Raw genomic sequence first — 143,206 nt, 5'->3', positions numbered from 1 at the left:
TCCATCCATCCATCCATCCCATAAGCTGTGAGTGTGGCCCCTCCAGGAGCTGCAATTGCAGCAGAAGAGCCCCAGCAGCTTCAGGCAGTCTTCCCTTCTCTGCCCCTCCAAGTAATTCCACTGGTGCCTCAAGGAAATTCCTCTCGGCTGCCTGCAGGCTGCCAGCTCTGTCCTGGTGGCAAAGCCGGGCACTCTGGCAGTGGAACACGGGAGGACGCTGCCTTATACTGCCCCAGAGCATTGTGATGCTGCGTTGGCGGGTGGGGCCCTATGACACGGGGGGGGGGGGGGGGGGGGGGTGACGGGGGTGACGGGGCCCCGCCCCCCAGCCCTGCTCACTGCAGCTCTGCTGCTGCCCCTTCAGCCAGCATGCCTTGGAGAAAGGCCTTTGGGCTGCTGTCCCTGAGGCCGGGCCTAGGCCCAGGGGGCTCTCCCTGCCCATGGTGGCCACAGACTGGGCACCGCTGCGGGCTGTCCCTGTAAATTAATCGCTGTCTTCAGACTGTATCATTGAAGGATTTTATACCGTGTACGGTCATTTGCCTGTGGTGATCCCAGAGGTGAAAGAAAGGGCTTTTGGTTCCCTCTGGGTGAACTCTGCAGAAGCACAGAGAACATACAGGAGTTCCTCACCATTCCTTATCAACACAGCAAGTGGCATTTGCTACTGTGCTGCTTATGGTGAGGTATTTTCTTGGAAAGAAGGATTTAAGAAATCTCTTCTGCGTTTCTTACACAGGGTGTTCAGATACTTGTTTGTGTTTAGTTATCATTCATGTGTCTAGTTTGGGGGGTTACCTCTTGCATTACAACTTGAATGCAACCCTTCACTGACTGCTGTCTACTTCCATGTTCTTGGTAGCTCAATGAAGCGCTTTGATCCCAATTCGGTTTAAAGCGCACGGACTGAGCAGCTTTTCCCCGCAACACTCAGGAAAAACAAGTAACTGACTCAGTTGTGTGGAAGAGTTTTAAAACCCTCAGCTAAGTATCACATAAAGGTACTGTATGAAGGGCCGAGATTTTGAGAGTGGCAACAAATCCCCCCAGCACATCTGGGCAAATCCTTGAAATGCAGAATGACCGCTGGTCACTCTCCCATAGGCTTGTTTCCTGAGTGGTCTCCTGGGGGGGACTGGCCTCCCTTGGGACTGCAGACAGCCCCTCAGACCTACGTCAGAGCTTGTCATGCAGAACTATATGCATAACATAGCGGAGCTCTTCTGTTCCATTCCATTCCATTCCATTCCATTCCATTCCATTCCATTCCATTCCCTGCACTCCCAACGAGTTGTATAATGATGAGACCGTTATTTACCTGAAATGGCAGGGGGGTTTCAGCACCAAAAACGCTTTCAAAGACACAAGTCAGAAAGGATACAGGTGGAAAGAGTATTTTAACTATTTAGGTGTAAAATTAAGGAAAATAATAAAAGAGTAAAATCAATGCATTTCTAAATACAAATAAAATAACATAAAGACCCCAATAAAATAATGAATAAATAAAAGGAAACGAAAGTTATTTATTTAAACAAAGTTCTTTATTTCAGGTTAGGCTAGCTTAGCTTAGTTAATTTTAATCTAGCTTAGTTTAGGTTCTATTTTCTTTTGATAAATCTGTCAGAGCAGTGCTGTGGTGGTGTGAGAGCAGTGCAAGAAGCCAGCCAGAATGGGCCGGAGAAGACCTGACAGGGGGTGGTGCTCAGTGCTACAGAGGACAGCAGCAAGTCCCGGGGCCACAGTGGGGCCACCCTGGGAGTGCAGAAGGCTGCCTCCCCCCGGATGCGGGGCACGAGGGCCAGCTGCGTGGAGCACGAGCCGCTGCCTTTGGGCTACAGGAGCCCAAAGGAGCCCCATGAAGGGGCTGTGCTCGGCTGCGGAGGAAGGCAAAAAACCCCGGGGACACTTGCTAGTCCACCCTGGGGAGAAAAAAGCCCTTCCCCCCCCAGCTGCAGGACACGAGGGCCACCTTCGTGGAGCATGAGCACCAGGCCATAACCCAGAGCACCAGGACCAGAGGAGCCCTGCCAAGGGGTCATGCTCAGTGCTCAGAGGAAGGCAAAAAACCCCCGGGGACCAGTGCCAATCTGCCCCGGGGGAAAATTCCTTCCTGACCCCAGCGCTGGCGATCGGCTACTCCCTGAGCATGTGAGCAAGACCGGCTCCTGGTCCACGGGCTGCTTATGCCTCTAAGGGGACAAGGGGACACTGGCACTGCCTTTTCTGCCTCCACCTGGAGCCATCTCAGGGGCTTCCAAGAAGAGCAAAATGCTGCTGGCCTGATCAACCCTAGGGACAAGAACCCTTCCCGTGCCTGGCAGCGGGAGCTGCAAAGCACCGGGTGAGGCCACTGGCCCATCTGTGCATCCTGTTTCCTATGGCTACTGCCGCTATCTCCCCAGAATCTGATGAGGACGGCAAGCCCCCCGAGGACTGAAGCAGGACTTCCATCCATCCATCCATCCATCCATCCATCCATCCATCCATCCATCCCATAAGCTGTGAGTGTGGCCCCTCCAGGAGCTGCAATTGCAGCAGAAGAGCCCCAGCAGCTTCAGGCAGTCTTCCCTTCTCTGCCCCTCCAAGTAATTCCACTGGTGCCTCAAGGAAATTCCTCTCGGCTGCCTGCAGGCTGCCAGCTCTGTCCTGGTGGCAAAGCCGGGCACTCTGGCAGTGGAACACGGGAGGACGCTGCCTTATACTGCCCCAGAGCATTGTGATGCTGCGTTGGCGGGTGGGGCCCTATGACACGGGGGGGGGGGGGGGGGGGGGGTGACGGGGGTGACGGGGCCCCGCCCCCCAGCCCTGCTCACTGCAGCTCTGCTGCTGCCCCTTCAGCCAGCATGCCTTGGAGAAAGGCCTTTGGGCTGCTGTCCCTGAGGCCGGGCCTAGGCCCAGGGGGCTCTCCCTGCCCATGGTGGCCACAGACTGGGCACCGCTGCGGGCTGTCCCTGTAAATTAATCGCTGTCTTCAGACTGTATCATTGAAGGATTTTATACCGTGTACGGTCATTTGCCTGTGGTGATCCCAGAGGTGAAAGAAAGGGCTTTTGGTTCCCTCTGGGTGAACTCTGCAGAAGCACAGAGAACATACAGGAGTTCCTCACCATTCCTTATGTGAAATATACAGGGATGATTCGTGTCAGGAATTTAGGCGTCCTTGTCGCCTTTGCACTTTGTGTGAAACCAGCCCTCCTTTGTGACCGTGATTATCATAAGTGCTCCTGTCAATAAGGAGAAACAAAGGGGATAATCTCCCCTAATCAATTGCTCTGTGTTTCAAAGGGGGCTTCCGTTTAACGGTTTGACTGGCCTAAGGGGGTTAAATAATCAGGAGATACATTTCGTTACAGGATACTGCAAACTTGGGCACTAGGCAAATAACCATATAAGATATAGAACAAAATGTTAAGCTTGTAAGCATTTTTCTGTCAATACATTACTAAGTAAATTCAGCAACGTCTTCACCGGAAAAAGACCCCAGCAAACAAGAAAAGAACAAATGAAAGGGGCCACGTCGACATTCGGGTAAAGAAGAAAACAAGTTTGGCTAAAACCCAAATCTGAGAAGTATAAGAGACTGTACTCCAAAGATCCGGTTGTGCGTTGCTGGTGGAGCGGAGACTCCCCTGCGCACCCAGCGCTGTTTTACTTATTGTCTCTTTTAAATTTCTAATCAATTGTAAATAAAATCGATTGGGACAAAACCCGGTTTGCAGTAAATCTTTGTAACACTTATCAACACAGCAAGTGGCATTTGCTACTGTGCTGCTTATGGTGAGGTATTTTCTTGGAAAGAAGGATTTAAGAAATCTCTTCTGCGTTTCTTACACAGGGTGTTCAGATACTTGTTTGTGTTTAGTTATCATTCATGTGTCTAGTTTGGGGGGTTACCTCTTGCATTACAACTTGAATGCAACCCTTCACTGTCTGCTGTCTACTTCCATGTTCTTGGTAGCTCAATGAAGCGCTTTGATCCCAATTCGGTTTAAAGCGCACGGACTGAGCAGCTTTTCCCCGCAACACTCAGGAAAAACAAGTAACTGACTCAGTTGTGTGGAAGAGTTTTAAAACCCTCAGCTAAGTATCACATAAAGGTACTGTATGAAGGGCCGAGATTTTGAGAGTGGCAACAAATCCCCCCAGCACATCTGGGCAAATCCTTGAAATGCAGAATGACCGCTGGTCACTCTCCCATAGGCTTGTTTCCTGAGTGGTCTCCTGGGGGGGACTGGCCTCCCTTGGGACTGCAGACAGCCCCTCAGACCTACGTCAGAGCTTGTCATGCAGAACTATATGCATAACATAGCGGAGCTCTTCTGTTCCATTCCATTCCATTCCATTCCATTCCATTCCATTCCATTCCCTGCACTCCCAACGAGTTGTATAATGATGAGACCGTTATTTACCTGAAATGGCAGGGGGGTTTCAGCACCAAAAACGCTTTCAAAGACACAAGTCAGAAAGGATACAGGTGGAAAGAGTATTTTAACTATTTAGGTGTAAAATTAAGGAAAATAATAAAAGAGTAAAATCAATGCATTTCTAAATACAAATAAAATAACATAAAGACCCCAATAAAATAATGAATAAATAAAAGGAAACGAAAGTTATTTATTTAAACAAAGTTCTTTATTTCAGGTTAGGCTAGCTTAGCTTAGTTAATTTTAATCTAGCTTAGTTTAGGTTCTATTTTCTTTTGATAAATCTGTCAGAGCAGTGCTGTGGTGGTGTGAGAGCAGTGCAAGAAGCCAGCCAGAATGGGCCGGAGAAGACCTGACAGGGGGTGGTGCTCAGTGCTACAGAGGACAGCAGCAAGTCCCGGGGCCACAGTGGGGCCACCCTGGGAGTGCAGAAGGCTGCCTCCCCCCGGATGCGGGGCACGAGGGCCAGCTGCGTGGAGCACGAGCCGCTGCCTTTGGGCTACAGGAGCCCAAAGGAGCCCCATGAAGGGGCTGTGCTCGGCTGCGGAGGAAGGCAAAAAACCCCGGGGACACTTGCTAGTCCACCCTGGGGAGAAAAAAGCCCTTCCCCCCCCAGCTGCAGGACACGAGGGCCACCTTCGTGGAGCATGAGCACCAGGCCATAACCCAGAGCACCAGGACCAGAGGAGCCCTGCCAAGGGGTCATGCTCAGTGCTCAGAGGAAGGCAAAAAACCCCCGGGGACCAGTGCCAATCTGCCCCGGGGGAAAATTCCTTCCTGACCCCAGCGCTGGCGATCGGCTACTCCCTGAGCATGTGAGCAAGACCGGCTCCTGGTCCACGGGCTGCTTATGCCTCTAAGGGGACAAGGGGACACTGGCACTGCCTTTTCTGCCTCCACCTGGAGCCATCTCAGGGGCTTCCAAGAAGAGCAAAATGCTGCTGGCCTGATCAACCCTAGGGACAAGAACCCTTCCCGTGCCTGGCAGCGGGAGCTGCAAAGCACCGGGTGAGGCCACTGGCCCATCTGTGCATCCTGTTTCCTATGGCTACTGCCGCTATCTCCCCAGAATCTGATGAGGACGGCAAGCCCCCCGAGGACTGAAGCAGGACATCCATCCATCCATCCATCCATCCATCCATCCATCCATCCATCCCATAAGCTGTGAGTGTGGCCCCTCCAGGAGCTGCAATTGCAGCAGAAGAGCCCCAGCAGCTTCAGGCAGTCTTCCCTTCTCTGCCCCTCCAAGTAATTCCACTGGTGCCTCAAGGAAATTCCTCTCGGCTGCCTGCAGGCTGCCAGCTCTGTCCTGGTGGCAAAGCCGGGCACTCTGGCAGTGGAACACGGGAGGACGCTGCCTTATACTGCCCCAGAGCATTGTGATGCTGCGTTGGCGGGTGGGGCCCTATGACACGGGGGGGGGGGGGGGGGGGTGGGGTGACGGGGGTGACGGGGCCCCGCCCCCCAGCCCTGCTCACTGCAGCTCTGCTGCTGCCCCTTCAGCCAGCATGCCTTGGAGAAAGGCCTTTGGGCTGCTGTCCCTGAGGCCGGGCCTAGGCCCAGGGGGCTCTCCCTGCCCATGGTGGCCACAGACTGGGCACCGCTGCGGGCTGTCCCTGTAAATTAATCGCTGTCTTCAGACTGTATCATTGAAGGATTTTATACCGTGTACGGTCATTTGCCTGTGGTGATCCCAGAGGTGAAAGAAAGGGCTTTTGGTTCCCTCTGGGTGAACTCTGCAGAAGCACAGAGAACATACAGGAGTTCCTCACCATTCCTTATCAACACAGCAAGTGGCATTTGCTACTGTGCTGCTTATGGTGAGGTATTTTCTTGGAAAGAAGGATTTAAGAAATCTCTTCTGCGTTTCTTACACAGGGTGTTCAGATACTTGTTTGTGTTTAGTTATCATTCATGTGTCTAGTTTGGGGGGTTACCTCTTGCATTACAACTTGAATGCAACCCTTCACTGACTGCTGTCTACTTCCATGTTCTTGGTAGCTCAATGAAGCGCTTTGATCCCAATTCGGTTTAAAGCGCACGGACTGAGCAGCTTTTCCCCGCAACACTCAGGAAAAACAAGTAACTGACTCAGTTGTGTGGAAGAGTTTTAAAACCCTCAGCTAAGTATCACATAAAGGTACTGTATGAAGGGCCGAGATTTTGAGAGTGGCAACAAATCCCCCCAGCACATCTGGGCAAATCCTTGAAATGCAGAATGACCGCTGGTCACTCTCCCATAGGCTTGTTTCCTGAGTGGTCTCCTGGGGGGGACTGGCCTCCCTTGGGACTGCAGACAGCCCCTCAGACCTACGTCAGAGCTTGTCATGCAGAACTATATGCATAACATAGCGGAGCTCTTCTGTTCCATTCCATTCCATTCCATTCCATTCCATTCCATTCCATTCCATTCCATCCCTGCACTCCCAACGAGTTGTATAATGATGAGACCGTTATTTACCTGAAATGGCAGGGGGGTTTCAGCACCAAAAACGCTTTCAAAGACACAAGTCAGAAAGGATACAGGTGGAAAGAGTATTTTAACTATTTAGGTGTAAAATTAAGGAAAATAATAAAAGAGTAAAATCAATGCATTTCTAAATACAAATAAAATAACATAAAGACCCCAATAAAATAATGAATAAATAAAAGGAAACGAAAGTTATTTATTTAAACAAAGTTCTTTATTTCAGGTTAGGCTAGCTTAGCTTAGTTAATTTTAATCTAGCTTAGTTTAGGTTCTATTTTCTTTTGATAAATCTGTCAGAGCAGTGCTGTGGTGGTGTGAGAGCAGTGCAAGAAGCCAGCCAGAATGGGCCGGAGAAGACCTGACAGGGGGTGGTGCTCAGTGCTACAGAGGACAGCAGCAAGTCCCGGGGCCACAGTGGGGCCACCCTGGGAGTGCAGAAGGCTGCCTCCCCCCGGATGCGGGGCACGAGGGCCAGCTGCGTGGAGCACGAGCCGCTGCCTTTGGGCTACAGGAGCCCAAAGGAGCCCCATGAAGGGGCTGTGCTCGGCTGCGGAGGAAGGCAAAAAACCCCGGGGACACTTGCTAGTCCACCCTGGGGAGAAAAAAGCCCTTCCCCCCCCAGCTGCAGGACACGAGGGCCACCTTCGTGGAGCATGAGCACCAGGCCATAACCCAGAGCACCAGGACCAGAGGAGCCCTGCCAAGGGGTCATGCTCAGTGCTCAGAGGAAGGCAAAAAACCCCCGGGGACCAGTGCCAATCTGCCCCGGGGGAAAATTCCTTCCTGACCCCAGCGCTGGCGATCGGCTACTCCCTGAGCATGTGAGCAAGACCGGCTCCTGGTCCACGGGCTGCTTATGCCTCTAAGGGGACAAGGGGACACTGGCACTGCCTTTTCTGCCTCCACCTGGAGCCATCTCAGGGGCTTCCAAGAAGAGCAAAATGCTGCTGGCCTGATCAACCCTAGGGACAAGAACCCTTCCCGTGCCTGGCAGCGGGAGCTGCAAAGCACCGGGTGAGGCCACTGGCCCATCTGTGCATCCTGTTTCCTATGGCTACTGCCGCTATCTCCCCAGAATCTGATGAGGACGGCAAGCCCCCCGAGGACTGAAGCAGGACTTCCATCCATCCATCCATCCATCCATCCATCCATCCATCCATCCCATAAGCTGTGAGTGTGGCCCCTCCAGGAGCTGCAATTGCAGCAGAAGAGCCCCAGCAGCTTCAGGCAGTCTTCCCTTCTCTGCCCCTCCAAGTAATTCCACTGGTGCCTCAAGGAAATTCCTCTCGGCTGCCTGCAGGCTGCCAGCTCTGTCCTGGTGGCAAAGCCGGGCACTCTGGCAGTGGAACACGGGAGGACGCTGCCTTATACTGCCCCAGAGCATTGTGATGCTGCGTTGGCGGGTGGGGCCCTATGACACGGGGGGGGGGGGGGGGGGGGTGACGGGGGTGACGGGGCCCCGCCCCCCAGCCCTGCTCACTGCAGCTCTGCTGCTGCCCCTTCAGCCAGCATGCCTTGGAGAAAGGCCTTTGGGCTGCTGTCCCTGAGGCCGGGCCTAGGCCCAGGGGGCTCTCCCTGCCCATGGTGGCCACAGACTGGGCACCGCTGCGGGCTGTCCCTGTAAATTAATCGCTGTCTTCAGACTGTATCATTGAAGGATTTTATACCGTGTACGGTCATTTGCCTGTGGTGATCCCAGAGGTGAAAGAAAGGGCTTTTGGTTCCCTCTGGGTGAACTCTGCAGAAGCACAGAGAACATACAGGAGTTCCTCACCATTCCTTATCAACACAGCAAGTGGCATTTGCTACTGTGCTGCTTATGGTGAGGTATTTTCTTGGAAAGAAGGATTTAAGAAATCTCTTCTGCGTTTCTTACACAGGGTGTTCAGATACTTGTTTGTGTTTAGTTATCATTCATGTGTCTAGTTTGGGGGGTTACCTCTTGCATTACAACTTGAATGCAACCCTTCACTGACTGCTGTCTACTTCCATGTTCTTGGTAGCTCAATGAAGCGCTTTGATCCCAATTCGGTTTAAAGCGCACGGACTGAGCAGCTTTTCCCCGCAACACTCAGGAAAAACAAGTAACTGACTCAGTTGTGTGGAAGAGTTTTAAAACCCTCAGCTAAGTATCACATAAAGGTACTGTATGAAGGGCCGAGATTTTGAGAGTGGCAACAAATCCCCCCAGCACATCTGGGCAAATCCTTGAAATGCAGAATGACCGCTGGTCACTCTCCCATAGGCTTGTTTCCTGAGTGGTCTCCTGGGGGGGACTGGCCTCCCTTGGGACTGCAGACAGCCCCTCAGACCTACGTCAGAGCTTGTCATGCAGAACTATATGCATAACATAGCGGAGCTCTTCTGTCCATTCCATTCCATTCCATTCCATTCCATTCCATTTCCATTCCCTGCACTCCCAACGAGTTGTATAATGATGAGACCGTTATTTACCTGAAATGGCAGGGGGGTTTCAGCACCAAAAACGCTTTCAAAGACACAAGTCAGAAAGGATACAGGTGGAAAGAGTATTTTAACTATTTAGGTGTAAAATTAAGGAAAATAATAAAAGAGTAAAATCAATGCATTTCTAAATACAAATAAAATAACATAAAGACCCCAATAAAATAATGAATAAATAAAAGGAAACGAAAGTTATTTATTTAAACAAAGTTCTTTATTTCAGGTTAGGCTAGCTTAGCTTAGTTAATTTTAATCTAGCTTAGTTTAGGTTCTATTTTCTTTTGATAAATCTGTCAGAGCAGTGCTGTGGTGGTGTGAGAGCAGTGCAAGAAGCCAGCCAGAATGGGCCGGAGAAGACCTGACAGGGGGTGGTGCTCAGTGCTACAGAGGACAGCAGCAAGTCCCGGGGCCACAGTGGGGCCACCCTGGGAGTGCAGAAGGCTGCCTCCCCCCGGATGCGGGGCACGAGGGCCAGCTGCGTGGAGCACGAGCCGCTGCCTTTGGGCTACAGGAGCCCAAAGGAGCCCCATGAAGGGGCTGTGCTCGGCTGCGGAGGAAGGCAAAAAACCCCGGGGACACTTGCTAGTCCACCCTGGGGAGAAAAAAGCCCTTCCCCCCCCAGCTGCAGGACACGAGGGCCACCTTCGTGGAGCATGAGCACCAGGCCATAACCCAGAGCACCAGGACCAGAGGAGCCCTGCCAAGGGGTCATGCTCAGTGCTCAGAGGAAGGCAAAAAACCCCGGGGACCAGTGCCAATCTGCCCCGGGGGAAAATTCCTTCCTGACCCCAGCGCTGGCGATCGGCTACTCCCTGAGCATGTGAGCAAGACCGGCTCCTGGTCCACGGGCTGCTTATGCCTCTAAGGGGACAAGGGGACACTGGCACTGCCTTTTCTGCCTCCACCTGGAGCCATCTCAGGGGCTTCCAAGAAGAGCAAAATGCTGCTGGCCTGATCAACCCTAGGGACAAGAACCCTTCCCGTGCCTGGCAGCGGGAGCTGCAAAGCACCGGGTGAGGCCACTGGCCCATCTGTGCATCCTGTTTCCTATGGCTACTGCCGCTATCTCCCCAGAATCTGATGAGGACGGCAAGCCCCCCGAGGACTGAAGCAGGACTTCCATCCATCCATCCATCCATCCATCCATCCATCCATCCATCCATCCCATAAGCTGTGAGTGTGGCCCCTCCAGGAGCTGCAATTGCAGCAGAAGAGCCCCAGCAGCTTCAGGCAGTCTTCCCTTCTCTGCCCCTCCAAGTAATTCCACTGGTGCCTCAAGGAAATTCCTCTCGGCTGCCTGCAGGCTGCCAGCTCTGTCCTGGTGGCAAAGCCGGGCACTCTGGCAGTGGAACACGGGAGGACGCTGCCTTATACTGCCCCAGAGCATTGTGATGCTGCGTTGGCGGGTGGGGCCCTATGACACGGGGGGGGGGGGGGGGGGGGGTGACGGGGGTGACGGGGCCCCGCCCCCCAGCCCTGCTCACTGCAGCTCTGCTGCTGCCCCTTCAGCCAGCATGCCGTGGAGAAAGGCCTTTGGGCTGCTGTCCCTGAGGCCGGGCCTAGGCCCAGGGGGCTCTCCCTGCCCATGGTGGCCACAGACTGGGCACCGCTGCGGGCTGTCCCTGTAAATTAATCGCTGTCTTCAGACTGTATCATTGAAGGATTTTATACCGTGTACGGTCATTTGCCTGTGGTGATCCCAGAGGTGAAAGAAAGGGCTTTTGGTTCCCTCTGGGTGAACTCTGCAGAAGCACAGAGAACATACAGGAGTTCCTCACCATTCCTTATCAACACAGCAAGTGGCATTTGCTACTGTGCTGCTTATGGTGAGGTATTTTCTTGGAAAGAAGGATTTAAGAAATCTCTTCTGCGTTTCTTACACAGGGTGTTCAGATACTTGTTTGTGTTTAGTTATCATTCATGTGTCTAGTTTGGGGGGTTACCTCTTGCATTACAACTTGAATGCAACCCTTCACTGACTGCTGTCTACTTCCATGTTCTTGGTAGCTCAATGAAGCGCTTTGATCCCAATTCGGTTTAAAGCGCACGGACTGAGCAGCTTTTCCCCGCAACACTCAGGAAAAACAAGTAACTGACTCAGTTGTGTGGAAGAGTTTTAAAACCCTCAGCTAAGTATCACATAAAGGTACTGTATGAAGGGCCGAGATTTTGAGAGTGGCAACAAATCCCCCCAGCACATCTGGGCAAATCCTTGAAATGCAGAATGACCGCTGGTCACTCTCCCATAGGCTTGTTTCCTGAGTGGTCTCCTGGGGGGGACTGGCCTCCCTTGGGACTGCAGACAGCCCCTCAGACCTACGTCAGAGCTTGTCATGCAGAACTATATGCATAACATAGCGGAGCTCTTCTGTTCCATTCCATTCCATTCCATTCCATTCCATTCCATTCCATTCCCTGCACTCCCAACGAGTTGTATAATGATGAGACCGTTATTTACCTGAAATGGCAGGGGGGTTTCAGCACCAAAAACGCTTTCAAAGACACAAGTCAGAAAGGATACAGGTGGAAAGAGTATTTTAACTATTTAGGTGTAAAATTAAGGAAAATAATAAAAGAGTAAAATCAATGCATTTCTAAATACAAATAAAATAACATAAAGACCCCAATAAAATAATGAATAAATAAAAGGAAACGAAAGTTATTTATTTAAACAAAGTTCTTTATTTCAGGTTAGGCTAGCTTAGCTTAGTTAATTTTAATCTAGCTTAGTTTAGGTTCTATTTTCTTTTGATAAATCTGTCAGAGCAGTGCTGTGGTGGTGTGAGAGCAGTGCAAGAAGCCAGCCAGAATGGGCCGGAGAAGACCTGACAGGGGGTGGTGCTCAGTGCTACAGAGGACAGCAGCAAGTCCCGGGGCCACAGTGGGGCCACCCTGGGAGTGCAGAAGGCTGCCTCCCCCCGGATGCGGGGCACGAGGGCCAGCTGCGTGGAGCACGAGCCGCTGCCTTTGGGCTACAGGAGCCCAAAGGAGCCCCATGAAGGGGCTGTGCTCGGCTGCGGAGGAAGGCAAAAAACCCCGGGGACACTTGCTAGTCCACCCTGGGGAGAAAAAAGCCCTTCCCCCCCCAGCTGCAGGACACGAGGGCCACCTTCGTGGAGCATGAGCACCAGGCCATAACCCAGAGCACCAGGACCAGAGGAGCCCTGCCAAGGGGTCATGCTCAGTGCTCAGAGGAAGGCAAAAAACCCCCGGGGACCAGTGCCAATCTGCCCCGGGGGAAAATTCCTTCCTGACCCCAGCGCTGGCGATCGGCTACTCCCTGAGCATGTGAGCAAGACCGGCTCCTGGTCCACGGGCTGCTTATGCCTCTAAGGGGACAAGGGGACACTGGCACTGCCTTTTCTGCCTCCACCTGGAGCCATCTCAGGGGCTTCCAAGAAGAGCAAAATGCTGCTGGCCTGATCAACCCTAGGGACAAGAACCCTTCCCGTGCCTGGCAGCGGGAGCTGCAAAGCACCGGGTGAGGCCACTGGCCCATCTGTGCATCCTGTTTCCTATGGCTACTGCCGCTATCTCCCCAGAATCTGATGAGGACGGCAAGCCCCCCGAGGACTGAAGCAGGACTTCCATCCATCCATCCATCCATCCATCCATCCATCCATCCATCCATCCCATAAGCTGTGAGTGTGGCCCCTCCAGGAGCTGCAATTGCAGCAGAAGAGCCCCAGCAGCTTCAGGCAGTCTTCCCTTCTCTGCCCCTCCAAGTAATTCCACTGGTGCCTCAAGGAAATTCCTCTCGGCTGCCTGCAGGCTGCCAGCTCTGTCCTGGTGGCAAAGCCGGGCACTCTGGCAGTGGAACACGGGAGGACGCTGCCTTATACTGCCCCAGAGCATTGTGATGCTGCGTTGGCGGGTGGGGCCCTATGACACGGGGGGGGGGGGGGGGGGTGGGGTGACGGGGGTGACGGGGCCCCGCCCCCCAGCCCTGCTCACTGCAGCTCTGCTGCTGCCCCTTCAGCCAGCATGCCTTGGAGAAAGGCCTTTGGGCTGCTGTCCCTGAGGCCGGGCCTAGGCCCAGGGGGCTCTCCCTGCCCATGGTGGCCACAGACTGGGCACCGCTGCGGGCTGTCCCTGTAAATTAATCGCTGTCTTCAGACTGTATCATTGAAGGATTTTATACCGTGTACGGTCATTTGCCTGTGGTGATCCCAGAGGTGAAAGAAAGGGCTTTTGGTTCCCTCTGGGTGAACTCTGCAGAAGCACAGAGAACATACAGGAGTTCCTCACCATTCCTTATCAACACAGCAAGTGGCATTTGCTACTGTGCTGCTTATGGTGAGGTATTTTCTTGGAAAGAAGGATTTAAGAAATCTCTTCTGCGTTTCTTACACAGGGTGTTCAGATACTTGTTTGTGTTTAGTTATCATTCATGTGTCTAGTTTGGGGGGTTACCTCTTGCATTACAACTTGAATGCAACCCTTCACTGACTGCTGTCTACTTCCATGTTCTTGGTAGCTCAATGAAGCGCTTTGATCCCAATTCGGTTTAAAGCGCACGGACTGAGCAGCTTTTCCCCGCAACACTCAGGAAAAACAAGTAACTGACTCAGTTGTGTGGAAGAGTTTTAAAACCCTCAGCTAAGTATCACATAAAGGTACTGTATGAAGGGCCGAGATTTTGAGAGTGGCAACAAATCCCCCCAGCACATCTGGGCAAATCCTTGAAATGCAGAATGACCGCTGGTCACTCTCCCATAGGCTTGTTTCCTGAGTGGTCTCCTGGGGGGGACTGGCCTCCCTTGGGACTGCAGACAGCCCCTCAGACCTACGTCAGAGCTTGTCATGCAGAACTATATGCATAACATAGCGGAGCTCTTCTGTTCCATTCCATTCCATTCCATTCCATTCCTTTCCATTCCATTCCATTCCATTCCCTGCACTCCCAACGAGTTGTATAATGATGAGACCGTTATTTACCTGAAATGGCAGGGGGGTTTCAGCACCAAAAACGCTTTCAAAGACACAAGTCAGAAAGGATACAGGTGGAAAGAGTATTTTAACTATTTAGGTGTAAAATTAAGGAAAATAATAAAAGAGTAAAATCAATGCATTTCTAAATACAAATAAAATAACATAAAGACCCCAATAAAATAATGAATAAATAAAAGGAAACGAAAGTTATTTATTTAAACAAAGTTCTTTATTTCAGGTTAGGCTAGCTTAGCTTAGTTAATTTTAATCTAGCTTAGTTTAGGTTCTATTTTCTTTTGATAAATCTGTCAGAGCAGTGCTGTGGTGGTGTGAGAGCAGTGCAAGAAGCCAGCCAGAATGGGCCGGAGAAGACCTGACAGGGGGTGGTGCTCAGTGCTACAGAGGACAGCAGCAAGTCCCGGGGCCACAGTGGGGCCACCCTGGGAGTGCAGAAGGCTGCCTCCCCCCGGATGCGGGGCACGAGGGCCAGCTGCGTGGAGCACGAGCCGCTGCCTTTGGGCTACAGGAGCCCAAAGGAGCCCCATGAAGGGGCTGTGCTCGGCTGCGGAGGAAGGCAAAAAACCCCGGGGACACTTGCTAGTCCACCCTGGGGAGAAAAAAGCCCTTCCCCCCCCAGCTGCAGGACACGAGGGCCACCTTCGTGGAGCATGAGCACCAGGCCATAACCCAGAGCACCAGGACCAGAGGAGCCCTGCCAAGGGGTCATGCTCAGTGCTCAGAGGAAGGCAAAAAACCCCCGGGGACCAGTGCCAATCTGCCCCGGGGGAAAATTCCTTCCTGACCCCAGCGCTGGCGATCGGCTACTCCCTGAGCATGTGAGCAAGACCGGCTCCTGGTCCACGGGCTGCTTATGCCTCTAAGGGGACAAGGGGACACTGGCACTGCCTTTTCTGCCTCCACCTGGAGCCATCTCAGGGGCTTCCAAGAAGAGCAAAATGCTGCTGGCCTGATCAACCCTAGGGACAAGAACCCTTCCCGTGCCTGGCAGCGGGAGCTGCAAAGCACCGGGTGAGGCCACTGGCCCATCTGTGCATCCTGTTTCCTATGGCTACTGCCGCTATCTCCCCAGAATCTGATGAGGACGGCAAGCCCCCCGAGGACTGAAGCAGGACTTCCATCCATCCATCCATCCATCCATCCATCCATCCATCCATCCATCCCATAAGCTGTGAGTGTGGCCCCTCCAGGAGCTGCAATTGCAGCAGAAGAGCCCCAGCAGCTTCAGGCAGTCTTCCCTTCTCTGCCCCTCCAAGTAATTCCACTGGTGCCTCAAGGAAATTCCTCTCGGCTGCCTGCAGGCTGCCAGCTCTGTCCTGGTGGCAAAGCCGGGCACTCTGGCAGTGGAACACGGGAGGACGCTGCCTTATACTGCCCCAGAGCATTGTGATGCTGCGTTGGCGGGTGGGGCCCTATGACACGGGGGGGGGGGGGGGGGGGGGGTGACGGGGGTGACGGGGCCCCGCCCCCCAGCCCTGCTCACTGCAGCTCTGCTGCTGCCCCTTCAGCCAGCATGCCTTGGAGAAAGGCCTTTGGGCTGCTGTCCCTGAGGCCGGGCCTAGGCCCAGGGGGCTCTCCCTGCCCATGGTGGCCACAGACTGGGCACCGCTGCGGGCTGTCCCTGTAAATTAATCGCTGTCTTCAGACTGTATCATTGAAGGATTTTATACCGTGTACGGTCATTTGCCTGTGGTGATCCCAGAGGTGAAAGAAAGGGCTTTTGGTTCCCTCTGGGTGAACTCTGCAGAAGCACAGAGAACATACAGGAGTTCCTCACCATTCCTTATCAACACAGCAAGTGGCATTTGCTACTGTGCTGCTTATGGTGAGGTATTTTCTTGGAAAGAAGGATTTAAGAAATCTCTTCTGCGTTTCTTACACAGGGTGTTCAGATACTTGTTTGTGTTTAGTTATCATTCATGTGTCTAGTTTGGGGGGTTACCTCTTGCATTACAACTTGAATGCAACCCTTCACTGACTGCTGTCTACTTCCATGTTCTTGGTAGCTCAATGAAGCGCTTTGATCCCAATTCGGTTTAAAGCGCACGGACTGAGCAGCTTTTCCCCGCAACACTCAGGAAAAACAAGTAACTGACTCAGTTGTGTGGAAGAGTTTTAAAACCCTCAGCTAAGTATCACATAAAGGTACTGTATGAAGGGCCGAGATTTTGAGAGTGGCAACAAATCCCCCCAGCACATCTGGGCAAATCCTTGAAATGCAGAATGACCGCTGGTCACTCTCCCATAGGCTTGTTTCCTGAGTGGTCTCCTGGGGGGGACTGGCCTCCCTTGGGACTGCAGACAGCCCCTCAGACCTACGTCAGAGCTTGTCATGCAGAACTATATGCATAACATAGCGGAGCTCTTCCATTCCATTCCATTCCATTCCATTCCATTCCATTCCATTCCATTCCCTGCACTCCCAACGAGTTGTATAATGATGAGACCGTTATTTACCTGAAATGGCAGGGGGGTTTCAGCACCAAAAACGCTTTCAAAGACACAAGTCAGAAAGGATACAGGTGGAAAGAGTATTTTAACTATTTAGGTGTAAAATTAAGGAAAATAATAAAAGAGTAAAATCAATGCATTTCTAAATACAAATAAAATAACATAAAGACCCCAATAAAATAATGAATAAATAAAAGGAAACGAAAGTTATTTATTTAAACAAAGTTCTTTATTTCAGGTTAGGCTAGCTTAGCTTAGTTAATTTTAATCTAGCTTAGTTTAGGTTCTATTTTCTTTTGATAAATCTGTCAGAGCAGTGCTGTGGTGGTGTGAGAGCAGTGCAAGAAGCCAGCCAGAATGGGCCGGAGAAGACCTGACAGGGGGTGGTGCTCAGTGCTACAGAGGACAGCAGCAAGTCCCGGGGCCACAGTGGGGCCACCCTGGGAGTGCAGAAGGCTGCCTCCCCCCGGATGCGGGGCACGAGGGCCAGCTGCGTGGAGCACGAGCCGCTGCCTTTGGGCTACAGGAGCCCAAAGGAGCCCCATGAAGGGGCTGTGCTCGGCTGCGGAGGAAGGCAAAAAACCCCGGGGACACTTGCTAGTCCACCCTGGGGAGAAAAAAGCCCTTCCCCCCCCAGCTGCAGGACACGAGGGCCACCTTCGTGGAGCATGAGCACCAGGCCATAACCCAGAGCACCAGGACCAGAGGAGCCCTGCCAAGGGGTCATGCTCAGTGCTCAGAGGAAGGCAAAAAACCCCCGGGGACCAGTGCCAATCTGCCCCGGGGGAAAATTCCTTCCTGACCCCAGCGCTGGCGATCGGCTACTCCCTGAGCATGTGAGCAAGACCGGCTCCTGGTCCACGGGCTGCTTATGCCTCTAAGGGGACAAGGGGACACTGGCACTGCCTTTTCTGCCTCCACCTGGAGCCATCTCAGGGGCTTCCAAGAAGAGCAAAATGCTGCTGGCCTGATCAACCCTAGGGACAAGAACCCTTCCCGTGCCTGGCAGCGGGAGCTGCAAAGCACCGGGTGAGGCCACTGGCCCATCTGTGCATCCTGTTTCCTATGGCTACTGCCGCTATCTCCCCAGAATCTGATGAGGACGGCAAGCCCCCCGAGGACTGAAGCAGGACTTCCATCCATCCATCCATCCATCCATCCATCCATCCATCCATCCCATAAGCTGTGAGTGTGGCCCCTCCAGGAGCTGCAATTGCAGCAGAAGAGCCCCAGCAGCTTCAGGCAGTCTTCCCTTCTCTGCCCCTCCAAGTAATTCCACTGGTGCCTCAAGGAAATTCCTCTCGGCTGCCTGCAGGCTGCCAGCTCTGTCCTGGTGGCAAAGCCGGGCACTCTGGCAGTGGAACACGGGAGGACGCTGCCTTATACTGCCCCAGAGCATTGTGATGCTGCGTTGGCGGGTGGGGCCCTATGACACGGGGGGGGGGGGGGGGGGGTGACGGGGGTGACGGGGCCCCGCCCCCCAGCCCTGCTCACTGCAGCTCTGCTGCTGCCCCTTCAGCCAGCATGGCTTGGAGAAAGGCCTTTGGGCTGCTGTCCCTGAGGCCGGGCCTAGGCCCAGGGGGCTCTCCCTGCCCATGGTGGCCACAGACTGGGCACCGCTGCGGGCTGTCCCTGTAAATTAATCGCTGTCTTCAGACTGTATCATTGAAGGATTTTATACCGTGTACGGTCATTTGCCTGTGGTGATCCCAGAGGTGAAAGAAAGGGCTTTTGGTTCCCTCTGGGTGAACTCTGCAGAAGCACAGAGAACATACAGGAGTTCCTCACCATTCCTTATCAACACAGCAAGTGGCATTTGCTACTGTGCTGCTTATGGTGAGGTATTTTCTTGGAAAGAAGGATTTAAGAAATCTCTTCTGCGTTTCTTACACAGGGTGTTCAGATACTTGTTTGTGTTTAGTTATCATTCATGTGTCTAGTTTGGGGGGTTACCTCTTGCATTACAACTTGAATGCAACCCTTCACTGACTGCTGTCTACTTCCATGTTCTTGGTAGCTCAATGAAGCGCTTTGATCCCAATTCGGTTTAAAGCGCACGGACTGAGCAGCTTTTCCCCGCAACACTCAGGAAAAACAAGTAACTGACTCAGTTGTGTGGAAGAGTTTTAAAACCCTCAGCTAAGTATCACATAAAGGTACTGTATGAAGGGCCGAGATTTTGAGAGTGGCAACAAATCCCCCCAGCACATCTGGGCAAATCCTTGAAATGCAGAATGACCGCTGGTCACTCTCCCATAGGCTTGTTTCCTGAGTGGTCTCCTGGGGGGGACTGGCCTCCCTTGGGACTGCAGACAGCCCCTCAGACCTACGTCAGAGCTTGTCATGCAGAACTATATGCATAACATAGCGGAGCTCTTCTGTTCCATTCCATTCCATTCCATTCCATTCCATTCCATTCCATTCCATTCCATTCCCTGCACTCCCAACGAGTTGTATAATGATGAGACCGTTATTTACCTGAAATGGCAGGGGGGTTTCAGCACCAAAAACGCTTTCAAAGACACAAGTCAGAAAGGATACAGGTGGAAAGAGTATTTTAACTATTTAGGTGTAAAATTAAGGAAAATAATAAAAGAGTAAAATCAATGCATTTCTAAATACAAATAAAATAACATAAAGACCCCAATAAAATAATGAATAAATAAAAGGAAACGAAAGTTATTTATTTAAACAAAGTTCTTTATTTCAGGTTAGGCTAGCTTAGCTTAGTTAATTTTAATCTAGCTTAGTTTAGGTTCTATTTTCTTTTGATAAATCTGTCAGAGCAGTGCTGTGGTGGTGTGAGAGCAGTGCAAGAAGCCAGCCAGAATGGGCCGGAGAAGACCTGACAGGGGGTGGTGCTCAGTGCTACAGAGGACAGCAGCAAGTCCCGGGGCCACAGTGGGGCCACCCTGGGAGTGCAGAAGGCTGCCTCCCCCCGGATGCGGGGCACGAGGGCCAGCTGCGTGGAGCACGAGCCGCTGCCTTTGGGCTACAGGAGCCCAAAGGAGCCCCATGAAGGGGCTGTGCTCGGCTGCGGAGGAAGGCAAAAAACCCCGGGGACACTTGCTAGTCCACCCTGGGGAGAAAAAAGCCCTTCCCCCCCCAGCTGCAGGACACGAGGGCCACCTTCGTGGAGCATGAGCACCAGGCCATAACCCAGAGCACCAGGACCAGAGGAGCCCTGCCAAGGGGTCATGCTCAGTGCTCAGAGGAAGGCAAAAAACCCCCGGGGACCAGTGCCAATCTGCCCCGGGGGAAAATTCCTTCCTGACCCCAGCGCTGGCGATCGGCTACTCCCTGAGCATGTGAGCAAGACCGGCTCCTGGTCCACGGGCTGCTTATGCCTCTAAGGGGACAAGGGGACACTGGCACTGCCTTTTCTGCCTCCACCTGGAGCCATCTCAGGGGCTTCCAAGAAGAGCAAAATGCTGCTGGCCTGATCAACCCTAGGGACAAGAACCCTTCCCGTGCCTGGCAGCGGGAGCTGCAAAGCACCGGGTGAGGCCACTGGCCCATCTGTGCATCCTGTTTCCTATGGCTACTGCCGCTATCTCCCCAGAATCTGATGAGGACGGCAAGCCCCCCGAGGACTGAAGCAGGACTTCCATCCATCCATCCATCCATCCATCCATCCATCCATCCATCCATCCCATAAGCTGTGAGTGTGGCCCCTCCAGGAGCTGCAATTGCAGCAGAAGAGCCCCAGCAGCTTCAGGCAGTCTTCCCTTCTCTGCCCCTCCAAGTAATTCCACTGGTGCCTCAAGGAAATTCCTCTCGGCTGCCTGCAGGCTGCCAGCTCTGTCCTGGTGGCAAAGCCGGGCACTCTGGCAGTGGAACACGGGAGGACGCTGCCTTATACTGCCCCAGAGCATTGTGATGCTGCGTTGGCGGGTGGGGCCCTATGACACGGGGGGGGGGGGGGGGGGGTGACGGGGGTGACGGGGCCCCGCCCCCCAGCCCTGCTCACTGCAGCTCTGCTGCTGCCCCTTCAGCCAGCATGCCTTGGAGAAAGGCCTTTGGGCTGCTGTCCCTGAGGCCGGGCCTAGGCCCAGGGGGCTCTCCCTGCCCATGGTGGCCACAGACTGGGCACCGCTGCGGGCTGTCCCTGTAAATTAATCGCTGTCTTCAGACTGTATCATTGAAGGATTTTATACCGTGTACGGTCATTTGCCTGTGGTGATCCCAGAGGTGAAAGAAAGGGCTTTTGGTTCCCTCTGGGTGAACTCTGCAGAAGCACAGAGAACATACAGGAGTTCCTCACCATTCCTTATCAACACAGCAAGTGGCATTTGCTACTGTGCTGCTTATGGTGAGGTATTTTCTTGGAAAGAAGGATTTAAGAAATCTCTTCTGCGTTTCTTACACAGGGTGTTCAGATACTTGTTTGTGTTTAGTTATCATTCATGTGTCTAGTTTGGGGGGTTACCTCTTGCATTACAACTTGAATGCAACCCTTCACTGACTGCTGTCTACTTCCATGTTCTTGGTAGCTCAATGAAGCGCTTTGATCCCAATTCGGTTTAAAGCGCACGGACTGAGCAGCTTTTCCCCGCAACACTCAGGAAAAACAAGTAACTGACTCAGTTGTGTGGAAGAGTTTTAAAACCCTCAGCTAAGTATCACATAAAGGTACTGTATGAAGGGCCGAGATTTTGAGAGTGGCAACAAATCCCCCCAGCACATCTGGGCAAATCCTTGAAATGCAGAATGACCGCTGGTCACTCTCCCATAGGCTTGTTTCCTGAGTGGTCTCCTGGGGGGGACTGGCCTCCCTTGGGACTGCAGACAGCCCCTCAGACCTACGTCAGAGCTTGTCATGCAGAACTATATGCATAACATAGCGGAGCTCTTCTGTTCCATTCCATTCCATTCCATTCCATTCCATTCCATTCCATTCCATTCCCTGCACTCCCAACGAGTTGTATAATGATGAGACCGTTATTTACCTGAAATGGCAGGGGGGTTTCAGCACCAAAAACGCTTTCAAAGACACAAGTCAGAAAGGATACAGGTGGAAAGAGTATTTTAACTATTTAGGTGTAAAATTAAGGAAAATAATAAAAGAGTAAAATCAATGCATTTCTAAATACAAATAAAATAACATAAAGACCCCAATAAAATAATGAATAAATAAAAGGAAACGAAAGTTATTTATTTAAACAAAGTTCTTTATTTCAGGTTAGGCTAGCTTAGCTTAGTTAATTTTAATCTAGCTTAGTTTAGGTTCTATTTTCTTTTGATAAATCTGTCAGAGCAGTGCTGTGGTGGTGTGAGAGCAGTGCAAGAAGCCAGCCAGAATGGGCCGGAGAAGACCTGACAGGGGGTGGTGCTCAGTGCTACAGAGGACAGCAGCAAGTCCCGGGGCCACAGTGGGGCCACCCTGGGAGTGCAGAAGGCTGCCTCCCCCCGGATGCGGGGCACGAGGGCCAGCTGCGTGGAGCACGAGCCGCTGCCTTTGGGCTACAGGAGCCCAAAGGAGCCCCATGAAGGGGCTGTGCTCGGCTGCGGAGGAAGGCAAAAAACCCCGGGGACACTTGCTAGTCCACCCTGGGGAGAAAAAAGCCCTTCCCCCCCCAGCTGCAGGACACGAGGGCCACCTTCGTGGAGCATGAGCACCAGGCCATAACCCAGAGCACCAGGACCAGAGGAGCCCTGCCAAGGGGTCATGCTCAGTGCTCAGAGGAAGGCAAAAAACCCCCGGGGACCAGTGCCAATCTGCCCCGGGGGAAAATTCCTTCCTGACCCCAGCGCTGGCGATCGGCTACTCCCTGAGCATGTGAGCAAGACCGGCTCCTGGTCCACGGGCTGCTTATGCCTCTAAGGGGACAAGGGGACACTGGCACTGCCTTTTCTGCCTCCACCTGGAGCCATCTCAGGGGCTTCCAAGAAGAGCAAAATGCTGCTGGCCTGATCAACCCTAGGGACAAGAACCCTTCCCGTGCCTGGCAGCGGGAGCTGCAAAGCACCGGGTGAGGCCACTGGCCCATCTGTGCATCCTGTTTCCTATGGCTACTGCCGCTATCTCCCCAGAATCTGATGAGGACGGCAAGCCCCCCGAGGACTGAAGCAGGACTTCCATCCATCCATCCATCCATCCATCCATCCATCCATCCATCCATCCCATAAGCTGTGAGTGTGGCCCCTCCAGGAGCTGCAATTGCAGCAGAAGAGCCCCAGCAGCTTCAGGCAGTCTTCCCTTCTCTGCCCCTCCAAGTAATTCCACTGGTGCCTCAAGGAAATTCCTCTCGGCTGCCTGCAGGCTGCCAGCTCTGTCCTGGTGGCAAAGCCGGGCACTCTGGCAGTGGAACACGGGAGGACGCTGCCTTATACTGCCCCAGAGCATTGTGATGCTGCGTTGGCGGGTGGGGCCCTATGACACGGGGGGGGGGGGGGGGGGGGTGACGGGGGTGACGGGGCCCCGCCCCCCAGCCCTGCTCACTGCAGCTCTGCTGCTGCCCCTTCAGCCAGCATGCCTTGGAGAAAGGCCTTTGGGCTGCTGTCCCTGAGGCCGGGCCTAGGCCCAGGGGGCTCTCCCTGCCCATGGTGGCCACAGACTGGGCACCGCTGCGGGCTGTCCCTGTAAATTAATCGCTGTCTTCAGACTGTATCATTGAAGGATTTTATACCGTGTACGGTCATTTGCCTGTGGTGATCCCAGAGGTGAAAGAAAGGGCTTTTGGTTCCCTCTGGGTGAACTCTGCAGAAGCACAGAGAACATACAGGAGTTCCTCACCATTCCTTATCAACACAGCAAGTGGCATTTGCTACTGTGCTGCTTATGGTGAGGTATTTTCTTGGAAAGAAGGATTTAAGAAATCTCTTCTGCGTTTCTTACACAGGGTGTTCAGATACTTGTTTGTGTTTAGTTATCATTCATGTGTCTAGTTTGGGGGGTTACCTCTTGCATTACAACTTGAATGCAACCCTTCACTGACTGCTGTCTACTTCCATGTTCTTGGTAGCTCAATGAAGCGCTTTGATCCCAATTCGGTTTAAAGCGCACGGACTGAGCAGCTTTTCCCCGCAACACTCAGGAAAAACAAGTAACTGACTCAGTTGTGTGGAAGAGTTTTAAAACCCTCAGCTAAGTATCACATAAAGGTACTGTATGAAGGGCCGAGATTTTGAGAGTGGCAACAAATCCCCCCAGCACATCTGGGCAAATCCTTGAAATGCAGAATGACCGCTGGTCACTCTCCCATAGGCTTGTTTCCTGAGTGGTCTCCTGGGGGGGACTGGCCTCCCTTGGGACTGCAGACAGCCCCTCAGACCTACGTCAGAGCTTGTCATGCAGAACTATATGCATAACATAGCGGAGCTCTTCTGTTCCATTCCATTCCATTCCATTTCCATTCCATTCCATTCCATTCCCTGCACTCCCAACGAGTTGTATAATGATGAGACCGTTATTTACCTGAAATGGCAGGGGGGTTTCAGCACCAAAAACGCTTTCAAAGACACAAGTCAGAAAGGATACAGGTGGAAAGAGTATTTTAACTATTTAGGTGTAAAATTAAGGAAAATAATAAAAGAGTAAAATCAATGCATTTCTAAATACAAATAAAATAACATAAAGACCCCAATAAAATAATGAATAAATAAAAGGAAACGAAAGTTATTTATTTAAACAAAGTTCTTTATTTCAGGTTAGGCTAGCTTAGCTTAGTTAATTTTAATCTAGCTTAGTTTAGGTTCTATTTTCTTTTGATAAATCTGTCAGAGCAGTGCTGTGGTGGTGTGAGAGCAGTGCAAGAAGCCAGCCAGAATGGGCCGGAGAAGACCTGACAGGGGGTGGTGCTCAGTGCTACAGAGGACAGCAGCAAGTCCCGGGGCCACAGTGGGGCCACCCTGGGAGTGCAGAAGGCTGCCTCCCCCCGGATGCGGGGCACGAGGGCCAGCTGCGTGGAGCACGAGCCGCTGCCTTTGGGCTACAGGAGCCCAAAGGAGCCCCATGAAGGGGCTGTGCTCGGCTGCGGAGGAAGGCAAAAAACCCCGGGGACACTTGCTAGTCCACCCTGGGGAGAAAAAAGCCCTTCCCCCCCCAGCTGCAGGACACGAGGGCCACCTTCGTGGAGCATGAGCACCAGGCCATAACCCAGAGCACCAGGACCAGAGGAGCCCTGCCAAGGGGTCATGCTCAGTGCTCAGAGGAAGGCAAAAAACCCCCGGGGACCAGTGCCAATCTGCCCCGGGGGAAAATTCCTTCCTGACCCCAGCGCTGGCGATCGGCTACTCCCTGAGCATGTGAGCAAGACCGGCTCCTGGTCCACGGGCTGCTTATGCCTCTAAGGGGACAAGGGGACACTGGCACTGCCTTTTCTGCCTCCACCTGGAGCCATCTCAGGGGCTTCCAAGAAGAGCAAAATGCTGCTGGCCTGATCAACCCTAGGGACAAGAACCCTTCCCGTGCCTGGCAGCGGGAGCTGCAAAGCACCGGGTGAGGCCACTGGCCCATCTGTGCATCCTGTTTCCTATGGCTACTGCCGCTATCTCCCCAGAATCTGATGAGGACGGCAAGCCCCCCGAGGACTGAAGCAGGACTTCCATCCATCCATCCATCCATCCATCCATCCATCCATCCATCCCATAAGCTGTGAGTGTGGCCCCTCCAGGAGCTGCAATTGCAGCAGAAGAGCCCCAGCAGCTTCAGGCAGTCTTCCCTTCTCTGCCCCTCCAAGTAATTCCACTGGTGCCTCAAGGAAATTCCTCTCGGCTGCCTGCAGGCTGCCAGCTCTGTCCTGGTGGCAAAGCCGGGCACTCTGGCAGTGGAACACGGGAGGACGCTGCCTTATACTGCCCCAGAGCATTGTGATGCTGCGTTGGCGGGTGGGGCCCTATGACACGGGGGGGGGGGGGGGGGGGGGGTGACGGGGGTGACGGGGCCCCGCCCCCCAGCCCTGCTCACTGCAGCTCTGCTGCTGCCCCTTCAGCCAGCATGCCTTGGAGAAAGGCCTTTGGGCTGCTGTCCCTGAGGCCGGGCCTAGGCCCAGGGGGCTCTCCCTGCCCATGGTGGCCACAGACTGGGCACCGCTGCGGGCTGTCCCTGTAAATTAATCGCTGTCTTCAGACTGTATCATTGAAGGATTTTATACCGTGTACGGTCATTTGCCTGTGGTGATCCCAGAGGTGAAAGAAAGGGCTTTTGGTTCCCTCTGGGTGAACTCTGCAGAAGCACAGAGAACATACAGGAGTTCCTCACCATTCCTTATCAACACAGCAAGTGGCATTTGCTACTGTGCTGCTTATGGTGAGGTATTTTCTTGGAAAGAAGGATTTAAGAAATCTCTTCTGCGTTTCTTACACAGGGTGTTCAGATACTTGTTTGTGTTTAGTTATCATTCATGTGTCTAGTTTGGGGGGTTACCTCTTGCATTACAACTTGAATGCAACCCTTCACTGACTGCTGTCTACTTCCATGTTCTTGGTAGCTCAATGAAGCGCTTTGATCCCAATTCGGTTTAAAGCGCACGGACTGAGCAGCTTTTCCCCGCAACACTCAGGAAAAACAAGTAACTGACTCAGTTGTGTGGAAGAGTTTTAAAACCCTCAGCTAAGTATCACATAAAGGTACTGTATGAAGGGCCGAGATTTTGAGAGTGGCAACAAATCCCCCCAGCACATCTGGGCAAATCCTTGAAATGCAGAATGACCGCTGGTCACTCTCCCATAGGCTTGTTTCCTGAGTGGTCTCCTGGGGGGGACTGGCCTCCCTTGGGACTGCAGACAGCCCCTCAGACCTACGTCAGAGCTTGTCATGCAGAACTATATGCATAACATAGCGGAGCTCTTCTGTTCCATTCCATTCCATTCCATTCCATTCCATTTCCATTCCATTCCCTGCACTCCCAACGAGTTGTATAATGATGAGACCGTTATTTACCTGAAATGGCAGGGGGGTTTCAGCACCAAAAACGCTTTCAAAGACACAAGTCAGAAAGGATACAGGTGGAAAGAGTATTTTAACTATTTAGGTGTAAAATTAAGGAAAATAATAAAAGAGTAAAATCAATGCATTTCTAAATACAAATAAAATAACATAAAGACCCCAATAAAATAATGAATAAATAAAAGGAAACGAAAGTTATTTATTTAAACAAAGTTCTTTATTTCAGGTTAGGCTAGCTTAGCTTAGTTAATTTTAATCTAGCTTAGTTTAGGTTCTATTTTCTTTTGATAAATCTGTCAGAGCAGTGCTGTGGTGGTGTGAGAGCAGTGCAAGAAGCCAGCCAGAATGGGCCGGAGAAGACCTGACAGGGGGTGGTGCTCAGTGCTACAGAGGACAGCAGCAAGTCCCGGGGCCACAGTGGGGCCACCCTGGGAGTGCAGAAGGCTGCCTCCCCCCGGATGCGGGGCACGAGGGCCAGCTGCGTGGAGCACGAGCCGCTGCCTTTGGGCTACAGGAGCCCAAAGGAGCCCCATGAAGGGGCTGTGCTCGGCTGCGGAGGAAGGCAAAAAACCCCGGGGACACTTGCTAGTCCACCCTGGGGAGAAAAAAGCCCTTCCCCCCCCAGCTGCAGGACACGAGGGCCACCTTCGTGGAGCATGAGCACCAGGCCATAACCCAGAGCACCAGGACCAGAGGAGCCCTGCCAAGGGGTCATGCTCAGTGCTCAGAGGAAGGCAAAAAACCCCCGGGGACCAGTGCCAATCTGCCCCGGGGGAAAATTCCTTCCTGACCCCAGCGCTGGCGATCGGCTACTCCCTGAGCATGTGAGCAAGACCGGCTCCTGGTCCACGGGCTGCTTATGCCTCTAAGGGGACAAGGGGACACTGGCACTGCCTTTTCTGCCTCCACCTGGAGCCATCTCAGGGGCTTCCAAGAAGAGCAAAATGCTGCTGGCCTGATCAACCCTAGGGACAAGAACCCTTCCCGTGCCTGGCAGCGGGAGCTGCAAAGCACCGGGTGAGGCCACTGGCCCATCTGTGCATCCTGTTTCCTATGGCTACTGCCGCTATCTCCCCAGAATCTGATGAGGACGGCAAGCCCCCCGAGGACTGAAGCAGGACTTCCATCCATCCATCCATCCATCCATCCATCCATCCATCCCATAAGCTGTGAGTGTGGCCCCTCCAGGAGCTGCAATTGCAGCAGAAGAGCCCCAGCAGCTTCAGGCAGTCTTCCCTTCTCTGCCCCTCCAAGTAATTCCACTGGTGCCTCAAGGAAATTCCTCTCGGCTGCCTGCAGGCTGCCAGCTCTGTCCTGGTGGCAAAGCCGGGCACTCTGGCAGTGGAACACGGGAGGACGCTGCCTTATACTGCCCCAGAGCATTGTGATGCTGCGTTGGCGGGTGGGGCCCTATGACACGGGGGGGGGGGGGGGGGGGGGGTGACGGGGGTGACGGGGCCCCGCCCCCCAGCCCTGCTCACTGCAGCTCTGCTGCTGCCCCTTCAGCCAGCATGCCTTGGAGAAAGGCCTTTGGGCTGCTGTCCCTGAGGCCGGGCCTAGGCCCAGGGGGCTCTCCCTGCCCATGGTGGCCACAGACTGGGCACCGCTGCGGGCTGTCCCTGTAAATTAATCGCTGTCTTCAGACTGTATCATTGAAGGATTTTATACCGTGTACGGTCATTTGCCTGTGGTGATCCCAGAGGTGAAAGAAAGGGCTTTTGGTTCCCTCTGGGTGAACTCTGCAGAAGCACAGAGAACATACAGGAGTTCCTCACCATTCCTTATGTGAAATATACAGGGATGATTCGTGTCAGGAATTTAGGCGTCCTTGTCGCCTTTGCACTTTGTGTGAAACCAGCCCTCCTTTGTGACCGTGATTATCATAAGTGCTCCTGTCAATAAGGAGAAACAAAGGGGATAATCTCCCCTAATCAATTGCTCTGTGTTTCAAAGGGGGCTTCCGTTTAACGGTTTGACTGGCCTAAGGGGGTTAAATAATCAGGAGATACATTTCGTTACAGGATACTGCAAACTTGGGCACTAGGCAAATAACCATATAAGATATAGAACAAAATGTTAAGCTTGTAAGCATTTTTCTGTCAATACATTACTAAGTAAATTCAGCAACGTCTTCACCGGAAAAAGACCCCAGCAAACAAGAAAAGAACAAAGGAAGGGGCCACGTCGACATTCGGGTAAAGAAGACAACAAGATTGGCTAAAACCCAAATCTGAGAAGTATAAGAGACTGTACTCCAAAGATCCCGGTTGTGCGTTGCTGGTGGAGCGGAGACTCCCCTGCGCACCCAGCGCTGTTTTACTTATTGTCTCTTTTAAATTTCTAATCAATTGTAAATAAAATCGATTGGGACAAAACCCGGTTTGCAGTAAATCTTTGTAACACTTATCAACACAGCAAGTGGCATTTGCTACTGTGCTGCTTATGGTGAGGTATTTTCTTGGAAAGAAGGATTTAAGAAATCTCTTCTGCGTTTCTTACACAGGGTGTTCAGATACTTGTTTGTGTTTAGTTATCATTCATGTGTCTAGTTTGGGGGGTTACCTCTTGCATTACAACTTGAATGCAACCCTTCACTGACTGCTGTCTACTTCCATGTTCTTGGTAGCTCAATGAAGCGCTTTGATCCCAATTCGGTTTAAAGCGCACGGACTGAGCAGCTTTTCCCCGCAACACTCAGGAAAAACAAGTAACTGACTCAGTTGTGTGGAAGAGTTTTAAAACCCTCAGCTAAGTATCACATAAAGGTACTGTATGAAGGGCCGAGATTTTGAGAGTGGCAACAAATCCCCCCAGCACATCTGGGCAAATCCTTGAAATGCAGAATGACCGCTGGTCGCTCTCCCATAGGCTTGTTTCCTGAGTGGTCTCCTGGGGGGGACTGGCCTCCCTTGGGACTGCAGACAGCCCCTCAGACCTACGTCAGAGCTTGTCATGCAGAACTATATGCATAACATAGCGGAGCTCTTCTGTTCCATTCCATTCCATTCCATTCCATTCCATTCCATTCCCTGCACTCCCAACGAGTTGTATAATGATGAGACCGTTATTTACCTGAAATGGCAGGGGGGTTTCAGCACCAAAAACGCTTTCAAAGACACAAGTCAGAAAGGATACAGGTGGAAAGAGTATTTTAACTATTTAGGTGTAAAATTAAGGAAAATAATAAAAGAGTAAAATCAATGCATTTCTAAATACAAATAAAATAACATAAAGACCCCAATAAAATAATGAATAAATAAAAGGAAACGAAAGTTATTTATTTAAACAAAGTTCTTTATTTCAGGTTAGGCTAGCTTAGCTTAGTTAATTTTAATCTAGCTTAGTTTAGGTTCTATTTTCTTTTGATAAATCTGTCAGAGCAGTGCTGTGGTGGTGTGAGAGCAGTGCAAGAAGCCAGCCAGAATGGGCCGGAGAAGACCTGACAGGGGGTGGTGCTCAGTGCTACAGAGGACAGCAGCAAGTCCCGGGGCCACAGTGGGGCCACCCTGGGAGTGCAGAAGGCTGCCTCCCCCCGGATGCGGGGCACGAGGGCCAGCTGCGTGGAGCACGAGCCGCTGCCTTTGGGCTACAGGAGCCCAAAGGAGCCCCATGAAGGGGCTGTGCTCGGCTGCGGAGGAAGGCAAAAAACCCCGGGGACACTTGCTAGTCCACCCTGGGGAGAAAAAAGCCCTTCCCCCCCCAGCTGCAGGACACGAGGGCCACCTTCGTGGAGCATGAGCACCAGGCCATAACCCAGAGCACCAGGACCAGAGGAGCCCTGCCAAGGGGTCATGCTCAGTGCTCAGAGGAAGGCAAAAAACCCCCGGGGACCAGTGCCAATCTGCCCCGGGGGAAAATTCCTTCCTGACCCCAGCGCTGGCGATCGGCTACTCCCTGAGCATGTGAGCAAGACCGGCTCCTGGTCCACGGGCTGCTTATGCCTCTAAGGGGACAAGGGGACACTGGCACTGCCTTTTCTGCCTCCACCTGGAGCCATCTCAGGGGCTTCCAAGAAGAGCAAAATGCTGCTGGCCTGATCAACCCTAGGGACAAGAACCCTTCCCGTGCCTGGCAGCGGGAGCTGCAAAGCACCGGGTGAGGCCACTGGCCCATCTGTGCATCCTGTTTCCTATGGCTACTGCCGCTATCTCCCCAGAATCTGATGAGGACGGCAAGCCCCCCGAGGACTGAAGCAGGACTTCCATCCATCCATCCATCCATCCATCCATCCATCCATCCCATAAGCTGTGAGTGTGGCCCCTCCAGGAGCTGCAATTGCAGCAGAAGAGCCCCAGCAGCTTCAGGCAGTCTTCCCTTCTCTGCCCCTCCAAGTAATTCCACTGGTGCCTCAAGGAAATTCCTCTCGGCTGCCTGCAGGCTGCCAGCTCTGTCCTGGTGGCAAAGCCGGGCACTCTGGCAGTGGAACACGGGAGGACGCTGCCTTATACTGCCCCAGAGCATTGTGATGCTGCGTTGGCGGGTGGGGCCCTATGACACGGGGGGGGGGGGGGGGGGGGGTGACGGGGGTGACGGGGCCCCGCCCCCCAGCCCTGCTCACTGCAGCTCTGCTGCTGCCCCTTCAGCCAGCATGCCTTGGAGAAAGGCCTTTGGGCTGCTGTCCCTGAGGCCGGGCCTAGGCCCAGGGGGCTCTCCCTGCCCATGGTGGCCACAGACTGGGCACCGCTGCGGGCTGTCCCTGTAAATTAATCGCTGTCTTCAGACTGTATCATTGAAGGATTTTATACCGTGTACGGTCATTTGCCTGTGGTGATCCCAGAGGTGAAAGAAAGGGCTTTTGGTTCCCTCTGGGTGAACTCTGCAGAAGCACAGAGAACATACAGGAGTTCCTCACCATTCCTTATGTGAAATATACAGGGATGATTCGTGTCAGGAATTTAGGCGTCCTTGTCGCCTTTGCACTTTGTGTGAAACCAGCCCTCCTTTGTGACCGTGATTATCATAAGTGCTCCTGTCAATAAGGAGAAACAAAGGGGATAATCTCCCCTAATCAATTGCTCTGTGTTTCAAAGGGGGCTTCCGTTTAACGGTTTGACTGGCCTAAGGGGGTTAAATAATCAGGAGATACATTTCGTTACAGGATACTGCAAACTTGGGCACTAGGCAAATAACCATATAAGATATAGAACAAAATGTTAAGCTTGTAAGCATTTTTCTGTCAATACATTACTAAGTAAATTCAGCAACGTCTTCACCGGAAAAAGACCCCAGCAAACAAGAAAAGAACAAAGGAAAGGGGCCACGTCGACATTCGGGTAAAGAAGACAACAAGATTGGCTAAAACCCAAATCTGAGAAGTATAAGAGACTGTACTCCAAAGATCCCGGTTGTGCGTTGCTGGTGGAGCGGAGACTCCCCTGCGCACCCAGCGCTGTTTTACTTATTGTCTCTTTTAAATTTCTAATCAATTGTAAATAAAATCGATTGGGACAAACCCGGTTTGCAGTAAATCTTTGTAACACTTATCAACACAGCAAGTGGCATTTGCTACTGTGCTGCTTATGGTGAGGTATTTTCTTGGAAAGAAGGATTTAAGAAATCTCTTCTGCGTTTCTTACACAGGGTGTTCAGATACTTGTTTGTGTTTAGTTATCATTCATGTGTCTAGTTTGGGGGGTTACCTCTTGCATTACAACTTGAATGCAACCCTTCACTGACTGCTGTCTACTTCCATGTTCTTGGTAGCTCAATGAAGCGCTTTGATCCCAATTCGGTTTAAAGCGCACGGACTGAGCAGCTTTTCCCCGCAACACTCAGGAAAAACAAGTAACTGACTCAGTTGTGTGGAAGAGTTTTAAAACCCTCAGCTAAGTATCACATAAAGGTACTGTATGAAGGGCCGAGATTTTGAGAGTGGCAACAAATCCCCCCAGCACATCTGGGCAAATCCTTGAAATGCAGAATGACCGCTGGTCGCTCTCCCATAGGCTTGTTTCCTGAGTGGTCTCCTGGGGGGGACTGGCCTCCCTTGGGACTGCAGACAGCCCCTCAGACCTACGTCAGAGCTTGTCATGCAGAACTATATGCATAACATAGCGGAGCTCTTCTGTTCCATTCCATTCCATTCCATTCCATTCCATTCCATTCCATTCCATTCCCTGCACTCCCAACGAGTTGTATAATGATGAGACCGTTATTTACCTGAAATGGCAGGGGGGTTTCAGCACCAAAAACGCTTTCAAAGACACAAGTCAGAAAGGATACAGGTGGAAAGAGTATTTTAACTATTTAGGTGTAAAATTAAGGAAAATAATAAAAGAGTAAAATCAATGCATTTCTAAATACAAATAAAATAACATAAAGACCCCAATAAAATAATGAATAAATAAAAGGAAACGAAAGTTATTTATTTAAACAAAGTTCTTTATTTCAGGTTAGGCTAGCTTAGCTTAGTTAATTTTAATCTAGCTTAGTTTAGGTTCTATTTTCTTTTGATAAATCTGTCAGAGCAGTGCTGTGGTGGTGTGAGAGCAGTGCAAGAAGCCAGCCAGAATGGGCCGGAGAAGACCTGACAGGGGGTGGTGCTCAGTGCTACAGAGGACAGCAGCAAGTCCCGGGGCCACAGTGGGGCCACCCTGGGAGTGCAGAAGGCTGCCTCCCCCCGGATGCGGGGCACGAGGGCCAGCTGCGTGGAGCACGAGCCGCTGCCTTTGGGCTACAGGAGCCCAAAGGAGCCCCATGAAGGGGCTGTGCTCGGCTGCGGAGGAAGGCAAAAAACCCCGGGGACACTTGCTAGTCCACCCTGGGGAGAAAAAAGCCCTTCCCCCCCCAGCTGCAGGACACGAGGGCCACCTTCGTGGAGCATGAGCACCAGGCCATAACCCAGAGCACCAGGACCAGAGGAGCCCTGCCAAGGGGTCATGCTCAGTGCTCAGAGGAAGGCAAAAAACCCCCGGGGACCAGTGCCAATCTGCCCCGGGGGAAAATTCCTTCCTGACCCCAGCGCTGGCGATCGGCTACTCCCTGAGCATGTGAGCAAGACCGGCTCCTGGTCCACGGGCTGCTTATGCCTCTAAGGGGACAAGGGGACACTGGCACTGCCTTTTCTGCCTCCACCTGGAGCCATCTCAGGGGCTTCCAAGAAGAGCAAAATGCTGCTGGCCTGATCAACCCTAGGGACAAGAACCCTTCCCGTGCCTGGCAGCGGGAGCTGCAAAGCACCGGGTGAGGCCACTGGCCCATCTGTGCATCCTGTTTCCTATGGCTACTGCCGCTATCTCCCCAGAATCTGATGAGGACGGCAAGCCCCCCGAGGACTGAAGCAGGACTTCCATCCATCCATCCATCCATCCATCCATCCATCCATCCCATAAGCTGTGAGTGTGGCCCCTCCAGGAGCTGCAATTGCAGCAGAAGAGCCCCAGCAGCTTCAGGCAGTCTTCCCTTCTCTGCCCCTCCAAGTAATTCCACTGGTGCCTCAAGGAAATTCCTCTCGGCTGCCTGCAGGCTGCCAGCTCTGTCCTGGTGGCAAAGCCGGGCACTCTGGCAGTGGAACACGGGAGGACGCTGCCTTATACTGCCCCAGAGCATTGTGATGCTGCGTTGGCGGGTGGGGCCCTATGACACGGGGGGGGGGGGGGGGGGGGGGTGACGGGGGTGACGGGGCCCCGCCCCCCAGCCCTGCTCACTGCAGCTCTGCTGCTGCCCCTTCAGCCAGCATGCCTTGGAGAAAGGCCTTTGGGCTGCTGTCCCTGAGGCCGGGCCTAGGCCCAGGGGGCTCTCCCTGCCCATGGTGGCCACAGACTGGGCACCGCTGCGGGCTGTCCCTGTAAATTAATCGCTGTCTTCAGACTGTATCATTGAAGGATTTTATACCGTGTACGGTCATTTGCCTGTGGTGATCCCAGAGGTGAAAGAAAGGGCTTTTGGTTCCCTCTGGGTGAACTCTGCAGAAGCACAGAGAACATACAGGAGTTCCTCACCATTCCTTATGTGAAATATACAGGGATGATTCGTGTCAGGAATTTAGGCGTCCTTGTCGCCTTTGCACTTTGTGTGAAACCAGCCCTCCTTTGTGACCGTGATTATCATAAGTGCTCCTGTCAATAAGGAGAAACAAAGGGGATAATCTCCCCTAATCAATTGCTCTGTGTTTCAAAGGGGGCTTCCGTTTAACGGTTTGACTGGCCTAAGGGGGTTAAATAATCAGGAGATACATTTCGTTACAGGATACTGCAAACTTGGGCACTAGGCAAATAACCATATAAGATATAGAACAAAATGTTAAGCTTGTAAGCATTTTTCTGTCAATACATTACTAAGTAAATTCAGCAACGTCTTCACCGGAAAAAGACCCCAGCAAACAAGAAAAGAACAAAGGAAAGGGGCCACGTCGACATTCGGGTAAAGAAGACAACAAGATTGGCTAAAACCCAAATCTGAGAAGTATAAGAGACTGTACTCCAAAGATCCCGGTTGTGCGTTGCTGGTGGAGCGGAGACTCCCCTGCGCACCCAGCGCTGTTTTACTTATTGTCTCTTTTAAATTTCTAATCAATTGTAAATAAAATCGATTGGGACAAAACCCGGTTTGCAGTAAATCTTTGTAACACTTATCAACACAGCAAGTGGCATTTGCTACTGTGCTGCTTATGGTGAGGTATTTTCTTGGAAAGAAGGATTTAAGAAATCTCTTCTGCGTTTCTTACACAGGGTGTTCAGATACTTGTTTGTGTTTAGTTATCATTCATGTGTCTAGTTTGGGGGGTTACCTCTTGCATTACAACTTGAATGCAACCCTTCACTGACTGCTGTCTACTTCCATGTTCTTGGTAGCTCAATGAAGCGCTTTGATCCCAATTCGGTTTAAAGCGCACGGACTGAGCAGCTTTTCCCCGCAACACTCAGGAAAAACAAGTAACTGACTCAGTTGTGTGGAAGAGTTTTAAAACCCTCAGCTAAGTATCACATAAAGGTACTGTATGAAGGGCCGAGATTTTGAGAGTGGCAACAAATCCCCCCAGCACATCTGGGCAAATCCTTGAAATGCAGAATGACCGCTGGTCGCTCTCCCATAGGCTTGTTTCCTGAGTGGTCTCCTGGGGGGGACTGGCCTCCCTTGGGACTGCAGACAGCCCCTCAGACCTACGTCAGAGCTTGTCATGCAGAACTATATGCATAACATAGCGGAGCTCTTCTGTTCCATTCCATTCCATTCCATTCCATTCCATTCCATTCCCTGCACTCCCAACGAGTTGTATAATGATGAGACCGTTATTTACCTGAAATGGCAGGGGGGTTTCAGCACCAAAAACGCTTTCAAAGACACAAGTCAGAAAGGATACAGGTGGAAAGAGTATTTTAACTATTTAGGTGTAAAATTAAGGAAAATAATAAAAGAGTAAAATCAATGCATTTCTAAATACAAATAAAATAACATAAAGACCCCAATAAAATAATGAATAAATAAAAGGAAACGAAAGTTATTTATTTAAACAAAGTTCTTTATTTCAGGTTAGGCTAGCTTAGCTTAGTTAATTTTAATCTAGCTTAGTTTAGGTTCTATTTTCTTTTGATAAATCTGTCAGAGCAGTGCTGTGGTGGTGTGAGAGCAGTGCAAGAAGCCAGCCAGAATGGGCCGGAGAAGACCTGACAGGGGGTGGTGCTCAGTGCTACAGAGGACAGCAGCAAGTCCCGGGGCCACAGTGGGGCCACCCTGGGAGTGCAGAAGGCTGCCTCCCCCCGGATGCGGGGCACGAGGGCCAGCTGCGTGGAGCACGAGCCGCTGCCTTTGGGCTACAGGAGCCCAAAGGAGCCCCATGAAGGGGCTGTGCTCGGCTGCGGAGGAAGGCAAAAAACCCCGGGGACACTTGCTAGTCCACCCTGGGGAGAAAAAAGCCCTTCCCCCCCCAGCTGCAGGACACGAGGGCCACCTTCGTGGAGCATGAGCACCAGGCCATAACCCAGAGCACCAGGACCAGAGGAGCCCTGCCAAGGGGTCATGCTCAGTGCTCAGAGGAAGGCAAAAAACCCCCGGGGACCAGTGCCAATCTGCCCCGGGGGAAAATTCCTTCCTGACCCCAGCGCTGGCGATCGGCTACTCCCTGAGCATGTGAGCAAGACCGGCTCCTGGTCCACGGGCTGCTTATGCCTCTAAGGGGACAAGGGGACACTGGCACTGCCTTTTCTGCCTCCACCTGGAGCCATCTCAGGGGCTTCCAAGAAGAGCAAAATGCTGCTGGCCTGATCAACCCTAGGGACAAGAACCCTTCCCGTGCCTGGCAGCGGGAGCTGCAAAGCACCGGGTGAGGCCACTGGCCCATCTGTGCATCCTGTTTCCTATGGCTACTGCCGCTATCTCCCCAGAATCTGATGAGGACGGCAAGCCCCCCGAGGACTGAAGCAGGACTTCCATCCATCCATCCATCCATCCATCCATCCATCCATCCCATAAGCTGTGAGTGTGGCCCCTCCAGGAGCTGCAATTGCAGCAGAAGAGCCCCAGCAGCTTCAGGCAGTCTTCCCTTCTCTGCCCCTCCAAGTAATTCCACTGGTGCCTCAAGGAAATTCCTCTCGGCTGCCTGCAGGCTGCCAGCTCTGTCCTGGTGGCAAAGCCGGGCACTCTGGCAGTGGAACACGGGAGGACGCTGCCTTATACTGCCCCAGAGCATTGTGATGCTGCGTTGGCGGGTGGGGCCCTATGACACGGGGGGGGGGGGGGGGGGTGACGGGGGTGACGGGGCCCCGCCCCCCAGCCCTGCTCACTGCAGCTCTGCTGCTGCCCCTTCAGCCAGCATGCCTTGGAGAAAGGCCTTTGGGCTGCTGTCCCTGAGGCCGGGCCTAGGCCCAGGGGGCTCTCCCTGCCCATGGTGGCCACAGACTGGGCACCGCTGCGGGCTGTCCCTGTAAATTAATCGCTGTCTTCAGACTGTATCATTGAAGGATTTTATACCGTGTACGGTCATTTGCCTGTGGTGATCCCAGAGGTGAAAGAAAGGGCTTTTGGTTCCCTCTGGGTGAACTCTGCAGAAGCACAGAGAACATACAGGAGTTCCTCACCATTCCTTATGTGAAATATACAGGGATGATTCGTGTCAGGAATTTAGGCGTCCTTGTCGCCTTTGCACTTTGTGTGAAACCAGCCCTCCTTTGTGACCGTGATTATCATAAGTGCTCCTGTCAATAAGGAGAAACAAAGGGGATAATCTCCCCTAATCAATTGCTCTGTGTTTCAAAGGGGGCTTCCGTTTAACGGTTTGACTGGCCTAAGGGGGTTAAATAATCAGGAGATACATTTCGTTACAGGATACTGCAAACTTGGGCACTAGGCAAATAACCATATAAGATATAGAACAAAATGTTAAGCTTGTAAGCATTTTTCTGTCAATACATTACTAAGTAAATTCAGCAACGTCTTCACCGGAAAAAGACCCCAGCAAACAAGAAAAGAACAAAGGAAAGGGGCCACGTCGACATTCGGGTAAAGAAGACAACAAGATTGGCTAAAACCCAAATCTGAGAAGTATAAGAGACTGTACTCCAAAGATCCCGGTTGTGCGTTGCTGGTGGAGCGGAGACTCCCCTGCGCACCCAGCGCTGTTTTACTTATTGTCTCTTTTAAATTTCTAATCAATTGTAAATAAAATCGATTGGGACAAAACCCGGTTTGCAGTAAATCTTTGTAACACTTATCAACACAGCAAGTGGCATTTGCTACTGTGCTGCTTATGGTGAGGTATTTTCTTGGAAAGAAGGATTTAAGAAATCTCTTCTGCGTTTCTTACACAGGGTGTTCAGATACTTGTTTGTGTTTAGTTATCATTCATGTGTCTAGTTTGGGGGGTTACCTCTTGCATTACAACTTGAATGCAACCCTTCACTGACTGCTGTCTACTTCCATGTTCTTGGTAGCTCAATGAAGCGCTTTGATCCCAATTCGGTTTAAAGCGCACGGACTGAGCAGCTTTTCCCCGCAACACTCAGGAAAAACAAGTAACTGACTCAGTTGTGTGGAAGAGTTTTAAAACCCTCAGCTAAGTATCACATAAAGGTACTGTATGAAGGGCCGAGATTTTGAGAGTGGCAACAAATCCCCCCAGCACATCTGGGCAAATCCTTGAAATGCAGAATGACCGCTGGTCGCTCTCCCATAGGCTTGTTTCCTGAGTGGTCTCCTGGGGGGGACTGGCCTCCCTTGGGACTGCAGACAGCCCCTCAGACCTACGTCAGAGCTTGTCATGCAGAACTATATGCATAACATAGCGGAGCTCTTCTGTTCCATTCCATTCCATTCCATTCCATTCCATTCCATTCCCTGCACTCCCAACGAGTTGTATAATGATGAGACCGTTATTTACCTGAAATGGCAGGGGGGTTTCAGCACCAAAAACGCTTTCAAAGACACAAGTCAGAAAGGATACAGGTGGAAAGAGTATTTTAACTATTTAGGTGTAAAATTAAGGAAAATAATAAAAGAGTAAAATCAATGCATTTCTAAATACAAATAAAATAACATAAAGACCCCAATAAAATAATGAATAAATAAAAGGAAACGAAAGTTATTTATTTAAACAAAGTTCTTTATTTCAGGTTAGGCTAGCTTAGCTTAGTTAATTTTAATCTAGCTTAGTTTAGGTTCTATTTTCTTTTGATAAATCTGTCAGAGCAGTGCTGTGGTGGTGTGAGAGCAGTGCAAGAAGCCAGCCAGAATGGGCCGGAGAAGACCTGACAGGGGGTGGTGCTCAGTGCTACAGAGGACAGCAGCAAGTCCCGGGGCCACAGTGGGGCCACCCTGGGAGTGCAGAAGGCTGCCTCCCCCCGGATGCGGGGCACGAGGGCCAGCTGCGTGGAGCACGAGCCGCTGCCTTTGGGCTACAGGAGCCCAAAGGAGCCCCATGAAGGGGCTGTGCTCGGCTGCGGAGGAAGGCAAAAAACCCCGGGGACACTTGCTAGTCCACCCTGGGGAGAAAAAAGCCCTTCCCCCCCCAGCTGCAGGACACGAGGGCCACCTTCGTGGAGCATGAGCACCAGGCCATAACCCAGAGCACCAGGACCAGAGGAGCCCTGCCAAGGGGTCATGCTCAGTGCTCAGAGGAAGGCAAAAAACCCCCGGGGACCAGTGCCAATCTGCCCCGGGGGAAAATTCCTTCCTGACCCCAGCGCTGGCGATCGGCTACTCCCTGAGCATGTGAGCAAGACCGGCTCCTGGTCCACGGGCTGCTTATGCCTCTAAGGGGACAAGGGGACACTGGCACTGCCTTTTCTGCCTCCACCTGGAGCCATCTCAGGGGCTTCCAAGAAGAGCAAAATGCTGCTGGCCTGATCAACCCTAGGGACAAGAACCCTTCCCGTGCCTGGCAGCGGGAGCTGCAAAGCACCGGGTGAGGCCACTGGCCCATCTGTGCATCCTGTTTCCTATGGCTACTGCCGCTATCTCCCCAGAATCTGATGAGGACGGCAAGCCCCCCGAGGACTGAAGCAGGACTTCCATCCATCCATCCATCCATCCATCCATCCATCCATCCCATAAGCTGTGAGTGTGGCCCCTCCAGGAGCTGCAATTGCAGCAGAAGAGCCCCAGCAGCTTCAGGCAGTCTTCCCTTCTCTGCCCCTCCAAGTAATTCCACTGGTGCCTCAAGGAAATTCCTCTCGGCTGCCTGCAGGCTGCCAGCTCTGTCCTGGTGGCAAAGCCGGGCACTCTGGCAGTGGAACACGGGAGGACGCTGCCTTATACTGCCCCAGAGCATTGTGATGCTGCGTTGGCGGGTGGGGCCCTATGACACGGGGGGGGGGGGGGGGGGGGGGTGACGGGGGTGACGGGGCCCCGCCCCCCAGCCCTGCTCACTGCAGCTCTGCTGCTGCCCCTTCAGCCAGCATGCCTTGGAGAAAGGCCTTTGGGCTGCTGTCCCTGAGGCCGGGCCTAGGCCCAGGGGGCTCTCCCTGCCCATGGTGGCCACAGACTGGGCACCGCTGCGGGCTGTCCCTGTAAATTAATCGCTGTCTTCAGACTGTATCATTGAAGGATTTTATACCGTGTACGGTCATTTGCCTGTGGTGATCCCAGAGGTGAAAGAAAGGGCTTTTGGTTCCCTCTGGGTGAACTCTGCAGAAGCACAGAGAACATACAGGAGTTCCTCACCATTCCTTATGTGAAATATACAGGGATGATTCGTGTCAGGAATTTAGGCGTCCTTGTCGCCTTTGCACTTTGTGTGAAACCAGCCCTCCTTTGTGACCGTGATTATCATAAGTGCTCCTGTCAATAAGGAGAAACAAAGGGGATAATCTCCCCTAATCAATTGCTCTGTGTTTCAAAGGGGGCTTCCGTTTAACGGTTTGACTGGCCTAAGGGGGTTAAATAATCAGGAGATACATTTCGTTACAGGATACTGCAAACTTGGGCACTAGGCAAATAACCATATAAGATATAGAACAAAATGTTAAGCTTGTAAGCATTTTTCTGTCAATACATTACTAAGTAAATTCAGCAACGTCTTCACCGGAAAAAGACCCCAGCAAACAAGAAAAGAACAAAGGAAAGGGGCCACGTCGACATTCGGGTAAAGAAGACAACAAGATTGGCTAAAACCCAAATCTGAGAAGTATAAGAGACTGTACTCCAAAGATCCCGGTTGTGCGTTGCTGGTGGAGCGGAGACTCCCCTGCGCACCCAGCGCTGTTTTACTTATTGTCTCTTTTAAATTTCTAATCAATTGTAAATAAAATCGATTGGGACAAAACCCGGTTTGCAGTAAATCTTTGTAACACTTATCAACACAGCAAGTGGCATTTGCTACTGTGCTGCTTATGGTGAGGTATTTTCTTGGAAAGAAGGATTTAAGAAATCTCTTCTGCGTTTCTTACACAGGGTGTTCAGATACTTGTTTGTGTTTAGTTATCATTCATGTGTCTAGTTTGGGGGGTTACCTCTTGCATTACAACTTGAATGCAACCCTTCACTGACTGCTGTCTACTTCCATGTTCTTGGTAGCTCAATGAAGCGCTTTGATCCCAATTCGGTTTAAAGCGCACGGACTGAGCAGCTTTTCCCCGCAACACTCAGGAAAAACAAGTAACTGACTCAGTTGTGTGGAAGAGTTTTAAAACCCTCAGCTAAGTATCACATAAAGGTACTGTATGAAGGGCCGAGATTTTGAGAGTGGCAACAAATCCCCCCAGCACATCTGGGCAAATCCTTGAAATGCAGAATGACCGCTGGTCGCTCTCCCATAGGCTTGTTTCCTGAGTGGTCTCCTGGGGGGGACTGGCCTCCCTTGGGACTGCAGACAGCCCCTCAGACCTACGTCAGAGCTTGTCATGCAGAACTATATGCATAACATAGCGGAGCTCCTTCCATTCCATTCCATTCCATTCCATTCCATTCCATTCCATTCCCTGCACTCCCAACGAGTTGTATAATGATGAGACCGTTATTTACCTGAAATGGCAGGGGGGTTTCAGCACCAAAAACGCTTTCAAAGACACAAGTCAGAAAGGATACAGGTGGAAAGAGTATTTTAACTATTTAGGTGTAAAATTAAGGAAAATAATAAAAGAGTAAAATCAATGCATTTCTAAATACAAATAAAATAACATAAAGACCCCAATAAAATAATGAATAAATAAAAGGAAACGAAAGTTATTTATTTAAACAAAGTTCTTTATTTCAGGTTAGGCTAGCTTAGCTTAGTTAATTTTAATCTAGCTTAGTTTAGGTTCTATTTTCTTTTGATAAATCTGTCAGAGCAGTGCTGTGGTGGTGTGAGAGCAGTGCAAGAAGCCAGCCAGAATGGGCCGGAGAAGACCTGACAGGGGGTGGTGCTCAGTGCTACAGAGGACAGCAGCAAGTCCCGGGGCCACAGTGGGGCCACCCTGGGAGTGCAGAAGGCTGCCTCCCCCCGGATGCGGGGCACGAGGGCCAGCTGCGTGGAGCACGAGCCGCTGCCTTTGGGCTACAGGAGCCCAAAGGAGCCCCATGAAGGGGCTGTGCTCGGCTGCGGAGGAAGGCAAAAAACCCCGGGGACACTTGCTAGTCCACCCTGGGGAGAAAAAAGCCCTTCCCCCCCCAGCTGCAGGACACGAGGGCCACCTTCGTGGAGCATGAGCACCAGGCCATAACCCAGAGCACCAGGACCAGAGGAGCCCTGCCAAGGGGTCATGCTCAGTGCTCAGAGGAAGGCAAAAAACCCCCGGGGACCAGTGCCAATCTGCCCCGGGGGAAAATTCCTTCCTGACCCCAGCGCTGGCGATCGGCTACTCCCTGAGCATGTGAGCAAGACCGGCTCCTGGTCCACGGGCTGCTTATGCCTCTAAGGGGACAAGGGGACACTGGCACTGCCTTTTCTGCCTCCACCTGGAGCCATCTCAGGGGCTTCCAAGAAGAGCAAAATGCTGCTGGCCTGATCAACCCTAGGGACAAGAACCCTTCCCGTGCCTGGCAGCGGGAGCTGCAAAGCACCGGGTGAGGCCACTGGCCCATCTGTGCATCCTGTTTCCTATGGCTACTGCCGCTATCTCCCCAGAATCTGATGAGGACGGCAAGCCCCCCGAGGACTGAAGCAGGACTTCCATCCATCCATCCATCCATCCATCCATCCATCCATCCCATAAGCTGTGAGTGTGGCCCCTCCAGGAGCTGCAATTGCAGCAGAAGAGCCCCAGCAGCTTCAGGCAGTCTTCCCTTCTCTGCCCCTCCAAGTAATTCCACTGGTGCCTCAAGGAAATTCCTCTCGGCTGCCTGCAGGCTGCCAGCTCTGTCCTGGTGGCAAAGCCGGGCACTCTGGCAGTGGAACACGGGAGGACGCTGCCTTATACTGCCCCAGAGCATTGTGATGCTGCGTTGGCGGGTGGGGCCCTATGACACGGGGGGGGGGGGGGGGGGGGTGACGGGGGTGACGGGGCCCCGCCCCCCAGCCCTGCTCACTGCAGCTCTGCTGCTGCCCCTTCAGCCAGCATGCCTTGGAGAAAGGCCTTTGGGCTGCTGTCCCTGAGGCCGGGCCTAGGCCCAGGGGGCTCTCCCTGCCCATGGTGGCCACAGACTGGGCACCGCTGCGGGCTGTCCCTGTAAATTAATCGCTGTCTTCAGACTGTATCATTGAAGGATTTTATACCGTGTACGGTCATTTGCCTGTGGTGATCCCAGAGGTGAAAGAAAGGGCTTTTGGTTCCCTCTGGGTGAACTCTGCAGAAGCACAGAGAACATACAGGAGTTCCTCACCATTCCTTATGTGAAATATACAGGGATGATTCGTGTCAGGAATTTAGGCGTCCTTGTCGCCTTTGCACTTTGTGTGAAACCAGCCCTCCTTTGTGACCGTGATTATCATAAGTGCTCCTGTCAATAAGGAGAAACAAAGGGGATAATCTCCCCTAATCAATTGCTCTGTGTTTCAAAGGGGGCTTCCGTTTAACGGTTTGACTGGCCTAAGGGGGTTAAATAATCAGGAGATACATTTCGTTACAGGATACTGCAAACTTGGGCACTAGGCAAATAACCATATAAGATATAGAACAAAATGTTAAGCTTGTAAGCATTTTTCTGTCAATACATTACTAAGTAAATTCAGCAACGTCTTCACCGGAAAAAGACCCCAGCAAACAAGAAAAGAACAAAGGAAAGGGGCCACGTCGACATTCGGGTAAAGAAGACAACAAGATTGGCTAAAACCCAAATCTGAGAAGTATAAGAGACTGTACTCCAAAGATCCCGGTTGTGCGTTGCTGGTGGAGCGGAGACTCCCCTGCGCACCCAGCGCTGTTTTACTTATTGTCTCTTTTAAATTTCTAATCAATTGTAAATAAAATCGATTGGGACAAAACCCGGTTTGCAGTAAATCTTTGTAACACTTATCAACACAGCAAGTGGCATTTGCTACTGTGCTGCTTATGGTGAGGTATTTTCTTGGAAAGAAGGATTTAAGAAATCTCTTCTGCGTTTCTTACACAGGGTGTTCAGATACTTGTTTGTGTTTAGTTATCATTCATGTGTCTAGTTTGGGGGGTTACCTCTTGCATTACAACTTGAATGCAACCCTTCACTGACTGCTGTCTACTTCCATGTTCTTGGTAGCTCAATGAAGCGCTTTGATCCCAATTCGGTTTAAAGCGCACGGACTGAGCAGCTTTTCCCCGCAACACTCAGGAAAAACAAGTAACTGACTCAGTTGTGTGGAAGAGTTTTAAAACCCTCAGCTAAGTATCACATAAAGGTACTGTATGAAGGGCCGAGATTTTGAGAGTGGCAACAAATCCCCCCAGCACATCTGGGCAAATCCTTGAAATGCAGAATGACCGCTGGTCGCTCTCCCATAGGCTTGTTTCCTGAGTGGTCTCCTGGGGGGGACTGGCCTCCCTTGGGACTGCAGACAGCCCCTCAGACCTACGTCAGAGCTTGTCATGCAGAACTATATGCATAACATAGCGGAGCTCTTCTGTTCCATTCCATTCCATTCCATTCCATTCCATTCCATTCCATTCCATTCCATTCCCTGCACTCCCAACGAGTTGTATAATGATGAGACCGTTATTTACCTGAAATGGCAGGGGGGTTTCAGCACCAAAAACGCTTTCAAAGACACAAGTCAGAAAGGATACAGGTGGAAAGAGTATTTTAACTATTTAGGTGTAAAATTAAGGAAAATAATAAAAGAGTAAAATCAATGCATTTCTAAATACAAATAAAATAACATAAAGACCCCAATAAAATAATGAATAAATAAAAGGAAACGAAAGTTATTTATTTAAACAAAGTTCTTTATTTCAGGTTAGGCTAGCTTAGCTTAGTTAATTTTAATCTAGCTTAGTTTAGGTTCTATTTTCTTTTGATAAATCTGTCAGAGCAGTGCTGTGGTGGTGTGAGAGCAGTGCAAGAAGCCAGCCAGAATGGGCCGGAGAAGACCTGACAGGGGGTGGTGCTCAGTGCTACAGAGGACAGCAGCAAGTCCCGGGGCCACAGTGGGGCCACCCTGGGAGTGCAGAAGGCTGCCTCCCCCCGGATGCGGGGCACGAGGGCCAGCTGCGTGGAGCACGAGCCGCTGCCTTTGGGCTACAGGAGCCCAAAGGAGCCCCATGAAGGGGCTGTGCTCGGCTGCGGAGGAAGGCAAAAAACCCCGGGGACACTTGCTAGTCCACCCTGGGGAGAAAAAAGCCCTTCCCCCCCCAGCTGCAGGACACGAGGGCCACCTTCGTGGAGCATGAGCACCAGGCCATAACCCAGAGCACCAGGACCAGAGGAGCCCTGCCAAGGGGTCATGCTCAGTGCTCAGAGGAAGGCAAAAAACCCCCGGGGACCAGTGCCAATCTGCCCCGGGGGAAAATTCCTTCCTGACCCCAGCGCTGGCGATCGGCTACTCCCTGAGCATGTGAGCAAGACCGGCTCCTGGTCCACGGGCTGCTTATGCCTCTAAGGGGACAAGGGGACACTGGCACTGCCTTTTCTGCCTCCACCTGGAGCCATCTCAGGGGCTTCCAAGAAGAGCAAAATGCTGCTGGCCTGATCAACCCTAGGGACAAGAACCCTTCCCGTGCCTGGCAGCGGGAGCTGCAAAGCACCGGGTGAGGCCACTGGCCCATCTGTGCATCCTGTTTCCTATGGCTACTGCCGCTATCTCCCCAGAATCTGATGAGGACGGCAAGCCCCCCGAGGACTGAAGCAGGACTTCCATCCATCCATCCATCCATCCATCCATCCATCCATCCCATAAGCTGTGAGTGTGGCCCCTCCAGGAGCTGCAATTGCAGCAGAAGAGCCCCAGCAGCTTCAGGCAGTCTTCCCTTCTCTGCCCCTCCAAGTAATTCCACTGGTGCCTCAAGGAAATTCCTCTCGGCTGCCTGCAGGCTGCCAGCTCTGTCCTGGTGGCAAAGCCGGGCACTCTGGCAGTGGAACACGGGAGGACGCTGCCTTATACTGCCCCAGAGCATTGTGATGCTGCGTTGGCGGGTGGGGCCCTATGACACGGGGGGGGGGGGGGGGGGGGTGACGGGGGTGACGGGGCCCCGCCCCCCAGCCCTGCTCACTGCAGCTCTGCTGCTGCCCCTTCAGCCAGCATGCCTTGGAGAAAGGCCTTTGGGCTGCTGTCCCTGAGGCCGGGCCTAGGCCCAGGGGGCTCTCCCTGCCCATGGTGGCCACAGACTGGGCACCGCTGCGGGCTGTCCCTGTAAATTAATCGCTGTCTTCAGACTGTATCATTGAAGGATTTTATACCGTGTACGGTCATTTGCCTGTGGTGATCCCAGAGGTGAAAGAAAGGGCTTTTGGTTCCCTCTGGGTGAACTCTGCAGAAGCACAGAGAACATACAGGAGTTCCTCACCATTCCTTATGTGAAATATACAGGGATGATTCGTGTCAGGAATTTAGGCGTCCTTGTCGCCTTTGCACTTTGTGTGAAACCAGCCCTCCTTTGTGACCGTGATTATCATAAGTGCTCCTGTCAATAAGGAGAAACAAAGGGGATAATCTCCCCTAATCAATTGCTCTGTGTTTCAAAGGGGGCTTCCGTTTAACGGTTTGACTGGCCTAAGGGGGTTAAATAATCAGGAGATACATTTCGTTACAGGATACTGCAAACTTGGGCACTAGGCAAATAACCATATAAGATATAGAACAAAATGTTAAGCTTGTAAGCATTTTTCTGTCAATACATTACTAAGTAAATTCAGCAACGTCTTCACCGGAAAAAGACCCCAGCAAACAAGAAAAGAACAAAGGAAAGGGGCCACGTCGACATTCGGGTAAAGAAGACAACAAGATTGGCTAAAACCCAAATCTGAGAAGTATAAGAGACTGTACTCCAAAGATCCCGGTTGTGCGTTGCTGGTGGAGCGGAGACTCCCCTGCGCACCCAGCGCTGTTTTACTTATTGTCTCTTTTAAATTTCTAATCAATTGTAAATAAAATCGATTGGGACAAAACCCGGTTTGCAGTAAATCTTTGTAACACTTATCAACACAGCAAGTGGCATTTGCTACTGTGCTGCTTATGGTGAGGTATTTTCTTGGAAAGAAGGATTTAAGAAATCTCTTCTGCGTTTCTTACACAGGGTGTTCAGATACTTGTTTGTGTTTAGTTATCATTCATGTGTCTAGTTTGGGGGGTTACCTCTTGCATTACAACTTGAATGCAACCCTTCACTGACTGCTGTCTACTTCCATGTTCTTGGTAGCTCAATGAAGCGCTTTGATCCCAATTCGGTTTAAAGCGCACGGACTGAGCAGCTTTTCCCCGCAACACTCAGGAAAAACAAGTAACTGACTCAGTTGTGTGGAAGAGTTTTAAAACCCTCAGCTAAGTATCACATAAAGGTACTGTATGAAGGGCCGAGATTTTGAGAGTGGCAACAAATCCCCCCAGCACATCTGGGCAAATCCTTGAAATGCAGAATGACCGCTGGTCGCTCTCCCATAGGCTTGTTTCCTGAGTGGTCTCCTGGGGGGGACTGGCCTCCCTTGGGACTGCAGACAGCCCCTCAGACCTACGTCAGAGCTTGTCATGCAGAACTATATGCATAACATAGCGGAGCTCTTCTGTTCCATTCCATTCCATTCCATTCCATTCCATTCCATTCCATTCCCTGCACTCCCAACGAGTTGTATAATGATGAGACCGTTATTTACCTGAAATGGCAGGGGGGTTTCAGCACCAAAAACGCTTTCAAAGACACAAGTCAGAAAGGATACAGGTGGAAAGAGTATTTTAACTATTTAGGTGTAAAATTAAGGAAAATAATAAAAGAGTAAAATCAATGCATTTCTAAATACAAATAAAATAACATAAAGACCCCAATAAAATAATGAATAAATAAAAGGAAACGAAAGTTATTTATTTAAACAAAGTTCTTTATTTCAGGTTAGGCTAGCTTAGCTTAGTTAATTTTAATCTAGCTTAGTTTAGGTTCTATTTTCTTTTGATAAATCTGTCAGAGCAGTGCTGTGGTGGTGTGAGAGCAGTGCAAGAAGCCAGCCAGAATGGGCCGGAGAAGACCTGACAGGGGGTGGTGCTCAGTGCTACAGAGGACAGCAGCAAGTCCCGGGGCCACAGTGGGGCCACCCTGGGAGTGCAGAAGGCTGCCTCCCCCCGGATGCGGGGCACGAGGGCCAGCTGCGTGGAGCACGAGCCGCTGCCTTTGGGCTACAGGAGCCCAAAGGAGCCCCATGAAGGGGCTGTGCTCGGCTGCGGAGGAAGGCAAAAAACCCCGGGGACACTTGCTAGTCCACCCTGGGGAGAAAAAAGCCCTTCCCCCCCCAGCTGCAGGACACGAGGGCCACCTTCGTGGAGCATGAGCACCAGGCCATAACCCAGAGCACCAGGACCAGAGGAGCCCTGCCAAGGGGTCATGCTCAGTGCTCAGAGGAAGGCAAAAAACCCCCGGGGACCAGTGCCAATCTGCCCCGGGGGAAAATTCCTTCCTGACCCCAGCGCTGGCGATCGGCTACTCCCTGAGCATGTGAGCAAGACCGGCTCCTGGTCCACGGGCTGCTTATGCCTCTAAGGGGACAAGGGGACACTGGCACTGCCTTTTCTGCCTCCACCTGGAGCCATCTCAGGGGCTTCCAAGAAGAGCAAAATGCTGCTGGCCTGATCAACCCTAGGGACAAGAACCCTTCCCGTGCCTGGCAGCGGGAGCTGCAAAGCACCGGGTGAGGCCACTGGCCCATCTGTGCATCCTGTTTCCTATGGCTACTGCCGCTATCTCCCCAGAATCTGATGAGGACGGCAAGCCCCCCGAGGACTGAAGCAGGACTTCCATCCATCCATCCATCCATCCATCCATCCATCCATCCCATAAGCTGTGAGTGTGGCCCCTCCAGGAGCTGCAATTGCAGCAGAAGAGCCCCAGCAGCTTCAGGCAGTCTTCCCTTCTCTGCCCCTCCAAGTAATTCCACTGGTGCCTCAAGGAAATTCCTCTCGGCTGCCTGCAGGCTGCCAGCTCTGTCCTGGTGGCAAAGCCGGGCACTCTGGCAGTGGAACACGGGAGGACGCTGCCTTATACTGCCCCAGAGCATTGTGATGCTGCGTTGGCGGGTGGGGCCCTATGACACGGGGGGGGGGGGGGGGGGGGTGACGGGGGTGACGGGGCCCCGCCCCCCAGCCCTGCTCACTGCAGCTCTGCTGCTGCCCCTTCAGCCAGCATGCCTTGGAGAAAGGCCTTTGGGCTGCTGTCCCTGAGGCCGGGCCTAGGCCCAGGGGGCTCTCCCTGCCCATGGTGGCCACAGACTGGGCACCGCTGCGGGCTGTCCCTGTAAATTAATCGCTGTCTTCAGACTGTATCATTGAAGGATTTTATACCGTGTACGGTCATTTGCCTGTGGTGATCCCAGAGGTGAAAGAAAGGGCTTTTGGTTCCCTCTGGGTGAACTCTGCAGAAGCACAGAGAACATACAGGAGTTCCTCACCATTCCTTATGTGAAATATACAGGGATGATTCGTGTCAGGAATTTAGGCGTCCTTGTCGCCTTTGCACTTTGTGTGAAACCAGCCCTCCTTTGTGACCGTGATTATCATAAGTGCTCCTGTCAATAAGGAGAAACAAAGGGGATAATCTCCCCTAATCAATTGCTCTGTGTTTCAAAGGGGGCTTCCGTTTAACGGTTTGACTGGCCTAAGGGGGTTAAATAATCAGGAGATACATTTCGTTACAGGATACTGCAAACTTGGGCACTAGGCAAATAACCATATAAGATATAGAACAAAATGTTAAGCTTGTAAGCATTTTTCTGTCAATACATTACTAAGTAAATTCAGCAACGTCTTCACCGGAAAAAGACCCCAGCAAACAAGAAAAGAACAAAGGAAAGGGGCCACGTCGACATTCGGGTAAAGAAGACAACAAGATTGGCTAAAACCCAAATCTGAGAAGTATAAGAGACTGTACTCCAAAGATCCCGGTTGTGCGTTGCTGGTGGAGCGGAGACTCCCCTGCGCACCCAGCGCTGTTTTACTTATTGTCTCTTTTAAATTTCTAATCAATTGTAAATAAAATCGATTGGGACAAAACCCGGTTTGCAGTAAATCTTTGTAACACTTATCAACACAGCAAGTGGCATTTGCTACTGTGCTGCTTATGGTGAGGTATTTTCTTGGAAAGAAGGATTTAAGAAATCTCTTCTGCGTTTCTTACACAGGGTGTTCAGATACTTGTTTGTGTTTAGTTATCATTCATGTGTCTAGTTTGGGGGGTTACCTCTTGCATTACAACTTGAATGCAACCCTTCACTGACTGCTGTCTACTTCCATGTTCTTGGTAGCTCAATGAAGCGCTTTGATCCCAATTCGGTTTAAAGCGCACGGACTGAGCAGCTTTTCCCCGCAACACTCAGGAAAAACAAGTAACTGACTCAGTTGTGTGGAAGAGTTTTAAAACCCTCAGCTAAGTATCACATAAAGGTACTGTATGAAGGGCCGAGATTTTGAGAGTGGCAACAAATCCCCCCAGCACATCTGGGCAAATCCTTGAAATGCAGAATGACCGCTGGTCGCTCTCCCATAGGCTTGTTTCCTGAGTGGTCTCCTGGGGGGGACTGGCCTCCCTTGGGACTGCAGACAGCCCCTCAGACCTACGTCAGAGCTTGTCATGCAGAACTATATGCATAACATAGCGGAGCTCTTCTGTTCCATTCCATTCCATTCCATTCCATTCCATTCCATTCCATTCCATTCCCTGCACTCCCAACGAGTTGTATAATGATGAGACCGTTATTTACCTGAAATGGCAGGGGGGTTTCAGCACCAAAAACGCTTTCAAAGACACAAGTCAGAAAGGATACAGGTGGAAAGAGTATTTTAACTATTTAGGTGTAAAATTAAGGAAAATAATAAAAGAGTAAAATCAATGCATTTCTAAATACAAATAAAATAACATAAAGACCCCAATAAAATAATGAATAAATAAAAGGAAACGAAAGTTATTTATTTAAACAAAGTTCTTTATTTCAGGTTAGGCTAGCTTAGCTTAGTTAATTTTAATCTAGCTTAGTTTAGGTTCTATTTTCTTTTGATAAATCTGTCAGAGCAGTGCTGTGGTGGTGTGAGAGCAGTGCAAGAAGCCAGCCAGAATGGGCCGGAGAAGACCTGACAGGGGGTGGTGCTCAGTGCTACAGAGGACAGCAGCAAGTCCCGGGGCCACAGTGGGGCCACCCTGGGAGTGCAGAAGGCTGCCTCCCCCCGGATGCGGGGCACGAGGGCCAGCTGCGTGGAGCACGAGCCGCTGCCTTTGGGCTACAGGAGCCCAAAGGAGCCCCATGAAGGGGCTGTGCTCGGCTGCGGAGGAAGGCAAAAAACCCCGGGGACACTTGCTAGTCCACCCTGGGGAGAAAAAAGCCCTTCCCCCCCCAGCTGCAGGACACGAGGGCCACCTTCGTGGAGCATGAGCACCAGGCCATAACCCAGAGCACCAGGACCAGAGGAGCCCTGCCAAGGGGTCATGCTCAGTGCTCAGAGGAAGGCAAAAAACCCCCGGGGACCAGTGCCAATCTGCCCCGGGGGAAAATTCCTTCCTGACCCCAGCGCTGGCGATCGGCTACTCCCTGAGCATGTGAGCAAGACCGGCTCCTGGTCCACGGGCTGCTTATGCCTCTAAGGGGACAAGGGGACACTGGCACTGCCTTTTCTGCCTCCACCTGGAGCCATCTCAGGGGCTTCCAAGAAGAGCAAAATGCTGCTGGCCTGATCAACCCTAGGGACAAGAACCCTTCCCGTGCCTGGCAGCGGGAGCTGCAAAGCACCGGGTGAGGCCACTGGCCCATCTGTGCATCCTGTTTCCTATGGCTACTGCCGCTATCTCCCCAGAATCTGATGAGGACGGCAAGCCCCCCGAGGACTGAAGCAGGACTTCCATCCATCCATCCATCCATCCATCCATCCATCCATCCATCCCATAAGCTGTGAGTGTGGCCCCTCCAGGAGCTGCAATTGCAGCAGAAGAGCCCCAGCAGCTTCAGGCAGTCTTCCCTTCTCTGCCCCTCCAAGTAATTCCACTGGTGCCTCAAGGAAATTCCTCTCGGCTGCCTGCAGGCTGCCAGCTCTGTCCTGGTGGCAAAGCCGGGCACTCTGGCAGTGGAACACGGGAGGACGCTGCCTTATACTGCCCCAGAGCATTGTGATGCTGCGTTGGCGGGTGGGGCCCTATGACACGGGGGGGGGGGGGGGGGGGGTGACGGGGGTGACGGGGCCCCGCCCCCCAGCCCTGCTCACTGCAGCTCTGCTGCTGCCCCTTCAGCCAGCATGCCTTGGAGAAAGGCCTTTGGGCTGCTGTCCCTGAGGCCGGGCCTAGGCCCAGGGGGCTCTCCCTGCCCATGGTGGCCACAGACTGGGCACCGCTGCGGGCTGTCCCTGTAAATTAATCGCTGTCTTCAGACTGTATCATTGAAGGATTTTATACCGTGTACGGTCATTTGCCTGTGGTGATCCCAGAGGTGAAAGAAAGGGCTTTTGGTTCCCTCTGGGTGAACTCTGCAGAAGCACAGAGAACATACAGGAGTTCCTCACCATTCCTTATGTGAAATATACAGGGATGATTCGTGTCAGGAATTTAGGCGTCCTTGTCGCCTTTGCACTTTGTGTGAAACCAGCCCTCCTTTGTGACCGTGATTATCATAAGTGCTCCTGTCAATAAGGAGAAACAAAGGGGATAATCTCCCCTAATCAATTGCTCTGTGTTTCAAAGGGGGCTTCCGTTTAACGGTTTGACTGGCCTAAGGGGGTTAAATAATCAGGAGATACATTTCGTTACAGGATACTGCAAACTTGGGCACTAGGCAAATAACCATATAAGATATAGAACAAAATGTTAAGCTTGTAAGCATTTTTCTGTCAATACATTACTAAGTAAATTCAGCAACGTCTTCACCGGAAAAAGACCCCAGCAAACAAGAAAAGAACAAAGGAAAGGGGCCACGTCGACATTCGGGTAAAGAAGACAACAAGATTGGCTAAAACCCAAATCTGAGAAGTATAAGAGACTGTACTCCAAAGATCCCGGTTGTGCGTTGCTGGTGGAGCGGAGACTCCCCTGCGCACCCAGCGCTGTTTTACTTATTGTCTCTTTTAAATTTCTAATCAATTGTAAATAAAATCGATTGGGACAAAACCCGGTTTGCAGTAAATCTTTGTAACACTTATCAACACAGCAAGTGGCATTTGCTACTGTGCTGCTTATGGTGAGGTATTTTCTTGGAAAGAAGGATTTAAGAAATCTCTTCTGCGTTTCTTACACAGGGTGTTCAGATACTTGTTTGTGTTTAGTTATCATTCATGTGTCTAGTTTGGGGGGTTACCTCTTGCATTACAACTTGAATGCAACCCTTCACTGACTGCTGTCTACTTCCATGTTCTTGGTAGCTCAATGAAGCGCTTTGATCCCAATTCGGTTTAAAGCGCACGGACTGAGCAGCTTTTCCCCGCAACACTCAGGAAAAACAAGTAACTGACTCAGTTGTGTGGAAGAGTTTTAAAACCCTCAGCTAAGTATCACATAAAGGTACTGTATGAAGGGCCGAGATTTTGAGAGTGGCAACAAATCCCCCCAGCACATCTGGGCAAATCCTTGAAATGCAGAATGACCGCTGGTCGCTCTCCCATAGGCTTGTTTCCTGAGTGGTCTCCTGGGGGGGACTGGCCTCCCTTGGGACTGCAGACAGCCCCTCAGACCTACGTCAGAGCTTGTCATGCAGAACTATATGCATAACATAGCGGAGCTCTTCTGTTCCATTCCATTCCATTCCATTCCATTCCATTCCATTCCATTCCATTCCCTGCACTCCCAACGAGTTGTATAATGATGAGACCGTTATTTACCTGAAATGGCAGGGGGGTTTCAGCACCAAAAACGCTTTCAAAGACACAAGTCAGAAAGGATACAGGTGGAAAGAGTATTTTAACTATTTAGGTGTAAAATTAAGGAAAATAATAAAAGAGTAAAATCAATGCATTTCTAAATACAAATAAAATAACATAAAGACCCCAATAAAATAATGAATAAATAAAAGGAAACGAAAGTTATTTATTTAAACAAAGTTCTTTATTTCAGGTTAGGCTAGCTTAGCTTAGTTAATTTTAATCTAGCTTAGTTTAGGTTCTATTTTCTTTTGATAAATCTGTCAGAGCAGTGCTGTGGTGGTGTGAGAGCAGTGCAAGAAGCCAGCCAGAATGGGCCGGAGAAGACCTGACAGGGGGTGGTGCTCAGTGCTACAGAGGACAGCAGCAAGTCCCGGGGCCACAGTGGGGCCACCCTGGGAGTGCAGAAGGCTGCCTCCCCCCGGATGCGGGGCACGAGGGCCAGCTGCGTGGAGCACGAGCCGCTGCCTTTGGGCTACAGGAGCCCAAAGGAGCCCCATGAAGGGGCTGTGCTCGGCTGCGGAGGAAGGCAAAAAACCCCGGGGACACTTGCTAGTCCACCCTGGGGAGAAAAAAGCCCTTCCCCCCCCAGCTGCAGGACACGAGGGCCACCTTCGTGGAGCATGAGCACCAGGCCATAACCCAGAGCACCAGGACCAGAGGAGCCCTGCCAAGGGGTCATGCTCAGTGCTCAGAGGAAGGCAAAAAACCCCCGGGGACCAGTGCCAATCTGCCCCGGGGGAAAATTCCTTCCTGACCCCAGCGCTGGCGATCGGCTACTCCCTGAGCATGTGAGCAAGACCGGCTCCTGGTCCACGGGCTGCTTATGCCTCTAAGGGGACAAGGGGACACTGGCACTGCCTTTTCTGCCTCCACCTGGAGCCATCTCAGGGGCTTCCAAGAAGAGCAAAATGCTGCTGGCCTGATCAACCCTAGGGACAAGAACCCTTCCCGTGCCTGGCAGCGGGAGCTGCAAAGCACCGGGTGAGGCCACTGGCCCATCTGTGCATCCTGTTTCCTATGGCTACTGCCGCTATCTCCCCAGAATCTGATGAGGACGGCAAGCCCCCCGAGGACTGAAGCAGGACTTCCATCCATCCATCCATCCATCCATCCATCCATCCATCCCATAAGCTGTGAGTGTGGCCCCTCCAGGAGCTGCAATTGCAGCAGAAGAGCCCCAGCAGCTTCAGGCAGTCTTCCCTTCTCTGCCCCTCCAAGTAATTCCACTGGTGCCTCAAGGAAATTCCTCTCGGCTGCCTGCAGGCTGCCAGCTCTGTCCTGGTGGCAAAGCCGGGCACTCTGGCAGTGGAACACGGGAGGACGCTGCCTTATACTGCCCCAGAGCATTGTGATGCTGCGTTGGCGGGTGGGGCCCTATGACACGGGGGGGGGGGGGGGGGGGGGTGACGGGGGTGACGGGGCCCCGCCCCCCAGCCCTGCTCACTGCAGCTCTGCTGCTGCCCCTTCAGCCAGCATGCCTTGGAGAAAGGCCTTTGGGCTGCTGTCCCTGAGGCCGGGCCTAGGCCCAGGGGGCTCTCCCTGCCCATGGTGGCCACAGACTGGGCACCGCTGCGGGCTGTCCCTGTAAATTAATCGCTGTCTTCAGACTGTATCATTGAAGGATTTTATACCGTGTACGGTCATTTGCCTGTGGTGATCCCAGAGGTGAAAGAAAGGGCTTTTGGTTCCCTCTGGGTGAACTCTGCAGAAGCACAGAGAACATACAGGAGTTCCTCACCATTCCTTATGTGAAATATACAGGGATGATTCGTGTCAGGAATTTAGGCGTCCTTGTCGCCTTTGCACTTTGTGTGAAACCAGCCCTCCTTTGTGACCGTGATTATCATAAGTGCTCCTGTCAATAAGGAGAAACAAAGGGGATAATCTCCCCTAATCAATTGCTCTGTGTTTCAAAGGGGGCTTCCGTTTAACGGTTTGACTGGCCTAAGGGGGTTAAATAATCAGGAGATACATTTCGTTACAGGATACTGCAAACTTGGGCACTAGGCAAATAACCATATAAGATATAGAACAAAATGTTAAGCTTGTAAGCATTTTTCTGTCAATACATTACTAAGTAAATTCAGCAACGTCTTCACCGGAAAAAGACCCCAGCAAACAAGAAAAGAACAAAGGAAAGGGGCCACGTCGACATTCGGGTAAAGAAGACAACAAGATTGGCTAAAACCCAAATCTGAGAAGTATAAGAGACTGTACTCCAAAGATCCCGGTTGTGCGTTGCTGGTGGAGCGGAGACTCCCCTGCGCACCCAGCGCTGTTTTACTTATTGTCTCTTTTAAATTTCTAATCAATTGTAAATAAAATCGATTGGGACAAAACCCGGTTTGCAGTAAATCTTTGTAACACTTATCAACACAGCAAGTGGCATTTGCTACTGTGCTGCTTATGGTGAGGTATTTTCTTGGAAAGAAGGATTTAAGAAATCTCTTCTGCGTTTCTTACACAGGGTGTTCAGATACTTGTTTGTGTTTAGTTATCATTCATGTGTCTAGTTTGGGGGGTTACCTCTTGCATTACAACTTGAATGCAACCCTTCACTGACTGCTGTCTACTTCCATGTTCTTGGTAGCTCAATGAAGCGCTTTGATCCCAATTCGGTTTAAAGCGCACGGACTGAGCAGCTTTTCCCCGCAACACTCAGGAAAAACAAGTAACTGACTCAGTTGTGTGGAAGAGTTTTAAAACCCTCAGCTAAGTATCACATAAAGGTACTGTATGAAGGGCCGAGATTTTGAGAGTGGCAACAAATCCCCCCAGCACATCTGGGCAAATCCTTGAAATGCAGAATGACCGCTGGTCGCTCTCCCATAGGCTTGTTTCCTGAGTGGTCTCCTGGGGGGGACTGGCCTCCCTTGGGACTGCAGACAGCCCCTCAGACCTACGTCAGAGCTTGTCATGCAGAACTATATGCATAACATAGCGGAGCTCTTCTGTTCCATTCCATTCCATTCCATTCCATTCCATTCCATTCCCTGCACTCCCAACGAGTTGTATAATGATGAGACCGTTATTTACCTGAAATGGCAGGGGGGTTTCAGCACCAAAAACGCTTTCAAAGACACAAGTCAGAAAGGATACAGGTGGAAAGAGTATTTTAACTATTTAGGTGTAAAATTAAGGAAAATAATAAAAGAGTAAAATCAATGCATTTCTAAATACAAATAAAATAACATAAAGACCCCAATAAAATAATGAATAAATAAAAGGAAACGAAAGTTATTTATTTAAACAAAGTTCTTTATTTCAGGTTAGGCTAGCTTAGCTTAGTTAATTTTAATCTAGCTTAGTTTAGGTTCTATTTTCTTTTGATAAATCTGTCAGAGCAGTGCTGTGGTGGTGTGAGAGCAGTGCAAGAAGCCAGCCAGAATGGGCCGGAGAAGACCTGACAGGGGGTGGTGCTCAGTGCTACAGAGGACAGCAGCAAGTCCCGGGGCCACAGTGGGGCCACCCTGGGAGTGCAGAAGGCTGCCTCCCCCCGGATGCGGGGCACGAGGGCCAGCTGCGTGGAGCACGAGCCGCTGCCTTTGGGCTACAGGAGCCCAAAGGAGCCCCATGAAGGGGCTGTGCTCGGCTGCGGAGGAAGGCAAAAAACCCCGGGGACACTTGCTAGTCCACCCTGGGGAGAAAAAAGCCCTTCCCCCCCCAGCTGCAGGACACGAGGGCCACCTTCGTGGAGCATGAGCACCAGGCCATAACCCAGAGCACCAGGACCAGAGGAGCCCTGCCAAGGGGTCATGCTCAGTGCTCAGAGGAAGGCAAAAAACCCCCGGGGACCAGTGCCAATCTGCCCCGGGGGAAAATTCCTTCCTGACCCCAGCGCTGGCGATCGGCTACTCCCTGAGCATGTGAGCAAGACCGGCTCCTGGTCCACGGGCTGCTTATGCCTCTAAGGGGACAAGGGGACACTGGCACTGCCTTTTCTGCCTCCACCTGGAGCCATCTCAGGGGCTTCCAAGAAGAGCAAAATGCTGCTGGCCTGATCAACCCTAGGGACAAGAACCCTTCCCGTGCCTGGCAGCGGGAGCTGCAAAGCACCGGGTGAGGCCACTGGCCCATCTGTGCATCCTGTTTCCTATGGCTACTGCCGCTATCTCCCCAGAATCTGATGAGGACGGCAAGCCCCCCGAGGACTGAAGCAGGACTTCCATCCATCCATCCATCCATCCATCCATCCATCCATCCCATAAGCTGTGAGTGTGGCCCCTCCAGGAGCTGCAATTGCAGCAGAAGAGCCCCAGCAGCTTCAGGCAGTCTTCCCTTCTCTGCCCCTCCAAGTAATTCCACTGGTGCCTCAAGGAAATTCCTCTCGGCTGCCTGCAGGCTGCCAGCTCTGTCCTGGTGGCAAAGCCGGGCACTCTGGCAGTGGAACACGGGAGGACGCTGCCTTATACTGCCCCAGAGCATTGTGATGCTGCGTTGGCGGGTGGGGCCCTATGACACGGGGGGGGGGGGGGGGGTGACGGGGGTGACGGGGCCCCGCCCCCCAGCCCTGCTCACTGCAGCTCTGCTGCTGCCCCTTCAGCCAGCATGCCTTGGAGAAAGGCCTTTGGGCTGCTGTCCCTGAGGCCGGGCCTAGGCCCAGGGGGCTCTCCCTGCCCATGGTGGCCACAGACTGGGCACCGCTGCGGGCTGTCCCTGTAAATTAATCGCTGTCTTCAGACTGTATCATTGAAGGATTTTATACCGTGTACGGTCATTTGCCTGTGGTGATCCCAGAGGTGAAAGAAAGGGCTTTTGGTTCCCTCTGGGTGAACTCTGCAGAAGCACAGAGAACATACAGGAGTTCCTCACCATTCCTTATGTGAAATATACAGGGATGATTCGTGTCAGGAATTTAGGCGTCCTTGTCGCCTTTGCACTTTGTGTGAAACCAGCCCTCCTTTGTGACCGTGATTATCATAAGTGCTCCTGTCAATAAGGAGAAACAAAGGGGATAATCTCCCCTAATCAATTGCTCTGTGTTTCAAAGGGGGCTTCCGTTTAACGGTTTGACTGGCCTAAGGGGGTTAAATAATCAGGAGATACATTTCGTTACAGGATACTGCAAACTTGGGCACTAGGCAAATAACCATATAAGATATAGAACAAAATGTTAAGCTTGTAAGCATTTTTCTGTCAATACATTACTAAGTAAATTCAGCAACGTCTTCACCGGAAAAAGACCCCAGCAAACAAGAAAAGAACAAAGGAAAGGGGCCACGTCGACATTCGGGTAAAGAAGACAACAAGATTGGCTAAAACCCAAATCTGAGAAGTATAAGAGACTGTACTCCAAAGATCCCGGTTGTGCGTTGCTGGTGGAGCGGAGACTCCCCTGCGCACCCAGCGCTGTTTTACTTATTGTCTCTTTTAAATTTCTAATCAATTGTAAATAAAATCGATTGGGACAAAACCCGGTTTGCAGTAAATCTTTGTAACACTTATCAACACAGCAAGTGGCATTTGCTACTGTGCTGCTTATGGTGAGGTATTTTCTTGGAAAGAAGGATTTAAGAAATCTCTTCTGCGTTTCTTACACAGGGTGTTCAGATACTTGTTTGTGTTTAGTTATCATTCATGTGTCTAGTTTGGGGGGTTACCTCTTGCATTACAACTTGAATGCAACCCTTCACTGACTGCTGTCTACTTCCATGTTCTTGGTAGCTCAATGAAGCGCTTTGATCCCAATTCGGTTTAAAGCGCACGGACTGAGCAGCTTTTCCCCGCAACACTCAGGAAAAACAAGTAACTGACTCAGTTGTGTGGAAGAGTTTTAAAACCCTCAGCTAAGTATCACATAAAGGTACTGTATGAAGGGCCGAGATTTTGAGAGTGGCAACAAATCCCCCCAGCACATCTGGGCAAATCCTTGAAATGCAGAATGACCGCTGGTCGCTCTCCCATAGGCTTGTTTCCTGAGTGGTCTCCTGGGGGGGACTGGCCTCCCTTGGGACTGCAGACAGCCCCTCAGACCTACGTCAGAGCTTGTCATGCAGAACTATATGCATAACATAGCGGAGCTCTTCTGTTCCATTCCATTCCATTCCATTCCATTCCATTCCATTCCCTGCACTCCCAACGAGTTGTATAATGATGAGACCGTTATTTACCTGAAATGGCAGGGGGGTTTCAGCACCAAAAACGCTTTCAAAGACACAAGTCAGAAAGGATACAGGTGGAAAGAGTATTTTAACTATTTAGGTGTAAAATTAAGGAAAATAATAAAAGAGTAAAATCAATGCATTTCTAAATACAAATAAAATAACATAAAGACCCCAATAAAATAATGAATAAATAAAAGGAAACGAAAGTTATTTATTTAAACAAAGTTCTTTATTTCAGGTTAGGCTAGCTTAGCTTAGTTAATTTTAATCTAGCTTAGTTTAGGTTCTATTTTCTTTTGATAAATCTGTCAGAGCAGTGCTGTGGTGGTGTGAGAGCAGTGCAAGAAGCCAGCCAGAATGGGCCGGAGAAGACCTGACAGGGGGTGGTGCTCAGTGCTACAGAGGACAGCAGCAAGTCCCGGGGCCACAGTGGGGCCACCCTGGGAGTGCAGAAGGCTGCCTCCCCCCGGATGCGGGGCACGAGGGCCAGCTGCGTGGAGCACGAGCCGCTGCCTTTGGGCTCCTGTAGCCCAAAGGCAGCCCCATGAAGGGGCTGTGCTCGGCTGCGGAGGAAGGCAAAAAACCCCGGGGACACTTGCTAGTCCACCCTGGGGAGAAAAAAGCCCTTCCCCCCCCAGCTGCAGGACACGAGGGCCACCTTCGTGGAGCATGAGCACCAGGCCATAACCCAGAGCACCAGGACCAGAGGAGCCCTGCCAAGGGGTCATGCTCAGTGCTCAGAGGAAGGCAAAAAACCCCCGGGGACCAGTGCCAATCTGCCCCGGGGGAAAATTCCTTCCTGACCCCAGCGCTGGCGATCGGCTACTCCCTGAGCATGTGAGCAAGACCGGCTCCTGGTCCACGGGCTGCTTATGCCTCTAAGGGGACAAGGGGACACTGGCACTGCCTTTTCTGCCTCCACCTGGAGCCATCTCAGGGGCTTCCAAGAAGAGCAAAATGCTGCTGGCCTGATCAACCCTAGGGACAAGAACCCTTCCCGTGCCTGGCAGCGGGAGCTGCAAAGCACCGGGTGAGGCCACTGGCCCATCTGTGCATCCTGTTTCCTATGGCTACTGCCGCTATCTCCCCAGAATCTGATGAGGACGGCAAGCCCCCCGAGGACTGAAGCAGGACTTCCATCCATCCATCCATCCATCCATCCATCCATCCATCCCATAAGCTGTGAGTGTGGCCCCTCCAGGAGCTGCAATTGCAGCAGAAGAGCCCCAGCAGCTTCAGGCAGTCTTCCCTTCTCTGCCCCTCCAAGTAATTCCACTGGTGCCTCAAGGAAATTCCTCTCGGCTGCCTGCAGGCTGCCAGCTCTGTCCTGGTGGCAAAGCCGGGCACTCTGGCAGTGGAACACGGGAGGACGCTGCCTTATACTGCCCCAGAGCATTGTGATGCTGCGTTGGCGGGTGGGGCCCTATGACACGGGGGGGGGGGGGGGGGGGGGGGGTGACGGGGCCCCGCCCCCCAGCCCTGCTCACTGCAGCTCTGCTGCTGCCCCTTCAGCCAGCATGCCTTGGAGAAAGGCCTTTGGGCTGCTGTCCCTGAGGCCGGGCCTAGGCCCAGGGGGCTCTCCCTGCCCATGGTGGCCACAGACTGGGCACCGCTGCGGGCTGTCCCTGTAAATTAATCGCTGTCTTCAGACTGTATCATTGAAGGATTTTATACCGTGTACGGTCATTTGCCTGTGGTGATCCCAGAGGTGAAAGAAAGGGCTTTTGGTTCCCTCTGGGTGAACTCTGCAGAAGCACAGAGAACATACAGGAGTTCCTCACCATTCCTTATGTGAAATATACAGGGATGATTCGTGTCAGGAATTTAGGCGTCCTTGTCGCCTTTGCACTTTGTGTGAAACCAGCCCTCCTTTGTGACCGTGATTATCATAAGTGCTCCTGTCAATAAGGAGAAACAAAGGGGATAATCTCCCCTAATCAATTGCTCTGTGTTTCAAAGGGGGCTTCCGTTTAACGGTTTGACTGGCCTAAGGGGGTTAAATAATCAGGAGATACATTTCGTTACAGGATACTGCAAACTTGGGCACTAGGCAAATAACCATATAAGATATAGAACAAAATGTTAAGCTTGTAAGCATTTTTCTGTCAATACATTACTAAGTAAATTCAGCAACGTCTTCACCGGAAAAAGACCCCAGCAAACAAGAAAAGAACAAAGGAAAGGGGCCACGTCGACATTCGGGTAAAGAAGACAACAAGATTGGCTAAAACCCAAATCTGAGAAGTATAAGAGACTGTACTCCAAAGATCCCGGTTGTGCGTTGCTGGTGGAGCGGAGACTCCCCTGCGCACCCAGCGCTGTTTTACTTATTGTCTCTTTTAAATTTCTAATCAATTGTAAATAAAATCGATTGGGACAAAACCCGGTTTGCAGTAAATCTTTGTAACACTTATCAACACAGCAAGTGGCATTTGCTACTGTGCTGCTTATGGTGAGGTATTTTCTTGGAAAGAAGGATTTAAGAAATCTCTTCTGCGTTTCTTACACAGGGTGTTCAGATACTTGTTTGTGTTTAGTTATCATTCATGTGTCTAGTTTGGGGGGTTACCTCTTGCATTACAACTTGAATGCAACCCTTCACTGACTGCTGTCTACTTCCATGTTCTTGGTAGCTCAATGAAGCGCTTTGATCCCAATTCGGTTTAAAGCGCACGGACTGAGCAGCTTTTCCCCGCAACACTCAGGAAAAACAAGTAACTGACTCAGTTGTGTGGAAGAGTTTTAAAACCCTCAGCTAAGTATCACATAAAGGTACTGTATGAAGGGCCGAGATTTTGAGAGTGGCAACAAATCCCCCCAGCACATCTGGGCAAATCCTTGAAATGCAGAATGACCGCTGGTCGCTCTCCCATAGGCTTGTTTCCTGAGTGGTCTCCTGGGGGGGACTGGCCTCCCTTGGGACTGCAGACAGCCCCTCAGACCTACGTCAGAGCTTGTCATGCAGAACTATATGCATAACATAGCGGAGCTCTTCTGTTCCATTCCATTCCATTCCATTCCATTCCATTCCATTCCATTCCCTGCACTCCCAACGAGTTGTATAATGATGAGACCGTTATTTACCTGAAATGGCAGGGGGGTTTCAGCACCAAAAACGCTTTCAAAGACACAAGTCAGAAAGGATACAGGTGGAAAGAGTATTTTAACTATTTAGGTGTAAAATTAAGGAAAATAATAAAAGAGTAAAATCAATGCATTTCTAAATACAAATAAAATAACATAAAGACCCCAATAAAATAATGAATAAATAAAAGGAAACGAAAGTTATTTATTTAAACAAAGTTCTTTATTTCAGGTTAGGCTAGCTTAGCTTAGTTAATTTTAATCTAGCTTAGTTTAGGTTCTATTTTCTTTTGATAAATCTGTCAGAGCAGTGCTGTGGTGGTGTGAGAGCAGTGCAAGAAGCCAGCCAGAATGGGCCGGAGAAGACCTGACAGGGGGTGGTGCTCAGTGCTACAGAGGACAGCAGCAAGTCCCGGGGCCACAGTGGGGCCACCCTGGGAGTGCAGAAGGCTGCCTCCCCCCGGATGCGGGGCACGAGGGCCAGCTGCGTGGAGCACGAGCCGCTGCCTTTGGGCTACAGGAGCCCAAAGGAGCCCCATGAAGGGGCTGTGCTCGGCTGCGGAGGAAGGCAAAAAACCCCGGGGACACTTGCTAGTCCACCCTGGGGAGAAAAAAGCCCTTCCCCCCCCAGCTGCAGGACACGAGGGCCACCTTCGTGGAGCATGAGCACCAGGCCATAACCCAGAGCACCAGGACCAGAGGAGCCCTGCCAAGGGGTCATGCTCAGTGCTCAGAGGAAGGCAAAAAACCCCCGGGGACCAGTGCCAATCTGCCCCGGGGGAAAATTCCTTCCTGACCCCAGCGCTGGCGATCGGCTACTCCCTGAGCATGTGAGCAAGACCGGCTCCTGGTCCACGGGCTGCTTATGCCTCTAAGGGGACAAGGGGACACTGGCACTGCCTTTTCTGCCTCCACCTGGAGCCATCTCAGGGGCTTCCAAGAAGAGCAAAATGCTGCTGGCCTGATCAACCCTAGGGACAAGAACCCTTCCCGTGCCTGGCAGCGGGAGCTGCAAAGCACCGGGTGAGGCCACTGGCCCATCTGTGCATCCTGTTTCCTATGGCTACTGCCGCTATCTCCCCAGAATCTGATGAGGACGGCAAGCACCCCGAGGACTGAAGCAGGACTTCCATCCATCCATCCATCCATCCATCCATCCATCCATCCCATAAGCTGTGAGTGTGGCCCCTCCAGGAGCTGCAATTGCAGCAGAAGAGCCCCAGCAGCTTCAGGCAGTCTTCCCTTCTCTGCCCCTCCAAGTAATTCCACTGGTGCCTCAAGGAAATTCCTCTCGGCTGCCTGCAGGCTGCCAGCTCTGTCCTGGTGGCAAAGCCGGGCACTCTGGCAGTGGAACACGGGAGGACGCTGCCTTATACTGCCCCAGAGCATTGTGATGCTGCGTTGGCGGGTGGGGCCCTATGACACGGGGGGGGGGGGGGGGGGGGGGTGACGGGGGTGACGGGGCCCCGCCCCCCAGCCCTGCTCACTGCAGCTCTGCTGCTGCCCCTTCAGCCAGCATGCCTTGGAGAAAGGCCTTTGGGCTGCTGTCCCTGAGGCCGGGCCTAGGCCCAGGGGGCTCTCCCTGCCCATGGTGGCCACAGACTGGGCACCGCTGCGGGCTGTCCCTGTAAATTAATCGCTGTCTTCAGACTGTATCATTGAAGGATTTTATACCGTGTACGGTCATTTGCCTGTGGTGATCCCAGAGGTGAAAGAAAGGGCTTTTGGTTCCCTCTGGGTGAACTCTGCAGAAGCACAGAGAACATACAGGAGTTCCTCACCATTCCTTATGTGAAATATACAGGGATGATTCGTGTCAGGAATTTAGGCGTCCTTGTCGCCTTTGCACTTTGTGTGAAACCAGCCCTCCTTTGTGACCGTGATTATCATAAGTGCTCCTGTCAATAAGGAGAAACAAAGGGGATAATCTCCCCTAATCAATTGCTCTGTGTTTCAAAGGGGGCTTCCGTTTAACGGTTTGACTGGCCTAAGGGGGTTAAATAATCAGGAGATACATTTCGTTACAGGATACTGCAAACTTGGGCACTAGGCAAATAACCATATAAGATATAGAACAAAATGTTAAGCTTGTAAGCATTTTTCTGTCAATACATTACTAAGTAAATTCAGCAACGTCTTCACCGGAAAAAGACCCCAGCAAACAAGAAAAGAACAAAGGAAAGGGGCCACGTCGACATTCGGGTAAAGAAGACAACAAGATTGGCTAAAACCCAAATCTGAGAAGTATAAGAGACTGTACTCCAAAGATCCCGGTTGTGCGTTGCTGGTGGAGCGGAGACTCCCCTGCGCACCCAGCGCTGTTTTACTTATTGTCTCTTTTAAATTTCTAATCAATTGTAAATAAAATCGATTGGGACAAAACCCGGTTTGCAGTAAATCTTTGTAACACTTATCAACACAGCAAGTGGCATTTGCTACTGTGCTGCTTATGGTGAGGTATTTTCTTGGAAAGAAGGATTTAAGAAATCTCTTCTGCGTTTCTTACACAGGGTGTTCAGATACTTGTTTGTGTTTAGTTATCATTCATGTGTCTAGTTTGGGGGGTTACCTCTTGCATTACAACTTGAATGCAACCCTTCACTGACTGCTGTCTACTTCCATGTTCTTGGTAGCTCAATGAAGCGCTTTGATCCCAATTCGGTTTAAAGCGCACGGACTGAGCAGCTTTTCCCCGCAACACTCAGGAAAAACAAGTAACTGACTCAGTTGTGTGGAAGAGTTTTAAAACCCTCAGCTAAGTATCACATAAAGGTACTGTATGAAGGGCCGAGATTTTGAGAGTGGCAACAAATCCCCCCAGCACATCTGGGCAAATCCTTGAAATGCAGAATGACCGCTGGTCGCTCTCCCATAGGCTTGTTTCCTGAGTGGTCTCCTGGGGGGGACTGGCCTCCCTTGGGACTGCAGACAGCCCCTCAGACCTACGTCAGAGCTTGTCATGCAGAACTATATGCATAACATAGCGGAGCTCTTCTGTTCCATTCCATTCCATTCCATTCCATTCCATTCCATTCCATTCCCTGCACTCCCAACGAGTTGTATAATGATGAGACCGTTATTTACCTGAAATGGCAGGGGGGTTTCAGCACCAAAAACGCTTTCAAAGACACAAGTCAGAAAGGATACAGGTGGAAAGAGTATTTTAACTATTTAGGTGTAAAATTAAGGAAAATAATAAAAGAGTAAAATCAATGCATTTCTAAATACAAATAAAATAACATAAAGACCCCAATAAAATAATGAATAAATAAAAGGAAACGAAAGTTATTTATTTAAACAAAGTTCTTTATTTCAGGTTAGGCTAGCTTAGCTTAGTTAATTTTAATCTAGCTTAGTTTAGGTTCTATTTTCTTTTGATAAATCTGTCAGAGCAGTGCTGTGGTGGTGTGAGAGCAGTGCAAGAAGCCAGCCAGAATGGGCCGGAGAAGACCTGACAGGGGGTGGTGCTCAGTGCTACAGAGGACAGCAGCAAGTCCCGGGGCCACAGTGGGGCCACCCTGGGAGTGCAGAAGGCTGCCTCCCCCCGGATGCGGGGCACGAGGGCCAGCTGCGTGGAGCACGAGCCGCTGCCTTTGGGCTACAGGAGCCCAAAGGAGCCCCATGAAGGGGCTGTGCTCGGCTGCGGAGGAAGGCAAAAAACCCCGGGGACACTTGCTAGTCCACCCTGGGGAGAAAAAAGCCCTTCCCCCCCCAGCTGCAGGACACGAGGGCCACCTTCGTGGAGCATGAGCACCAGGCCATAACCCAGAGCACCAGGACCAGAGGAGCCCTGCCAAGGGGTCATGCTCAGTGCTCAGAGGAAGGCAAAAAACCCCCGGGGACCAGTGCCAATCTGCCCCGGGGGAAAATTCCTTCCTGACCCCAGCGCTGGCGATCGGCTACTCCCTGAGCATGTGAGCAAGACCGGCTCCTGGTCCACGGGCTGCTTATGCCTCTAAGGGGACAAGGGGACACTGGCACTGCCTTTTCTGCCTCCACCTGGAGCCATCTCAGGGGCTTCCAAGAAGAGCAAAATGCTGCTGGCCTGATCAACCCTAGGGACAAGAACCCTTCCCGTGCCTGGCAGCGGGAGCTGCAAAGCACCGGGTGAGGCCACTGGCCCATCTGTGCATCCTGTTTCCTATGGCTACTGCCGCTATCTCCCCAGAATCTGATGAGGACGGCAAGCCCCCCGAGGACTGAAGCAGGACTTCCATCCATCCATCCATCCATCCATCCATCCATCCATCCCATAAGCTGTGAGTGTGGCCCCTCCAGGAGCTGCAATTGCAGCAGAAGAGCCCCAGCAGCTTCAGGCAGTCTTCCCTTCTCTGCCCCTCCAAGTAATTCCACTGGTGCCTCAAGGAAATTCCTCTCGGCTGCCTGCAGGCTGCCAGCTCTGTCCTGGTGGCAAAGCCGGGCACTCTGGCAGTGGAACACGGGAGGACGCTGCCTTATACTGCCCCAGAGCATTGTGATGCTGCGTTGGCGGGTGGGGCCCTATGACACGGGGGGGGGGGGGGGGGGGGGGTGACGGGGGTGACGGGGCCCCGCCCCCCAGCCCTGCTCACTGCAGCTCTGCTGCTGCCCCTTCAGCCAGCATGCCTTGGAGAAAGGCCTTTGGGCTGCTGTCCCTGAGGCCGGGCCTAGGCCCAGGGGGCTCTCCCTGCCCATGGTGGCCACAGACTGGGCACCGCTGCGGGCTGTCCCTGTAAATTAATCGCTGTCTTCAGACTGTATCATTGAAGGATTTTATACCGTGTACGGTCATTTGCCTGTGGTGATCCCAGAGGTGAAAGAAAGGGCTTTTGGTTCCCTCTGGGTGAACTCTGCAGAAGCACAGAGAACATACAGGAGTTCCTCACCATTCCTTATGTGAAATATACAGGGATGATTCGTGTCAGGAATTTAGGCGTCCTTGTCGCCTTTGCACTTTGTGTGAAACCAGCCCTCCTTTGTGACCGTGATTATCATAAGTGCTCCTGTCAATAAGGAGAAACAAAGGGGATAATCTCCCCTAATCAATTGCTCTGTGTTTCAAAGGGGGCTTCCGTTTAACGGTTTGACTGGCCTAAGGGGGTTAAATAATCAGGAGATACATTTCGTTACAGGATACTGCAAACTTGGGCACTAGGCAAATAACCATATAAGATATAGAACAAAATGTTAAGCTTGTAAGCATTTTTCTGTCAATACATTACTAAGTAAATTCAGCAACGTCTTCACCGGAAAAAGACCCCAGCAAACAAGAAAAGAACAAAGGAAAGGGGCCACGTCGACATTCGGGTAAAGAAGACAACAAGATTGGCTAAAACCCAAATCTGAGAAGTATAAGAGACTGTACTCCAAAGATCCCGGTTGTGCGTTGCTGGTGGAGCGGAGACTCCCCTGCGCACCCAGCGCTGTTTTACTTATTGTCTCTTTTAAATTTCTAATCAATTGTAAATAAAATCGATTGGGACAAAACCCGGTTTGCAGTAAATCTTTGTAACACTTATCAACACAGCAAGTGGCATTTGCTACTGTGCTGCTTATGGTGAGGTATTTTCTTGGAAAGAAGGATTTAAGAAATCTCTTCTGCGTTTCTTACACAGGGTGTTCAGATACTTGTTTGTGTTTAGTTATCATTCATGTGTCTAGTTTGGGGGGTTACCTCTTGCATTACAACTTGAATGCAACCCTTCACTGACTGCTGTCTACTTCCATGTTCTTGGTAGCTCAATGAAGCGCTTTGATCCCAATTCGGTTTAAAGCGCACGGACTGAGCAGCTTTTCCCCGCAACACTCAGGAAAAACAAGTAACTGACTCAGTTGTGTGGAAGAGTTTTAAAACCCTCAGCTAAGTATCACATAAAGGTTCTGTATGAAGGGCCGAGATTTTGAGAGTGGCAACAAATCCCCCCAGCACATCTGGGCAAATCCTTGAAATGCAGAATGACCGCTGGTCGCTCTCCCATAGGCTTGTTTCCTGAGTGGTCTCCTGGGGGGGACTGGCCTCCCTTGGGACTGCAGACAGCCCCTCAGACCTACGTCAGAGCTTGTCATGCAGAACTATATGCATAACATAGCGGAGCTCTTCTTTTCCATTCCATTCCATTCCATTCCATTCCATTCCATTCCATTCCATTCCCTGCACTCCCAACGAGTTGTATAATGATGAGACCGTTATTTACCTGAAATGGCAGGGGGGTTTCAGCACCAAAAACGCTTTCAAAGACACAAGTCAGAAAGGATACAGGTGGAAAGAGTATTTTAACTATTTAGGTGTAAAATTAAGGAAAATAATAAAAGAGTAAAATCAATGCATTTCTAAATACAAATAAAATAACATAAAGACCCCAATAAAATAATGAATAAATAAAAGGAAACGAAAGTTATTTATTTAAACAAAGTTCTTTATTTCAGGTTAGGCTAGCTTAGCTTAGTTAATTTTAATCTAGCTTAGTTTAGGTTCTATTTTCTTTTGATAAATCTGTCAGAGCAGTGCTGTGGTGGTGTGAGAGCAGTGCAAGAAGCCAGCCAGAATGGGCCGGAGAAGACCTGACAGGGGGTGGTGCTCAGTGCTACAGAGGACAGCAGCAAGTCCCGGGGCCACAGTGGGGCCACCCTGGGAGTGCAGAAGGCTGCCTCCCCCCGGATGCGGGGCACGAGGGCCAGCTGCGTGGAGCACGAGCCGCTGCCTTTGGGCTACAGGAGCCCAAAGGAGCCCCATGAAGGGGCTGTGCTCGGCTGCGGAGGAAGGCAAAAAACCCCGGGGACACTTGCTAGTCCACCCTGGGGAGAAAAAAGCCCTTCCCCCCCCAGCTGCAGGACACGAGGGCCACCTTCGTGGAGCATGAGCACCAGGCCATAACCCAGAGCACCAGGACCAGAGGAGCCCTGCCAAGGGGTCATGCTCAGTGCTCAGAGGAAGGCAAAAAACCCCCGGGGACCAGTGCCAATCTGCCCCGGGGGAAAATTCCTTCCTGACCCCAGCGCTGGCGATCGGCTACTCCCTGAGCATGTGAGCAAGACCGGCTCCTGGTCCACGGGCTGCTTATGCCTCTAAGGGGACAAGGGGACACTGGCACTGCCTTTTCTGCCTCCACCTGGAGCCATCTCAGGGGCTTCCAAGAAGAGCAAAATGCTGCTGGCCTGATCAACCCTAGGGACAAGAACCCTTCCCGTGCCTGGCAGCGGGAGCTGCAAAGCACCGGGTGAGGCCACTGGCCCATCTGTGCATCCTGTTTCCTATGGCTACTGCCGCTATCTCCCCAGAATCTGATGAGGACGGCAAGCCCCCCGAGGACTGAAGCAGGACTCCATCCATCCATCCATCCATCCATCCATCCATCCATCCATCCCATAAGCTGTGAGTGTGGCCCCTCCAGGAGCTGCAATTGCAGCAGAAGAGCCCCAGCAGCTTCAGGCAGTCTTCCCTTCTCTGCCCCTCCAAGTAATTCCACTGGTGCCTCAAGGAAATTCCTCTCGGCTGCCTGCAGGCTGCCAGCTCTGTCCTGGTGGCAAAGCCGGGCACTCTGGCAGTGGAACACGGGAGGACGCTGCCTTATACTGCCCCAGAGCATTGTGATGCTGCGTTGGCGGGTGGGGCCCTATGACACGGGGGGGGGGGGGGGGGTGACGGGGGTGACGGGGCCCCCCCCCCCAGCCCTGCTCACTGCAGCTCTGCTGCTGCCCCTTCAGCCAGCATGCCTTGGAGAAAGGCCTTTGGGCTGCTGTCCCTGAGGCCGGGCCTAGGCCCAGGGGGCTCTCCCTGCCCATGGTGGCCACAGACTGGGCACCGCTGCGGGCTGTCCCTGTAAATTAATCGCTGTCTTCAGACTGTATCATTGAAGGATTTTATACCGTGTACGGTCATTTGCCTGTGGTGATCCCAGAGGTGAAAGAAAGGGCTTTTGGTTCCCTCTGGGTGAACTCTGCAGAAGCACAGAGAACATACAGGAGTTCCTCACCATTCCTTATGTGAAATATACAGGGATGATTCGTGTCAGGAATTTAGGCGTCCTTGTCGCCTTTGCACTTTGTGTGAAACCAGCCCTCCTTTGTGACCGTGATTATCATAAGTGCTCCTGTCAATAAGGAGAAACAAAGGGGATAATCTCCCCTAATCAATTGCTCTGTGTTTCAAAGGGGGCTTCCGTTTAACGGTTTGACTGGCCTAAGGGGGTTAAATAATCAGGAGATACATTTCGTTACAGGATACTGCAAACTTGGGCACTAGGCAAATAACCATATAAGATATAGAACAAAATGTTAAGCTTGTAAGCATTTTTCTGTCAATACATTACTAAGTAAATTCAGCAACGTCTTCACCGGAAAAAGACCCCAGCAAACAAGAAAAGAACAAAGGAAAGGGGCCACGTCGACATTCGGGTAAAGAAGACAACAAGATTGGCTAAAACCCAAATCTGAGAAGTATAAGAGACTGTACTCCAAAGATCCCGGTTGTGCGTTGCTGGTGGAGCGGAGACTCCCCTGCGCACCCAGCGCTGTTTTACTTATTGTCTCTTTTAAATTTCTAATCAATTGTAAATAAAATCGATTGGGACAAAACCCGGTTTGCAGTAAATCTTTGTAACACTTATCAACACAGCAAGTGGCATTTGCTACTGTGCTGCTTATGGTGAGGTATTTTCTTGGAAAGAAGGATTTAAGAAATCTCTTCTGCGTTTCTTACACAGGGTGTTCAGATACTTGTTTGTGTTTAGTTATCATTCATGTGTCTAGTTTGGGGGGTTACCTCTTGCATTACAACTTGAATGCAACCCTTCACTGACTGCTGTCTACTTCCATGTTCTTGGTAGCTCAATGAAGCGCTTTGATCCCAATTCGGTTTAAAGCGCACGGACTGAGCAGCTTTTCCCCGCAACACTCAGGAAAAACAAGTAACTGACTCAGTTGTGTGGAAGAGTTTTAAAACCCTCAGCTAAGTATCACATAAAGGTACTGTATGAAGGGCCGAGATTTTGAGAGTGGCAACAAATCCCCCCAGCACATCTGGGCAAATCCTTGAAATGCAGAATGACCGCTGGTCGCTCTCCCATAGGCTTGTTTCCTGAGTGGTCTCCTGGGGGGGACTGGCCTCCCTTGGGACTGCAGACAGCCCCTCAGACCTACGTCAGAGCTTGTCATGCAGAACTATATGCATAACATAGCGGAGCTCTTCTGTTCCATTCCATTCCATTCCATTCCATTCCATTCCATTCCATTCCCTGCACTCCCAACGAGTTGTATAATGATGAGACCGTTATTTACCTGAAATGGCAGGGGGGTTTCAGCACCAAAAACGCTTTCAAAGACACAAGTCAGAAAGGATACAGGTGGAAAGAGTATTTTAACTATTTAGGTGTAAAATTAAGGAAAATAATAAAAGAGTAAAATCAATGCATTTCTAAATACAAATAAAATAACATAAAGACCCCAATAAAATAATGAATAAATAAAAGGAAACGAAAGTTATTTATTTAAACAAAGTTCTTTATTTCAGGTTAGGCTAGCTTAGCTTAGTTAATTTTAATCTAGCTTAGTTTAGGTTCTATTTTCTTTTGATAAATCTGTCAGAGCAGTGCTGTGGTGGTGTGAGAGCAGTGCAAGAAGCCAGCCAGAATGGGCCGGAGAAGACCTGACAGGGGGTGGTGCTCAGTGCTACAGAGGACAGCAGCAAGTCCCGGGGCCACAGTGGGGCCACCCTGGGAGTGCAGAAGGCTGCCTCCCCCCGGATGCGGGGCACGAGGGCCAGCTGCGTGGAGCACGAGCCGCTGCCTTTGGGCTACAGGAGCCCAAAGGAGCCCCATGAAGGGGCTGTGCTCGGCTGCGGAGGAAGGCAAAAAACCCCGGGGACACTTGCTAGTCCACCCTGGGGAGAAAAAAGCCCTTCCCCCCCCAGCTGCAGGACACGAGGGCCACCTTCGTGGAGCATGAGCACCAGGCCATAACCCAGAGCACCAGGACCAGAGGAGCCCTGCCAAGGGGTCATGCTCAGTGCTCAGAGGAAGGCAAAAAACCCCCGGGGACCAGTGCCAATCTGCCCCGGGGGAAAATTCCTTCCTGACCCCAGCGCTGGCGATCGGCTACTCCCTGAGCATGTGAGCAAGACCGGCTCCTGGTCCACGGGCTGCTTATGCCTCTAAGGGGACAAGGGGACACTGGCACTGCCTTTTCTGCCTCCACCTGGAGCCATCTCAGGGGCTTCCAAGAAGAGCAAAATGCTGCTGGCCTGATCAACCCTAGGGACAAGAACCCTTCCCGTGCCTGGCAGCGGGAGCTGCAAAGCACCGGGTGAGGCCACTGGCCCATCTGTGCATCCTGTTTCCTATGGCTACTGCCGCTATCTCCCCAGAATCTGATGAGGACGGCAAGCCCCCCGAGGACTGAAGCAGGACTTCCATCCATCCATCCATCCATCCATCCATCCATCCATCCCATAAGCTGTGAGTGTGGCCCCTCCAGGAGCTGCAATTGCAGCAGAAGAGCCCCAGCAGCTTCAGGCAGTCTTCCCTTCTCTGCCCCTCCAAGTAATTCCACTGGTGCCTCAAGGAAATTCCTCTCGGCTGCCTGCAGGCTGCCAGCTCTGTCCTGGTGGCAAAGCCGGGCACTCTGGCAGTGGAACACGGGAGGACGCTGCCTTATACTGCCCCAGAGCATTGTGATGCTGCGTTGGCGGGTGGGGCCCTATGACACGGGGGGGGGGGGGGGGGTGACGGGGGTGACGGGGCCCCGCCCCCCAGCCCTGCTCACTGCAGCTCTGCTGCTGCCCCTTCAGCCAGCATGCCTTGGAGAAAGGCCTTTGGGCTGCTGTCCCTGAGGCCGGGCCTAGGCCCAGGGGGCTCTCCCTGCCCATGGTGGCCACAGACTGGGCACCGCTGCGGGCTGTCCCTGTAAATTAATCGCTGTCTTCAGACTGTATCATTGAAGGATTTTATACCGTGTACGGTCATTTGCCTGTGGTGATCCCAGAGGTGAAAGAAAGGGCTTTTGGTTCCCTCTGGGTGAACTCTGCAGAAGCACAGAGAACATACAGGAGTTCCTCACCATTCCTTATGTGAAATATACAGGGATGATTCGTGTCAGGAATTTAGGCGTCCTTGTCGCCTTTGCACTTTGTGTGAAACCAGCCCTCCTTTGTGACCGTGATTATCATAAGTGCTCCTGTCAATAAGGAGAAACAAAGGGGATAATCTCCCCTAATCAATTGCTCTGTGTTTCAAAGGGGGCTTCCGTTTAACGGTTTGACTGGCCTAAGGGGGTTAAATAATCAGGAGATACATTTCGTTACAGGATACTGCAAACTTGGGCACTAGGCAAATAACCATATAAGATATAGAACAAAATGTTAAGCTTGTAAGCATTTTTCTGTCAATACATTACTAAGTAAATTCAGCAACGTCTTCACCGGAAAAAGACCCCAGCAAACAAGAAAAGAACAAAGGAAAGGGGCCACGTCGACATTCGGGTAAAGAAGACAACAAGATTGGCTAAAACCCAAATCTGAGAAGTATAAGAGACTGTACTCCAAAGATCCCGGTTGTGCGTTGCTGGTGGAGCGGAGACTCCCCTGCGCACCCAGCGCTGTTTTACTTATTGTCTCTTTTAAATTTCTAATCAATTGTAAATAAAATCGATTGGGACAAAACCCGGTTTGCAGTAAATCTTTGTAACACTTATCAACACAGCAAGTGGCATTTGCTACTGTGCTGCTTATGGTGAGGTATTTTCTTGGAAAGAAGGATTTAAGAAATCTCTTCTGCGTTTCTTACACAGGGTGTTCAGATACTTGTTTGTGTTTAGTTATCATTCATGTGTCTAGTTTGGGGGGTTACCTCTTGCATTACAACTTGAATGCAACCCTTCACTGACTGCTGTCTACTTCCATGTTCTTGGTAGCTCAATGAAGCGCTTTGATCCCAATTCGGTTTAAAGCGCACGGACTGAGCAGCTTTTCCCCGCAACACTCAGGAAAAACAAGTAACTGACTCAGTTGTGTGGAAGAGTTTTAAAACCCTCAGCTAAGTATCACATAAAGGTACTGTATGAAGGGCCGAGATTTTGAGAGTGGCAACAAATCCCCCCAGCACATCTGGGCAAATCCTTGAAATGCAGAATGACCGCTGGTCGCTCTCCCATAGGCTTGTTTCCTGAGTGGTCTCCTGGGGGGGACTGGCCTCCCTTGGGACTGCAGACAGCCCCTCAGACCTACGTCAGAGCTTGTCATGCAGAACTATATGCATAACATAGCGGAGCTCTTCTGTTCCATTCCATTCCATTCCATTCCATTCCATTCCATTCCATTCCCTGCACTCCCAACGAGTTGTATAATGATGAGACCGTTATTTACCTGAAATGGCAGGGGGGTTTCAGCACCAAAAACGCTTTCAAAGACACAAGTCAGAAAGGATACAGGTGGAAAGAGTATTTTAACTATTTAGGTGTAAAATTAAGGAAAATAATAAAAGAGTAAAATCAATGCATTTCTAAATACAAATAAAATAACATAAAGACCCCAATAAAATAATGAATAAATAAAAGGAAACGAAAGTTATTTATTTAAACAAAGTTCTTTATTTCAGGTTAGGCTAGCTTAGCTTAGTTAATTTTAATCTAGCTTAGTTTAGGTTCTATTTTCTTTTGATAAATCTGTCAGAGCAGTGCTGTGGTGGTGTGAGAGCAGTGCAAGAAGCCAGCCAGAATGGGCCGGAGAAGACCTGACAGGGGGTGGTGCTCAGTGCTACAGAGGACAGCAGCAAGTCCCGGGGCCACAGTGGGGCCACCCTGGGAGTGCAGAAGGCTGCCTCCCCCCGGATGCGGGGCACGAGGGCCAGCTGCGTGGAGCACGAGCCGCTGCCTTTGGGCTACAGGAGCCCAAAGGAGCCCCATGAAGGGGCTGTGCTCGGCTGCGGAGGAAGGCAAAAAACCCCGGGGACACTTGCTAGTCCACCCTGGGGAGAAAAAAGCCCTTCCCCCCCCAGCTGCAGGACACGAGGGCCACCTTCGTGGAGCATGAGCACCAGGCCATAACCCAGAGCACCAGGACCAGAGGAGCCCTGCCAAGGGGTCATGCTCAGTGCTCAGAGGAAGGCAAAAAACCCCCGGGGACCAGTGCCAATCTGCCCCGGGGGAAAATTCCTTCCTGACCCCAGCGCTGGCGATCGGCTACTCCCTGAGCATGTGAGCAAGACCGGCTCCTGGTCCACGGGCTGCTTATGCCTCTAAGGGGACAAGGGGACACTGGCACTGCCTTTTCTGCCTCCACCTGGAGCCATCTCAGGGGCTTCCAAGAAGAGCAAAATGCTGCTGGCCTGATCAACCCTAGGGACAAGAACCCTTCCCGTGCCTGGCAGCGGGAGCTGCAAAGCACCGGGTGAGGCCACTGGCCCATCTGTGCATCCTGTTTCCTATGGCTACTGCCGCTATCTCCCCAGAATCTGATGAGGACGGCAAGCCCCCCGAGGACTGAAGCAGGACTTCCATCCATCCATCCATCCATCCATCCATCCATCCATCCATCCCATAAGCTGTGAGTGTGGCCCCTCCAGGAGCTGCAATTGCAGCAGAAGAGCCCCAGCAGCTTCAGGCAGTCTTCCCTTCTCTGCCCCTCCAAGTAATTCCACTGGTGCCTCAAGGAAATTCCTCTCGGCTGCCTGCAGGCTGCCAGCTCTGTCCTGGTGGCAAAGCCGGGCACTCTGGCAGTGGAACACGGGAGGACGCTGCCTTATACTGCCCCAGAGCATTGTGATGCTGCGTTGGCGGGTGGGGCCCTATGACACGGGGGGGGGGGGGGGGGGGGGTGACGGGGGTGACGGGGCCCCGCCCCCCAGCCCTGCTCACTGCAGCTCTGCTGCTGCCCCTTCAGCCAGCATGCCTTGGAGAAAGGCCTTTGGGCTGCTGTCCCTGAGGCCGGGCCTAGGCCCAGGGGGCTCTCCCTGCCCATGGTGGCCACAGACTGGGCACCGCTGCGGGCTGTCCCTGTAAATTAATCGCTGTCTTCAGACTGTATCATTGAAGGATTTTATACCGTGTACGGTCATTTGCCTGTGGTGATCCCAGAGGTGAAAGAAAGGGCTTTTGGTTCCCTCTGGGTGAACTCTGCAGAAGCACAGAGAACATACAGGAGTTCCTCACCATTCCTTATGTGAAATATACAGGGATGATTCGTGTCAGGAATTTAGGCGTCCTTGTCGCCTTTGCACTTTGTGTGAAACCAGCCCTCCTTTGTGACCGTGATTATCATAAGTGCTCCTGTCAATAAGGAGAAACAAAGGGGATAATCTCCCCTAATCAATTGCTCTGTGTTTCAAAGGGGGCTTCCGTTTAACGGTTTGACTGGCCTAAGGGGGTTAAATAATCAGGAGATACATTTCGTTACAGGATACTGCAAACTTGGGCACTAGGCAAATAACCATATAAGATATAGAACAAAATGTTAAGCTTGTAAGCATTTTTCTGTCAATACATTACTAAGTAAATTCAGCAACGTCTTCACCGGAAAAAGACCCCAGCAAACAAGAAAAGAACAAAGGAAAGGGGCCACGTCGACATTCGGGTAAAGAAGACAACAAGATTGGCTAAAACCCAAATCTGAGAAGTATAAGAGACTGTACTCCAAAGATCCCGGTTGTGCGTTGCTGGTGGAGCGGAGACTCCCCTGCGCACCCAGCGCTGTTTTACTTATTGTCTCTTTTAAATTTCTAATCAATTGTAAATAAAATCGATTGGGACAAAACCCGGTTTGCAGTAAATCTTTGTAACACTTATCAACACAGCAAGTGGCATTTGCTACTGTGCTGCTTATGGTGAGGTATTTTCTTGGAAAGAAGGATTTAAGAAATCTCTTCTGCGTTTCTTACACAGGGTGTTCAGATACTTGTTTGTGTTTAGTTATCATTCATGTGTCTAGTTTGGGGGGTTACCTCTTGCATTACAACTTGAATGCAACCCTTCACTGACTGCTGTCTACTTCCATGTTCTTGGTAGCTCAATGAAGCGCTTTGATCCCAATTCGGTTTAAAGCGCACGGACTGAGCAGCTTTTCCCCGCAACACTCAGGAAAAACAAGTAACTGACTCAGTTGTGTGGAAGAGTTTTAAAACCCTCAGCTAAGTATCACATAAAGGTACTGTAGGAAGGGCCGAGATTTTGAGAGTGGCAACAAATCCCCCCAGCACATCTGGGCAAATCCTTGAAATGCAGAATGACCGCTGGTCGCTCTCCCATAGGCTTGTTTCCTGAGTGGTCTCCTGGGGGGGACTGGCCTCCCTTGGGACTGCAGACAGCCCCTCAGACCTACGTCAGAGCTTGTCACGCAGAACTATATGCATAACATAGCGGAGCTCTTCTGTTCCATTCCATTCCATTCCATTCCATTCCATTCCATTCCATTCCATTCCCTGCACTCCCAACGAGTTGTATAATGATGAGACCGTTATTTACCTGAAATGGCAGGGGGGTTTCAGCACCAAAAACGCTTTCAAAGACACAAGTCAGAAAGGATACAGGTGGAAAGAGTATTTTAACTATTTAGGTGTAAAATTAAGGAAAATAATAAAAGAGTAAAATCAATGCATTTCTAAATACAAATAAAATAACATAAAGACCCCAATAAAATAATGAATAAATAAAAGGAAACGAAAGTTATTTATTTAAACAAAGTTCTTTATTTCAGGTTAGGCTAGCTTAGCTTAGTTAATTTTAATCTAGCTTAGTTTAGGTTCTATTTTCTTTTGATAAATCTGTCAGAGCAGTGCTGTGGTGGTGTGAGAGCAGTGCAAGAAGCCAGCCAGAATGGGCCGGAGAAGACCTGACAGGGGGTGGTGCTCAGTGCTACAGAGGACAGCAGCAAGTCCCGGGGCCACAGTGGGGCCACCCTGGGAGTGCAGAAGGCTGCCTCCCCCCGGATGCGGGGCACGAGGGCCAGCTGCGTGGAGCACGAGCCGCTGCCTTTGGGCTACAGGAGCCCAAAGGAGCCCCATGAAGGGGCTGTGCTCGGCTGCGGAGGAAGGCAAAAAACCCCGGGGACACTTGCTAGTCCACCCTGGGGAGAAAAAAGCCCTTCCCCCCCCAGCTGCAGGACACGAGGGCCACCTTCGTGGAGCATGAGCACCAGGCCATAACCCAGAGCACCAGGACCAGAGGAGCCCTGCCAAGGGGTCATGCTCAGTGCTCAGAGGAAGGCAAAAAACCCCCGGGGACCAGTGCCAATCTGCCCCGGGGGAAAATTCCTTCCTGACCCCAGCGCTGGCGATCGGCTACTCCCTGAGCATGTGAGCAAGACCGGCTCCTGGTCCACGGGCTGCTTATGCCTCTAAGGGGACAAGGGGACACTGGCACTGCCTTTTCTGCCTCCACCTGGAGCCATCTCAGGGGCTTCCAAGAAGAGCAAAATGCTGCTGGCCTGATCAACCCTAGGGACAAGAACCCTTCCCGTGCCTGGCAGCGGGAGCTGCAAAGCACCGGGTGAGGCCACTGGCCCATCTGTGCATCCTGTTTCCTATGGCTACTGCCGCTATCTCCCCAGAATCTGATGAGGACGGCAAGCCCCCCGAGGACTGAAGCAGGACTTCCATCCATCCATCCATCCATCCATCCATCCATCCATCCCATAAGCTGTGAGTGTGGCCCCTCCAGGAGCTGCAATTGCAGCAGAAGAGCCCCAGCAGCTTCAGGCAGTCTTCCCTTCTCTGCCCCTCCAAGTAATTCCACTGGTGCCTCAAGGAAATTCCTCTCGGCTGCCTGCAGGCTGCCAGCTCTGTCCTGGTGGCAAAGCCGGGCACTCTGGCAGTGGAACACGGGAGGACGCTGCCTTATACTGCCCCAGAGCATTGTGATGCTGCGTTGGCGGGTGGGGCCCTATGACACGGGGGGGGGGGGGGGGGGGGGGGGGGTGACGGGGCCCCGCCCCCCAGCCCTGCTCACTGCAGCTCTGCTGCTGCCCCTTCAGCCAGCATGCCTTGGAGAAAGGCCTTTGGGCTGCTGTCCCTGAGGCCGGGCCTAGGCCCAGGGGGCTCTCCCTGCCCATGGTGGCCACAGACTGGGCACCGCTGCGGGCTGTCCCTGTAAATTAATCGCTGTCTTCAGACTGTATCATTGAAGGATTTTATACCGTGTACGGTCATTTGCCTGTGGTGATCCCAGAGGTGAAAGAAAGGGCTTTTGGTTCCCTCTGGGTGAACTCTGCAGAAGCACAGAGAACATACAGGAGTTCCTCACCATTCCTTATGTGAAATATACAGGGATGATTCGTGTCAGGAATTTAGGCGTCCTTGTCGCCTTTGCACTTTGTGTGAAACCAGCCCTCCTTTGTGACCGTGATTATCATAAGTGCTCCTGTCAATAAGGAGAAACAAAGGGGATAATCTCCCCTAATCAATTGCTCTGTGTTTCAAAGGGGGCTTCCGTTTAACGGTTTGACTGGCCTAAGGGGGTTAAATAATCAGGAGATACATTTCGTTACAGGATACTGCAAACTTGGGCACTAGGCAAATAACCATATAAGATATAGAACAAAATGTTAAGCTTGTAAGCATTTTTCTGTCAATACATTACTAAGTAAATTCAGCAACGTCTTCACCGGAAAAAGACCCCAGCAAACAAGAAAAGAACAAAGGAAAGGGGCCACGTCGACATTCGGGTAAAGAAGACAACAAGATTGGCTAAAACCCAAATCTGAGAAGTATAAGAGACTGTACTCCAAAGATCCCGGTTGTGCGTTGCTGGTGGAGCGGAGACTCCCCTGCGCACCCAGCGCTGTTTTACTTATTGTCTCTTTTAAATTTCTAATCAATTGTAAATAAAATCGATTGGGACAAAACCCGGTTTGCAGTAAATCTTTGTAACACTTATCAACACAGCAAGTGGCATTTGCTACTGTGCTGCTTATGGTGAGGTATTTTCTTGGAAAGAAGGATTTAAGAAATCTCTTCTGCGTTTCTTACACAGGGTGTTCAGATACTTGTTTGTGTTTAGTTATCATTCATGTGTCTAGTTTGGGGGGTTACCTCTTGCATTACAACTTGAATGCAACCCTTCACTGACTGCTGTCTACTTCCATGTTCTTGGTAGCTCAATGAAGCGCTTTGATCCCAATTCGGTTTAAAGCGCACGGACTGAGCAGCTTTTCCCCGCAACACTCAGGAAAAACAAGTAACTGACTCAGTTGTGTGGAAGAGTTTTAAAACCCTCAGCTAAGTATCACATAAAGGTACTGTATGAAGGGCCGAGATTTTGAGAGTGGCAACAAATCCCCCCAGCACATCTGGGCAAATCCTTGAAATGCAGAATGACCGCTGGTCGCTCTCCCATAGGCTTGTTTCCTGAGTGGTCTCCTGGGGGGGACTGGCCTCCCTTGGGACTGCAGACAGCCCCTCAGACCTACGTCAGAGCTTGTCATGCAGAACTATATGCATAACATAGCGGAGCTCTTCTGTTCCATTCCATTCCATTCCATTCCATTCCATTCCATTCCATTCCCTGCACTCCCAACGAGTTGTATAATGATGAGACCGTTATTTACCTGAAATGGCAGGGGGGTTTCAGCACCAAAAACGCTTTCAAAGACACAAGTCAGAAAGGATACAGGTGGAAAGAGTATTTTAACTATTTAGGTGTAAAATTAAGGAAAATAATAAAAGAGTAAAATCAATGCATTTCTAAATACAAATAAAATAACATAAAGACCCCAATAAAATAATGAATAAATAAAAGGAAACGAAAGTTATTTATTTAAACAAAGTTCTTTATTTCAGGTTAGGCTAGCTTAGCTTAGTTAATTTTAATCTAGCTTAGTTTAGGTTCTATTTTCTTTTGATAAATCTGTCAGAGCAGTGCTGTGGTGGTGTGAGAGCAGTGCAAGAAGCCAGCCAGAATGGGCCGGAGAAGACCTGACAGGGGGTGGTGCTCAGTGCTACAGAGGACAGCAGCAAGTCCCGGGGCCACAGTGGGGCCACCCTGGGAGTGCAGAAGGCTGCCTCCCCCCGGATGCGGGGCACGAGGGCCAGCTGCGTGGAGCACGAGCCGCTGCCTTTGGGCTACAGGAGCCCAAAGGAGCCCCATGAAGGGGCTGTGCTCGGCTGCGGAGGAAGGCAAAAAACCCCGGGGACACTTGCTAGTCCACCCTGGGGAGAAAAAAGCCCTTCCCCCCCCAGCTGCAGGACACGAGGGCCACCTTCGTGGAGCATGAGCACCAGGCCATAACCCAGAGCACCAGGACCAGAGGAGCCCTGCCAAGGGGTCATGCTCAGTGCTCAGAGGAAGGCAAAAAACCCCCGGGGACCAGTGCCAATCTGCCCCGGGGGAAAATTCCTTCCTGACCCCAGCGCTGGCGATCGGCTACTCCCTGAGCATGTGAGCAAGACCGGCTCCTGGTCCACGGGCTGCTTATGCCTCTAAGGGGACAAGGGGACACTGGCACTGCCTTTTCTGCCTCCACCTGGAGCCATCTCAGGGGCTTCCAAGAAGAGCAAAATGCTGCTGGCCTGATCAACCCTAGGGACAAGAACCCTTCCCGTGCCTGGCAGCGGGAGCTGCAAAGCACCGGGTGAGGCCACTGGCCCATCTGTGCATCCTGTTTCCTATGGCTACTGCCGCTATCTCCCCAGAATCTGATGAGGACGGCAAGCCCCCCGAGGACTGAAGCAGGACTCCATCCATCCATCCATCCATCCATCCATCCATCCATCCATCCCATAAGCTGTGAGTGTGGCCCCTCCAGGAGCTGCAATTGCAGCAGAAGAGCCCCAGCAGCTTCAGGCAGTCTTCCCTTCGCTGCCCCTCCAAGTAATTCCACTGGTGCCTCAAGGAAATTCCTCTCGGCTGCCTGCAGGCTGCCAGCTCTGTCCTGGTGGCAAAGCCGGGCACTCTGGCAGTGGAACACGGGAGGACGCTGCCTTATACTGCCCCAGAGCATTGTGATGCTGCGTTGGCGGGTGGGGCCCTATGACACGGGGGGGGGGGGGGGGGGGGGTGACGGGGGTGACGGGGCCCCGCCCCCCAGCCCTGCTCACTGCAGCTCTGCTGCTGCCCCTTCAGCCAGCATGCCTTGGAGAAAGGCCTTTGGGCTGCTGTCCCTGAGGCCGGGCCTAGGCCCAGGGGGCTCTCCCTGCCCATGGTGGCCACAGACTGGGCACCGCTGCGGGCTGTCCCTGTAAATTAATCGCTGTCTTCAGACTGTATCATTGAAGGATTTTATACCGTGTACGGTCATTTGCCTGTGGTGATCCCAGAGGTGAAAGAAAGGGCTTTTGGTTCCCTCTGGGTGAACTCTGCAGAAGCACAGAGAACATACAGGAGTTCCTCACCATTCCTTATGTGAAATATACAGGGATGATTCGTGTCAGGAATTTAGGCGTCCTTGTCGCCTTTGCACTTTGTGTGAAACCAGCCCTCCTTTGTGACCGTGATTATCATAAGTGCTCCTGTCAATAAGGAGAAACAAAGGGGATAATCTCCCCTAATCAATTGCTCTGTGTTTCAAAGGGGGCTTCCGTTTAACGGTTTGACTGGCCTAAGGGGGTTAAATAATCAGGAGATACATTTCGTTACAGGATACTGCAAACTTGGGCACTAGGCAAATAACCATATAAGATATAGAACAAAATGTTAAGCTTGTAAGCATTTTTCTGTCAATACATTACTAAGTAAATTCAGCAACGTCTTCACCGGAAAAAGACCCCAGCAAACAAGAAAAGAACAAAGGAAAGGGGCCACGTCGACATTCGGGTAAAGAAGACAACAAGATTGGCTAAAACCCAAATCTGAGAAGTATAAGAGACTGTACTCCAAAGATCCCGGTTGTGCGTTGCTGGTGGAGCGGAGACTCCCCTGCGCACCCAGCGCTGTTTTACTTATTGTCTCTTTTAAATTTCTAATCAATTGTAAATAAAATCGATTGGGACAAAACCCGGTTTGCAGTAAATCTTTGTAACACTTATCAACACAGCAAGTGGCATTTGCTACTGTGCTGCTTATGGTGAGGTATTTTCTTGGAAAGAAGGATTTAAGAAATCTCTTCTGCGTTTCTTACACAGGGTGTTCAGATACTTGTTTGTGTTTAGTTATCATTCATGTGTCTAGTTTGGGGGGTTACCTCTTGCATTACAACTTGAATGCAACCCTTCACTGACTGCTGTCTACTTCCATGTTCTTGGTAGCTCAATGAAGCGCTTTGATCCCAATTCGGTTTAAAGCGCACGGACTGAGCAGCTTTTCCCCGCAACACTCAGGAAAAACAAGTAACTGACTCAGTTGTGTGGAAGAGTTTTAAAACCCTCAGCTAAGTATCACATAAAGGTACTGTATGAAGGGCCGAGATTTTGAGAGTGGCAACAAATCCCCCCAGCACATCTGGGCAAATCCTTGAAATGCAGAATGACCGCTGGTCGCTCTCCCATAGGCTTGTTTCCTGAGTGGTCTCCTGGGGGGGACTGGCCTCCCTTGGGACTGCAGACAGCCCCTCAGACCTACGTCAGAGCTTGTCATGCAGAACTATATGCATAACATAGCGGAGCTCTTCTGTTCCATTCCATTCCATTCCATTCCATTCCATTCCATTCCATTCCATTCCCTGCACTCCCAACGAGTTGTATAATGATGAGACCGTTATTTACCTGAAATGGCAGGGGGGTTTCAGCACCAAAAACGCTTTCAAAGACACAAGTCAGAAAGGATACAGGTGGAAAGAGTATTTTAACTATTTAGGTGTAAAATTAAGGAAAATAATAAAAGAGTAAAATCAATGCATTTCTAAATACAAATAAAATAACATAAAGACCCCAATAAAATAATGAATAAATAAAAGGAAACGAAAGTTATTTATTTAAACAAAGTTCTTTATTTCAGGTTAGGCTAGCTTAGCTTAGTTAATTTTAATCTAGCTTAGTTTAGGTTCTATTTTCTTTTGATAAATCTGTCAGAGCAGTGCTGTGGTGGTGTGAGAGCAGTGCAAGAAGCCAGCCAGAATGGGCCGGAGAAGACCTGACAGGGGGTGGTGCTCAGTGCTACAGAGGACAGCAGCAAGTCCCGGGGCCACAGTGGGGCCACCCTGGGAGTGCAGAAGGCTGCCTCCCCCCGGATGCGGGGCACGAGGGCCAGCTGCGTGGAGCACGAGCCGCTGCCTTTGGGCTACAGGAGCCCAAAGGAGCCCCATGAAGGGGCTGTGCTCGGCTGCGGAGGAAGGCAAAAAACCCCGGGGACACTTGCTAGTCCACCCTGGGGAGAAAAAAGCCCTTCCCCCCCCAGCTGCAGGACACGAGGGCCACCTTCGTGGAGCATGAGCACCAGGCCATAACCCAGAGCACCAGGACCAGAGGAGCCCTGCCAAGGGGTCATGCTCAGTGCTCAGAGGAAGGCAAAAAACCCCCGGGGACCAGTGCCAATCTGCCCCGGGGGAAAATTCCTTCCTGACCCCAGCGCTGGCGATCGGCTACTCCCTGAGCATGTGAGCAAGACCGGCTCCTGGTCCACGGGCTGCTTATGCCTCTAAGGGGACAAGGGGACACTGGCACTGCCTTTTCTGCCTCCACCTGGAGCCATCTCAGGGGCTTCCAAGAAGAGCAAAATGCTGCTGGCCTGATCAACCCTAGGGACAAGAACCCTTCCCGTGCCTGGCAGCGGGAGCTGCAAAGCACCGGGTGAGGCCACTGGCCCATCTGTGCATCCTGTTTCCTATGGCTACTGCCGCTATCTCCCCAGAATCTGATGAGGACGGCAAGCCCCCCGAGGACTGAAGCAGGACTTCCATCCATCCATCCATCCATCCATCCATCCATCCATCCCATAAGCTGTGAGTGTGGCCCCTCCAGGAGCTGCAATTGCAGCAGAAGAGCCCCAGCAGCTTCAGGCAGTCTTCCCTTCTCTGCCCCTCCAAGTAATTCCACTGGTGCCTCAAGGAAATTCCTCTCGGCTGCCTGCAGGCTGCCAGCTCTGTCCTGGTGGCAAAGCCGGGCACTCTGGCAGTGGAACACGGGAGGACGCTGCCTTATACTGCCCCAGAGCATTGTGATGCTGCGTTGGCGGGTGGGGCCCTATGACACGGGGGGGGGGGGGGGGGGGGGTGACGGGGGTGACGGGGCCCCGCCCCCCAGCCCTGCTCACTGCAGCTCTGCTGCTGCCCCTTCAGCCAGCATGCCTTGGAGAAAGGCCTTTGGGCTGCTGTCCCTGAGGCCGGGCCTAGGCCCAGGGGGCTCTCCCTGCCCATGGTGGCCACAGACTGGGCACCGCTGCGGGCTGTCCCTGTAAATTAATCGCTGTCTTCAGACTGTATCATTGAAGGATTTTATACCGTGTACGGTCATTTGCCTGTGGTGATCCCAGAGGTGAAAGAAAGGGCTTTTGGTTCCCTCTGGGTGAACTCTGCAGAAGCACAGAGAACATACAGGAGTTCCTCACCATTCCTTATGTGAAATATACAGGGATGATTCGTGTCAGGAATTTAGGCGTCCTTGTCGCCTTTGCACTTTGTGTGAAACCAGCCCTCCTTTGTGACCGTGATTATCATAAGTGCTCCTGTCAATAAGGAGAAACAAAGGGGATAATCTCCCCTAATCAATTGCTCTGTGTTTCAAAGGGGGCTTCCGTTTAACGGTTTGACTGGCCTAAGGGGGTTAAATAATCAGGAGATACATTTCGTTACAGGATACTGCAAACTTGGGCACTAGGCAAATAACCATATAAGATATAGAACAAAATGTTAAGCTTGTAAGCATTTTTCTGTCAATACATTACTAAGTAAATTCAGCAACGTCTTCACCGGAAAAAGACCCCAGCAAACAAGAAAAGAACAAAGGAAAGGGGCCACGTCGACATTCGGGTAAAGAAGACAACAAGATTGGCTAAAACCCAAATCTGAGAAGTATAAGAGACTGTACTCAAAAGATCCTGGTTGTGCGTTGCTGGTGGAGCGGAGACTCCCCTGCGCACCCAGCGCTGTTTTACTTATTGTCTCTTTTAAATTTCTAATCAATTGTAAATAAAATCGATTGGGACAAAACCCGGTTTGCAGTAAATCTTTGTAACACTTATCAACACAGCAAGTGGCATTTGCTACTGTGCTGCTTATGGTGAGGTATTTTCTTGGAAAGAAGGATTTAAGAAATCTCTTCTGCGTTTCTTACACAGGGTGTTCAGATACTTGTTTGTGTTTAGTTATCATTCATGTGTCTAGTTTGGGGGGTTACCTCTTGCATTACAACTTGAATGCAACCCTTCACTGACTGCTGTCTACTTCCATGTTCTTGGTAGCTCAATGAAGCGCTTTGATCCCAATTCGGTTTAAAGCGCACGGACTGAGCAGCTTTTCCCCGCAACACTCAGGAAAAACAAGTAACTGACTCAGTTGTGTGGAAGAGTTTTAAAACCCTCAGCTAAGTATCACATAAAGGTACTGTATGAAGGGCCGAGATTTTGAGAGTGGCAACAAATCCCCCCAGCACATCTGGGCAAATCCTTGAAATGCAGAATGACCGCTGGTCGCTCTCCCATAGGCTTGTTTCCTGAGTGGTCTCCTGGGGGGGACTGGCCTCCCTTGGGACTGCAGACAGCCCCTCAGACCTACGTCAGAGCTTGTCATGCAGAACTATATGCATAACATAGCGGAGCTCTTCTGTTCCATTCCATTCCATTCCATTCCATTCCATTCCATTCCATTCCCTGCACTCCCAACGAGTTGTATAATGATGAGACCGTTATTTACCTGAAATGGCAGGGGGGTTTCAGCACCAAAAACGCTTTCAAAGACACAAGTCAGAAAGGATACAGGTGGAAAGAGTATTTTAACTATTTAGGTGTAAAATTAAGGAAAATAATAAAAGAGTAAAATCAATGCATTTCTAAATACAAATAAAATAACATAAAGACCCCAATAAAATAATGAATAAATAAAAGGAAACGAAAGTTATTTATTTAAACAAAGTTCTTTATTTCAGGTTAGGCTAGCTTAGCTTAGTTAATTTTAATCTAGCTTAGTTTAGGTTCTATTTTCTTTTGATAAATCTGTCAGAGCAGTGCTGTGGTGGTGTGAGAGCAGTGCAAGAAGCCAGCCAGAATGGGCCGGAGAAGACCTGACAGGGGGTGGTGCTCAGTGCTACAGAGGACAGCAGCAAGTCCCGGGGCCACAGTGGGGCCACCCTGGGAGTGCAGAAGGCTGCCTCCCCCCGGATGCGGGGCACGAGGGCCAGCTGCGTGGAGCACGAGCCGCTGCCTTTGGGCTACAGGAGCCCAAAGGAGCCCCATGAAGGGGCTGTGCTCGGCTGCGGAGGAAGGCAAAAAACCCCGGGGACACTTGCTAGTCCACCCTGGGGAGAAAAAAGCCCTTCCCCCCCCAGCTGCAGGACACGAGGGCCACCTTCGTGGAGCATGAGCACCAGGCCATAACCCAGAGCACCAGGACCAGAGGAGCCCTGCCAAGGGGTCATGCTCAGTGCTCAGAGGAAGGCAAAAAACCCCCGGGGACCAGTGCCAATCTGCCCCGGGGGAAAATTCCTTCCTGACCCCAGCGCTGGCGATCGGCTACTCCCTGAGCATGTGAGCAAGACCGGCTCCTGGTCCACGGGCTGCTTATGCCTCTAAGGGGACAAGGGGACACTGGCACTGCCTTTTCTGCCTCCACCTGGAGCCATCTCAGGGGCTTCCAAGAAGAGCAAAATGCTGCTGGCCTGATCAACCCTAGGGACAAGAACCCTTCCCGTGCCTGGCAGCGGGAGCTGCAAAGCACCGGGTGAGGCCACTGGCCCATCTGTGCATCCTGTTTCCTATGGCTACTGCCGCTATCTCCCCAGAATCTGATGAGGACGGCAAGCCCCCCGAGGACTGAAGCAGGACTTCCATCCATCCATCCATCCATCCATCCATCCCATAAGCTGTGAGTGTGGCCCCTCCAGGAGCTGCAATTGCAGCAGAAGAGCCCCAGCAGCTTCAGGCAGTCTTCCCTTCTCTGCCCCTCCAAGTAATTCCACTGGTGCCTCAAGGAAATTCCTCTCGGCTGCCTGCAGGCTGCCAGCTCTGTCCTGGTGGCAAAGCCGGGCACTCTGGCAGTGGAACACGGGAGGACGCTGCCTTATACTGCCCCAGAGCATTGTGATGCTGCGTTGGCGGGTGGGGCCCTATGACACGGGGGGGGGGGGGGGGGGGGTGACGGGGGTGACGGGGCCCCGCCCCCCAGCCCTGCTCACTGCAGCTCTGCTGCTGCCCCTTCAGCCAGCATGCCTTGGAGAAAGGCCTTTGGGCTGCTGTCCCTGAGGCCGGGCCTAGGCCCAGGGGGCTCTCCCTGCCCATGGTGGCCACAGACTGGGCACCGCTGCGGGCTGTCCCTGTAAATTAATCGCTGTCTTCAGACTGTATCATTGAAGGATTTTATACCGTGTACGGTCATTTGCCTGTGGTGATCCCAGAGGTGAAAGAAAGGGCTTTTGGTTCCCTCTGGGTGAACTCTGCAGAAGCACAGAGAACATACAGGAGTTCCTCACCATTCCTTATGTGAAATATACAGGGATGATTCGTGTCAGGAATTTAGGCGTCCTTGTCGCCTTTGCACTTTGTGTGAAACCAGCCCTCCTTTGTGACCGTGATTATCATAAGTGCTCCTGTCAATAAGGAGAAACAAAGGGGATAATCTCCCCTAATCAATTGCTCTGTGTTTCAAAGGGGGCTTCCGTTTAACGGTTTGACTGGCCTAAGGGGGTTAAATAATCAGGAGATACATTTCGTTACAGGATACTGCAAACTTGGGCACTAGGCAAATAACCATATAAGATATAGAACAAAATGTTAAGCTTGTAAGCATTTTTCTGTCAATACATTACTAAGTAAATTCAGCAACGTCTTCACCGGAAAAAGACCCCAGCAAACAAGAAAAGAACAAAGGAAAGGGGCCACGTCGACATTCGGGTAAAGAAGACAACAAGATTGGCTAAAACCCAAATCTGAGAAGTATAAGAGACTGTACTCCAAAGATCCCGGTTGTGCGTTGCTGGTGGAGCGGAGACTCCCCTGCGCACCCAGCGCTGTTTTACTTATTGTCTCTTTTAAATTTCTAATCAATTGTAAATAAAATCGATTGGGACAAAACCCGGTTTGCAGTAAATCTTTGTAACACTTATCAACACAGCAAGTGGCATTTGCTACTGTGCTGCTTATGGTGAGGTATTTTCTTGGAAAGAAGGATTTAAGAAATCTCTTCTGCGTTTCTTACACAGGGTGTTCAGATACTTGTTTGTGTTTAGTTATCATTCATGTGTCTAGTTTGGGGGGTTACCTCTTGCATTACAACTTGAATGCAACCCTTCACTGACTGCTGTCTACTTCCATGTTCTTGGTAGCTCAATGAAGCGCTTTGATCCCAATTCGGTTTAAAGCGCACGGACTGAGCAGCTTTTCCCCGCAACACTCAGGAAAAACAAGTAACTGACTCAGTTGTGTGGAAGAGTTTTAAAACCCTCAGCTAAGTATCACATAAAGGTACTGTATGAAGGGCCGAGATTTTGAGAGTGGCAACAAATCCCCCCAGCACATCTGGGCAAATCCTTGAAATGCAGAATGACCGCTGGTCGCTCTCCCATAGGCTTGTTTCCTGAGTGGTCTCCTGGGGGGGACTGGCCTCCCTTGGGACTGCAGACAGCCCCTCAGACCTACGTCAGAGCTTGTCACGCAGAACTATATGCATAACATAGCGGAGCTCTTCTGTTCCATTCCATTCCATTCCATTCCATTCCATTCCATTCCATTCCATTCCATTCCCTGCACTCCCAACGAGTTGTATAATGATGAGACCGTTATTTACCTGAAATGGCAGGGGGGTTTCAGCACCAAAAACGCTTTCAAAGACACAAGTCAGAAAGGATACAGGTGGAAAGAGTATTTTAACTATTTAGGTGTAAAATTAAGGAAAATAATAAAAGAGTAAAATCAATGCATTTCTAAATACAAATAAAATAACATAAAGACCCCAATAAAATAATGAATAAATAAAAGGAAACGAAAGTTATTTATTTAAACAAAGTTCTTTATTTCAGGTTAGGCTAGCTTAGCTTAGTTAATTTTAATCTAGCTTAGTTTAGGTTCTATTTTCTTTTGATAAATCTGTCAGAGCAGTGCTGTGGTGGTGTGAGAGCAGTGCAAGAAGCCAGCCAGAATGGGCCGGAGAAGACCTGACAGGGGGTGGTGCTCAGTGCTACAGAGGACAGCAGCAAGTCCCGGGGCCACAGTGGGGCCACCCTGGGAGTGCAGAAGGCTGCCTCCCCCCGGATGCGGGGCACGAGGGCCAGCTGCGTGGAGCACGAGCCGCTGCCTTTGGGCTACAGGAGCCCAAAGGAGCCCCATGAAGGGGCTGTGCTCGGCTGCGGAGGAAGGCAAAAAACCCCGGGGACACTTGCTAGTCCACCCTGGGGAGAAAAAAGCCCTTCCCCCCCCAGCTGCAGGACACGAGGGCCACCTTCGTGGAGCATGAGCACCAGGCCATAACCCAGAGCACCAGGACCAGAGGAGCCCTGCCAAGGGGTCATGCTCAGTGCTCAGAGGAAGGCAAAAAACCCCCGGGGACCAGTGCCAATCTGCCCCGGGGGAAAATTCCTTCCTGACCCCAGCGCTGGCGATCGGCTACTCCCTGAGCATGTGAGCAAGACCGGCTCCTGGTCCACGGGCTGCTTATGCCTCTAAGGGGACAAGGGGACACTGGCACTGCCTTTTCTGCCTCCACCTGGAGCCATCTCAGGGGCTTCCAAGAAGAGCAAAATGCTGCTGGCCTGATCAACCCTAGGGACAAGAACCCTTCCCGTGCCTGGCAGCGGGAGCTGCAAAGCACCGGGTGAGGCCACTGGCCCATCTGTGCATCCTGTTTCCTATGGCTACTGCCGCTATCTCCCCAGAATCTGATGAGGACGGCAAGCCCCCCGAGGACTGAAGCAGGACTCCATCCATCCATCCATCCATCCATCCATCCATCCATCCCATAAGCTGTGAGTGTGGCCCCTCCAGGAGCTGCAATTGCAGCAGAAGAGCCCCAGCAGCTTCAGGCAGTCTTCCCTTCTCTGCCCCTCCAAGTAATTCCACTGGTGCCTCAAGGAAAGTCCTCTCGGCTGCCTGCAGGCTGCCAGCTCTGTCCTGGTGGCAAAGCCGGGCACTCTGGCAGTGGAACACGGGAGGACGCTGCCTTATACTGCCCCAGAGCATTGTGATGCTGCGTTGGCGGGTGGGGCCCTATGACACGGGGGGGGGGGGGGGGGGGGGTGACGGGGGTGACGGGGCCCCGCCCCCCAGCCCTGCTCACTGCAGCTCTGCTGCTGCCCCTTCAGCCAGCATGCCTTGGAGAAAGGCCTTTGGGCTGCTGTCCCTGAGGCCGGGCCTAGGCCCAGGGGGCTCTCCCTGCCCATGGTGGCCACAGACTGGGCACCGCTGCGGGCTGTCCCTGTAAATTAATCGCTGTCTTCAGACTGTATCATTGAAGGATTTTAGACCGTGTACGGTCATTTGCCTGTGGTGATCCCAGAGGTGAAAGAAAGGGCTTTTGGTTCCCTCTGGGTGAACTCTGCAGAAGCACAGAGAACATACAGGAGTTCCTCACCATTCCTTATGTGAAATATACAGGGATGATTCGTGTCAGGAATTTAGGCGTCCTTGTCGCCTTTGCACTTTGTGTGAAACCAGCCCTCCTTTGTGACCGTGATTATCATAAGTGCTCCTGTCAATAAGGAGAAACAAAGGGGATAATCTCCCCTAATCAATTGCTCTGTGTTTCAAAGGGGGCTTCCGTTAAACGGTTTGACTGGCCTAAGGGGGTTAAATAATCAGGAGATACATTTCGTTACAGGATACTGCAAACTTGGGCACTAGGCAAATAACCATATAAGATATAGAACAAAATGTTAAGCTTGTAAGCATTTTTCTGTCAATACATTACTAAGTAAATTCAGCAACGTCTTCACCGGAAAAAGACCCCAGCAAACAAGAAAAGAACAAAGGAAAGGGGCCACGTCGACATTCGGGTAAAGAAGACAACAAGATTGGCTAAAACCCAAATCTGAGAAGTATAAGAGACTGTACTCCAAAGATCCCGGTTGTGCGTTGCTGGTGGAGCGGAGACTCCCCTGCGCACCCAGCGCTGTTTTACTTATTGTCTCTTTTAAATTTCTAATCAATTGTAAATAAAATCGATTGGGACAAAACCCGGTTTGCAGTAAATCTTTGTAACACTTATCAACACAGCAAGTGGCATTTGCTACTGTGCTGCTTATGGTGAGGTATTTTCTTGGAAAGAAGGATTTAAGAAATCTCTTCTGCGTTTCTTACACAGGGTGTTCAGATACTTGTTTGTGTTTAGTTATCATTCATGTGTCTAGTTTGGGGGGTTACCTCTTGCATTACAACTTGAATGCAACCCTTCACTGACTGCTGTCTACTTCCATGTTCTTGGTAGCTCAATGAAGCGCTTTGATCCCAATTCGGTTTAAAGCGCACGGACTGAGCAGCTTTTCCCCGCAACACTCAGGAAAAACAAGTAACTGACTCAGTTGTGTGGAAGAGTTTTAAAACCCTCAGCTAAGTATCACATAAAGGTACTGTATGAAGGGCCGAGATTTTGAGAGTGGCAACAAATCCCCCCAGCACATCTGGGCAAATCCTTGAAATGCAGAATGACCGCTGGTCGCTCTCCCATAGGCTTGTTTCCTGAGTGGTCTCCTGGGGGGGACTGGCCTCCCTTGGGACTGCAGACAGCCCCTCAGACCTACGTCAGAGCTTGTCACGCAGAACTATATGCATAACATAGCGGAGCTCTTCTGTTCCATTCCATTCCATTCCATTCCATTCCATTCCATTCCATTCCATTCCATTCCCTGCACTCCCAACGAGTTGTATAATGATGAGACCGTTATTTACCTGAAATGGCAGGGGGGTTTCAGCACCAAAAACGCTTTCAAAGACACAAGTCAGAAAGGATACAGGTGGAAAGAGTATTTTAACTATTTAGGTGTAAAATTAAGGAAAATAATAAAAGAGTAAAATCAATGCATTTCTAAATACAAATAAAATAACATAAAGACCCCAATAAAATAATGAATAAATAAAAGGAAACGAAAGTTATTTATTTAAACAAAGTTCTTTATTTCAGGTTAGGCTAGCTTAGCTTAGTTAATTTTAATCTAGCTTAGTTTAGGTTCTATTTTCTTTTGATAAATCTGTCAGAGCAGTGCTGTGGTGGTGTGAGAGCAGTGCAAGAAGCCAGCCAGAATGGGCCGGAGAAGACCTGACAGGGGGTGGTGCTCAGTGCTACAGAGGACAGCAGCAAGTCCCGGGGCCACAGTGGGGCCACCCTGGGAGTGCAGAAGGCTGCCTCCCCCCGGATGCGGGGCACGAGGGCCAGCTGCGTGGAGCACGAGCCGCTGCCTTTGGGCTACAGGAGCCCAAAGGAGCCCCATGAAGGGGCTGTGCTCGGCTGCGGAGGAAGGCAAAAAACCCCGGGGACACTTGCTAGTCCACCCTGGGGAGAAAAAAGCCCTTCCCCCCCCAGCTGCAGGACACGAGGGCCACCTTCGTGGAGCATGAGCACCAGGCCATAACCCAGAGCACCAGGACCAGAGGAGCCCTGCCAAGGGGTCATGCTCAGTGCTCAGAGGAAGGCAAAAAACCCCCGGGGACCAGTGCCAATCTGCCCCGGGGGAAAATTCCTTCCTGACCCCAGCGCTGGCGATCGGCTACTCCCTGAGCATGTGAGCAAGACCGGCTCCTGGTCCACGGGCTGCTTATGCCTCTAAGGGGACAAGGGGACACTGGCACTGCCTTTTCTGCCTCCACCTGGAGCCATCTCAGGGGCTTCCAAGAAGAGCAAAATGCTGCTGGCCTGATCAACCCTAGGGACAAGAACCCTTCCCGTGCCTGGCAGCGGGAGCTGCAAAGCACCGGGTGAGGCCACTGGCCCATCTGTGCATCCTGTTTCCTATGGCTACTGCCGCTATCTCCCCAGAATCTGATGAGGACGGCAAGCCCCCCGAGGACTGAAGCAGGACTTCCATCCATCCATCCATCCATCCATCCATCCATCCATCCCATAAGCTGTGAGTGTGGCCCCTCCAGGAGCTGCAATTGCAGCAGAAGAGCCCCAGCAGCTTCAGGCAGTCTTCCCTTCTCTGCCCCTCCAAGTAATTCCACTGGTGCCTCAAGGAAATTCCTCTCGGCTGCCTGCAGGCTGCCAGCTCTGTCCTGGTGGCAAAGCCGGGCACTCTGGCAGTGGAACACGGGAGGACGCTGCCTTATACTGCCCCAGAGCATTGTGATGCTGCGTTGGCGGGTGGGGCCCTATGACACGGGGGGGGGGGGGGGGGGGTGACGGGGGTGACGGGGCCCCGCCCCCCAGCCCGGCTCACTGCAGCTCTGCTGCTGCCCCTTCAGCCAGCATGCCTTGGAGAAAGGCCTTTGGGCTGCTGTCCCTGAGGCCGGGCCTAGGCCCAGGGGGCTCTCCCTGCCCATGGTGGCCACAGACTGGGCACCGCTGCGGGCTGTCCCTGTAAATTAATCGCTGTCTTCAGACTGTATCATTGAAGGATTTTATACCGTGTACGGTCATTTGCCTGTGGTGATCCCAGAGGTGAAAGAAAGGGCTTTTGGTTCCCTCTGGGTGAACTCTGCAGAAGCACAGAGAACATACAGGAGTTCCTCACCATTCCTTATGTGAAATATACAGGGATGATTCGTGTCAGGAATTTAGGCGTCCTTGTCGCCTTTGCACTTTGTGTGAAACCAGCCCTCCTTTGTGACCGTGATTATCATAAGTGCTCCTGTCAATAAGGAGAAACAAAGGGGATAATCTCCCCTAATCAATTGCTCTGTGTTTCAAAGGGGGCTTCCGTTTAACGGTTTGACTGGCCTAAGGGGGTTAAATAATCAGGAGATACATTTCGTTACAGGATACTGCAAACTTGGGCACTAGGCAAATAACCATATAAGATATAGAACAAAATGTTAAGCTTGTAAGCATTTTTCTGTCAATACATTACTAAGTAAATTCAGCAACGTCTTCACCGGAAAAAGACCCCAGCAAACAAGAAAAGAACAAAGGAAAGGGGCCACGTCGACATTCGGGTAAAGAAGACAACAAGATTGGCTAAAACCCAAATCTGAGAAGTATAAGAGACTGTACTCCAAAGATCCCGGTTGTGCGTTGCTGGTGGAGCGGAGACTCCCCTGCGCACCCAGCGCTGTTTTACTTATTGTCTCTTTTAAATTTCTAATCAATTGTAAATAAAATCGATTGGGACAAAACCCGGTTTGCAGTAAATCTTTGTAACACTTATCAACACAGCAAGTGGCATTTGCTACTGTGCTGCTTATGGTGAGGTATTTTCTTGGAAAGAAGGATTTAAGAAATCTCTTCTGCGTTTCTTACACAGGGTGTTCAGATACTTGTTTGTGTTTAGTTATCATTCATGTGTCTAGTTTGGGGGGTTACCTCTTGCATTACAACTTGAATGCAACCCTTCACTGACTGCTGTCTACTTCCATGTTCTTGGTAGCTCAATGAAGCGCTTTGATCCCAATTCGGTTTAAAGCGCACGGACTGAGCAGCTTTTCCCCGCAACACTCAGGAAAAACAAGTAACTGACTCAGTTGTGTGGAAGAGTTTTAAAACCCTCAGCTAAGTATCACATAAAGGTACTGTATGAAGGGCCGAGATTTTGAGAGTGGCAACAAATCCCCCCAGCACATCTGGGCAAATCCTTGAAATGCAGAATGACCGCTGGTCGCTCTCCCATAGGCTTGTTTCCTGAGTGGTCTCCTGGGGGGGACTGGCCTCCCTTGGGACTGCAGACAGCCCCTCAGACCTACGTCAGAGCTTGTCACGCAGAACTATATGCATAACATAGCGGAGCTCTTCTGTTCCATTCCATTCCATTCCATTCCATTCCATTCCATTCCATTCCATTCCCTGCACTCCCAACGAGTTGTATAATGATGAGACCGTTATTTACCTGAAATGGCAGGGGGGTTTCAGCACCAAAAACGCTTTCAAAGACACAAGTCAGAAAGGATACAGGTGGAAAGAGTATTTTAACTATTTAGGTGTAAAATTAAGGAAAATAATAAAAGAGTAAAATCAATGCATTTCTAAATACAAATAAAATAACATAAAGACCCCAATAAAATAATGAATAAATAAAAGGAAACGAAAGTTATTTATTTAAACAAAGTTCTTTATTTCAGGTTAGGCTAGCTTAGCTTAGTTAATTTTAATCTAGCTTAGTTTAGGTTCTATTTTCTTTTGATAAATCTGTCAGAGCAGTGCTGTGGTGGTGTGAGAGCAGTGCAAGAAGCCAGCCAGAATGGGCCGGAGAAGACCTGACAGGGGGTGGTGCTCAGTGCTACAGAGGACAGCAGCAAGTCCCGGGGCCACAGTGGGGCCACCCTGGGAGTGCAGAAGGCTGCCTCCCCCCGGATGCGGGGCACGAGGGCCAGCTGCGTGGAGCACGAGCCGCTGCCTTTGGGCTACAGGAGCCCAAAGGAGCCCCATGAAGGGGCTGTGCTCGGCTGCGGAGGAAGGCAAAAAACCCCGGGGACACTTGCTAGTCCACCCTGGGGAGAAAAAAGCCCTTCCCCCCCCAGCTGCAGGACACGAGGGCCACCTTCGTGGAGCATGAGCACCAGGCCATAACCCAGAGCACCAGGACCAGAGGAGCCCTGCCAAGGGGTCATGCTCAGTGCTCAGAGGAAGGCAAAAAACCCCCGGGGACCAGTGCCAATCTGCCCCGGGGGAAAATTCCTTCCTGACCCCAGCGCTGGCGATCGGCTACTCCCTGAGCATGTGAGCAAGACCGGCTCCTGGTCCACGGGCTGCTTATGCCTCTAAGGGGACAAGGGGACACTGGCACTGCCTTTTCTGCCTCCACCTGGAGCCATCTCAGGGGCTTCCAAGAAGAGCAAAATGCTGCTGGCCTGATCAACCCTAGGGACAAGAACCCTTCCCGTGCCTGGCAGCGGGAGCTGCAAAGCACCGGGTGAGGCCACTGGCCCATCTGTGCATCCTGTTTCCTATGGCTACTGCCGCTATCTCCCCAGAATCTGATGAGGACGGCAAGCCCCCCGAGGACTGAAGCAGGACTTCCATCCATCCATCCATCCATCCATCCATCCATCCATCCCATAAGCTGTGAGTGTGGCCCCTCCAGGAGCTGCAATTGCAGCAGAAGAGCCCCAGCAGCTTCAGGCAGTCTTCCCTTCTCTGCCCCTCCAAGTAATTCCACTGGTGCCTCAAGGAAATTCCTCTCGGCTGCCTGCAGGCTGCCAGCTCTGTCCTGGTGGCAAAGCCGGGCACTCTGGCAGTGGAACACGGGAGGACGCTGCCTTATACTGCCCCAGAGCATTGTGATGCTGCGTTGGCGGGTGGGGCCCTATGACACGGGGGGGGGGGGGGGGGGGGGGTGACGGGGGTGACGGGGCCCCGCCCCCCAGCCCTGCTCACTGCAGCTCTGCTGCTGCCCCTTCAGCCAGCATGCCTTGGAGAAAGGCCTTTGGGCTGCTGTCCCTGAGGCCGGGCCTAGGCCCAGGGGGCTCTCCCTGCCCATGGTGGCCACAGACTGGGCACCGCTGCGGGCTGTCCCTGTAAATTAATCGCTGTCTTCAGACTGTATCATTGAAGGATTTTATACCGTGTACGGTCATTTGCCTGTGGTGATCCCAGAGGTGAAAGAAAGGGCTTTTGGTTCCCTCTGGGTGAACTCTGCAGAAGCACAGAGAACATACAGGAGTTCCTCACCATTCCTTATGTGAAATATACAGGGATGATTCGTGTCAGGAATTTAGGCGTCCTTGTCGCCTTTGCACTTTGTGTGAAACCAGCCCTCCTTTGTGACCGTGATTATCATAAGTGCTCCTGTCAATAAGGAGAAACAAAGGGGATAATCTCCCCTAATCAATTGCTCTGTGTTTCAAAGGGGGCTTCCGTTTAACGGTTTGACTGGCCTAAGGGGGTTAAATAATCAGGAGATACATTTCGTTACAGGATACTGCAAACTTGGGCACTAGGCAAATAACCATATAAGATATAGAACAAAATGTTAAGCTTGTAAGCATTTTTCTGTCAATACATTACTAAGTAAATTCAGCAACGTCTTCACCGGAAAAAGACCCCAGCAAACAAGAAAAGAACAAAGGAAAGGGGCCACGTCGACATTCGGGTAAAGAAGACAACAAGATTGGCTAAAACCCAAATCTGAGAAGTATAAGAGACTGTACTCCAAAGATCCCGGTTGTGCGTTGCTGGTGGAGCGGAGACTCCCCTGCGCACCCAGCGCTGTTTTACTTATTGTCTCTTTTAAATTTCTAATCAATTGTAAATAAAATCGATTGGGACAAAACCCGGTTTGCAGTAAATCTTTGTAACACTTATCAACACAGCAAGTGGCATTTGCTACTGTGCTGCTTATGGTGAGGTATTTTCTTGGAAAGAAGGATTTAAGAAATCTCTTCTGCGTTTCTTACACAGGGTGTTCAGATACTTGTTTGTGTTTAGTTATCATTCATGTGTCTAGTTTGGGGGGTTACCTCTTGCATTACAACTTGAATGCAACCCTTCACTGACTGCTGTCTACTTCCATGTTCTTGGTAGCTCAATGAAGCGCTTTGATCCCAATTCGGTTTAAAGCGCACGGACTGAGCAGCTTTTCCCCGCAACACTCAGGAAAAACAAGTAACTGACTCAGTTGTGTGGAAGAGTTTAAAAACCCTCAGCTAAGTATCACATAAAGGTACTGTATGAAGGGCCGAGATTTTGAGAGTGGCAACAAATCCCCCCAGCACATCTGGGCAAATCCTTGAAATGCAGAATGACCGCTGGTCGCTCTCCCATAGGCTTGTTTCCTGAGTGGTCTCCTGGGGGGGACTGGCCTCCCTTGGGACTGCAGACAGCCCCTCAGACCTACGTCAGAGCTTGTCATGCAGAACTATATGCATAACATAGCGGAGCTCTTCTGTTCCATTCCATTCCATTCCATTCCATTCCATTCCATTCCATTCCCTGCACTCCCAACGAGTTGTATAATGATGAGACCGTTATTTACCTGAAATGGCAGGGGGGTTTCAGCACCAAAAACGCTTTCAAAGACACAAGTCAGAAAGGATACAGGTGGAAAGAGTATTTTAACTATTTAGGTGTAAAATTAAGGAAAATAATAAAAGAGTAAAATCAATGCATTTCTAAATACAAATAAAATAACATAAAGACCCCAATAAAATAATGAATAAATAAAAGGAAACGAAAGTTATTTATTTAAACAAAGTTCTTTATTTCAGGTTAGGCTAGCTTAGCTTAGTTAATTTTAATCTAGCTTAGTTTAGGTTCTATTTTCTTTTGATAAATCTGTCAGAGCAGTGCTGTGGTGGTGTGAGAGCAGTGCAAGAAGCCAGCCAGAATGGGCCGGAGAAGACCTGACAGGGGGTGGTGCTCAGTGCTACAGAGGACAGCAGCAAGTCCCGGGGCCACAGTGGGGCCACCCTGGGAGTGCAGAAGGCTGCCTCCCCCCGGATGCGGGGCACGAGGGCCAGCTGCGTGGAGCACGAGCCGCTGCCTTTGGGCTACAGGAGCCCAAAGGAGCCCCATGAAGGGGCTGTGCTCGGCTGCGGAGGAAGGCAAAAAACCCCGGGGACACTTGCTAGTCCACCCTGGGGAGAAAAAAGCCCTTCCCCCCCCAGCTGCAGGACACGAGGGCCACCTTCGTGGAGCATGAGCACCAGGCCATAACCCAGAGCACCAGGACCAGAGGAGCCCTGCCAAGGGGTCATGCTCAGTGCTCAGAGGAAGGCAAAAAACCCCCGGGGACCAGTGCCAATCTGCCCCGGGGGAAAATTCCTTCCTGACCCCAGCGCTGGCGATCGGCTACTCCCTGAGCATGTGAGCAAGACCGGCTCCTGGTCCACGGGCTGCTTATGCCTCTAAGGGGACAAGGGGACACTGGCACTGCCTTTTCTGCCTCCACCTGGAGCCATCTCAGGGGCTTCCAAGAAGAGCAAAATGCTGCTGGCCTGATCAACCCTAGGGACAAGAACCCTTCCCGTGCCTGGCAGCGGGAGCTGCAAAGCACCGGGTGAGGCCACTGGCCCATCTGTGCATCCTGTTTCCTATGGCTACTGCCGCTATCTCCCCAGAATCTGATGAGGACGGCAAGCCCCCCGAGGACTGAAGCAGGACTTCCATCCATCCATCCATCCATCCATCCATCCATCCATCCCATAAGCTGTGAGTGTGGCCCCTCCAGGAGCTGCAATTGCAGCAGAAGAGCCCCAGCAGCTTCAGGCAGTCTTCCCTTCTCTGCCCCTCCAAGTAATTCCACTGGTGCCTCAAGGAAATTCCTCTCGGCTGCCTGCAGGCTGCCAGCTCTGTCCTGGTGGCAAAGCCGGGCACTCTGGCAGTGGAACACGGGAGGACGCTGCCTTATACTGCCCCAGAGCATTGTGATGCTGCGTTGGCGGGTGGGGCCCTATGACACGGGGGGGGGGGGGGGGGGGGGGTGACGGGGGTGACGGGGCCCCGCCCCCCAGCCCTGCTCACTGCAGCTCTGCTGCTGCCCCTTCAGCCAGCATGCCTTGGAGAAAGGCCTTTGGGCTGCTGTCCCTGAGGCCGGGCCTAGGCCCAGGGGGCTCTCCCTGCCCATGGTGGCCACAGACTGGGCACCGCTGCGGGCTGTCCCTGTAAATTAATCGCTGTCTTCAGACTGTATCATTGAAGGATTTTATACCGTGTACGGTCATTTGCCTGTGGTGATCCCAGAGGTGAAAGAAAGGGCTTTTGGTTCCCTCTGGGTGAACTCTGCAGAAGCACAGAGAACATACAGGAGTTCCTCACCATTCCTTATGTGAAATATACAGGGATGATTCGTGTCAGGAATTTAGGCGTCCTTGTCGCCTTTGCACTTTGTGTGAAACCAGCCCTCCTTTGTGACCGTGATTATCATAAGTGCTCCTGTCAATAAGGAGAAACAAAGGGGATAATCTCCCCTAATCAATTGCTCTGTGTTTCAAAGGGGGCTTCCGTTTAACGGTTTGACTGGCCTAAGGGGGTTAAATAATCAGGAGATACATTTCGTTACAGGATACTGCAAACTTGGGCACTAGGCAAATAACCATATAAGATATAGAACAAAATGTTAAGCTTGTAAGCATTTTTCTGTCAATACATTACTAAGTAAATTCAGCAACGTCTTCACCGGAAAAAGACCCCAGCAAACAAGAAAAGAACAAAGGAAAGGGGCCACGTCGACATTCGGGTAAAGAAGACAACAAGATTGGCTAAAACCCAAATCTGAGAAGTATAAGAGACTGTACTCCAAAGATCCCGGTTGTGCGTTGCTGGTGGAGCGGAGACTCCCCTGCGCACCCAGCGCTGTTTTACTTATTGTCTCTTTTAAATTTCTAATCAATTGTAAATAAAATCGATTGGGACAAAACCCGGTTTGCAGTAAATCTTTGTAACACTTATCAACACAGCAAGTGGCATTTGCTACTGTGCTGCTTATGGTGAGGTATTTTCTTGGAAAGAAGGATTTAAGAAATCTCTTCTGCGTTTCTTACACAGGGTGTTCAGATACTTGTTTGTGTTTAGTTATCATTCATGTGTCTAGTTTGGGGGGTTACCTCTTGCATTACAACTTGAATGCAACCCTTCACTGACTGCTGTCTACTTCCATGTTCTTGGTAGCTCAATGAAGCGCTTTGATCCCAATTCGGTTTAAAGCGCACGGACTGAGCAGCTTTTCCCCGCAACACTCAGGAAAAACAAGTAACTGACTCAGTTGTGTGGAAGAGTTTTAAAACCCTCAGCTAAGTATCACATAAAGGTACTGTATGAAGGGCCGAGATTTTGAGAGTGGCAACAAATCCCCCCAGCACATCTGGGCAAATCCTTGAAATGCAGAATGACCGCTGGTCGCTCTCCCATAGGCTTGTTTCCTGAGTGGTCTCCTGGGGGGGACTGGCCTCCCTTGGGACTGCAGACAGCCCCTCAGACCTACGTCAGAGCTTGTCATGCAGAACTATATGCATAACATAGCGGAGCTCTTCTGTTCCATTCCATTCCATTCCATTCCATTCCATTCCATTCCATTCCATTCCCTGCACTCCCAACGAGTTGTATAATGATGAGACCGTTATTTACCTGAAATGGCAGGGGGGTTTCAGCACCAAAAACGCTTTCAAAGACACAAGTCAGAAAGGATACAGGTGGAAAGAGTATTTTAACTATTTAGGTGTAAAATTAAGGAAAATAATAAAAGAGTAAAATCAATGCATTTCTAAATACAAATAAAATAACATAAAGACCCCAATAAAATAATGAATAAATAAAAGGAAACGAAAGTTATTTATTTAAACAAAGTTCTTTATTTCAGGTTAGGCTAGCTTAGCTTAGTTAATTTTAATCTAGCTTAGTTTAGGTTCTATTTTCTTTTGATAAATCTGTCAGAGCAGTGCTGTGGTGGTGTGAGAGCAGTGCAAGAAGCCAGCCAGAATGGGCCGGAGAAGACCTGACAGGGGGTGGTGCTCAGTGCTACAGAGGACAGCAGCAAGTCCCGGGGCCACAGTGGGGCCACCCTGGGAGTGCAGAAGGCTGCCTCCCCCCGGATGCGGGGCACGAGGGCCAGCTGCGTGGAGCACGAGCCGCTGCCTTTGGGCTACAGGAGCCCAAAGGAGCCCCATGAAGGGGCTGTGCTCGGCTGCGGAGGAAGGCAAAAAACCCCGGGGACACTTGCTAGTCCACCCTGGGGAGAAAAAAGCCCTTCCCCCCCCAGCTGCAGGACACGAGGGCCACCTTCGTGGAGCATGAGCACCAGGCCATAACCCAGAGCACCAGGACCAGAGGAGCCCTGCCAAGGGGTCATGCTCAGTGCTCAGAGGAAGGCAAAAAACCCCCGGGGACCAGTGCCAATCTGCCCCGGGGGAAAATTCCTTCCTGACCCCAGCGCTGGCGATCGGCTACTCCCTGAGCATGTGAGCAAGACCGGCTCCTGGTCCACGGGCTGCTTATGCCTCTAAGGGGACAAGGGGACACTGGCACTGCCTTTTCTGCCTCCACCTGGAGCCATCTCAGGGGCTTCCAAGAAGAGCAAAATGCTGCTGGCCTGATCAACCCTAGGGACAAGAACCCTTCCCGTGCCTGGCAGCGGGAGCTGCAAAGCACCGGGTGAGGCCACTGGCCCATCTGTGCATCCTGTTTCCTATGGCTACTGCCGCTATCTCCCCAGAATCTGATGAGGACGGCAAGCCCCCGAGGACTGAAGCAGGACTTCCATCCATCCATCCATCCATCCATCCATCCATCCATCCCATAAGCTGTGAGTGTGGCCCCTCCAGGAGCTGCAATTGCAGCAGAAGAGCCCCAGCAGCTTCAGGCAGTCTTCCCTTCTCTGCCCCTCCAAGTAATTCCACTGGTGCCTCAAGGAAATTCCTCTCGGCTGCCTGCAGGCTGCCAGCTCTGTCCTGGTGGCAAAGCCGGGCACTCTGGCAGTGGAACACGGGAGGACGCTGCCTTATACTGCCCCAGAGCATTGTGATGCTGCGTTGGCGGGTGGGGCCCTATGACACGGGGGGGGGGGGGGGGGGGGTGACGGGGGTGACGGGGCCCCGCCCCCCAGCCCTGCTCACTGCAGCTCTGCTGCTGCCCCTTCAGCCAGCATGCCTTGGAGAAAGGCCTTTGGGCTGCTGTCCCTGAGGCCGGGCCTAGGCCCAGGGGGCTCTCCCTGCCCATGGTGGCCACAGACTGGGCACCGCTGCGGGCTGTCCCTGTAAATTAATCGCTGTCTTCAGACTGTATCATTGAAGGATTTTATACCGTGTACGGTCATTTGCCTGTGGTGATCCCAGAGGTGAAAGAAAGGGCTTTTGGTTCCCTCTGGGTGAACTCTGCAGAAGCACAGAGAACATACAGGAGTTCCTCACCATTCCTTATGTGAAATATACAGGGATGATTCGTGTCAGGAATTTAGGCGTCCTTGTCGCCTTTGCACTTTGTGTGAAACCAGCCCTCCTTTGTGACCGTGATTATCATAAGTGCTCCTGTCAATAAGGAGAAACAAAGGGGATAATCTCCCCTAATCAATTGCTCTGTGTTTCAAAGGGGGCTTCCGTTTAACGGTTTGACTGGCCTAAGGGGGTTAAATAATCAGGAGATACATTTCGTTACAGGATACTGCAAACTTGGGCACTAGGCAAATAACCATATAAGATATAGAACAAAATGTTAAGCTTGTAAGCATTTTTCTGTCAATACATTACTAAGTAAATTCAGCAACGTCTTCACCGGAAAAAGACCCCAGCAAACAAGAAAAGAACAAAGGAAAGGGGCCACGTCGACATTCGGGTAAAGAAGACAACAAGATTGGCTAAAACCCAAATCTGAGAAGTATAAGAGACTGTACTCCAAAGATCCCGGTTGTGCGTTGCTGGTGGAGCGGAGACTCCCCTGCGCACCCAGCGCTGTTTTACTTATTGTCTCTTTTAAATTTCTAATCAATTGTAAATAAAATCGATTGGGACAAAACCCGGTTTGCAGTAAATCTTTGTAACACTTATCAACACAGCAAGTGGCATTTGCTACTGTGCTGCTTATGGTGAGGTATTTTCTTGGAAAGAAGGATTTAAGAAATCTCTTCTGCGTTTCTTACACAGGGTGTTCAGATACTTGTTTGTGTTTAGTTATCATTCATGTGTCTAGTTTGGGGGGTTACCTCTTGCATTACAACTTGAATGCAACCCTTCACTGACTGCTGTCTACTTCCATGTTCTTGGTAGCTCAATGAAGCGCTTTGATCCCAATTCGGTTTAAAGCGCACGGACTGAGCAGCTTTTCCCCGCAACACTCAGGAAAAACAAGTAACTGACTCAGTTGTGTGGAAGAGTTTTAAAACCCTCAGCTAAGTATCACATAAAGGTACTGTATGAAGGGCCGAGATTTTGAGAGTGGCAACAAATCCCCCCAGCACATCTGGGCAAATCCTTGAAATGCAGAATGACCGCTGGTCGCTCTCCCATAGGCTTGTTTCCTGAGTGGTCTCCTGGGGGGGACTGGCCTCCCTTGGGACTGCAGACAGCCCCTCAGACCTACGTCAGAGCTTGTCATGCAGAACTATATGCATAACATAGCGGAGCTCTTCTGTTCCATTCCATTCCATTCCATTCCATTCCATTCCATTCCATTCCATTCCTGCACTCCCAACGAGTTGTATAATGATGAGACCGTTATTTACCTGAAATGGCAGGGGGGTTTCAGCACCAAAAACGCTTTCAAAGACACAAGTCAGAAAGGATACAGGTGGAAAGAGTATTTTAACTATTTAGGTGTAAAATTAAGGAAAATAATAAAAGAGTAAAATCAATGCATTTCTAAATACAAATAAAATAAAATAAAGACCCCAATAAAATAATGAATAAATAAAAGGAAACGAAAGTTATTTATTTAAACAAAGTTCTTTATTTCAGGTTAGGCTAGCTTAGCTTAGTTAATTTTAATCTAGCTTAGTTTAGGTTCTATTTTCTTTTGATAAATCTGTCAGAGCAGTGCTGTGGTGGTGTGAGAGCAGTGCAAGAAGCCAGCCAGAATGGGCCGGAGAAGACCTGACAGGGGGTGGTGCTCAGTGCTACAGAGGACAGCAGCAAGTCCCGGGGCCACAGTGGGGCCACCCTGGGAGTGCAGAAGGCTGCCTCCCCCCGGATGCGGGGCACGAGGGCCAGCTGCGTGGAGCACGAGCCGCTGCCTTTGGGCTACAGGAGCCCAAAGGAGCCCCATGAAGGGGCTGTGCTCGGCTGCGGAGGAAGGCAAAAAACCCCGGGGACACTTGCTAGTCCACCCTGGGGAGAAAAAAGCCCTTCCCCCCCCAGCTGCAGGACACGAGGGCCACCTTCGTGGAGCATGAGCACCAGGCCATAACCCAGAGCACCAGGACCAGAGGAGCCCTGCCAAGGGGTCATGCTCAGTGCTCAGAGGAAGGCAAAAAACCCCCGGGGACCAGTGCCAATCTGCCCCGGGGGAAAATTCCTTCCTGACCCCAGCGCTGGCGATCGGCTACTCCCTGAGCATGTGAGCAAGACCGGCTCCTGGTCCACGGGCTGCTTATGCCTCTAAGGGGACAAGGGGACACTGGCACTGCCTTTTCTGCCTCCACCTGGAGCCATCTCAGGGGCTTCCAAGAAGAGCAAAATGCTGCTGGCCTGATCAACCCTAGGGACAAGAACCCTTCCCGTGCCTGGCAGCGGGAGCTGCAAAGCACCGGGTGAGGCCACTGGCCCATCTGTGCATCCTGTTTCCTATGGCTACTGCCGCTATCTCCCCAGAATCTGATGAGGACGGCAAGCCCCCCGAGGACTGAAGCAGGACTTCCATCCATCCATCCATCCATCCATCCATCCATCCATCCCATAAGCTGTGAGTGTGGCCCCTCCAGGAGCTGCAATTGCAGCAGAAGAGCCCCAGCAGCTTCAGGCAGTCTTCCCTTCTCTGCCCCTCCAAGTAATTCCACTGGTGCCTCAAGGAAATTCCTCTCGGCTGCCTGCAGGCTGCCAGCTCTGTCCTGGTGGCAAAGCCGGGCACTCTGGCAGTGGAACACGGGAGGACGCTGCCTTATACTGCCCCAGAGCATTGTGATGCTGCGTTGGCGGGTGGGGCCCTATGACACGGGGGGGGGGGGGGGGGGGGGTGAGGGGGGTGACGGGGCCCCGCCCCCCAGCCCTGCTCACTGCAGCTCTGCTGCTGCCCCTTCAGCCAGCATGCCTTGGAGAAAGGCCTTTGGGCTGCTGTCCCTGAGGCCGGGCCTAGGCCCAGGGGGCTCTCCCTGCCCATGGTGGCCACAGACTGGGCACCGCTGCGGGCTGTCCCTGTAAATTAATCGCTGTCTTCAGACTGTATCATTGAAGGATTTTATACCGTGTACGGTCATTTGCCTGTGGTGATCCCAGAGGTGAAAGAAAGGGCTTTTGGTTCCCTCTGGGTGAACTCTGCAGAAGCACAGAGAACATACAGGAGTTCCTCACCATTCCTTATGTGAAATATACAGGGATGATTCGTGTCAGGAATTTAGGCGTCCTTGTCGCCTTTGCACTTTGTGTGAAACCAGCCCTCCTTTGTGACCGTGATTATCATAAGTGCTCCTGTCAATAAGGAGAAACAAAGGGGATAATCTCCCCTAATCAATTGCTCTGTGTTTCAAAGGGGGCTTCCGTTTAACGGTTTGACTGGCCTAAGGGGGTTAAATAATCAGGAGATACATTTCGTTACAGGATACTGCAAACTTGGGCACTAGGCAAATAACCATATAAGATATAGAACAAAATGTTAAGCTTGTAAGCATTTTTCTGTCAATACATTACTAAGTAAATTCAGCAACGTCTTCACCGGAAAAAGACCCCAGCAAACAAGAAAAGAACAAAGGAAAGGGGCCACGTCGACATTCGGGTAAAGAAGACAACAAGATTGGCTAAAACCCAAATCTGAGAAGTATAAGAGACTGTACTCCAAAGATCCCGGTTGTGCGTTGCTGGTGGAGCGGAGACTCCCCTGCGCACCCAGCGCTGTTTTACTTATTGTCTCTTTTAAATTTCTAATCAATTGTAAATAAAATCGATTGGGACAAAACCCGGTTTGCAGTAAATCTTTGTAACACTTATCAACACAGCAAGTGGCATTTGCTACTGTGCTGCTTATGGTGAGGTATTTTCTTGGAAAGAAGGATTTAAGAAATCTCTTCTGCGTTTCTTACACAGGGTGTTCAGATACTTGTTTGTGTTTAGTTATCATTCATGTGTCTAGTTTGGGGGGTTACCTCTTGCATTACAACTTGAATGCAACCCTTCACTGACTGCTGTCTACTTCCATGTTCTTGGTAGCTCAATGAAGCGCTTTGATCCCAATTCGGTTTAAAGCGCACGGACTGAGCAGCTTTTCCCCGCAACACTCAGGAAAAACAAGTAACTGACTCAGTTGTGTGGAAGAGTTTTAAAACCCTCAGCTAAGTATCACATAAAGGTACTGTATGAAGGGCCGAGATTTTGAGAGTGGCAACAAATCCCCCCAGCACATCTGGGCAAATCCTTGAAATGCAGAATGACCGCTGGTCGCTCTCCCATAGGCTTGTTTCCTGAGTGGTCTCCTGGGGGGGACTGGCCTCCCTTGGGACTGCAGACAGCCCCTCAGACCTACGTCAGAGCTTGTCACGCAGAACTATATGCATAACATAGCGGAGCTCTTCTGTTCCATTCCATTCCATTCCATTCCATTCCATTCCATTCCATTCCCTGCACTCCCAACGAGTTGTATAATGATGAGACCGTTATTTACCTGAAATGGCAGGGGGGTTTCAGCACCAAAAACGCTTTCAAAGACACAAGTCAGAAAGGATACAGGTGGAAAGAGTATTTTAACTATTTAGGTGTAAAATTAAGGAAAATAATAAAAGAGTAAAATCAATGCATTTCTAAATACAAATAAAATAACATAAAGACCCCAATAAAATAATGAATAAATAAAAGGAAACGAAAGTTATTTATTTAAACAAAGTTCTTTATTTCAGGTTAGGCTAGCTTAGCTTAGTTAATTTTAATCTAGCTTAGTTTAGGTTCTATTTTCTTTTGATAAATCTGTCAGAGCAGTGCTGTGGTGGTGTGAGAGCAGTGCAAGAAGCCAGCCAGAATGGGCCGGAGAAGACCTGACAGGGGGTGGTGCTCAGTGCTACAGAGGACAGCAGCAAGTCCCGGGGCCACAGTGGGGCCACCCTGGGAGTGCAGAAGGCTGCCTCCCCCCGGATGCGGGGCACGAGGGCCAGCTGCGTGGAGCACGAGCCGCTGCCTTTGGGCTACAGGAGCCCAAAGGAGCCCCATGAAGGGGCTGTGCTCGGCTGCGGAGGAAGGCAAAAAACCCCGGGGACACTTGCTAGTCCACCCTGGGGAGAAAAAAGCCCTTCCCCCCCCAGCTGCAGGACACGAGGGCCACCTTCGTGGAGCATGAGCACCAGGCCATAACCCAGAGCACCAGGACCAGAGGAGCCCTGCCAAGGGGTCATGCCCAGTGCTCAGAGGAAGGCAAAAAACCCCCGGGGACCAGTGCCAATCTGCCCCGGGGGAAAATTCCTTCCTGACCCCAGCGCTGGCGATCGGCTACTCCCTGAGCATGTGAGCAAGACCGGCTCCTGGTCCACGGGCTGCTTATGCCTCTAAGGGGACAAGGGGACACTGGCACTGCCTTTTCTGCCTCCACCTGGAGCCATCTCAGGGGCTTCCAAGAAGAGCAAAATGCTGCTGGCCTGATCAACCCTAGGGACAAGAACCCTTCCCGTGCCTGGCAGCGGGAGCTGCAAAGCACCGGGTGAGGCCACTGGCCCATCTGTGCATCCTGTTTCCTATGGCTACTGCCGCTATCTCCCCAGAATCTGATGAGGACGGCAAGCCCCCCGAGGACTGAAGCAGGACTTCCATCCATCCATCCATCCATCCATCCATCCATCCATCCCATAAGCTGTGAGTGTGGCCCCTCCAGGAGCTGCAATTGCAGCAGAAGAGCCCCAGCAGCTTCAGGCAGTCTTCCCTTCTCTGCCCCTCCAAGTAATTCCACTGGTGCCTCAAGGAAATTCCTCTCGGCTGCCTGCAGGCTGCCAGCTCTGTCCTGGTGGCAAAGCCGGGCACTCTGGCAGTGGAACACGGGAGGACGCTGCCTTATACTGCCCCAGAGCATTGTGATGCTGCGTTGGCGGGTGGGGCCCTATGACACGGGGGGGGGGGGGGGGGGGTGACGGGGGTGACGGGGCCCCGCCCCCCAGCCCTGCTCACTGCAGCTCTGCTGCTGCCCCTTCAGCCAGCATGCCTTGGAGAAAGGCCTTTGGGCTGCTGTCCCTGAGGCCGGGCCTAGGCCCAGGGGGCTCTCCCTGCCCATGGTGGCCACAGACTGGGCACCGCTGCGGGCTGTCCCTGTAAATTAATCGCTGTCTTCAGACTGTATCATTGAAGGATTTTATACCGTGTACGGTCATTTGCCTGTGGTGATCCCAGAGGTGAAAGAAAGGGCTTTTGGTTCCCTCTGGGTGAACTCTGCAGAAGCACAGAGAACATACAGGAGTTCCTCACCATTCCTTATGTGAAATATACAGGGATGATTCGTGTCAGGAATTTAGGCGTCCTTGTCGCCTTTGCACTTTGTGTGAAACCAGCCCTCCTTTGTGACCGTGATTATCATAAGTGCTCCTGTCAATAAGGAGAAACAAAGGGGATAATCTCCCCTAATCAATTGCTCTGTGTTTCAAAGGGGGCTTCCGTTTAACGGTTTGACTGGCCTAAGGGGGTTAAATAATCAGGAGATACATTTCGTTACAGGATACTGCAAACTTGGGCACTAGGCAAATAACCATATAAGATATAGAACAAAATGTTAAGCTTGTAAGCATTTTTCTGTCAATACATTACTAAGTAAATTCAGCAACGTCTTCACCGGAAAAAGACCCCAGCAAACAAGAAAAGAACAAAGGAAAGGGGCCACGTCGACATTCGGGTAAAGAAGACAACAAGATTGGCTAAAACCCAAATCTGAGAAGTATAAGAGACTGTACTCCAAAGATCCCGGTTGTGCGTTGCTGGTGGAGCGGAGACTCCCCTGCGCACCCAGCGCTGTTTTACTTATTGTCTCTTTTAAATTTCTAATCAATTGTAAATAAAATCGATTGGGACAAAACCCGGTTTGCAGTAAATCTTTGTAACACTTATCAACACAGCAAGTGGCATTTGCTACTGTGCTGCTTATGGTGAGGTATTTTCTTGGAAAGAAGGATTTAAGAAATCTCTTCTGCGTTTCTTACACAGGGTGTTCAGATACTTTTTTGTTTTTAGTTATCATTCATGTGTCTAGTTTGGGGGTTACCTCTTGCATTACAACTTGAATGCAACCCTTCACTGACTGCTGTCTACTTCCATGTTCTTGGTAGCTCAATGAAGCGCTTTGATCCCAATTCGGTTTAAAGCGCACGGACTGAGCAGCTTTTCCCCGCAACACTCAGGAAAAACAAGTAACTGACTCAGTTGTGTGGAAGAGTTTTAAAACCCTCAGCTAAGTATCACATAAAGGTACTGTATGAAGGGCCGAGATTTTGAGAGTGGCAACAAATCCCCCCAGCACATCTGGGCAAATCCTTGAAATGCAGAATGACCGCTGGTCGCTCTCCCATAGGCTTGTTTCCTGAGTGGTCTCCTGGGGGGACTGGCCTCCCTTGGGACTGCAGACAGCCCCTCAGACCTACGTCAGAGCTTGTCACGCAGAACTATATGCATAACATAGCGGAGCTCTTCTGTTCCATTCCATTCCATTCCATTCCATTCCATTCCATTCCATTCCATTCCATTCCCTGCACTCCCAACGAGTTGTATAATGATGAGACCGTTATTTACCTGAAATGGCAGGGGGTTTCAGCACCAAAAACGCTTTCAAAGACACAAGTCAGAAAGGATACAGGTGGAAAGAGTATTTTAACTATTTAGGTGTAAAATTAAGGAAAATAATAAAAGAGTAAAATCAATGCATTTCTAAATACAAATAAAATAACATAAAGACCCCAATAAAATAATGAATAAATAAAAGGAAACGAAAGTTATTTATTTAAACAAAGTTCTTTATTTCAGGTTAGGCTAGCTTAGCTTAGTTAATTTTAATCTAGCTTAGTTTAGGTTCTATTTTCTTTTGATAAATCTGTCAGAGCAGTGCTGTGGTGGTGTGAGAGCAGTGCAAGAAGCCAGCCAGAATGGGCCGGAGAAGACCTGACAGGGGGTGGTGCTCAGTGCTACAGAGGACAGCAGCAAGTCCCGGGGCCACAGTGGGGCCACCCTGGGAGTGCAGAAGGCTGCCTCCCCCCGGATGCGGGGCACGAGGGCCAGCTGCGTGGAGCACGAGCCGCTGCCTTTGGGCTACAGGAGCCCAAAGGAGCCCCATGAAGGGGCTGTGCTCGGCTGCGGAGGAAGGCAAAAAACCCCGGGGACACTTGCTAGTCCACCCTGGGGAGAAAAAAGCCCTTCCCCCCCCAGCTGCAGGACACGAGGGCCACCTTCGTGGAGCATGAGCACCAGGCCATAACCCAGAGCACCAGGACCAGAGGAGCCCTGCCAAGGGGTCATGCTCAGTGCTCAGAGGAAGGCAAAAAACCCCCGGGGACCAGTGCCAATCTGCCCCGGGGGAAAATTCCTTCCTGACCCCAGCGCTGGCGATCGGCTACTCCCTGAGCATGTGAGCAAGACCGGCTCCTGGTCCACGGGCTGCTTATGCCTCTAAGGGGACAAGGGGACACTGGCACTGCCTTTTCTGCCTCCACCTGGAGCCATCTCAGGGGCTTCCAAGAAGAGCAAAATGCTGCTGGCCTGATCAACCCTAGGGACAAGAACCCTTCCCGTGCCTGGCAGCGGGAGCTGCAAAGCACCGGGTGAGGCCACTGGCCCATCTGTGCATCCTGTTTCCTATGGCTACTGCCGCTATCTCCCCAGAATCTGATGAGGACGGCAAGCCCCCCGAGGACTGAAGCAGGACTTCCATCCATCCATCCATCCATCCATCCATCCATCCATCCCATAAGCTGTGAGTGTGGCCCCTCCAGGAGCTGCAATTGCAGCAGAAGAGCCCCAGCAGCTTCAGGCAGTCTTCCCTTCTCTGCCCCTCCAAGTAATTCCACTGGTGCCTCAAGGAAATTCCTCTCGGCTGCCTGCAGGCTGCCAGCTCTGTCCTGGTGGCAAAGCCGGGCACTCTGGCAGTGGAACACGGGAGGACGCTGCCTTATACTGCCCCAGAGCATTGTGATGCTGCGTTGGCGGGTGGGGCCCTATGACACGGGGGGGGGGGGGGGGGGGGTGACGGGGGTGACGGGGCCCCGCCCCCCAGCCCTGCTCACTGCAGCTCTGCTGCTGCCCCTTCAGCCAGCATGCCTTGGAGAAAGGCCTTTGGGCTGCTGTCCCTGAGGCCGGGCCTAGGCCCAGGGGGCTCTCCCTGCCCATGGCGGCCACAGACTGGGCACCGCTGCGGGCTGTCCCTGTAAATTAATCGCTGTCTTCAGACTGTATCATTGAAGGATTTTATACCGTGTACGGTCATTTGCCTGTGGTGATCCCAGAGGTGAAAGAAAGGGCTTTTGGTTCCCTCTGGGTGAACTCTGCAGAAGCACAGAGAACATACAGGAGTTCCTCACCATTCCTTATGTGAAATATACAGGGATGATTCCTGTCAGGAATTTAGGCGTCCTTGTCGCCTTTGCACTTTGTGTGAAACCAGCCCTCCTTTGTGACCGTGATTATCATAAGTGCTCCTGTCAATAAGGAGAAACAAAGGGGATAATCTCCCCTAATCAATTGCTCTGTGTTTCAAAGGGGGCTTCCGTTTAACGGTTTGACTGGCCTAAGGGGTTAAATAATCAGGAGATACATTTCGTTACAGGATACTGCAAACTTGGGCACTAGGCAAATAACCATATAAGATATAGAACAAAATGTTAAGCTTGTAAGCATTTTTCTGTCAATACATTACTAAGTAAATTCAGCAACGTCTTCACCGGAAAAAGACCCCAGCAAACAAGAAAAGAACAAAGGAAAGGGGCCACGTCGACATTCGGGTAAAGAAGACAACAAGATTGGCTAAAACCCAAATCTGAGAAGTATAAGAGACTGTACTCCAAAGATCCGGTTGTGCGTTGCTGGTGGAGCGGAGACTCCCCTGCGCACCCAGCGCTGTTTTACTTATTGTCTCTTTTAAATTTCTAATCAATTGTAAATAAAATCGATTGGGACAAAACCCGGTTTGCAGTAAATCTTTGTAACACTTATCAACACAGCAAGTGGCATTTGCTACTGTGCTGCTTATGGTGAGGTATTTTCTTGGAAAGAAGGATTTAAGAAATCTCTTCTGCGTTTCTTACACAGGGTGTTCAGATACTTGTTTGTGTTTAGTTATCATTCATGTGTCTAGTTTGGGGGGTTACCTCTTGCATTACAACTTGAATGCAACCCTTCACTGACTGCTGTCTACTTCCATGTTCTTGGTAGCTCAATGAAGCGCTTTGATCCCAATTCGGTTTAAAGCGCACGGACTGAGCAGCTTTTCCCCGCAACACTCAGGAAAAACAAGTAACTGACTCAGTTGTGTGGAAGAGTTTTAAAACCCTCAGCTAAGTATCACATAAAGGTACTGTATGAAGGGCCGAGATTTTGAGAGTGGCAACAAATCCCCCCAGCACATCTGGGCAAATCCTTGAAATGCAGAATGACCGCTGGTCGCTCTCCCATAGGCTTGTTTCCTGAGTGGTCTCCTGGGGGGACTGGCCTCCCTTGGGACTGCAGACAGCCCCTCAGACCTACGTCAGAGCTTGTCATGCAGAACTATATGCATAACATAGCGGAGCTCTTCTGTTCCATTCCATTCCATTCCATTCCATTCCATTCCCTGCACTCCCAACGAGTTGTATAATGATGAGACCGTTATTTACCTGAAATGGCAGGGGGGTTTCAGCACCAAAAACGCTTTCAAAGACACAAGTCAGAAAGGATACAGGTGGAAAGAGTATTTTAACTATTTAGGTGTAAAATTAAGGAAAATAATAAAAGAGTAAAATCAATGCATTTCTAAATACAAATAAAATAACATAAAGACCCCAATAAAATAATGAATAAATAAAAGGAAACGAAAGTTATTTATTTAAACAAAGTTCTTTATTTCAGGTTAGGCTAGCTTAGCTTAGTTAATTTTAATCTAGCTTAGTTTAGGTTCTATTTTCTTTTGATAAATCTGTCAGAGCAGTGCTGTGGTGGTGTGAGAGCAGTGCAAGAAGCCAGCCAGAATGGGCCGGAGAAGACCTGACAGGGGGTGGTGCTCAGTGCTACAGAGGACAGCAGCAAGTCCCGGGGCCACAGTGGGGCCACCCTGGGAGTGCAGAAGGCTGCCTCCCCCCGGATGCGGGGCACGAGGGCCAGCTGCGTGGAGCACGAGCCGCTGCCTTTGGGCTACAGGAGCCCAAAGGAGCCCCATGAAGGGGCTGTGCTCGGCTGCGGAGGAAGGCAAAAAACCCCGGGGACACTTGCTAGTCCACCCTGGGGAGAAAAAAGCCCTTCCCCCCCCAGCTGCAGGACACGAGGGCCACCTTCGTGGAGCATGAGCACCAGGCCATAACCCAGAGCACCAGGACCAGAGGAGCCCTGCCAAGGGGTCATGCTCAGTGCTCAGAGGAAGGCAAAAAACCCCGGGGACCAGTGCCAATCTGCCCCGGGGAAAATTCCTTCCTGACCCCAGCGCTGGCGATCGGCTACTCCCTGAGCATGTGAGCAAGACCGGCTCCTGGTCCACGGGCTGCTTATGCCTCTAAGGGGACAAGGGGACACTGGCACTGCCTTTTCTGCCTCCACCTGGAGCCATCTCAGGGGCTTCCAAGAAGAGCAAAATGCTGCTGGCCTGATCAACCCTAGGGACAAGAACCCTTCCCGTGCCTGGCAGCGGGAGCTGCAAAGCACCGGGTGAGGCCACTGGCCCATCTGTGCATCCTGTTTCCTATGGCTACTGCCGCTATCTCCCCAGAATCTGATGAGGACGGCAAGCCCCCCGAGGACTGAAGCAGGACTTCCATCCATCCATCCATCCATCCATCCATCCATCCATCCCATAAGCTGTGAGTGTGGCCCCTCCAGGAGCTGCAATTGCAGCAGAAGAGCCCCAGCAGCTTCAGGCAGTCTTCCCTTCTCTGCCCCTCCAAGTAATTCCACTGGTGCCTCAAGGAAATTCCTCTCGGCTGCCTGCAGGCTGCCAGCTCTGTCCTGGTGGCAAAGCCGGGCACTCTGGCAGTGGAACACGGGAGGACGCTGCCTTATACTGCCCCAGAGCATTGTGATGCTGCGTTGGCGGGTGGGGCCCTATGACACGGGGGGGGGGGGGGGGGGGGGTGACGGGGGTGACGGGGCCCGCCCCCCAGCCCTGCTCACTGCAGCTCTGCTGCTGCCCCTTCAGCCAGCATGCCTTGGAGAAAGGCCTTTGGGCTGCTGTCCCTGAGGCCGGGCCTAGGCCCAGGGGCTCTCCCTGCCCATGGTGGCCACAGACTGGGCACCGCTGCGGGCTGTCCCTGTAAATTAATCGCTGTCTTCAGACTGTATCATTGAAGGATTTTATACCGTGTACGGTCATTTGCCTGTGGTGATCCCAGAGGTGAAAGAAAGGGCTTTTGGTTCCCTCTGGGTGAACTCTGCAGAAGCACAGAGAACATACAGGAGTTCCTCACCATTCCTTATGTGAATATACAGGGATGATTCGTGTCAGGAATTTAGGCGTCCTTGTCGCCTTTGCACTTTGTGTGAAACCAGCCCTCCTTTGTGACCGTGATTATCATAAGTGCTCCTGTCAATAAGGAGAAACAAAGGGGATAATCCCCCTAATCAATTGCTCTGTGTTTCAAAGGGGGCTTCCGTTTAACGGTTTGACTGGCCTAAGGGGGTTAAATAATCAGGAGATACATTTCGTTACAGGATACTGCAAACTTGGGCACTAGGCAAATAACCATATAAGATATAGAACAAAATGTTAAGCTTGTAAGCATTTTTCTGTCAATACATTACTAAGTAAATTCAGCAACGTCTTCACCGGAAAAAGACCCAGCAAACAAGAAAAGAACAAAGGAAAGGGGCCACGTCGACATTCGGGTAAAGAAGACAACAAGATTGGCTAAAACCCAAATCTGAGAAGTATAAGAGACTGTACTCCAAAGATCCCGGTTGTGCGTTGCTGGTGGAGCGGAGACTCCCCTGCGCACCCAGCGCTGTTTTACTTATTGTCTCTTTTAAATTTCTAATCATTGTAAATAAAATCGATTGGGACAAAACCCGGTTTGCAGTAAATCTTTGTAACACTTATCAACACAGCAAGTGGCATTTGCTACTGTGCTGCTTATGGTGAGGTATTTTCTTGGAAAGAAGGATTTAAGAAATCTCTTCTGCGTTTCTTACACAGGGTGTTCAGATACTTGTTTGTGTTTAGTTATCATTCATGTGTCTAGTTTGGGGGGTTACCTCTTGCATTACAACTTGAATGCAACCCTTCACTGACTGCTGTCTACTTCCATGTTCTTGGTAGCTCAATGAAGCGCTTTGATCCCAATTCGGTTTAAAGCGCACGGACTGAGCAGCTTTTCCCCGCAACACTCAGGAAAAACAAGTAACTGACTCAGTTGTGTGGAAGAGTTTTAAAACCCTCAGCTAAGTATCACATAAAGGTACTGTATGAAGGGCCGAGATTTTGAGAGTGGCAACAAATCCCCCCAGCACATCTGGGCAAATCCTTGAAATGCAGAATGACCGCTGGTCACTCTCCCATAGGCTTGTTTCCTGAGTGGTCTCCTGGGGGGACTGGCCTCCCTTGGGACTGCAGACAGCCCCTCAGACCTACGTCAGAGCTTGTCATGCAGAACTATATGCATAACATAGCGGAGCTCTTCTGTTCCATTCCATTCCATTCCATTCCATTCCATTCCATTCCATTCCCTGCACTCCCAACGAGTTGTATAATGATGAGACCGTTATTTACCTGAAATGGCAGGGGGGTTTCAGCACCAAAAACGCTTTCAAAGACACAAGTCAGAAAGGATACAGGTGGAAAGAGTATTTTAACTATTTAGGTGTAAAATTAAGGAAAATAATAAAAGAGTAAAATCAATGCATTTCTAAATACAAATAAAATAACATAAAGACCCCAATAAAATAATGAATAAATAAAAGGAAACGAAAGTTATTTATTTAAACAAAGTTCTTTATTTCAGGTTAGGCTAGCTTAGCTTAGTTAATTTTAATCTAGCTTAGTTTAGGTTCTATTTTCTTTTGATAAATCTGTCAGAGCAGTGCTGTGGTGGTGTGAGAGCAGTGCAAGAAGCCAGCCAGAATGGGCCGGAGAAGACCTGACAGGGGGTGGTGCTCAGTGCTACAGAGGACAGCAGCAAGTCCCGGGCCACAGTGGGGCCACCCTGGGAGTGCAGAAGGCTGCCTCCCCCCGGATGCGGGGCACGAGGGCCAGCTGCGTGGAGCACGAGCCGCTGCCTTTGGGCTACAGGAGCCCAAAGGAGCCCCATGAAGGGCTGTGCTCGGCTGCGGAGGAAGGCAAAAAACCCCGGGACACTTGCTAGTCCACCCTGGGGAGAAAAAAGCCCTTCCCCCCCCAGCTGCAGGACACGAGGGCCACCTTCGTGGAGCATGAGCACCAGGCCATAACCCAGAGCACCAGGACCAGAGGAGCCCTGCCAAGGGTCATGCTCAGTGCTCAGAGGAAGGCAAAAAACCCCCGGGGACCAGTGCCAATCTGCCCCGGGGGAAAATTCCTTCCTGACCCCAGCGCTGGCGATCGGCTACTCCCTGAGCATGTGAGCAAGACCGGCTCCTGGTCCACGGGCTGCTTATGCCTCTAAGGGGACAAGGGGACACTGGCACTGCCTTTTCTGCCTCCACCTGGAGCCATCTCAGGGGCTTCCAAGAAGAGCAAAATGCTGCTGGCCTGATCAACCCTAGGGACAAGAACCCTTCCCGTGCCTGGCAGCGGGAGCTGCAAAGCACCGGGTGAGGCCACTGGCCCATCTGTGCATCCTGTTTCCTATGGCTACTGCCGCTATCTCCCCAGAATCTGATGAGGACGGCAAGCCCCCCGAGGACTGAAGCAGGACTTCCATCCATCCATCCATCCATCCATCCATCCATCCATCCATCCCATAAGCTGTGAGTGTGGCCCCTCCAGGAGCTGCAATTGCAGCAGAAGAGCCCCAGCAGCTTCAGGCAGTCTTCCCTTCTCTGCCCCTCCAAGTAATTCCACTGGTGCCTCAAGGAAATTCCTCTCGGCTGCCTGCAGGCTGCCAGCTCTGTCCTGGTGGCAAAGCCGGGCACTCTGGCAGTGGAACACGGGAGGACGCTGCCTTATACTGCCCCAGAGCATTGTGATGCTGCGTTGGCGGGTGGGGCCCTATGACACGGGGGGGGGGGGGGGGGGGTGGCGGGGGTGACGGGGCCCCCCCCCCCAGCCCTGCTCACTGCAGCTCTGCTGCTGCCCCTTCAGCCAGCATGCCTTGGAGAAAGGCCTTTGGGCTGCTGTCCCTGAGGCCGGGCCTAGGCCCAGGGGGCTCTCCCTGCCCATGGTGGCCACAGACTGGGCACCGCTGCGGGCTGTCCCTGTAAATTAATCGCTGTCTTCAGACTGTATCATTGAAGGATTTTATACCGTGTACGGTCATTTGCCTGTGTGATCCCAGAGGTGAAAGAAAGGGCTTTTGGTTCCCTCTGGGTGAACTCTGCAGAAGCACAGAGAGAACATACAGGAGTTCCTCACCATTCCTTATCAACACAGCAAGTGGCATTTGCTACTGTGCTGCTTATGGTGAGGTATTTTCTTGGAAAGAAGGATTTAAGAAATCTCTTCTGCGTTTCTTACACAGGGTGTTCAGATACTTGTTTGTGTTTAGTTATCATTCATGTGTCTAGTTTGGGGGGTTACCTCTTGCATTACAACTTGAATGCAACCCTTCACTGACTGCTGTCTACTTCCATGTTCTTGGTAGCTCAATGAAGCGCTTTGATCCCAATTCGGTTTAAAGCGCACGGACTGAGCAGCTTTTCCCCGCAACACTCAGGAAAAACAAGTAACTGACTCAGTTGTGTGGAAGAGTTTTAAAACCCTCAGCTAAGTATCACATAAAGGTACTGTATGAAGGGCCGAGATTTTGAGAGTGGCAACAAATCCCCCCAGCACATCTGGGCAAATCCTTGAAATGCAGAATGACCGCTGGTCACTCTCCCATAGGCTTGTTTCCTGAGTGGTCTCCTGGGGGGACTGGCCTCCCTTGGGACTGCAGACAGCCCCTCAGACCTACGTCAGAGCTTGTCATGCAGAACTATATGCATAACATAGCGGAGCTCTTCTGTTCCATTCCATTCCATTCCATTCCATTCCATTCCATTCCATTCCCTGCACTCCCAACGAGTTGTATAATGATGAGACCGTTATTTACCTGAAATGGCAGGGGGGTTTCAGCACCAAAAACGCTTTCAAAGACACAAGTCAGAAAGGATACAGGTGGAAAGAGTATTTTAACTATTTAGGTGTAAAATTAAGGAAAATAATAAAAGAGTAAAATCAATGCATTTCTAAATACAAATAAAATAACATAAAGACCCCAATAAAATAATGAATAAATAAAAGGAAACGAAAGTTATTTATTTAAACAAAGTTCTTTATTTCAGGTTAGGCTAGCTTAGCTTAGTTAATTTTAATCTAGCTTAGTTTAGGTTCTATTTTCTTTTGATAAATCTGTCAGAGCAGTGCTGTGGTGGTGTGAGAGCAGTGCAAGAAGCCAGCCAGAATGGGCCGGAGAAGACCTGACAGGGGGTGGTGCTCAGTGCTACAGAGGACAGCAGCAAGTCCCGGGGCCACAGTGGGGCCACCCTGGGAGTGCAGAAGGCTGCCTCCCCCCGGATGCGGGGCACGAGGGCCAGCTGCGTGGAGCACGAGCCGCTGCCTTTGGGCTACAGGAGCCCAAAGGAGCCCCATGAAGGGGCTGTGCTCGGCTGCGGAGGAAGGCAAAAAACCCCGGGGACACTTGCTAGTCCACCCTGGGGAGAAAAAAGCCCTTCCCCCCCCAGCTGCAGGACACGAGGGCCACCTTCGTGGAGCATGAGCACCAGGCCATAACCCAGAGCACCAGGACCAGAGGAGCCCTGCCAAGGGGTCATGCTCAGTGCTCAGAGGAAGGCAAAAAACCCCCGGGGACCAGTGCCAATCTGACCGGGGGAAAATTCCTTCCTGACCCCAGCGCTGGCGATCGGCTACTCCCTGAGCATGTGAGCAAGACCGGCTCCTGGTCCACGGGCTGCTTATGCCTCTAAGGGGACAAGGGGACACTGGCACTGCCTTTTCTGCCTCCACCTGGAGCCATCTCAGGGGCTTCCAAGAAGAGCAAAATGCTGCTGGCCTGATCAACCCTAGGGACAAGAACCCTTCCCGTGCCTGGCAGCGGGAGCTGCAAAGCACCGGGTGAGGCCACTGGCCCATCTGTGCATCCTGTTTCCTATGGCTACTGCCGCTATCTCCCCAGAATCTGATGAGGACGGCAAGCCCCCCGAGGACTGAAGCAGGACTTCCATCCATCCATCCATCCATCCATCCATCCATCCATCCATCCCATAAGCTGTGAGTGTGGCCCCTCCAGGAGCTGCAATTGCAGCAGAAGAGCCCCAGCAGCTTCAGGCAGTCTTCCCTTCTCTGCCCCTCCAAGTAATTCCACTGGTGCCTCAAGGAAATTCCTCTCGGCTGCCTGCAGGCTGCCAGCTCTGTCCTGGTGGCAAAGCCGGGCACTCTGGCAGTGGAACACGGGAGGACGCTGCCTTATACTGCCCCAGAGCATTGTGATGCTGCGTTGGCGGGTGGGGCCCTATGACACGGGGGGGGGGGGGGGGGGGGTGACGGGGGTGACGGGGCCCCGCCCCCCAGCCCTGCTCACTGCAGCTCTGCTGCTGCCCCTTCAGCCAGCATGCCTTGGAGAAAGGCCTTTGGGCTGCTGTCCCTGAGGCCGGGCCTAGGCCCAGGGGGCTCTCCCTGCCCATGGTGGCCACAGACTGGGCACCGCTGCGGGCTGTCCCTGTAAATTAATCGCTGTCTTCAGACTGTATCATTGAAGGATTTTATACCGTGTACGGTCATTTGCCTGTGGTGATCCCAGAGGTGAAAGAAAGGGCTTTTGGTTCCCTCTGGGTGAACTCTGCAGAAGCACAGAGAACATACAGGAGTTCCTCACCATTCCTTATCAACACAGCAAGTGGCATTTGCTACTGTGCTGCTTATGGTGAGGTATTTTCTTGGAAAGAAGGATTTAAGAAATCTCTTCTGCGTTTCTTACACAGGGTGTTCAGATACTTGTTTGTGTTTAGTTATCATTCATGTGTCTAGTTTGGGGGGTTACCTCTTGCATTACAACTTGAATGCAACCCTTCACTGACTGCTGTCTACTTCCATGTTCTTGGTAGCTCAATGAAGCGCTTTGATCCCAATTCGGTTTAAAGCGCACGGACTGAGCAGCTTTTCCCCGCAACACTCAGGAAAAACAAGTAACTGACTCAGTTGTGTGGAAGAGTTTTAAAACCCTCAGCTAAGTATCACATAAAGGTACTGTATGAAGGGCCGAGATTTTGAGAGTGGCAACAAATCCCCCCAGCACATCTGGGCAAATCCTTGAAATGCAGAATGACCGCTGGTCACTCTCCCATAGGCTTGTTTCCTGAGTGGTCTCCTGGGGGGGACTGGCCTCCCTTGGGACTGCAGACAGCCCCTCAGACCTACGTCAGAGCTTGTCATGCAGAACTATATGCATAACATAGCGGAGCTCTTCTGTTCCATTCCATTCCATTCCATTCCATTCCATTCCATTCCATTCCATTCCCTGCACTCCCAACGAGTTGTATAATGATGAGACCGTTATTTACCTGAAATGGCAGGGGGGTTTCAGCACCAAAAACGCTTTCAAAGACACAAGTCAGAAAGGATACAGGTGGAAAGAGTATTTTAACTATTTAGGTGTAAAATTAAGGAAAATAATAAAAGAGTAAAATCAATGCATTTCTAAATACAAATAAAATAACATAAAGACCCCAATAAAATAATGAATAAATAAAAGGAAACGAAAGTTATTTATTTAAACAAAGTTCTTTATTTCAGGTTAGGCTAGCTTAGCTTAGTTAATTTTAATCTAGCTTAGTTTAGGTTCTATTTTCTTTTGATAAATCTGTCAGAGCAGTGCTGTGGTGGTGTGAGAGCAGTGCAAGAAGCCAGCCAGAATGGGCCGGAGAAGACCTGACAGGGGGTGGTGCTCAGTGCTACAGAGGACAGCAGCAAGTCCCGGGGCCACAGTGGGGCCACCCTGGGAGTGCAGAAGGCTGCCTCCCCCCGGATGCGGGGCACGAGGGCCAGCTGCGTGGAGCACGAGCCGCTGCCTTTGGGCTACAGGAGCCCAAAGGAGCCCCATGAAGGGGCTGTGCTCGGCTGCGGAGGAAGGCAAAAAACCCCGGGGACACTTGCTAGTCCACCCTGGGGAGAAAAAAGCCCTTCCCCCCCCAGCTGCAGGACACGAGGGCCACCTTCGTGGAGCATGAGCACCAGGCCATAACCCAGAGCACCAGGACCAGAGGAGCCCTGCCAAGGGGTCATGCTCAGTGCTCAGAGGAAGGCAAAAAACCCCCGGGGACCAGTGCCAATCTGCCCCGGGGAAAATTCCTTCCTGACCCCAGCGCTGGCGATCGGCTACTCCCTGAGCATGTGAGCAAGACCGGCTCCTGGTCCACGGGCTGCTTATGCCTCTAAGGGGACAAGGGGACACTGGCACTGCCTTTTCTGCCTCCACCTGGAGCCATCTCAGGGGCTTCCAAGAAGAGCAAAATGCTGCTGGCCTGATCAACCCTAGGGACAAGAACCCTTCCCGTGCCTGGCAGCGGGAGCTGCAAAGCACCGGGTGAGGCCACTGGCCCATCTGTGCATCCTGTTTCCTATGGCTACTGCCGCTATCTCCCCAGAATCTGATGAGGACGGCAAGCCCCCCGAGGACTGAAGCAGGACTTCCATCCATCCATCCATCCATCCATCCATCCATCCATCCATCCCATAAGCTGTGAGTGTGGCCCCTCCAGGAGCTGCAATTGCAGCAGAAGAGCCCCAGCAGCTTCAGGCAGTCTTCCCTTCTCTGCCCCTCCAAGTAATTCCACTGGTGCCTCAAGGAAATTCCTCTCGGCTGCCTGCAGGCTGCCAGCTCTGTCCTGGTGGCAAAGCCGGGCACTCTGGCAGTGGAACACGGGAGGACGCTGCCTTATACTGCCCCAGAGCATTGTGATGCTGCGTTGGCGGGTGGGGCCCTATGACACGGGGGGGGGGGGGGGGGGGTGACGGGGGTGACGGGGCCCCGCCCCCCAGCCCTGCTCACTGCAGCTCTGCTGCTGCCCCTTCAGCCAGCATGCCTTGGAGAAGGCCTTTGGGCTGCTGTCCCTGAGGCCGGGCCTAGGCCCAGGGGGCTCTCCCTGCCCATGGTGGCCACAGACTGGGCACCGCTGCGGGCTGTCCCTGTAAATTAATCGCTGTCTTCAGACTGTATCATTGAAGGATTTTATACCGTGTACGGTCATTTGCCTGTGGTGATCCCAGAGGTGAAAGAAAGGGCTTTTGGTTCCCTCTGGGTGAACTCTGCAGAAGCACAGAGAACATACAGGAGTTCCTCACCATTCCTTATGTGAAATATACAGGGATGATTCGTGTCAGGAATTTAGGCGTCCTTGTCGCCTTTGCACTTTGTGTGAAACCAGCCCTCCTTTGTGACCGTGATTATCATAAGTGCTCCTGTCAATAAGGAGAAACAAAGGGGATAATCTCCCCTAATCAATTGCTCTGTGTTTCAAGGGGGCTTCCGTTTAACGGTTTGACTGGCCTAAGGGGGTTAAATAATCAGGAGATACATTTCGTTACAGGATACTGCAAACTTGGGCACTAGGCAAATAACCATATAAGATATAGAACAAAATGTTAAGCTTGTAAGCATTTTTCTGTCAATACATTACTAAGTAAATTCAGCAACGTCTTCACCGAAAAAGACCCCAGCAAACAAGAAAAGAACAAGGAAAGGGCCACGTCGACATTCGGTAAAGAAGACAACAAGATTGGCTAAAACCCAAATCTGAGAAGTATAAGAACTGTACTCCAAAGATCCCGGTTGTGCGTTGCTGGGGAGCGGAGACTCCCCTGCGCACCCAGCGCTGTTTTACTTATTGTCTCTTTTAAATTTCTAATCAATTGTAAATAAATCGATTGGGACAAAACCCGGTTCAGTAAATCTTTGTAACACTTATCAACACAGCAAGTGGCATTTGCTACTGTGCTGCTTATGGTGAGGTATTTTCTTGGAAAGAAGGATTTAAGAAATCTCTTCTGCGTTTCTTACACAGGGTGTTCAGATACTTGTTTGTGTTTAGTTATCATTCATGTGTCTAGTTTGGGGGGTTACCTCTTGCATTACAACTTGAATGCAACCCTTCACTGACTGCTGTCTACTTCCATGTTCTTGGTAGCTCAATGAAGCGCTTTGATCCCAATTCGGTTTAAAGCGCACGGACTGAGCAGCTTTTCCCCGCAACACTCAGGAAAAACAAGTAACTGACTCAGTTGTGTGGAAGAGTTTTAAAACCCTCAGCTAAGTATCACATAAAGGTACTGTATGAAGGGCCGAGATTTTGAGAGTGGCAACAAATCCCCCCAGCACATCTGGGCAAATCCTTGAAATGCAGAATGACCGCTGGTCACTCTCCCATAGGCTTGTTTCCTGAGTGGTCTCCTGGGGGGACTGGCCTCCCTTGGGACTGCAGACAGCCCCTCAGACCTACGTCAGAGCTTGTCATGCAGAACTATATGCATAACATAGCGGAGCTCTTCTGTTCCATTCCATTCCATTCCATTCCATTCCCTGCACTCCCAACGAGTTGTATAATGATGAGACCGTTATTTACCTGAAATGGCAGGGGGGTTTCAGCACCAAAAACGCTTTCAAAGACACAAGTCAGAAAGGATACAGGTGGAAAGAGTATTTTAACTATTTAGGTGTAAAATTAAGGAAAATAATAAAAGAGTAAAATCAATGCATTTCTAAATACAAATAAAATAACATAAAGACCCCAATAAAATAATGAATAAATAAAAGAAACGAAAGTTATTTATTTAAACAAAGTTCTTTATTTCAGGTTAGGCTAGCTTAGCTTAGTTAATTTTAATCTAGCTTAGTTTAGGTTCTATTTTCTTTTGATAAATCTGTCAGAGCAGTGCTGTGGTGGTGTGAGAGCAGTGCAAGAAGCCAGCCAGAATGGGCCGGAGAAGACCTGACAGGGGGTGGTGCTCAGTGCTACAGAGGACAGCAGCAAGTCCCGGGGCCACAGTGGGGCCACCCTGGGAGTGCAGAAGGCTGCCTCCCCCCGGATGCGGGGCACGAGGGCCAGCTGCGTGGAGCACGAGCCGCTGCCTTTGGGCTACAGGAGCCCAAAGGAGCCCCATGAAGGGGCTGTGCTCGGCTGCGGAGGAAGGCAAAAAACCCCGGGGACACTTGCTAGTCCACCCTGGGGAGAAAAAAGCCCTTCCCCCCCCAGCTGCAGGACACGAGGGCCACCTTCGTGGAGCATGAGCACCAGGCCATAACCCAGAGCACCAGGACCAGAGGAGCCCTGCCAAGGGGTCATGCTCAGTGCTCAGAGGAAGGCAAAAACCCCCGGGGACCAGTGCCAATCTGCCCCGGGGGAAAATTCCTTCCTGACCCCAGCGCTGGCGATCGGCTACTCCCTGAGCATGTGAGCAAGACCGGCTCCTGGTCCACGGGCTGCTTATGCCTCTAAGGGGACAAGGGGACACTGGCACTGCCTTTTCTGCCTCCACCTGGAGCCATCTCAGGGGCTTCCAAGAAGAGCAAAATGCTGCTGGCCTGATCAACCCTAGGGACAAGAACCCTTCCCGTGCCTGGCAGCGGGAGCTGCAAAGCACCGGGTGAGGCCACTGGCCCATCTGTGCATCCTGTTTCCTATGGCTACTGCCGCTATCTCCCCAGAATCTGATGAGGACGGCAAGCCCCCCGAGGACTGAAGCAGGACTTCCATCCATCCATCCATCCATCCATCCATCCATCCATCCCATAAGCTGTGAGTGTGGCCCCTCCAGGAGCTGCAATTGCAGCAGAAGAGCCCCAGCAGCTTCAGGCAGTCTTCCCTTCTCTGCCCCTCCAAGTAATTCCACTGGTGCCTCAAGGAAATTCCTCTCGGCTGCCTGCAGGCTGCCAGCTCTGTCCTGGTGGCAAAGCCGGGCACTCTGGCAGTGGAACACGGGAGGACGCTGCCTTATACTGCCCCAGAGCATTGTGATGCTGCGTTGGCGGGTGGGGCCCTATGACACGGGGGGGGGGGGGGGGGGGGGTGACGGGGTGACGGGGCCCCCCCCCCCAGCCCTGCACACTGCAGCTCTGCTGCTGCCCCTTCAGCCAGCATGCCTTGGAGAAAGGCCTTTGGGCTGCTGTCCCTGAGGCCGGGCCTAGGCCCAGGGGCTCTCCCTGCCCATGGTGGCCACAGACTGGGCACCGCTGCGGGCTGTCCCTGTAAATTAATCGCTGTCTTCAGACTGTATCATTGAAGGATTTTATACCGTGTACGGTCATTTGCCTGTGGTGATCCCAGAGGTGAAAGAAAGGGCTTTTGGTTCCCTCTGGGTGAACTCTGCAGAAGCACAGAGAACATACAGGAGTTCCTCACCATTCCTTATGTGAAATATACAGGGATGATTCGTGTCAGGAATTTAGGCGTCCTTGTCGCCTTTGCACTTTGTGTGAAACCAGCCCTCCTTTGTGACCGTGATTATCATAAGTGCTCCTGTCAATAAGGAGAAACAAAGGGGATAATCTCCCCTAATCAATTGCTCTGTGTTTCAAGGGGGCTTCCGTTTAACGGTTTGACTGGCCTAAGGGGGTAAATAATCAGGAGATACATTTCGTTACAGGATACTGCAAACTTGGGCACTAGGCAAATAACCATATAAGATATAGAACAAAATGTTAAGCTTGTAAGCATTTTTCTGTCAATACATTACTAAGTAAATTCAGCAACGTCTTCACCGGAAAAAGACCCCAGCAAACAAGAAAAGAACAAAGGAAAGGGGCCACGTCGACATTCGGGTAAGAAGACAACAAGATTGGCTAAAACCCAAATCTGAGAAGTATAAGAGACTGTACTCCAAAGATCCCGGTTGTGCGTTGCTGGTGGAGCGGAGACTCCCCTGCGCACCCAGCGCTGTTTTACTTATTGTCTCTTTTAATTTCTAATCAATTGTAAATAAAATCGATTGGGACAAAACCCGGTTTGCAGTAAATCTTTGTAACCCTTATCAACACAGCAAGTGGCATTTGCTACTGTGCTGCTTATGGTGAGGTATTTTCTTGGAAAGAAGGATTTAAGAAATCTCTTCTGCGTTTCTTACACAGGGTGTTCAGATACTTGTTTGTGTTTAGTTATCATTCATGTGTCTAGTTTGGGGGTTACCTCTTGCATTACAACTTGAATGCAACCCTTCACTGACTGCTGTCTACTTCCATGTTCTTGGTAGCTCAATGAAGCGCTTTGATCCCAATTCGGTTTAAAGCGCACGGACTGAGCAGCTTTTCCCCGCAACACTCAGGAAAAACAAGTAACTGACTCAGTTGTGTGGAAGAGTTTTAAAACCCTCAGCTAAGTATCACATAAAGGTACTGTATGAAGGGCCGAGATTTTGAGAGTGGCAACAAATCCCCCCAGCACATCTGGGCAAATCCTTGAAATGCAGAATGACCGCTGGTCACTCTCCCATAGGCTTGTTTCCTGAGTGGTCTCCTGGGGGGACTGGCCTCCCTTGGGACTGCAGACAGCCCCTCAGACCTACGTCAGAGCTTGTCATGCAGAACTATATGCATAACATAGCGGAGCTCTTCTGTTCCATTCCATTCCATTCCATTCCATTCCATTCCATTCCATTCCCTGCACTCCCAACGAGTTGTATAATGATGAGACCGTTATTTACCTGAAATGGCAGGGGGGTTTCAGCACCAAAAACGCTTTCAAAGACACAAGTCAGAAAGGATACAGGTGGAAAGAGTATTTTAACTATTTAGGTGTAAAATTAAGGAAAATAATAAAAGAGTAAAATCAATGCATTTCTAAATACAAATAAAATAACATAAAGACCCCAATAAAATAATGAATAAATAAAAGGAAACGAAAGTTATTTATTTAAACAAAGTTCTTTATTTCAGGTTAGGCTAGCTTAGCTTAGTTAATTTTAATCTAGCTTAGTTTAGGTTCTATTTTCTTTTGATAAATCTGTCAGAGCAGTGCTGTGGTGGTGTGAGAGCAGTGCAAGAAGCCAGCCAGAATGGGCCGGAGAAGACCTGACAGGGGGTGGTGCTCAGTGCTACAGAGGACAGCAGCAAGTCCCGGGGCCACAGTGGGGCCACCCTGGGAGTGCAGAAGGCTGCCTCCCCCCGGATGCGGGGCACGAGGGCCAGCTGCGTGGAGCACGAGCCGCTGCCTTTGGGCTACAGGAGCCCAAAGGAGCCCCATGAAGGGGCTGTGCTCGGCTGCAGAGGAAGGCAAAAAACCCCGGGGACACTTGCTAGTCCACCCTGGGGAGAAAAAAGCCCTTCCCCCCCCAGCTGCAGGACACGAGGGCCACCTTCGTGGAGCATGAGCACCAGGCCATAAACCAGAGCACCAGGACCAGAGGAGCCCTGCCAAGGGGTCATGCTCAGTGCTCAGAGGAAGGCAAAAAACCCCCGGGGACCAGTGCCAATCTGCCCCGGGGGAAAATTCCTTCCTGACCCCAGCGCTGGCGATCGGCTACTCCCTGAGCATGTGAGCAAGACCGGCTCCTGGTCCACGGGCTGCTTATGCCTCTAAGGGGACAAGGGGACACTGGCACTGCCTTTTCTGCCTCCACCTGGAGCCATCTCAGGGGCTTCCAAGAAGAGCAAAATGCTGCTGGCCTGATCAACCCTAGGGACAAGAACCCTTCCCGTGCCTGGCAGCGGGAGCTGCAAAGCACCGGGTGAGGCCACTGGCCCATCTGTGCATCCTGTTTCCTATGGCTACTGCCGCTATCTCCCCAGAATCTGATGAGGACGGCAAGCCCCCCGAGGACTGAAGCAGGACATCCATCCATCCATCCATCCATCCATCCATCCATCCATCCATCCCATAAGCTGTGAGTGTGGCCCCTCCAGGAGCTGCAATTGCAGCAGAAGAGCCCCAGCAGCTTCAGGCAGTCTTCCCTTCTCTGCCCCTCCAAGTAATTCCACTGGTGCCTCAAGGAAATTCCTCTCGGCTGCCTGCAGGCTGCCAGCTCTGTCCTGGTGGCAAAGCCGGGCACTCTGGCAGTGGAACACGGGAGGACGCTGCCTTATACTGCCCCAGAGCATTGTGATGCTGCGTTGGCGGGTGGGGCCCTATGACACGGGGGGGGGGGGGGGGGGGTGACGGGGGTGACGGGGCCCCCGCCCCCCAGCCCTGCTCACTGCAGCTCTGCTGCTGCCCCTTCAGCCAGCATGCCTTGGAGAAAGGCCTTTGGGCTGCTGTCCCTGAGGCCGGGCCTAGGCCCAGGGGGCTCTCCCTGCCCATGGTGGCCACAGACTGGGCACCGCTGCGGGCTGTCCCTGTAAATTAATCGCTGTCTTCAGACTGTATCATTGAAGGATTTTATACCGTGTACGGTCATTTGCCTGTGGTGATCCCAGAGGTGAAAGAAAGGGCTTTTGGTTCCCTCTGGGTGAACTCTGCAGAAGCACAGAGAACATACAGGAGTTCCTCACCATTCCTTATCAACACAGCAAGTGGCATTTGCTACTGTGCTGCTTATGGTGAGGTATTTTCTTGGAAAGAAGGATTTAAGAAATCTCTTCTGCGTTTCTTACACAGGGTGTTCAGATACTTGTTTGTGTTTAGTTATCATTCATGTGTCTAGTTTGGGGGTTACCTCTTGCATTACAACTTGAATGCAACCCTTCACTGACTGCTGTCTACTTCCATGTTCTTGGTAGCTCAATGAAGCGCTTTGATCCCAATTCGGTTTAAAGCGCACGGACTGAGCAGCTTTTCCCCGCAACACTCAGGAAAAACAAGTAACTGACTCAGTTGTGTGGAAGAGTTTTAAAACCCTCAGCTAAGTATCACATAAAGGTACTGTATGAAGGGCCGAGATTTTGAGAGTGGCAACAAATCCCCCCAGCACATCTGGGCAAATCCTTGAAATGCAGAATGACCGCTGGTCACTCTCCCATAGGCTTGTTTCCTGAGTGGTCTCCTGGGGGGGACTGGCCTCCCTTGGGACTGCAGACAGCCCCTCAGACCTACGTCAGAGCTTGTCATGCAGAACTATATGCATAACATAGCGGAGCTCTTCTGTTCATTCCATTCCATTCCATTCCATTCCATTCCATTCCATTCCATTCCCTGCACTCCCAACGAGTTGTATAATGATGAGACCGTTATTTACCTGAAATGGCAGGGGGGTTTCAGCACCAAAAACGCTTTCAAAGACACAAGTCAGAAAGGATACAGGTGGAAAGAGTATTTTAACTATTTAGGTGTAAAATTAAGGAAAATAATAAAAGAGTAAAATCAATGCATTTCTAAATACAAATAAAATAACATAAAGACCCCAATAAAATAATGAATAAATAAAAGGAAACGAAAGTTATTTATTTAAACAAAGTTCTTTATTTCAGGTTAGGCTAGCTTAGCTTAGTTAATTTTAATCTAGCTTAGTTTAGGTTCTATTTTCTTTTGATAAATCTGTCAGAGCAGTGCTGTGGTGGTGTGAGAGCAGTGCAAGAAGCCAGCCAGAATGGGCCGGAGAAGACCTGACAGGGGGTGGTGCTCAGTGCTACAGAGGACAGCAGCAAGTCCCGGGGCCACAGTGGGGCCACCCTGGGAGTGCAGAAGGCTGCCTCCCCCCGGATGCGGGGCACGAGGGCCAGCTGCGTGGAGCACGAGCCGCTGCCTTTGGGCTACAGGAGCCCAAAGGAGCCCCATGAAGGGGCTGTGCTCGGCTGCGGAGGAAGGCAAAAAACCCCGGGGACACTTGCTAGTCCACCCTGGGGAGAAAAAAGCCCTTCCCCCCCCAGCTGCAGGACACGAGGGCCACCTTCGTGGAGCATGAGCACCAGGCCATAACCCAGAGCACCAGGACCAGAGGAGCCCTGCCAAGGGTCATGCTCAGTGCTCAGAGGAAGGCAAAAAACCCCCGGGGACCAGTGCCAATCTGCCCCGGGGAAAATTCCTTCCTGACCCCAGCGCTGGCGATCGGCTACTCCCTGAGCATGTGAGCAAGACCGGCTCCTGGTCCACGGGCTGCTTATGCCTCTAAGGGGACAAGGGGACACTGGCACTGCCTTTTCTGCCTCCACCTGGAGCCATCTCAGGGGCTTCCAAGAAGAGCAAAATGCTGCTGGCCTGATCAACCCTAGGGACAAGAACCCTTCCCGTGCCTGGCAGCGGGAGCTGCAAAGCACCGGGTGAGGCCACTGGCCCATCTGTGCATCCTGTTTCCTATGGCTACTGCCGCTATCTCCCCAGAATCTGATGAGGACGGCAAGCCCCCCGAGGACTGAAGCAGGACTTCCATCCATCCATCCATCCATCCATCCATCCATCCATCCATCCCATAAGCTGTGAGTGTGGCCCCTCCAGGAGCTGCAATTGCAGCAGAAGAGCCCCAGCAGCTTCAGGCAGTCTTCCCTTCTCTGCCCCTCCAAGTAATTCCACTGGTGCCTCAAGGAAATTCCTCTCGGCTGCCTGCAGGCTGCCAGCTCTGTCCTGGTGGCAAAGCCGGGCACTCTGGCAGTGGAACACGGGAGGACGCTGCCTTATACTGCCCCAGAGCATTGTGATGCTGCGTTGGCGGGTGGGGCCCTATGACACGGGGGGGGGGGGGGGGGGGGGGGGCGGGGGGGGGACGGGGCCCCGCCCCCCAGCCCTGCTCACTGCAGCTCTGCTGCTGCCCCTTCAGCCAGCATGCCTTGGAGAAAGGCCTTTGGGCTGCTGTCCCTGAGGCCGGGCCTAGGCCCAGGGGGCTCTCCCTGCCCATGGTGGCCACAGACTGGGCACCGCTGCGGGCTGTCCCTGTAAATTAATCGCTGTCTTCAGACTGTATCATTGAAGGATTTTATACCGTGTACGGTCATTTGCCTGTGGTGATCCCAGAGGTGAAAGAAAGGGCTTTTGGTTCCCTCTGGGTGAACTCTGCAGAAGCACAGAGAACATACAGGAGTTCCTCACCATTCCTTATCAACACAGCAAGTGGCATTTGCTACTGTGCTGCTTATGGTGAGGTATTTTCTTGGAAAGAAGGATTTAAGAAATCTCTTCTGCGTTTCTTACACAGGGTGTTCAGATACTTGTTTGTGTTTAGTTATCATTCATGTGTCTAGTTTGGGGGGTTACCTCTTGCATTACAACTTGAATGCAACCCTTCACTGACTGCTGTCTACTTCCATGTTCTTGGTAGCTCAATGAAGCGCTTTGATCCCAATTCGGTTTAAAGCGCACGGACTGAGCAGCTTTTCCCCGCAACACTCAGGAAAAACAAGTAACTGACTCAGTTGTGTGGAAGAGTTTTAAAACCCTCAGCTAAGTATCACATAAAGGTACTGTATGAAGGGCCGAGATTTTGAGAGTGGCAACAAATCCCCCCAGCACATCTGGGCAAATCCTTGAAATGCAGAATGACCGCTGGTCGCTCTCCCATAGGCTTGTTTCCTGAGTGGTCTCCTGGGGGGGACTGGCCTCCCTTGGGACTGCAGACAGCCCCTCAGACCTATGTCAGAGCTTGTCATGCAGAACTATATGCATAACATAGCGGAGCTCTTCTGTTCCATTCCATTCCATTCCATTCCATTCCATTCCATTCCATTCCCTGCACTCCCAACGAGTTGTATAATGATGAGACCGTTATTTACCTGAAATGGCAGGGGGGTTTCAGCACCAAAAACGCTTTCAAAGACACAAGTCAGAAAGGATACAGGTGGAAAGAGTATTTTAACTATTTAGGTGTAAAATTCAGGAAAATAATAAAAGAGTAAAATCAATGCATTTCTAAATACAAATAAAATAACATAAAGACCCCAATAAAATAATGAATAAATAAAAGGAAACGAAAGTTATTTATTTAAACAAAGTTCTTTATTTCAGGTTAGGCTAGCTTAGCTTAGTTAATTTTAATCTAGCTTAGTTTAGGTTCTATTTTCTTTTGATAAATCTGTCAGAGCAGTGCTGTGGTGGTGTGAGAGCAGTGCAAGAAGCCAGCCAGAATGGGCCGGAGAAGACCTGACAGGGGGTGGTGCTCAGTGCTACAGAGGACAGCAGCAAGTCCCGGGGCCACAGTGGGGCCACCCTGGGAGTGCAGAAGGCTGCCTCCCCCCGGATGCGGGGCACGAGGGCCAGCTGCGTGGAGCACGAGCCGCTGCCTTTGGGCTACAGGAGCCCAAAGGAGCCCCATGAAGGGGCTGTGCTCGGCTGCGGAGGAAGGCAAAAAACCCCGGGGACACTTGCTAGTCCACCCTGGGGAGAAAAAAGCCCTTCCCCCCCCAGCTGCAGGACACGAGGGCCACCTTCGTGGAGCATGAGCACCAGGCCATAACCCAGAGCACCAGGACCAGAGGAGCCCTGCCAAGGGGTCATGCTCAGTGCTCAGAGGAAGGCAAAAAACCCCCGGGGACCAGTGCCAATCTGCCCCGGGGGAAAATTCCTTCCTGACCCCAGCGCTGGCGATCGGCTACTCCCTGAGCATGTGAGCAAGACCGGCTCCTGGTCCACGGGCTGCTTATGCCTCTAAGGGGACAAGGGGACACTGGCACTGCCTTTTCTGCCTCCACCTGGAGCCATCTCAGGGGCTTCCAAGAAGAGCAAAATGCTGCTGGCCTGATCAACCCTAGGGACAAGAACCCTTCCCGTGCCTGGCAGCGGGAGCTGCAAAGCACCGGGTGAGGCCACTGGCCCATCTGTGCATCCTGTTTCCTATGGCTACTGCCGCTATCTCCCCAGAATCTGATGAGGACGGCAAGCCCCCCGAGGACTGAAGCAGGACTTCCATCCATCCATCCATCCATCCATCCATCCATCCATCCATCCCATAAGCTGTGAGTGTGGCCCCTCCAGGAGCTGCAATTGCAGCAGAAGAGCCCCAGCAGCTTCAGGCAGTCTTCCCTTCTCTGCCCCTCCAAGTAATTCCACTGGTGCCTCAAGGAAATTCCTCTCGGCTGCCTGCAGGCTGCCAGCTCTGTCCTGGTGGCAAAGCCGGGCACTCTGGCAGTGGAACACGGGAGGACGCTGCCTTATACTGCCCCAGAGCATTGTGATGCTGCGTTGGCGGGTGGGGCCCTATGACACGGGGGGGGGGGGGTGGGGTGACGGGGGTGACGGGGCCCCGCCCCCCAGCCCTGCTCACTGCAGCTCTGCTGCTGCCCCCTTCAGCCAGCATGCCTTGGAGAAAGGCCTTTGGGCTGCTGTCCCTGAGGCCGGGCCTAGGCCCAGGGGGCTCTCCCTGCCCATGGTGGCCACAGACTGGGCACCGCTGCGGGCTGTCCCTGTAAATTAATCGCTGTCTTCAGACTGTATCATTGAAGGATTTTATACCGTGTACGGTCATTTGCCTGTGGTGATCCCAGAGGTGAAAGAAAGGGCTTTTGGTTCCCTCTGGGTGAACTCTGCAGAAGCACAGAGAACATACAGGAGTTCCTCACCATTCCTTATCAACACAGCAAGTGGCATTTGCTACTGTGCTGCTTATGGTGAGGTATTTTCTTGGAAAGAAGGATTTAAGAAATCTCTTCTGCGTTTCTTACACAGGGTGTTCAGATACTTGCTTGTGTTTAGTTATCATTCATGTGTCTAGTTTGGGGGGTTACCTCTTGCATTACAACTTGAATGCAACCCTTCACTGACTGCTGTCTACTTCCATGTTCTTGGTAGCTCAATGAAGCGCTTTGATCCCAATTCGGTTTAAAGCGCACGGACTGAGCAGCTTTTCCCCGCAACACTCAGGAAAAACAAGTAACTGACTCAGTTGTGTGGAAGAGTTTTAAAACCCTCAGCTAAGTATCACATAAAGGTACTGTATGAAGGGCCGAGATTTTGAGAGTGGCAACAAATCCCCCCAGCACATCTGGGCAAATCCTTGAAATGCAGAATGACCGCTGGTCACTCTCCCATAGGCTTGTTTCCTGAGTGGTCTCCTGGGGGGACTGGCCTCCCTTGGGACTGCAGACAGCCCCTCAGACCTACGTCAGAGCTTGTCACGCAGAACTATATGCATAACATAGCGGAGCTCTTCTGTTCCATTCCATTCCATTCCATTCCATTCCATTCCATTCCATTCCCTGCACTCCCAACGAGTTGTATAATGATGAGACCGTTATTTACCTGAAATGGCAGGGGGGTTTCAGCACCAAAAACGCTTTCAAAGACACAAGTCAGAAAGGATACAGGTGGAAAGAGTATTTTAACTATTTAGGTGTAAAATTAAGGAAAATAATAAAAGAGTAAAATCAATGCATTTCTAAATACAAATAAAATAACATAAAGACCCCAATAAAATAATGAATAAATAAAAGGAAACGAAAGTTATTTATTTAAACAAAGTTCTTTATTTCAGGTTAGGCTAGCTTAGCTTAGTTAATTTTAATCTAGCTTAGTTTAGGTTCTATTTTCTTTTGATAAATCTGTCAGAGCAGTGCTGTGGTGGTGTGAGAGCAGTGCAAGAAGCCAGCCAGAATGGGCCGGAGAAGACCTGACAGGGGGTGGTGCTCAGTGCTACAGAGGACAGCAGCAAGTCCCGGGGCCACAGTGGGGCCACCCTGGGAGTGCAGAAGGCTGCCTCCCCCCGGATGCGGGGCACGAGGGCCAGCTGCGTGGAGCACGAGCCGCTGCCTTTGGGCTACAGGAGCCCAAAGGAGCCCCATGAAGGGGCTGTGCTCGGCTGCGGAGGAAGGCAAAAAACCCCGGGGACACTTGCTAGTCCACCCTGGGGAGAAAAAAGCCCTTCCCCCCCCAGCTGCAGGACACGAGGGCCACCTTCGTGGAGCATGAGCACCAGGCCATAACCCAGAGCACCAGGACCAGAGGAGCCCTGCCAAGGGGTCATGCTCAGTGCTCAGAGGAAGGCAAAAAACCCCCGGGGACCAGTGCCAATCTGCCCCGGGGGAAATTCCTTCCTGACCCCAGCGCTGGCGATCGGCTACTCCCTGAGCATGTGAGCAAGACCGGCTCCTGGTCCACGGGCTGCTTATGCCTCTAAGGGGACAAGGGGACACTGGCACTGCCTTTTCTGCCTCCACCTGGAGCCATCTCAGGGGCTTCCAAGAAGAGCAAAATGCTGCTGGCCGGAGCAACCCTAGGGACAAGAACCCTTCCCGTGCCTGGCAGCGGGAGCTGCAAAGCACCGGGTGAGGCCACTGGCCCATCTGTGCATCCTGTTTCCTATGGCTACTGCCGCTATCTCCCCAGAATCTGATGAGGACGGCAAGCCCCCCGAGGACTGAAGCAGGACTTCCATCCATCCATCCATCCATCCATCCATCCATCCATCCATCCATCCCATAAGCTGTGAGTGTGGCCCCTCCAGGAGCTGCAATTGCAGCAGAAGAGCCCCAGCAGCTTCAGGCAGTCTTCCCTTCTCTGCCCCTCCAAGTAATTCCACTGGTGCCTCAAGGAAATTCCTCTCGGCTGCCTGCAGGCTGCCAGCTCTGTCCTGGTGGCAAAGCCGGGCACTCTGGCAGTGGAACACGGGAGGACGCTGCCTTATACTGCCCCAGAGCATTGTGATGCTGCGTTGGCGGGTGGGGCCCTATGACACGGGGGGGGGGGGGGGTGGGGTGCCGGGGGTGACGGGGCCCCGCCCCCCAGCCCTGCTCACTGCAGCTCTGCTGCTGCCCCTTCAGCCAGCATGCCTTGGAGAAAGGCCTTTGGGCTGCTGTCCCTGAGGCCGGGCCTAGGCCCAGGGGGCTCTCCCTGCCCATGGTGGCCACAGACTGGGCACCGCTGCGGGCTGTCCCTGTAAATTAATCGCTGTCTTCAGACTGTATCATTGAAGGATTTTATACCGTGTACGGTCATTTGCCTGTGGTGATCCCAGAGGTGAAAGAAAGGGCTTTTGGTTCCCTCTGGGTGAACTCTGCAGAAGCACAGAGAACATACAGGAGTTCCTCACCATTCCTTATCAACACAGCAAGTGGCATTTGCTACTGTGCTGCTTATGGTGAGGTATTTTCTTGGAAAGAAGGATTTAAGAAATCTCTTCTGCGTTTCTTACACAGGGTGTTCAGATACTTGTTTGTGTTTAGTTATCATTCATGTGTCTAGTTTGGGGGGTTACCTCTTGCATTACAACTTGAATGCAACCCTTCACTGACTGCTGTCTACTTCCATGTTCTTGGTAGCTCAATGAAGCGCTTTGATCCCAATTCGGTTTAAAGCGCACGGACTGAGCAGCTTTTCCCCGCAACACTCAGGAAAAACAAGTAACTGACTCAGTTGTGTGGAAGAGTTTTAAAACCCTCAGCTAAGTATCACATAAAGGTACTGTATGAAGGGCCGAGATTTTGAGAGTGGCAACAAATCCCCCCAGCACATCTGGGCAAATCCTTGAAATGCAGAATGACCGCTGGTCACTCTCCCATAGGCTTGTTTCCTGAGTGGTCTCCTGGGGGGGACTGGCCTCCCTTGGGACTGCAGACAGCCCCTCAGACCTACGTCAGAGCTTGTCATGCAGAACTATATGCATAACATAGCGGAGCTCTTCTGTTCCATTCCATTCCATTCCATTCCATTCCATTCCATTCCATCCCTGCACTCCCAACGAGTTGTATAATGATGAGACCGTTATTTACCTGAAATGGCAGGGGGTTTCAGCACCAAAAACGCTTTCAAAGACACAAGTCAGAAAGGATACAGGTGGAAAGAGTATTTTAACTATTTAGGTGTAAAATTAAGGAAAATAATAAAAGAGTAAAATCAATGCATTTCTAAATACAAATAAAATAACATAAAGACCCCAATAAAATAATGAATAAATAAAAGGAAACGAAAGTTATTTATTTAAACAAAGTTCTTTATTTCAGGTTAGGCTAGCTTAGCTTAGTTAATTTTAATCTAGCTTAGTTTAGGTTCTATTTTCTTTTGATAAATCTGTCAGAGCAGTGCTGTGGTGGTGTGAGAGCAGTGCAAGAAGCCAGCCAGAATGGGCCGGAGAAGACCTGACAGGGGGTGGTGCTCAGTGCTACAGAGGACAGCAGCAAGTCCCGGGGCCACAGTGGGGCCACCCTGGGAGTGCAGAAGGCTGCCTCCCCCCGGATGCGGGGCACGAGGGCCAGCTGCGTGGAGCACGAGCCGCTGCCTTTGGGCTACAGGAGCCCAAAGGAGCCCCATGAAGGGGCTGTGCTCGGCTGCGGAGGAAGGCAAAAAACCCCGGGGACACTTGCTAGTCCACCCTGGGGAGAAAAAAGCCCTTCCCCCCCCAGCTGCAGGACACGAGGGCCACCTTCGTGGAGCATGAGCACCAGGCCATAACCCAGAGCACCAGGACCAGAGGAGCCCTGCCAAGGGGTCATGCTCAGTGCTCAGAGGAAGGCAAAAAACCCCCGGGGACCAGTGCCAATCTGCCCCGGGGGAAAATTCCTTCCTGACCCCAGCGCTGGCGATCGGCTACTCCCTGAGCATGTGAGCAAGACCGGCTCCTGGTCCACGGGCTGCTTATGCCTCTAAGGGGACAAGGGGACACTGGCACTGCCTTTTCTGCCTCCACCTGGAGCCATCTCAGGGGCTTCCAAGAAGAGCAAAATGCTGCTGGCCTGATCAACCCTAGGGACAAGAACCCTTCCCGTGCCTGGCAGCGGGAGCTGCAAAGCACCGGGTGAGGCCACTGGCCCATCTGTGCATCCTGTTTCCTATGGCTACTGCCGCTATCTCCCCAGAATCTGATGAGGACGGCAAGCCCCCCGAGGACTGAAGCAGGACTTCCATCCATCCATCCATCCATCCATCCATCCATCCATCCATCCCATAAGCTGTGAGTGTGGCCCCTCCAGGAGCTGCAATTGCAGCAGAAGAGCCCCAGCAGCTTCAGGCAGTCTTCCCTTCTCTGCCCCTCCAAGTAATTCCACTGGTGCCTCAAGGAAATTCCTCTCGGCTGCCTGCAGGCTGCCAGCTCTGTCCTGGTGGCAAAGCCGGGCACTCTGGCAGTGGAACACGGGAGGACGCTGCCTTATACTGCCCCAGAGCATTGTGATGCTGCGTTGGCGGGTGGGGCCCTATGACACGGGGGGGGGGGGGGTGTGGGGTGACGGGGGTGACGGGGCCCCGCCCCCCAGCCCTGCTCACTGCAGCTCTGCTGCTGCCCCTTCAGCCAGCATGCCTTGGAGAAAGGCCTTTGGGCTGCTGTCCCTGAGGCCGGGCCTAGGCCCAGGGGGCTCTCCCTGCCCATGGTGGCCACAGACTGGGCACCGCTGCGGGCTGTCCCTGTAAATTAATCGCTGTCTTCAGACTGTATCATTGAAGGATTTTATACCGTGTACGGTCATTTGCCTGTGGTGATCCCAGAGGTGAAAGAAAGGGCTTTTGGTTCCCTCTGGGTGAACTCTGCAGAAGCACAGAGAACATACAGGAGTTCCTCACCATTCCTTATCAACACAGCAAGTGGCATTTGCTACTGTGCTGCTTATGGTGAGGTATTTTCTTGGAAAGAAGGATTTAAGAAATCTCTTCTGCGTTTCTTACACAGGGTGTTCAGATACTTGTTTGTGTTTAGTTATCATTCATGTGTCTAGTTTGGGGGGTTACCTCTTGCATTACAACTTGAATGCAACCCTTCACTGACTGCTGTCTACTTCCATGTTCTTGGTAGCTCAATGAAGCGCTTTGATCCCAATTCGGTTTAAAGCGCACGGACTGAGCAGCTTTTCCCCGCAACACTCAGGAAAAACAAGTAACTGACTCAGTTGTGTGGAAGAGTTTTAAAACCCTCAGCTAAGTATCACATAAAGGTACTGTATGAAGGGCCGAGATTTTGAGAGTGGCAACAAATCCCCCCAGCACATCTGGGCAAATCCTTGAAATGCAGAATGACCGCTGGTCACTCTCCCATAGGCTTGTTTCCTGAGTGGTCTCCTGGGGGGGACTGGCCTCCCTTGGGACTGCAGACAGCCCCTCAGACCTACGTCAGAGCTTGTCATGCAGAACTATATGCATAACATAGCGGAGCTCTTCTGTTCCATTCCATTCCATTCCATTCCATTCCATTCCATTCCATTCCCTGCACTCCCAACGAGTTGTATAATGATGAGACCGTTATTTACCTGAAATGGCAGGGGGTTTCAGCACCAAAAACGCTTTCAAAGACACAAGTCAGAAAGGATACAGGTGGAAAGAGTATTTTAACTATTTAGGTGTAAAATTAAGGAAAATAATAAAAGAGTAAAATCAATGCATTTCTAAATACAAATAAAATAACATAAAGACCCCAATAAAATAATGAATAAATAAAAGGAAACGAAAGTTATTTATTTAAACAAAGTTCTTTATTTCAGGTTAGGCTAGCTTAGCTTAGTTAATTTTAATCTAGCTTAGTTTAGGTTCTATTTTCTTTTGATAAATCTGTCAGAGCAGTGCTGTGGTGGTGTGAGAGCAGTGCAAGAAGCCAGCCAGAATGGGCCGGAGAAGACCTGACAGGGGGTGGTGCTCAGTGCTACAGAGGACAGCAGCAAGTCCCGGGGCCACAGTGGGGCCACCCTGGGAGTGCAGAAGGCTGCCTCCCCCCGGATGCGGGGCACGAGGGCCAGCTGCGTGGAGCACGAGCCGCTGCCTTTGGGCTACAGGAGCCCAAAGGAGCCCCATGAAGGGGCTGTGCTCGGCTGCGGAGGAAGGCAAAAAACCCCGGGGACACTTGCTAGTCCACCCTGGGGAGAAAAAAGCCCTTCCCCCCCCAGCTGCAGGACACGAGGGCCACCTTCGTGGAGCATGAGCACCAGGCCATAACCCAGAGCACCAGGACCA

The sequence above is a fragment of the Melopsittacus undulatus genome, unplaced genomic scaffold, assembly GCF_012275295.1.
Source record: "Melopsittacus undulatus isolate bMelUnd1 unplaced genomic scaffold, bMelUnd1.mat.Z mat_scaffold_71_arrow_ctg1, whole genome shotgun sequence".
Lineage (NCBI taxonomy): Eukaryota > Metazoa > Chordata > Aves > Psittaciformes > Psittaculidae > Melopsittacus > Melopsittacus undulatus.
This window is presented reverse-complemented; position numbering follows the sequence as displayed.